Source organism: Homalodisca vitripennis, chromosome X (genome assembly GCF_021130785.1).
Source record: "Homalodisca vitripennis isolate AUS2020 chromosome X, UT_GWSS_2.1, whole genome shotgun sequence".
NCBI lineage: Eukaryota > Metazoa > Arthropoda > Insecta > Hemiptera > Cicadellidae > Homalodisca > Homalodisca vitripennis.
The window spans coordinates 145,219,751-145,337,468 of NC_060215.1; the positions used below are offsets into that span (position 1 = coordinate 145,219,751).

General features: G+C 34.4%; 1 protein-coding gene across 2 annotated transcripts; it reads left to right on the forward strand.

The window, feature by feature from the left end:
* The first annotated feature begins 7,233 nt into the window (after positions 1–7,233).
* LOC124369971 (programmed cell death 6-interacting protein) lies at positions 7,234–63,313 on the forward strand. Of its 2 annotated transcripts, XM_046828205.1 has the most exons (17): positions 7,234–7,538; positions 14,508–14,629; positions 18,693–18,820; positions 25,050–25,203; positions 25,517–25,641; positions 27,038–27,139; positions 28,810–29,032; positions 32,515–32,638; positions 33,826–34,003; positions 41,279–41,440; positions 42,360–42,512; positions 47,647–47,859; positions 49,867–50,025; positions 54,534–54,696; positions 56,065–56,193; positions 61,601–61,798; positions 62,597–63,313. In XM_046828205.1, exons 1-17 carry the CDS (start codon positions 7,333–7,335, stop codon positions 62,704–62,706), a joined length of 2,649 nt encoding a protein of 882 aa, XP_046684161.1. In that variant the 5' UTR covers positions 7,234–7,332; the 3' UTR covers positions 62,707–63,313. The 2 variants fall into 2 exon arrangements, with proteins under 2 accessions (XP_046684161.1, XP_046684162.1); XM_046828206.1 differs by lacking the exon at positions 56,065–56,193.
* Positions 63,314–117,718: the final 54,405 nt, after the last annotated feature.

Here is a 117,718-nt window from a genome sequence, read left to right on the forward strand (position 1 = left end):
TCACCTGACTAAGATTGACGACTCAGACCGCCACTATTATGAGAGAAAGATCAATGATTACACAATGCGACAATATCTCGCTTTCGATTTTGTAGGATACCTTTTGCTGGGTCAGATTAGTAGCAAAATTCGTTTATGACATTAGAGAACCCCGGCACGACGCGCCTCCTTCACCTTCCTTCAAATGCCATTCACACCATTCCACTGATATTTTGGTCCACTCTCAAATTTAATTTTCCTCGTCCAATGGTCTCGTCTCTCAAATACCCCTAAAATACTCAACGAGATAATGACTTGTTTTGGTACCTCTTTTAGTCTGCTCCTTGATGATCTCCTGTCAATTTGTATCACTCGATAGCTTTGATCGCATTATGTGGACATGACATTGGCACGGAAATGAGCTTTAAAATTTCAAAGGAACAACCTGATGGTCTACAAATAACATAGCTATGGTGGGAAGGGTTGATTTTGTGCGAATATCGAGTTTCGCTTTATTTCACCTTCCGCTTACTGCAGCGTCTGAAATGTGACACTGTCACATGACTCCTGGAATCTGGAGTCTACGTTCGTCTGAAGAGATCCAAAACATCGGCGATAAAAACATTCAAAACGAACTTTTTGCATTACTTCCACATCACAGACACCTAAACTACAAAAGAGTTATGTCTAATTCAAACTGTTGGCGTTCTCATCAAAGATATATAGAATGTTACCTGACATCAAGCGTCCCAACCTTCTAAACCATTCTTACTCCACATAATATTGAATTTGAAAAAAAAACCATCTAGATACGTATATTTAACATTTTTGTAAAACACATTTATTCGCATGATGCTAAAACCACTCAAATTTAACGTGTACAATCTTTTATCGTGCCTTTTTCACGAAACAAATATTGTTTTTGTTGGCTTTTTTAAATAGGTATAAACATGTCTTGCAAATTTAAAATTATTGCTCCATCGCACTTTGACGGGATATTTTTCGAAATAGTTAAGGAAATACTAAGCATAGCAACAGTTAAAACTATATCCTGTTCACGTCATCCATAATCATAAGGAGGCTTCCATTATTAATCTTTTGACAAACGCATCTCAACTAATGCAAAATACTTAATTAAATTCATGTAGATTTTACATAAATTTGAATTTCACAAATACTATCCTTAGTACATATCTCTGGCTTCATCAGTTAACAACAGTTAACCAATAAAGTATGAGTTTTCTCAGTACTCTCGCAATTAACTTAATTATTTTCAATTGCAGTATCAATTTCCGAATAGTGTTCATAAATTCAACCAAAAAGTGTAATAGTTGTTGATTGGTAGCTGACAGTTAATTGTTTCTAATCGGTAACCAGAATGATGTAATTTAAAACAGGCAATAGCTGAAGCAAAACCGTTCAAGTTTGATAAGGAAGATAAACGATGATGAAAAGAAAATAATCGAAGGGAGGTGGCTCCTACAGAAACACCTGAGGGAACAAAGATTTGGAAGAGGAACAGATAGAACAGAGGTTCTCAGGACGACTCCGATCTGCTTCTATGAGCAACCTGTGTAATTCCAAGTCAGAAATTAAAATAATCGACTTCAAGACCAGGGACGGCAATTCCGCACTCAGGAAGGCAAGAAACGAAAGGCCGAAGATATGAGTATACAGGAAGGCAAGATATTAGGGGAGGATACCCTTGGAAATATTGACGTTGTATTGGTTTAATTTTTTGAATAGGTTAAACAACCAACTATAAGACAATATGAACCTCTCAGATGGAATCCATTAAGAATCAAATGGAAATGAAAAGGTCCGAACGAAAGAGGAGGGATTACGGCAGCAACAGCTAGAAGAAGGAAGGGCTCTAGTGAAATTAGATAGACAAACTCTTAAACTTGACTGTCCGTAGCCAGAACAAATGGCAGTCGTCCGTTTGTATAGTTCAACACAGGAAATGAGTTTTGTTTCTTGAAGAGGTATTTATGGATATGAGCTACTCATTTAGAGTACACTGAGAAAACATCCGCAACCGAAATATAGAAATGCGAACTAAAATGTGGGTCAGTCTATATACGGCTGGATTTTCAACACAAGAGTGTGTTAATATTTATATAGTTATTCACTGCACGAAAAACAATTTTTTTTTTCAAACAAATTATATGGTGTATAATTATAGCATGTTTATTTCTGCATACAGTGATATATAACACTTATATAGTAAACAAGTTTATAATTACTTTATTTACATTTGAATGGGACCATGTTCTTGCGAGTTTTAGCTAAAATCTGGATTCCAATGGGTCTACTCTCTCTTAGCTTACAATGGCCATAACATTACTTTTTATAGTACACATGTTTTTGTTTTTGTAATGATATTATTGTTTGCAGTGTTGGCAAAACTCTCACAACTGTATTGTTCATGAGTTTTATAAATCAGCTGATTTGTTGTTTACTGAACTTGTTTTGGTTAGTGTTTATACAACGATTTGTAGCATTGTATTAGTGATTTTTCTTGAACCTAAAATCTGTTATTGTGAAACATTATGTGTTTATATTTAGTACATTATGACTAGAAGTACCAAAATATTCAAAAAACGGAAATACCATGGCAAAATTCCAGGTAAAAATAGGCCTTCAAACATATCTTCCAGTTCTGAATCTAGGTCTAGGCCTCTCAGTGTCTCAAAACGGAGTAAAACCCTTGATAGTTATAATAAATTCAATAGTGATGAATCAGAATACACTGTAGTTAATTTGGCAACTCTTGAGAAGTATTTGGATGAAACTGCTTCTTGCAAATTGTGTCACTCACCTCTAAAACTAACAAAAAGAAAAGCAACCGGCTTAGTCTGTGAAATTAATATTGATTGTATTGCTTATGCCAATAAAGCAAAGTTTGACAACTGTGGGAGCATAACCTATTCATTAGAAGGAAAACAGCATATATTTTATAATCTAAACATTAGATTAACAATAGGTCTAAGATCAATCGGTAAGAGCAGAGTCGCTGCGGAAAAAATGTACAGTGTATTGAACGTAGGCCCTCCTTACTGTCGACATTATTTATATGAGCGTTACCTATGTGACTGTGCTGAAGCCTTATGCAAGGAATCAATGCAAAGAGACGATAGAGCAAAACGATTTATCAGCTGATATTGCTGTTGCTGTAGATGATAGCTGGCAGCGTAGAGGGCACAAGTCATTGAATGGAGTTGTGTCAGCGACATCACTCATTACTGGTAAGGTAGTAGACGTTGACATACTATCTAAATATTGTGACCGTAAAGGTTGAACAACACACATGATGAGAAGTGTAAAGCAAACTTCAGTGGCTCGAGTGGAGCTATGGAAGTGGCAGGAGCTGGAAATATTTTTAATAGATCGAAGGACTTGTACGCCGCACAGTTTTTAGAATATCTTGGTGATGGGGACAGCAAGGCTTACCCTGCTGTATGTGAAAGTAGGCCCTATGGAGATACCAGTATCACAAAAATTGAGTGCATAGGACACAAATACAGAAAAGAATGGGTAACAGACTAAGAAGTTTGAAGTTGAAGACCAAGAAACTTCCCAATGGTCAATCAGTGGGTGATAAAGGACGCCTGTCTGATGCGGCAATTCTTCAAATTCAAAAGTACTATGGCCTACCAATCAGGAAACCAATCAGGAAACCACACAAAAGTAGAAGACATGAGAGCTGGCATTTGGGCAGAATATTTCCACATTTTATCCTCTAATGAAAACCCCCAGCACGGCTTATGTCCGAGCGACGAAGGAACATGGTGTAAATACCTAGTAGCAATGAAAAACAAAGAAGCGTACGATCACACAAAACACTTCCACTTACCTTCTGATATAATGGAATTCATTAAACCTGTGTTCGAAGACCTAAGTGCTACAAGTTTATTAGAAAAATGTACAAATGGAAAAACCCAGAATCCAAACGAATCTTTGAACAATGTCATATAGAATTACATTCCGAAAACCGTATTTGTTGGTCTAAACACCCTCAAGTTTGGAGTATTTATGGCAGTTTGTAATTTTAATGAAGGAAATATAAGTACCTGCAGGTTTATTGAAAGATGTGGCCTAAAAGCAGGTAAACATTTAGTTAAGGCAATTAAACAACTTGACCAACGGCGAGAAAAGAAGACGGAAAAGGCAAGCAAGGATCTTGAAAAAAAGGCAAGACAACACCAGAGTCTCCTAAAGAGAAAACTAGAGGATACATTTGAAGAAGAAGAGGGGGAAGAACCTTCATATGCATCAGGAATGTATTAAAGGTAGGATAAACAATTATTTTGCCTGTTACAACAGTTTTTCTGCGTTTTCCGAAAGTAAGACTTTTTAATACAAATGTCCCATTATCTCAGAAACTACTAAATGTATCAGCTTGAAAATTTTTTGTAAATACTTATGAGATCTACCTACATAGCTGGAAACTCAAATATATCAAAAAATATAAAAAATGGTTTATTGAAAAAATAATTTAACCAATCTTTTCCAAATTTAAAACAAGTGTTTTTTGCTTTTACATAACAATTTTTTTAAACATTAAAATATTTATTTCTGAGTTTCCACATGTGTAAAAAATCATGTATTTTCAGAAGAAAAAAACATAAGCATGATATCTTTATTAGTTCCTGAGAAAAAGGGGCATATGTTAACATGGTGGAAGATAGGTCGCAGTGACCCCCGAAAACATCCGCAATCGAAATATAAAAATACGAACTACAATGTGGGTCAGTCTATATACGGCTGGATTTTCAACACAAGAGTGTGTTAATATTTATATAGTTAGTCAATAAAAGGGGTTTGCGCTTTTTGAACCGCGAAGATAGGAGAAGGGGAGGTGACAAACTGAATGTTCTCTTTATTTTGAAAATATTCTGTGTGTTTCAAAATATTTTAAAGTAAAGGTGGCTGATTAATAAGACAACATGCGAACAAACGTTCAATTAAATTCATGCTTTATGATATATATTCATTCTAGACTTTTTGTAATTGTGGAAAGATACTCAGACAGTGGAGTTTCTAACCAGTAGACTTGTGAAGAATAAACATTTCCCCAATACCATTGTTGTTATGATTAGCGCTACGAGTTATAGCAACATTCAGGCAGGAGGCGTTTACTTTTCCTGAATTGAAATTTATATCTAATCCATTTAATTCTTGTGATTGGTGGACGTTGCTTGCCAGCTGGTTTAATGGTTGTATCTTGTCTACATTGTATACTTTTAAATTATTTGAAGAAGTATATTGTCCAAACGGTTATGGCGGGATATTGAGATTCTGATACGTTTGGGAATTTTGGATAATTATAACACCATAGTGGGGACTGGGTACATTTTTATTGGAGTATTGTTCGTTATTGCTATTAATTGAAACTTAAGGTTAGCGAGGACTAAAAACATGATTTATGGTCAATTGGGATAAATGTGCCGTGTAGTGATACTATGGTTATTATGTGAGTGCAGTCAATGGACTATTAATATTTAGTTTCCTGTTAACAGTTGTGATAGGTATTTATCAGACTTAATTTAATATTCAGTGCGTTCAATTACATCTGATTTTGGAGATAAGTGGATCTTATATTTTACAGTATAAGCCAAATATATCATTTCGGCAATATGTGGGCACAAGTGATTCCGTAGGTTTTTTTTTACTTAGCAATTGATTTCTGTCTAGTTCCATCATAGTTGTAATTTCTTTATTGTACATAAGTACAGAGGCGTAATTATACCCACTAGCCACAAATAACTGCAGAATGTCCTATGGTATGTTTTTTTTTATTTAATGTTTTGTGAAATTACACTAAAGTACATATAAATGTTTAGTATGGCAGTTTGTCTTAGACAGGGTTGAGAATTGGTGTCAGTTAAGCAGTTTTAATTATCAGTTCTTTAAATTAAGTAATGAACAGAAGCAGTTGTTAGACATTTAAAACTGAACATTTTGGTAAGACCTGAACCATTATCCCCAGTGGAAGACAAATTAGGTTTAAGTATAAGGTCTTTCACCAATTCATCATACTATCTATGTAACTGCAAATCATGTGGCCTGTAAAAGATTCATTCATACAGACTGATCAACCCGATTATTTGTATAGCATTTTGTGTAATTGTTTCGTTTATTTGTTCTGGATTGCAATTTATTCTTCTCGTTTCAGAAGGTTGGAATGTATTTTTAAACTCTTTTGATTGCTTTATGCACTGACTCTCAACAAAACTACTGAGTAAAGATTGGCTTTTCTATACCGTATTCTTGAAATTGCTGTTAAATTGAAAACTAATCTTTTCAAATATTGTGAGACTTATACATCTTTAAGCCACGTAAAAGAAACCGGTAGAGAATTAACTGAAACGTGTTTTCTTTTTTATCAATATTTTCTTAGTTAGTAGGAAAATTACAAATATTCCCCTGTAAATAGACTGTATTTAAATCGAGCAGTAAAATAGAACATTTAATTGTTTTGATGTGTATCTATCAAGTACTTTGAGGTACGATTTTACTCTGACTACAGCGTTTCTTGTACTTATTTATAATTTAATTTGAAGATATTATTGACTTTTGCTTACCTCTGTTTAAAAATTAATGCAGAGAGGTTTTACTAAATGCTTTATTAATGTGATAAGAGAAGTCTAAGTGGCATACTAAAAAGAGTTACGGCTCTGAAACAAAACAATTATTCGATATTATATTACGCTACAGTGAATATTAAATAATATAGAATTATAAAACTTGCAACACCCATCATTATTATTATATTATTTGCATACTTTTTTTATTTCTTACGAAGTTTGCTGATTATTTGGCTTTAAGCTCTTGAATATTTCATATTTTATAAGTGTCATGATTGCTTTCCTCTCTTACAAAAGAGTGTGCAATACTTTAATATAGTATATGTTTTATTGGATGGTATTATCGAAAGCTAGTGTTTAGCAGGTTGTTCGAATTCCAACTGCATATATGACATTAATATATGCCTTCTTCAATCTTTTTTTAAAAGGTATGATAATACACAAAATATGTCTTATAACTAGGCGCAATAATTTACAGGTTTTCCCCATTGCGTGTACTACCTCAAAAGTTGTTAAAGCAATATAAATAAATACAATTAACATATTGAACAAGTCAAGGTAGTTGAATCTTTCATATAGTACTGAGAGTGGCAGTTTATTTTATCTAGACAGCTGTTCAGGTTCAGACATTGAATGTTTCTACAACTGCATAGACAGTGAGACATCACATGATTATACAATCGGCTGACTCTGTGTTTCTTTTTATTTAATCATTCATCCCATCTTAGGTTATTAGTCATCAATCAATAATAAATCGTGAAACATGGCGGAACTGTTGGCCGTCCCGTTGAAAAAATCTTCTGATGTAGATATTGTTCAGCCCCTGAAGAATACAATTAATATAATTTACAGTACGTCTCAGAAAGTTCAGGATTATTCTGAGCAAGTTGAAGAATTCAGTGCTCTCAGAACTTGTGCTATTTGGAAAGCCTACGAAAAGTATGAAAGTTCGTTGGAGGTTATATACAGGTAGGCTACTAATTTGTATTATTATTTTATTTATTAGCAATATTCCTGTGATACTAATTACCTATTACAATTTAAAATATTAAAGTGTGTTCCAAATTAATGTCCTAAAGACCAATTATTGTACTGATTTTTTTGCTGTGTCTGTCCTATAATTTAGGCTACTTATAATAATCCTGGATCAAGGATGTAACACTAGTGACTAGGCCTGGAAATTTGTAATAGTTAAATAAACTTACATATTATTTACGCTTTGCAACCAAAACATGACTGTTAAGATGTTAGGCTAATCGTTCACCAAATTCGTAAGCATGATTCTTGATGCTTATTAACTGAGACTGAATCTAGTTGGTTTATACCTTTCGGTTAAACCTAAATTTGGTACAGCAAAAACTAAATTGTCATTTATATCTGGGCAACCCCATGAATATCATTTAACAGCGCATCACAAACTGCAAATGTTTGTGGTATTGAGGTAAAAGGGTTGACACGAAGATAACTCCACCCACTCCGACAGTAGGCTAATCTTCACTTATTCACAAATTTTACATTAAACTTGACTTATCGATCATTGCAGATCCATTTGATGGGGTGTAGGTAGATGTCAACAGTGGGTACAAATTGTTTTGCATTCCTAATCAAGGACATGCTTGAAACATCCTTGCTTAAAGTGAACAGCAGTAGGTCACATTTCAGATCATGAATATGTTTTGAACGTTCCAAAATTATTAAAAGTGTGATGTTAAATTTGCACAAGTTTGAATGGCACATTAACCAATTTATTATGACTTGATTGTATTGTAACAGCTAAGGCAGCTTTACACAAAGACTTGCCATGGTTGCCTAACTAGCCTCAGTGGAAGTATACAAGTGCGGATAAGTTTGTGAATATTACAACTATATGCATCACAATCACTTCCACTAGCATCACTACCACTCTTCTAGTAATAAATGAAGGTCCTTGCGCTGTTGGTCCACTCTATGCAAGGACTTTAGGTCTAAGATTATGATCCGCGATTGGTTAAAGGTTGTTGCAAGCCTAAACATGAAGAGGTACTGCTCCCCACCCGCTTTGACTGAAAGAAGCTGGAACAGAAATAGCCTCCCCATTCTTCCAATGTACCCATGACTGAGAATTAGTGCCTACTATCCCACCTATGTTTAATGTAACATGGGACCAAAGGTGGCGCCTAATTCCAACCTTACCAATCCCGAATGTCATCACTCTGGAAACAAGCACAAAGGTACTAAGTGCAATGAGGGGTTTATTCAGCTTCTTGTCCTAAGTGAACAAGTAAAGAACTAACTGAAATGTATCAGTATAATTCTCCAATCCAGGGTAGACGCTGTACTGATTTCTTTTTTGTTTACACTTATTACTTTGCTACATATTGAAATACGGTTAAATTTGATTATCATTAAAGGTAAGTCTGTGTAATTATTAGGTCAACTTAAATTTCTTTCGTATTTTGGTATGACGATCAAACTCTCATACTAAGGCTTTGTTGGCACCTTTCCTCGAGATCTAAAAATCAAATACAGTCCATTTCAGGTTGGATGAGATAATAAGCTACACAGCACATGGAATATGATCATCTCAATGCTTGGCAAGATTGTCATACTATAACTATAAAAGAAGTTGAAGTTGATCCAATAATTGCTAATAATTACCCATAATTATTTTGATAATGGTGTCAATCAATTGTCCAGAAAAATATTTGAAACCTACCATTGCAGATTTTGATGAAACTAGATTTGTATTGGAAGTTCGGGAGTACACTACACAGTTTTCTAGGCTGAAATCTACGCTTTCTTAACCTGTGCTAATGTAGGACTGACTAGGTCGTTGCATTGACCAACGCATAGTGATTCTACCTGATAGCCAAGCTGCTCTTATGGCCCTTAACTGAATGGAGATGTCCAAACTTGACTTAAGTAAAACATGAATAAGTGTATTAATGGTCAGATGACTCTTTGGAATTTATATCCATTAGCTGATAGACACTATCTCACCGCACTGCTGGCGAAGATTTAAAAACATCCCCTGAGCCAATATGTGTCAAATACCAAATGAATGAAACCTATCAATCAATACTTACCACAGGTTTCTATATAAAAACAAGTTTTAAACTTACAGCAATTTTAAAATGCATCATAAAACAAACACTTAAATTAACTATAAAATTTTAAAATCCAAATATACTGAGATCACAATTAACCAGATTGTGGTTATTAGACGTACATTATAAAACTAGACTTAGTGCTCCTATAATGCTATTTGCTTTACTTTCCATTAGGAACTGATTATATTATGAGTCTATAAATAGTGAACTTTGACCCTTGCTGCAGGTGTGTATGTGATACTGCTCACTTTCTAGATATGGGTACCAACCGGAAGAATGTTTTCTGACAGTTCACCTTATCCGAAATTTCGGTGATAAATAGGCCTTTCCAATGCAAAATTAAAAGTTCGCATTACCTTAGTTTTCGCAATATTGAGTAGAAGGGACCATAATTATTATAACATGTCATCATTGTACAACAATGACATTGTATAGATATTTTTTCTACCAAACAAAAATTAAAGCTTTGCAAGGGCCTAATTTATATTCCAGAAGGTCTAATCATTAATGCGTCTGGCCAACTAGAAGTTGGCATGGCAGCACCGACTCGCAACTAAATGCAGACTGGCAAGGTAGTTGACTTGAACTTGAACCAATAAGCAAACAACATGTTCTTACAGCTGTTTGAATGGTTCTGAACATGGGTTTTCCAGCACTTACGAGATATTTCCAATGAAAAACAAATCGTAGTATGAAAATATTTAAAGGAGACAAAGTAATTGTACAGTTTATAGTTACTATTTAAATTTTCTCTCAGAGCCTTTGTCTAGTTTTTGCCTTGCTTCACACATCAGCTGGACTTAAGGTGAATGCTCTTATTAAAGAGGACACTTAAGTGACAGGTCATAACTTCTGTCCACTTTAATATATACAGAGTAACTTGATATTTTGCGTATGCTACTATTTTATACTATTCCTCCTTCTGTCCACCAACTATATGTGAGTCAGTTTGCCGTTTTAGCTTCTACCATTTGTAATAAACAATCAGAGGTTTTTTAAAAATATTTGTTGTGTTTTTTATTCAGTTTCTGCATACTTTGGCAAAAAGCTACAATAAATGTATGTTAGATAAAGCACTGTGAATTTTAGAAAATATATTTAATACATTTTTGGATAGTAACGTTTTAGAAGCACAATAACGCAAGCATATTGCCTATTCTGCCAATGGACATATTGCATAACATTGTCATCATGTTTATCAGTAGATGTAATCTTGACATCTTCAATGTGACTTAACAAATACTGACTAAGTAAGTATTATACATTTAACCAACTTGTATTTTTTTATATGAATTACTTAAACAATTAATTAAATAGTCTAATATACCAACAGCAGTATAACATTTAGGACAGACAAACGCTTGTGTTGGGTGAGCTGAACATGCTTATAAATACAACAAATATTAGATTATAACAATAAAATAAAAGAGCTGAGAGCGAATATTACATTAAAAGTACGATCACTTATTTTAGTGATGTGGAAAAAAGTCATTAAGATATTATGACATGAGCTATTTAAAGTCATTTTTTAACATTGTTCATTAAAGGCAGAATGGTTTTTGTTTGTTTTGTGTTTATTTAAAACTGGATGATTTCTGTGTGTCTTTGAGTATTTAGCATAAGTGACTTACCTCAAAACAAGATATCTGATCTACCCATTCAGATTGATATACTGTGCATCCAAACAATCTTCGGATTTATAATTTTGTTATATTTAATCCCCAAACCATAACCCTTTTTGACCTCTGACGATAAGTTTATGCATACCATCTTAAGCCAGATGATATCATCAGTTGGTCCTTAAAGGGTTATATACTTAGGGATTTTAAAGCTACATAGAATATATGATATATAGAAAAAATTGTCCAGTAAACTTAATTTTTAGCACTGGACTTTAAAATTGGATAATGTAATTGACCTAGCCTAAATACTTTTGTTTTAATACATTATTGTTGTAAATAAAAAAATTCTGTAGTTATTTACACTTTACATAAAACTTTATAATTACATGTGTGTGTTTTGATGTTGTACTTTAAATAGACGCACTTGGCATGATATTTTCTTGCCAATTGATTCTGGTACAACTTATTTGTAAGTTATATACTTAAAACTATGGTATTATCAACATGTAATATACTTACTGGACACAAATGACAAGTACGGTTTAGTCATTAGAAGTCACATATTGAGTAATGAATTATATTTGTATGCATTATATTTTGTAACATATATTCAATACAGATACTATAATTAGGTAGGCGATGGCCTTCTCAAAAAATAAGTGTGGTTATCGAAGAATATTAAAATATAGTTTGCTTTTTTGTTTATGTTAAGTTATTAAATCCATTGCCTAGATAAAACTGAATACTGTATGCTCTAGTGTCTTGTATAATAAACTAGACCATGTTAAACATAATAGTTTTATGAAGATTAAGTTTTAGAATTATGTCAAATGTTATGCATCAGGATGTCTAGGTTAAAATATAACTTGGTTTAATATACAGATCATATGAGGCATCTCAGCATAATGGGGTTTGATAGTGAAGGGGATGCAGCACAGAGGGATATAACTATCTTTAAATTCTGTGTTGGAGCAATGCCTTTTGCGCTGGTAAATTGGTTCAGGATACGTTAACTCCTTTCCGAGGATATCCGAAGGGCTACATGAAAGGGAGGAAATTCTGTCTTTCATAAGAGAGGCAGGCTCTTGTGAGACCAACCCTTGAACCAGGTTGTCACCCGAGTGTAGACATAGTGCTACTGCAATCTATGAACCACAATACAAATTGTATTTATCTAACACTTAATAATAACATATAGAAACATTTAAGACTGTCAAAGTATTCAATGAAACCACATCCACATTCCAGCAGTAAAAGGAGCATCAATGGAATGTATTCTCTATTGTTGGAACTAGGTTGGTTTCATTATGGAGTTGGATTGGCAAGTTTTATTTACATTGACTGAATGTATTCAATGAAACCACATCCACATTCCAGCAGTAAAAGGAGCATCAATGGAATGTATTCTCTATTGTTGGAACTAGGTTGGTTTCATTATGGAGTTGGATTGGCAAGTTTTATTTACATTGACTGAATGTATTCAATGAAACCACATCCACATTCCAGCAGTAAAAGGAGCATCAATGGAATGTATTCTCTATTGTTGGAACTAGGTTGGTTTCATTATGGAGTTGGATTGGCAAGTTTTATTTACATTGACTGAATGTATTCAATGAAACCACATCCACATTCCAGCAGTAAAAGGAGCATCAATGGAATGTATTCTCTATTGTTGGAACTAGGTTGGTTTCATTATGGAGTTGGATTGGCAAGTTTTATTTACATTGACTGAATGTATTCAATGAAACCACATCCACATTCCAGCAGTAAAAGGAGCATCAATGGAATGTATTCTCTATTGTTGGAACTAGGTTGGTTTCATTATGGAGTTGGATTGGCAAGTTTTATTTACATTGACTGAATGTATTCAATGAAACCACATCCACATTCCAGCAGTAAAAGGAGCATCAATGGAATGTATTCTCTATTGTTGGAACTAGGTTGGTTTCATTATGGAGTTGGATTGGCAAGTTTTATTTACATTGACTGAATGTATTCAATGAAACCACATTCATACTTTAGTAATAGAGAATTTTACCAATTTCGTTGAACCTACATCTATTTTATCATAGAGTTGGATTGGCAGGTTTTATTTACATTAGTTATCAATATTTGATCAGACTAATCTTTTATTCTTGTAAATGAGTATAAAGGGGTCTACAGTAATGCTGATTACATCTTATCAAAACATACTATAAAATAGTCACTCTGCTTGAGGTTTTGTATGTTCTGTTGGTATTCTATTCTTCAAGACCCTTAGGTCACTTGGAGATTAGCATATTTACTACTACCCAGTGTGCTTTTTTAAATTAAAAGGTTTATTTGAAATGTAAGTTGCTGAAATAAGTCAAAAATGTACTCGTCATTTGGACTGGTCTTTTTTTTATTGTAACTTACAAATTTAAAAGAACACCTCTCAAACTATTTTGCAATATAATCACCATTTTTATTTTAGCACTTATTTTATCCATATACAAGGTTTTTAATACCTATTGAATAAAATTCAGCCGCCTGTGCACGTAATCAATCATTGATCAAGACTTGCAACTTTTCATTGCTAGTCATGTGTAGGCTATCAGTCACAATTTCACACACTAGAGTCCTTGATATCTGTGATTGTGAACTTTCAATTTTCCCTAACCTTAAGTTTAATTACAGAATGAATATGCATTACTTACCGTCAGCCATTCTAAATAATATATCTTCAAGGAGATTAATACAGTAAATAACGTTTACCTCAATCACTCAAAATTGAAACATTACTGTTTATAATAATTGCAAAATTAGCTTCATGTTTTCTATCCCTTCTTAACCATATCTTGCCAAAATTATTTGGCAATATTATTTTCAACCAACCACAAATATTTTGCTTTTTCTATGCAGCTCATAGGCAACAAGGTGGTTATCCTTATGAATTAAAAATCAAACAACCCAATAATTTTTTAGTTATTTATTTGTGAGACCTTTTGTTTTCGATGAAAAAACATCATTGGACTCACTTCTTAGTTTGATTTGATGAGAAATATGCTTTTTTAGTTTTTGTCATTAAGTTATTTCTAGATTTGCAAGGGTGAAGTTATTAAAAGCAATACATTTTTATTTTAAGTTTATGGTATATGGACATTTTTTGTGTCCTTGTGACATCTAGGTATAAAATTCCTAGCCTAATGATTTTTTAGTTCTTAATTTATATTGATTATCAAGTGCTTTTTGGCCCTCTTTTCCAGTTATTATGACCAGATAATTGCTTTGGAAAGTAAAATACCACCCGGCGAGCTACAGATTCCCTTCAAATGGAAAGATGCTTTCAGCAAAGGATCAGGATTATTTGGTGGCAGAACCAGTCTAAGTAAGTATTAACTTTTTTATGTTGTATTGCAATAAGTCTGTAGCCCACCAAGGAAATTAATAGATAGAACAAATTTTTTGAGTATTGTCTTTAAGCACACGAGAGATCACACTTTCTGGATACGAGAGATCACGTGAAAACAATTTGCACAAGCTTTCTTTTTTATTATTTTGTGATTTACCTTGAGTGGGAAATCTTCTTAAGCAAATCCTGTGCTTACTTTGAATAACTATCCCTTTAAACATACTAATTGAAATAATGTGTTATTAAAATATATTACAACTTCTGTACAATCTGATGCTATATTAACACTTGTGATAGCATGTGAGCAAATTTTCACACATATTGTTTTAAACATGTAAATTTAAAAAAATTGTATACTACTTAAAAAAATATGTGCTTAATAAAAGCATCATTCCAATTAGAACTTTAATTTATTGTAGGTGAATGATTATTTGTAATTTTTAATTTATTTCTCAAGGAATATTGCCAGTGCTCAAATAAATTATAATTATTTTAAAAATAAAGTGAGGAAATGACTAACAGATGTCAAGGTCGGATGAAGAAAGTTATGGGAAGAGATAAGACGAGCTCCCAAGCTGTTGATATTGATAATAAATGTGTAAAATACTACTGAATCGTAAAAATTACTTTTAAGAATCACAGTGAAAATGTATTTTACACTCAACATAGTTCATCTCTCAAAGTTTATTTTGGAACTTAAATTGTGAATAACTCCTTTATTCAATCAAATTAATAAATTACAATAATTGAATTAGCCAAGTCTTCAAAATATCTGAAAATAACTTGTGCAAATTTAAACTAATTTCAAAGCATTTTAAATAGTTTCATTTCAATAAAAAGATGCAGGTCTTAAAAACCGTTAACACCATTGGTGTAGACCAAAAAGTACAACAAAATAATTCAAACTTGAATAGAAAGAAATTTTTAAATGAATGTATTGTTTTAAATCAAATGCTCAAAACACCTCCCTTGAATTCTCATGCAATAAAATACAGACTTTGCTCAAATGCATGTGTAATGTTTGTCAATATTTCTTGAGAGATCCTTTGTATTGTTCTAGGATTCTGAATCTGAAATGTAGTAATACTGGTTTAGGTGCACATGCAACGGATTTTAAAGGGCCGCAATGATTGTACAAAATTTCTCTGGCTTATTATTGGCAAAAATTTAAATTTGAATGAATGTATAAATACACTTTGTTTGAAGTTATCTAAATTAGTATTTATGATAAGAAAACTGTCAGAATTCTGCAATGAATAGGTCATAAAACAGTGTATTATGCATTTCTTTACTTACTGAAATATGGGAGATATATATATTTACAAATGTATGATTATAGTACTTCATGTTATGACAGCCATCCAGTCCAGTTCATCCATTCTCAGTCCTGTGCTTTTCCTGCTTTATGTCAACGACATAGGATCATCACTTCTGCATGGCGGACTAGAGCAGTATGCTGATGATACGACTCTCTGTTTTAGTGCAAGATCAAGTGAAGTGTTGGAACAACAGGCCTTTGTTGACATCAATAACTGTGTACAATACTTCCAAAGCCTCAATCTCACAACAAACTCCTCAAAATCTAACGTTTTAAATTTTGCCTTGCGCGATGTAGGCAACCATTGTGGATCTGCCGTCTTGATAGCTGATTCCACACTGGAAGAAGTCCTCTCTTCAAAATTCCTAGGAATACACCTTGATTGAGGGTTGACTTGGAATGAACACATCAATCATGTTTGCGCAAGAATTTCCTCAGGCATTTATGTCTTGAGATCCTTAGCAAAATACTGCCCAAGTCAGGTACTGATAACGGCGTATTATGGCTTAATTTACCCCCATTTGTCTTACGGAGTGGTCCTGTGGGGAGCGTGCGCAAGCTCTCAGTTTCAGAGAGCATTCAAACTCCAAAAAAAAGCTATTCGAATAATTGCAAAAATAAAATTCAGAGAGTCGTGCAGGCAAGCTTTTAAGGAATTACAGCTGTTATCTCTCCCGTGTCTGTACATTTTAGAAACCACTTTGTTTTGTATGTATAAGTGTGCCTTAACCAGAGGCCGGGACATACATACGCATGAGACACGAGGTAGAGAATTACTACGAACTGCAAGCCACAGAACAGTGGTTTTTGAACACCTGCCCTCACAGGCAGGTGTTAATTTTATTAACAGACTGCCAAATTCAATAAAAAATTCCCTAACGCCCAAGGCGTTCAAAAGGCGCCTTAAACACCTCTTGGTGTCACAAGCATTTTATAATGCAGGGGAGTTTTTAGCATTTAACTGGGAGACCGCCCAATTACACGACTGATTCTGCTGTTTAAAGTGGGATATATTGGCGAAGGATGAAAGGTGCATAAGTGTAAAATTGTATGTGTAAATGAGAATTTTGTGGCATGAATGTAAGAAATTTTAGATTAAAATTTGTGACGTTTGCTATACATTGTAATATTGTCGCTGCAATAAAGCTGATTTGATTTGAGCTCCTTGTTTAGTTTATGTAAACCGTTGCTTGTTCAGTTGATGATAACCATTGCTTCAAACAACATAACATCAAAATATACCAATATAAAACTAGGGGTGCAAAAAATATTGTAATCACAAGGTAAACTTCCAAACAATATGTATTAGCAACTTTATCTCTTTAAGAATTATGGAATGCTCTGGCAAATAGCTTGTAATGAGGTCACTATTTATAATAAATTTTAAAGACAAATTTTTGATCGGTTTTAGATCATTGTATTTTCTTGAAATGGACTCCCTATACTTTAACTCTAAATAGAAATGATTATTGTTTATTTTAAGAAATTGTTTATCAGTATTATTTAAAATATTTTGAATTTTTAAAATTTCACTTATTGTTTCTTTTAGAAAGCATGGATGAACTGGAGGATTGCGTTGTACTTAACAATGTGTTTTACAAATTTGGAAACCAGGGCTACCAGTAATAAACTACAATTAACAAGTAACAAAACATATAAATGATTAACAACAATTGATTTACAGCAAAATAGGAAAGCTTCTCAACTACTTGTCCATTTATCTTCAAGGTTGCAATCAATGTTTCATAGGTCAAAACCCAACACTGAACTTGTAAATATAAGTTTTGACTCTTGATACAACATGATCTACATGCAGTAACCTATCGTCTAGGCTGTTTTTTTATTAACACGAGTCCTCAGAGAGACAAACTAGTATTGACAATTGACAACAAAGATCAATGAAACCACAGAAAACAAACTTTATTGGTGATATAAGAATTGTGTCAACCAGGCGGAAGACAATTCAATTTAAATTCATTACATAATTAAAATCTGTGGAAAGCATATTTTGTTGAATAAATGGATTTAGACTTGTGGAGAATTGGCAGATAATAACAAACATATGTAACTAGGATTACATGTGTGTTTTAATATAGAAAGTGAAGAAACTTTCTAATTAAAGTAATTTATAAAATACTAGCTGTTTCCCGCGGCTTTGCACGCTTTTCGTAAGCTTTGCCCGTGTATGTGAATTTCTGGTTTAAGTGAATTATATTTACAACGCCGATGTAGAGTTTGCCTTGTTGCCACGATCAAGAAAATATGTTTATGTTTATAGCCATTGTGCACGTACATGTACTTTATTATAAAGTGGTCTAACACTCAAACTTTAAGTTTAATCAGAAATGTACCTTAAAGACAAATATGCATAATAACTTAGCGCCTTCAAATAGTGTTTGGCTATGTAATATACGTAACTGTCTCGTAATTGCAGTTTATAGTGTGTAGGCGCTTTTAAACCTTTTATCTTTTGCAGCGCCGCTTGGTGGTGAGTTACATCAATGGGCATAGCTTATAAACCTTCTCCGTGGAAAAATACGTATACATACAAATTTTCGTAATGATCGGTCAAATAGTTTATGATTCCATAAAGGACAAACACACAAACATTCATTTTTATATATATAGATACATTGCTCAGAAGACTATTATTAAGTTAATTACACTGTACAGTATGTTTATGTATATAACGAATCGTCCAAATGTTGTGTTTGATTGTAGCCATCTCACAACTGGGGTACGAGCGAGTATGCACGTTGTTCAACATCGCAGCAGTCCAGAGCTCTGTGGCTGCGACTCAGAGCGTAGACAGCGATGAGGGGCTCAAGTTGGCAGCAAAACTTCTCCAGGTACAGTGACCTTTTGATAACCGCTAGGTAGGCCTACCCCTGGCTAACAATTGGGCAAAAGCCAACAGGGTTATGGAAAATTAAGAGCAAACAAAAGTTGAGCAAGTAAGTCAGGAACAGCTTTTTCCTGTGCTAGCATAAATGTACAGTAAATTAATAACAGTTCTTGATATTGATTAATAGATCATTTTTATTGCGGTCTAGGCCTACTGCAGATGACTAATGATGACTCAATTAAGAATGATATTTGCCTGTATTGTTAGAATAAGAATTTTCAGACAATCTCATGATATATTCTATGTATGGATCCTGTAGAGACTTATATTTCAATCTATAATTTTTGTCAATAGGATATGGCTTGTAGTCCATATCTTTGTGACTTAAGATCTTTTGTGCTCATCTAAATATTAGTTCTCATTAAGTTACAAACTATAGTAGATTTTCGCTAACTCTCATGTCAAAGGGGTTAGGAAAAGCATCTTCGATCCACTTATGAAAACAAAATTAAATGAAAAATGTCATTATTAAAGATGCGGAGTTAGGGCTGTAAAGCCATCTCTACCACTTAACCTCATATCATATACAGTAAAATTACGATAATTGAATACAGAAACGTGTAAACTGTTAACATACTTATACTTTATAATAAAATGTAAACAAAATTAATTAATTCACATAAAATAGCTCATGAACTTAAAAATATAATTCTTAATGAAAGGAAGATAAGATCAAATAAAAAGAACAATAACAACATTCAACTGCTCCAAACACACTGTCTGACCTTATGCACGCCGCAAGTACCGCCTCCCGTCACCCCTACAGTCCCCCAGTAGCAAGTCCCTGACCCTTGCCCCGAAGCACGCACGACCTTCAATACTTCTAATATCATCAGGGAGAGTTGTTCCAAAGGCGACAAACCTGAACAGTAAACAACCTATTATAATTGTTGATCTATGAATTGGAATTGATAGTAAAGTGACTCCCCTTCTACTAGGTTGTTCACTAATATCAAAGATAAAATTGAAGTTGATTATGAGATGGCTGAACAGTCCTGCCAGATGTGTTTCCTCTTCATCTTCATTACAAAATCTAAAGACTTCAGAGTCACTCATTTCTTGTCTTCTTAGATGTTGACGAAAGGTTCACAACCTGTTAATATGCCTATTAGAAGTCTCAGTCTTTCTAATAACAATAACTACATACCTCCGTCAAACAGTTCAAACTGTAGTCATACACTACTATAGTTTCTACTTTTAATAAGTCATCTTCTGGTGTCGGTATCAATATATATTAAAAGCGAAGATTATCGATCTGGAGACGTCATAGTTTAAAATTCACGAACACAGTTCAAATAAAGAAATAAATAAATAGTACGAGAAACATAACATTTGATACATCTATCACACACGAATATTAAACATGATATAACTTCTCGGCCAGCAGAAGTCAGGACAACTGACACTGGGTGATTTTATTTCCTGGTACATTGACGTTATCGGCTGATCAGTCGGTTTGTGAGACGCTGTTGTGATGAAGTAATGTGTTGAACAAATAATGGGAGCTGAAATGTAGCTTCCTATTTAAAATGAGTTCACCTGATGAACTCCTTTTAGGATGTTTATAAATTTCATATCCTTCAAGTGTGTTTAATTTGCTGCCTCTGCAACATCGATGTAACACTTCTATGTTTTCATTAATTCCATTGATTGTGTGGTTCTCGTCCATCAAATGTTGAGCGAACTAGGAAGTCTGTTTATGTAATTTAGGTTTCAGACAGTGTTCTTTAAATCTGGCCAAACGACCTGCCTGTCTGTCCGATGTAAAACCTATGGCAATCGGAACAAGTCAGTTTATAAACACAGATCTGAACGTTTTTGTCCAAGTTCTGTGATTTACAGTTCAAAATGTTCCAAGTGTGGTTTATTGTCTTAACCCTTTTAACCCCGACGTCCGTACTATACGGACGTCGTAAAAATGGCGTCAACTCCCGACGTCCGTATAGTACGGACGTGCACTTTTTATTACTTTACTGGCCACCTATTTCACCAAATGCTTTGAAATTTCACAGACTTGTGCACAAAGATATTTTGCATCGAAATATATTAGTTTGTAATGGTTTGACTTCGTATTTTGTCAGTCTGTGACTGAGCAATTGCAATTCGTCTCGACTGACTGCTCACGCTTGTTGCAGACAGCTGTATATCACGTGGTTGTGAATATTCCGTTTTCTTCACAGTTTTAGGTTAAAGCAGTGTAAAGTACGGCAGTTAATGTTTAGTTTATTATTTTTTTTATTTCAAAATGAGTAAAAGACATCGTTCAAAGTCTCCCGTAAGTGAAAATACACTAATTAGTAACCTAGTTGCAAATGGTGTGGATATGATTAGTGACGACGATTTTAGTGATCATTTTGTAGTAATGTAAATATTGTTTTAAAACTTTTTTTAAATTTATATTATGAACAGTTTTAGTTATTTTTCAGAAATAACTTTGGTTTTATGTTTATTTTAAGTACTGTGAATTTCAAAGGTCTTGTTACATTGCCTTGCCCAAAAATGGCAAAAAGAAAAATTTACACGGCTAAACAAAAATTGATGTTACTCCACTTGTAAATAAGGTAGGCCTATGATTTTTGTTTTCCTTTTATTAAGGATTAAATATATCATAAAGTAAATGGGTATTTTTATGTCAAATATTTTTTTATCTATATGGTTTCCATGATCAAACTTGAAATTTTTTCATTTTTATTTATTTTTTATATATGTATATGTATGTAAAAATAATTACTTTCAAAATAATAATTTTATTTGTATATTTCTGTAAGCTACATGTATAAAGAAGTAAAACAAAAAAATAATTACCTAAATATCTTAAAAAATAACTGAGTTATGAATTTTTTACAAAACCCTTACATTTTGTCTGAAAATGGCTTGGGATTCCTGGCACCTCACTTGATTTAATGGCCGGGGTTAAAAGGGTTAAAGACTAGGTCCAAGCCATGGTATTTAAGGTCTTTTTTAGTGCAATGCTGTATAATCAGGCTATACTCAATGCATATGTACTTCTTGTCCTGCTTGTTTTATTTTCTTTGTTATTACAGAGTAATATTTGTTCTTCTTTTTCTTTACTTTTTTGCCCACCAGAGTGTTTTTGTAACCATTAGCCTTGGCAATATGTTTTCTGATATTTAGTTTCTTTGTTATAATTGGTTACATTCAGTGGTACTTTGAGAAGTCGGTAAATCAGTTATAAGCAGCCAGTCTTTCTTTCAGTAAAGTCAAAACCATTAAATGTACTTCCCAAGAGGGTCAACTAACAGCTTTTACTATCTTAGTCCATGGTTGTTTTCCACAATTGTGTTACTTTCCTCGCCCATAGTATACAGTTCCCTTTGCATAGGTAAGAAGTGCTCCGAATCGAGATTTTGGATCTGTCATTAAGCATCTTGACCAGTACGTCCTCTTCCTCATTTCCTCTGATGAACTGGTATGCTCTATCTCTACCTGGTTATGTTTTGGAAACTCCTTCAGCATTTGGTCTGAACTTAGCACTAGCCTTGAATTAAGCTAAGATAAGATAAAAATCTCTGCTATACTTCACTGTTTTGCTATCATTAGCTGTTACAGACATAATTGTCTCACCATTGTCTCCATGTGATTGGGTATTGTCTGACGTATTGTTCTAAAAGTACAGTGACGGTTACAAATGGTTAGGCTTATTGACTGCCACAACGGTTCGCATCTTCAGGAGCCTTATAGCTCCAACTTGTGCCTGAAAGACAGTAGCTGTTGAGTTCAGGACTTCAGTGTATCAAGTACCTGTCCCAAATACTCCCTGGCCATTAGGATCCGTGGTTCTCAAAATATTTTGAAACAGCAGATTAGTTTTGAATGGGTGTCTAAAATTTGTCAAATATGACATCAGAATTTGATGTTACACTGCTCTAAAGGTAAAATTTCAAGTTTGGATGAGTCAGCACAGGCCTTTCTCAGAATTGACCTGACAGCAGCTTTCACAGGCAGTAACAGAAAGAACTACAGATGGCTCAGCGCTTTCACAAGCAGTGTTCCCAACTGTCTTTCGGCAAACCCGTGGTTGAATATATTTTACAATTCCGAAGACGTTCTAACCCACATTTGGTTAAACGTTTTTGTCCCATTTAATTCATTCTACTCCTACGTATAGATGTGTATTGAATGGGTGTATCACATGCTTGACCTTTTATCCCATGTCGTATTTGCGGCTGTAATGTTTACTTTAAATTTTTATTCCACTATCTCAGAGAAAGCTACGCATGATTCACATATTGGAATAAAGAGTCTCGTGGAAACACTTTGAGATATAAGATTCCATGCAGATTGGGCGTGACCTACAACCCAACTAGAGATTTAAGTTTTTCTTGATTTGCTGTTGTAGTTGTTTTTGTATATCTAATCAGTAATTAAGAGATTAAATGTAAGAAAGCCATTTGACCCAGGGATCGATTCAGGACCCATCATGTTTGTAGTATACATTAACAACCTGACAAGTATTGTTGCCTCTGATTAAGCAAATCATTTTTTTATTTACAGATGATCTAGGGTCGTGTGTTAAGACTTCTAATGTTACAATCTGGGCTAATTAGTTGATGAAGGGCCCACTGCTATTTTTAATTAGTGTTGTGCAAATTAATTAAGTTTAAACGATGCCAAGGACCAGGATCTCAGGATCCACGCAGAAATGGATATACATCTTGCTATGCTACGACCTGTAAAATTGATTATGCCTGTTGTTATGTTGAAGACTTATTATGCTAATATTCACAGTCATTAAAAATAAGTTTCCTTGTGGGGTAATGTTGGATTAGTCCTACAAAAAAGAGGTGTGTCTTTATTTTCTGGTGTTTCGGTAGATGCAAATTGCAGGCCTCTTATCATTAGCCTTGGGATTCTTACTCTGCCACCTTTCTATGTATTGTATTTTGTTCTGTACAACAAACATAACCTGTCTAGATGTCCATGTCAGTCATGTTCATTCATTTGAAACAATATTCACATAGGCACAATATTATTACAGTCAGGTGCATTTACAGTAGCACCTAAAATAGTTTTAGTTGTCAGGGCATTGAGTTATTTAATGCGTTACCACAGAATATCAGATCATTGCCCTTATAGAAGTTAAGGTCAATATTTAAGATAGTTTTAACATCCGCAAATTTCTACAATGTGCAGGATTTTTATTAAGTGTCATTTTATTTACTGTCTTGTTGGTTTTAACTCTTTGCGCTCGAAAGGCCAGCAGCACTGGCCACACCAAGGTTGCAGACAGCTCACGTTAGTTTTGCTGTAGTTTGCCCTCGCAACTCGTATGGCCAATACAGATGGTCGCGCTACTTTCATTGGCTCAGTGGCCATATTTGTTGTTTGCCTTTCCAGATCGGAATTATTTTTTAATATCTTCCACATTATTTACATAGTAGTTTAATATATTTAAAGAAGAAATGAAAAATAATTTTAAATTTATTTTTAATGAATTTATCTAATACAAACATACATTTGGGAAATTAACTGTTATACGTATATTGTTAAGAAAGATATTTAAATAAAATTATATAAAGTAGGAATTTACAGTTATGTTATATTCAGACATGAACTATTTTAAATTGTTCTGTCATTACATTTTTTATGGAATAAAACTTTTAAAAATACACACCTTTTTGTAGTCAAGAATGGTTAGCACACATCTTCTAGTAAAATTGTCTATGTTTCTATCACTTCAGTGTATAGGCCCAATATGCGTCATTAGTCTAATTTGTACAGTGAATAGTCAATGGTTACCAAAAGAATTATAGGCTAATTTAAAATTTACTGCTTTACATAAAATTACTTTAAAATAAAGCTGCTCGATAGGTTTCAACACTCACCATTCATTATAAAACAAAGAGAATATTAGAAAATAACTGCTTTGTTTAGTGGTCTGTGGTGCTGGCCTTACGAGCTATGGATGTATTATATCTTGGCCAGTACAGCTGGACATACGTGCTGAGATAACATTACGGCAAAAATTAATCCGCGCTTCTGACAAATGGCAGCGGCCAGTAGAGCTAGCCATACAAGCTCCAAGGATGAATTATAAATACTGCCTTTGAGTGCATAGGGTTAACTTAGGTTATAGCCTATTTTACTGATTTTTGATGTTGTAATGCAACTCGTTATTTTATACAATAAAGATTCTTGATTTTTGTGCACAGCAATCTGCAGGGATATTCAGTCACCTGAAGGGCACGGTTATGGCAGCCCTGCAGCAGGACCCCACACCTGATCTGAACCCGGACACCCTCGCAGCCCTATCTTCCCTCATGTTGGCCCAGGCACAGGAGATATTCGTACACAAGGCCATTCATGGTCAGTATATTAGCCACTTTTTTGTGCAAAAATAAAATCAAAACTTAAAGGCAGTAAAAGTTATGTTGATTACTAGTAAAAACAATAGTATTTTTAATAAACATTGATGATATTTTTTACTAATGACACAAATATTTTAGATTTAATATCATTTCAAACTAGTTTAAATTAACAGTTTAAATCTTTTTTCCAAAACGAGTAAGTTTTTCTTTGATATAAACTTAATTATTAGTCCAAAAAAAATTTCATTCAGAATTACTTGAATTAATGTAAATAAGTATATTTGATCTAATACAAGTTTAAAATTTTACAGACAACATGAAAGAAGCCATTACAGCAAAGTTGGCTAATCAGGCAGAGGAGTTGTATGCAGATGCATTAAAATTGATGCAGAAAGATAATGTGCGTCCTTTGTGGGATAAGGAGTGGCTACCTACTGTGAGTATCTTAGTAGGGTTCATTTTTTCATTCTATCTTTTATAGTTGCATAGATCAAATTTTGAAACTTCTGTAAATTCTAGTAATTTTTCTTTATAAAATAAGGAGTGGCTGTCTATTGTTCCTGAGTAGGGATTGTTTCATTTGGTATAATTACATATATTAATTTAAAAAATGTAAATTACATTAATTTACGACTTCCACTTAAACATTATTGGAACACATTTTAAATGTTTCTTAATGTAAGAAATTCAAGGAAATTGTTTTAAGAAGAAGTTATAGGCATTTTTGAAACACGTCTGGTGTATAACTTCTCAATAGCGTAATTGTATCCATGGGTAATTGTATCCAAATAAATCACTTCTCTTAACCCTCCAACTGTCTCATGTTTTCTGCATTGTCACCTAATTTGAGTGGTTTTGTTGGGGCATTTTTTTTAAATTAACAAAAAAATTTAATAATTAAATCGTTTAAATTAAAATATTTTTATTTTCATTTAACAGTGTTTTCTTAGATTTTGTAACCATTCAAATTTTATAATTTTTATTTTAGAAGTGTATTAAATTTGTTGCACATCATTTATAAAATTTAATTTAAACCTAACTTTAACACAAATTCAAAAATGTATGAAAATGAAAAGAATAAAAGAAAAATTTAACAAATAAGGACTTTTTATTTTTATTAATGATTGTATTTTAGAATAAAGTTCTTTTCTATCTTGTTATGATTAAGGCATTCAATTTCTACATGATTGATGTCATGGCGAAGCTTTAAAAAACCGTAAAGACTTTAGTTTTTACTGTTGTATGTTCGTTTTAAAATAACTCCAAACATCTGTTAGTGCCGTCTTTGTTGGTCTGACAGCTATGGAATCACCTGCTCTTTTACTTAGCAATTATTTTGTGTTATGTTTTCAGTAAGCCTTTTAAAATCTACTATTTCAAAGATTTTTGAAGTGGTGGTAGTATTGATAAGGGACTGAAATAGTTTAAAACTTTTTTTGAGTTTTACTTATGAATGGAATAGACTTTAGTGATTTCCAAACAGAAAAGCAAGATGCCTTAAGATGTTGATTTATGGGTTCAGAATATTATAGAATATAACAACTCTTCTTTGTGAAATTTCAATACTTTTGAATACTGTACGGAGTTGATGGTGCAAGTTTTTCAAGATCTTTGCCGACTAACTAAAAGTTACTATAAGAAAGGTATGCTATAAGAGTATCTTTGACACAGTCCATTTATTAGCAAAGTTTTTTACATTATGTAGAAAAAATATTCAATGTTTGGTTATTCATATAATGGTTTAGATGTTTTATTTTGAATTGAGTGTCCATTATTACAAAGAAACATGTCAATAATTGTAGTGTATACAGTAATCAAAACCCATTTTACAGGTGGCTGGAAAGCAAGCAATGTTTCATGGGATGGCAGAATTCTACCAGAGTTTGGTTTGCCGTACTAACAAGGCAATTGGAGAAGAAATCACTCGTCTGCAGGTAATTTTTGTTAAAAGTAAATTTAGAATATTTAATTCAACAGGTTAAGTTGCAATTAAATGTGATCTTGAAAGACTAGTTTTCACGAATTTCCTCATTCACTTTTGTTACCATTCCGAAACTGTAAGATTTTTGTTCAGTCATGTTGGTCTTCACCATTAACTTTAATGCATTCATTATCAACAGATCTCAAAGAAAACTGAATTAAAAACAATGTAATTAGTTCTTTGCACCATGAATGATTTTTGAACTGTAGCACATATTTGAAACATTCATAATAAAATAGTGAAAAGAAAAAACCATGCACTACCGCAGTTAGATGTATACTAAGTCAGATAACATAAACAATACCAAGATGGCAGTCTTGGTAACCCAGCCACGGTAAACATAGTTTACTTTCGGAACAGCTCTCTTACGAATAATACAACGTACAATAATTCTAAAAGACTCTGCCACAGAGAGAAATTTTCCTACTAGTTCCAATATTAAATTTTAAAAAATAATAGACTACATTTAACCCTTCAGACTGATTTGCTGCCTTGAGCCACTGATCCTTCGCCAGATCCAGTTTTAGTGCTGGACACTTATGCTAAATATTAAAGTATAATGTAAAACATTCCCAAGACTGAATACTCAAACAACAAAATGAACTGCTTTAAACACTTGTCTTTAGCCAATTGTTTTTATCATGAAAAACTAGCTGTACATTTTAGTTCCACATTTTTATTTCAAGTTGGTTTAGGCCTTAGAGGTGTTCCAAATCATTCCAGACACGCTTCACGGTTCTAGCTAACGGTTGCAACGAAATGTCATTTGCATTTCATCACATTGCATTGTATAGCCTATTTTGGATTTGTTTAATTACAATGTGGCTTAGTTAAAAAGAAGTACTAACTAATAAGCATTGGTTGAAATTCTAACAATTTTTACAAACATGTGAAATAAAAATATTTTTATTACAGCATTTTCTTGTTTTTTACACAAATTAGTTAAATATGGTATATTACAAATATCAATGAATGTCAATACAGGGTGGTCAACCAAGGTGGCCACCATTTGGATCTCAGGAAGGATTTATTTTACAGCTAACTTTAAATTGAGCACTTCACCTTATTTTTTATGCTTATTACACTTACCATTGTTAAAATTTTGTTACCATTTTCCAAAATGGCAGTTAATTTTGAAATTTTGTATGAAATCACGGTTGGAGCACTGTAAGTTTCAGAAACTCTATTTTCAACAGTTATTAAAAAGGCATATTTTACCATTTGAAAACAATTTAACTCAGAATGTAATTTTTCAATAGAATGTTAGAAAGCTGTTGCAGTTTCACAAATTCTTTATTTTATACCAAAAACATGTTCAAATTACTGTAAAAAGTAATTATTTATGAAAGAGCAGTGTCAGGGTTATCTCATCGTTCCAGTAACCAGTCCAGAACGGTATTCATTCGTTGCAGTGATCACGTTGTCACAACTGTTCAAAGGAACCTTTTACTTTTTCGTTGTTGCAGTGCCGTAAATGCCCCATCTTTAAAACATATTTCTTGAACTCAGTTACGATGACGTTATAGACTCGTTTTTAATGAAGTAATTTAATTAAATAAAACATGATATATCTCTCATTTATCACTCTTCTACATAACCTTATTATATAATTGACATGTCCAGAGTGCATTGGAGTTCCTGAAAGCAGCCCAAACGCGTTCAGGCAAGCCCAACCTTGCATCAGACTTGGTAACCAAGGCCCATAGACATCTCACCGAGGCTATCAAAGACAATGACTTCATCTACCACGAGAGGATTCCGGACCCCAAGTCCTTACAGCCCATCGGCCGGGCACCCCTGGCCAAGGCCCTCCCTGTTCCCCCCAGGCTGTCTTCCAATTTTAAAGGTTAGTCTTTATCTGTTAAGTAATATATATGTATACTCCATTTTTGGAAAATTGTTCCTATACTCTAACCATGTTTTTGCTTAGAGTCAACATTATTGTTGTGGCTGTATATCAAAATTAGAATGCAGAGTTGGTGTTGAAAAGGCAGTGTAGAAATTTTAAACAGGTAACACCAACAGGCAATGAGGTTAATCGTGCTGCCTTTAATTAATGTGCAGCGTATAAGAATTATCATCCTTTACACTGTTTCATTTTGTAAATTTCTTGAATTTGTAGTTTGATTTAAATGTGTTTCCAGATGGCTAATTTTTCTCAAGGATTGAAAAAATGTGTATTTTGTCACAAATTAGAGGATACTCTCATCACACTGTGAGAATGCTTTATTATTTGTGTTTGAAACTAGCAACCGCTTACTTTTTCAGTTCTACATTTCCCCACCAGGAGTAGTTAGCCACTGCCACAGTTTCTCTCTAACCATATTAGATGTGAACGTATTCGATATTCAGCAACTAACTGGTTTTATATTTAAATTATTGCAATTTTAATTTCAAAAGTAAAAAATTGTCCAAGTGGTCACATTTTATGCTAAATAAAGACACAGTCAACATAACTCTAATTAAAAACACTGCATGAATTGTCTTTAAAGGTGTAAATCAATATGAAGGCCAAACATACCCTGTCTCAACGCAAAATCATGGTCTCAGTGTTTTGGTATAGGCATGGTGTTTTATTGGTCGACGTCATGCAACAAGGAACCACTATCAATGCAGAAGCATACTAGCAAACCCTGATAACGGTACTCAGAGCAATTCAAAACAAAAGATGCAGCATGCTGACAAAGGGAATTGTCCTTCTCCATGTCAATGCAAGACCTCACACTGCATGTCAGACCCACGATTTATCGGACAGTTGTGGCTGGGAAGTTTTTGATCACCCACCCTACAGTCCTGATCTTGCACTGAGCTATTACCACCTGTTCCTACACACCAAACAACTTCTCAATGGCAACCGTTAACAATGATGACGACAAAGTGAAAACGGCAGTGAACTCTTGGTTATCAGAGCAGGCAGCAAGTTTTTATGAAGAGGGTATTTTTAAAGTGGTTGAGAGGTATGATAAATGGTTGAAAAAACTTGGCAACTACAGTAGAGCGTCGATTATCCGAAAATCGATCATCCGAAATGTTGGTTAACCGAAAGCCAAATCCCACTGAAATTTAACGATTGGTCAGCCCTATTCAACTTGGCTCGTATATAAGGATTATGAAGGCTCATTGTCACCAGATACTACATGGCGCTGTGTGCTCTTGTGCATGCCTACCACTTGTCCCTTCGCATCGTTGGCATCGGTTATATTGATAAAAATCATTGAAACGTTCATATTCATTGATAAAAATATACAAGGTGTTTGAAAAGTATGGGTACGGCTTAATATTTTAAAAACCATAGGAGATGACATCTATAAACTTTACACAGTGTCATATGGCTATTTAAACTATTTTTTCTTGCTATTACCATGACATGCCAACCATGGGGGGACGGCCCACAGAGGAAAACATGGAAACGTTAAATGAAAGCATGGGTCGAGTGATACCTCATTTGAAAGAGCTCACTTAGTAGAGTTGAATGCCTCAAACCGCATCTCAAAAGGTTTATCCAATCAGAAATGGCGGGTTGTTTTAAGTACACATTGTGAAGTACATTATGCACTGCCATTTCTGACTGGATCGTCGTATTCTGATGCGGTAAGCGGCGTTTCACTCTACTAACTAATGGTTTCACTGATTAGTATTTATAAAAAATAACAAAAAAATTTAATTCAAAAATTAAGTGGTAAGTTAACTATTTCACCAACAAAGAACAATGGTAGAACTTAATTAATTCATAAACATAAAGACGACGAATTCATTTTAGTTTTATTTATTGTGTTATACATTTATGACATAACTTGCTAATTAAAAAAAGTCAGTGAAAACACATCGCTTAGTAGAGTGAAACGCCGCGTACCGCATCAGAATATGACGATCCAGTCAGAAATGGCAGCGCATAATGTACTTCACAATGTGTACCTAAAACAACCCGCCATTTCAAATTGGATAAACCTTTTGAGATGCGGTTTGCGGCATTCAACTCTACTAAGTGAGATCTTTCAAATGAGATATCACTCGACCCATGCTTTAATTTTAAGATTTCCATGTTTTCCTCTGTGGGCCGTCCCCCCATTGTTGGCATGTCATGGTAATAGCAAGGAAAAATAGTTTACATAGCCATATGACACTGTGCAAAGTTTATAGATGTTATCTCCTATGGTTTTTAAAATATTAAGCCGTACCCATACTTTTCAAACACCTTGTATATAGTAGCAATAAAAATCGCATGATATATCGACAGTATGATTTATAGGATCTGTATCGTCTACATTACCGTGTCACTGAACACGCAGCGCTGCCTACAGATTAGTTCCTCTGGCAACAATAAAGACCAGCAAGAGCGTAGATACAAGAGCCTGAAGATGATATTGATGAAGGCGATGATCAAGAAGATGACAAAGTTTTGGTTGAAAAAGGTTTGACCATTGAAAAAGCCTTCCAGTGCTTTCAGACTAAAATTAAATGGTTGGAACAGCAAGATGAATGTGATGCTGTGCAGCTGCTGTCTTTAAAACGCCTACGAGACTTAGCGGCAAAAATTGGGTGTCAAAACTCAAGAAAAAAGCATGTTTAACTTTTTCTTTTAGGTTAATTTTGTACTGTTTTATCATATATATCTAATTTTGGGTTGATTTTGTACTGTTCCAAATTTATCTTATTTTAAGTACTGTTTCTAAGATATCTAAGTCACTGAGCCAAAATTGTATTTACTGTATGCCTACAGTAGAGCGTCAATTATCCAAAAGTCGATCATCCAAAATGTTGGTTAACCGAAAGCCAAATCCCACTGAAATTTAACGATTCGTCAGTCCTCATTTACTGTATCCCTACTTTATGTGTTACCTCCACATGATACTTAATAAAATTACTTTTTAAAAGTAACCTTTTTTGTATATTCGTTCAAACGGACCTTAAAACATGCCTTTTAGATATTAAAATCCATTTAAATCGACCCATTTAAAAACTTGAGCATCTGCTTTCCTATAAACAGCTTTCATCTATCATCCTGGATCACACTTCCCCTTCTTCCAAACTTTTCAGATTTGCTCGACCAGCTTGAGCCGATGACAGTCCACCAGGCTCTGACTGTCTATGAGAACCCTTAAAACTTTGCTCACTCCCCTATTAGTTGCCATCAGCTCTCTTATCTATCATCTTGGCTCAAACTTCGCCTTCTTCTAATCTTTTCAGATTTGTTCGAGCAGCTTGTGCCCATGGCAGTCCACCAGGTTCTGACTGCCTACGAGAATCCTTAAACCTTTGCTCACTGCCCTGTAACCAGCTTTCATCTATCATCTTGGCTCAAACTTTACCTTCTTCTAATCTTTTCAGACTTGTTCGAGCAGCTTGTGCCCATGGCAGTCCACCAGGCTATGACTGCCTACGAGAATCGCAAAAACGAACTAGTCAATTCAGAAGTTGCAAAGCTTCGTGATGCCACTCAGTTGCTCAACAGGTAGGGTCTTTTTGTTTCACCAATTAACCACTTAACTGCGGTACTTGTACATATTTGTTTTCGTGTGCTGAGCCCACACTTCTACTCTTTTAATACACGTAACTTATTGTCTATTCTTTATTTAAGTAAACTTCTTTATTTAAGGGCTCTTGCCATCTAGCAGCTTCTGTACGAACTATCAGAGCTCTAAAGTAACACCTTGTTTTGCTACTCCCAAATAATTCATGTTAGAAGTAATACAAGTCTACTTGCAAATCTATTCCACTAAATATTTGTTGAATCTCAGTTGTGAAGATGGTTTTACTGTGTGGTTCTCTAAGTGTTTATGGACTTATATAGATATGTTTGTTTTCATTGTGAGATGTAATCTTTTATTGTTATTATAACTAGGTATCCTACGAACCAGCATATATCGTAGATAGCATATTTCTCTCTATATGTTAGAGTTGGAACAACATATATTCACTGATAGATTAACTAACAAGCAGATTACCAGTTATTCAACATCTTTTCGGTCATCTGGGAAATTCTTACAGCGCTCATAAACTTTTGCACATGATAAACACTCATTGCTATGTACTTCGTGTAATAAAAGATAAATTTCATTTGTGGTTTGTCTAGGTTTAATGTAAAATGTCACAATTTATTTTCTCTATTGCCCCCATCACTTCTCTGATTAAGCAAAACATGAGCTCTTAGAGAATCAAAGTCCACAGCCATACTGATTTTTGTATAAACACACAGGACGCACCTTATTCGAAAAATGGGACACACCACACAGCTCTCCGTCATTCCTCCTTCTGTAGAACCATTAATCTTGTATCAGTTTATAAATATATGTAACCTTAAACATTGCAAGAAAACTGTATTAGTTAGTATAATTTTATATTATTAACGTTACACGCTAAAAGGAGGTAGTAAGCTTGCAGTTTTAAAATAATTAAGGAATAATTTCGTGTGATAGTAATATTTTTGTACATGTCCAAACAAAATCTTATCTAAATTTTATAAAATATAAAATGCAATGTAAATGGAAAGTTTTGTTAAATCTAAATAGTTACGAGGTTAAGAAAATCACATTATAAATGTCTTAGAAGGGGTTTTTTTTATAAACAGGCTCTTAAAGCGTACTAAGCGTATCCTAGCTTCGTTAGAATTGAATAGTTTATTGCTCTGTTACTATCTAGCGTGCTGGCTTCGCTCAACCTACCAGCAGCGCTGGAGGACTCTACTGGCCAGGCACTCCCAAAATCTCTTGTGGACAAAGCTACTGCTGTTCAAGAACTCGGTGGCATCAACATAATCAACACCATGTTACGGGAACTTCCTGAACTGCTCACCCGCAACCGGGAAATCCTGGATGAGGTATGTTTGATTTCCAAAAATCATTCCCTTAAGAAATAAACTTTGGATTTTCAATCTTTTTAAAGTTTGGTAGCTTTATTATAGTTGTTTTGAAAAACTGACGTATCAGAGAAACGCTGCAGATAAAGTTATTTTGATTTAATGATGATTTAAACACAAATAAATCATACGCCGGCGTCAAGTCTTACAACCTTCTCCCAGATGAGCTGAAGAGTCGAAACAACCATGATCTCAGACTCCATTTGAAAAAATGGCTTGCTCAATAACTGTTCTGCACAGTGGATGAGTTCCTGTCCTGGAGAAACCTTGACAGATATATTTAATGTAACTTTGTTCTTGTAAAAATGAGATGTAATGTAACTTTTTTGACACCTTTCAAATCTTGCTTTGCACACTAGCAAAAGTGAAAGACAAGAAAAATCAATATAGGCACATTCCTTTGCATGCAGCATGATATCTAAAACAAAAAACCGGATGCTTATAGTTGTAAGGAAGGGGAATGGCAGATTTCTTTATTTTGTTGTACTGTGTTTAAATTTTATTGGCTGATGTTTCTATTATTTTTCCAATTATATTTAGATTTTCTAGTTAATTCTTTTTTTTATATTGGTGTTCAAAGTGACCTAAGTTCAAAAAAAAAGTTGACTTAGTAGATATATCTTCATCATTTTATGTATGAAGCCCCACTTAGATCAAGATTTGTATCAAGTTCCATTATCTTTTATGCAATATTTTTTTTATATTCATACGAGGGGTGTTCAATAAAGCAGTACTCTTTCAATACCTTTAATATAAAAGTTTAGACTTTAACACTTGTATCTCCTTGTAAGTAGTCGCCATTTAAAGCCACACACTTGTTCTCACCATCTCTGCCACTCCTTCAAGACGTGTTCAAAGCCCTTCTTAGACAAATCCTTCAAAATCGCCTCTAATGTCTTAATAGCGGCAGTAGCAGTTGGAAAACGCTGGCCTTTGTGCTCCTTTTTGGCCTGAGGGTATAGAAAAAAGTCATTTAGAGCCAAGTCAGGGCTGAAGGGTGGATGTGGCACAGTTCCAATTCCTTTTTTGGCTAGAAACTGAAGCACAGTATTGGCAACATGAGAGTGAGCATTGTAGTGATGCAGTTTCCAGCGTCCAACGAGGTCTGGCCGCTTTTTTGGGATGTGATCTTTGATTAGTTGCTTCAATACTAAAATATAGTACTCCCCATTAATTGTCTGACCCTGTGGTACAGTATGTGTGCACACCATACCACAATAATCAAAGAACATAATCACCATTGCCTTTGAGCACGAGGTTTTTTTGGCGTCAGTCCACCTTTTTCCACCCACTCTGTGCTCTGTTGTTTTGTTGCAGAATCATTACAGTAAATCAAACTTTCATCAGCAGTATTAATATTTTTTCCACCATGCTTCATCTTCTCAACGCACACACCAATCTCTGTAACCAAAGTTGGCAAATTTCAACGCGATTTTGTTTCTGAACTGGTGTTAACCCTTTTAAGGCCAAACAAATAAAAATACATTTTTATTAAATATTTATATTTATAAATATTTAATAAATAAAAAGCCAAGGATCAATGCATGATGGCAATGCTCAGAGCCAGCTGATATATGAGAAAATTGATGCTCTATGGCCAGGCTCAATTTGCTACTTTTACATGCATTTACAAAACACATTGTAACTCAGGCAAAACATGCTCTAACTTAGTAATTTTTGGTTTTATTTTTAAGCTGATAACACTAAGCAATATTTCTAGTATAAAATTATACTTGACCATATGATTATATGATATGAAATTTTTTTAAGTTTAGATTTTTTTATTTATATTTATTTATTAAGTTTTGATTTTATACTCTTTTTTGTATAATTAATAGATATTTGAAGGGATTTGCACGATAAATAAGGATTTTATGTCACTTTATAAATAATTTGTCCGAACAAATTTTTCAGGTTCAGTGACATACTTATGTATAGTTAATAAAATTTGTACAACTGATTGAAAAACAAGAAAAACACACCCATGCATATATAGAACATATTTTAATGACACTGTAATAACTGGAAAAAATCCATATATAGGCCTAGCCTAATTTTCTTATTGTAAAATTAAAAAATTTTTGTTGTTTATAATTGCAAGACTTTGCAATTACAGAGTTACTAATTTTTACAGTAAAAAGGACAATTTTTAGTTTTATGTATCACATATCACATTAAGAGTATCTATACAATACACCTAACCTACCATACGTACACTTTAGCTTGAACCTTTCTCAACTAATTGTCCGTGTTCTTCTTCTCACTCTTGAGCCATCTGCATTTCTTTTTTTGCAACAAACTGCACAGTGTTTCTCCTTCTTGTCAGGAATTTTATTGAGTCCAAATTTTCCAACAGGACTGTCACCTCCACCCATTAGATTTGCAGGTATCTCTTTTGTGGAAAGCCAATCTTCAGACAGACTTTCAATTGTAGACTCTTGGAGCAATTGGAAAATTCTTTAAATATTACTAAATGTTAATAAAAACACTACTTTTTTCCAAATTGTTTATTTTTGGACGAGGCCTTTCATTTTTTTTTTTTTTTTTTTTTTTTTTGCATTATGTATAACTCTGTCAGTGGTTTCGTTTTTAATTTTGTGTAATATTTGTGACTTCACAAATACAAACAAAAAGTAAGGTTATTATTAGAATTAGATATTCAGTTTTTAAGAAAATGCAAGAAATTTAAGATTTTCCCAAAGTTTATTAAAATTAACATTCCAATTTATAGAATCAATTAAAGACATTGTTCTATTATGAAGATGAATATCTCGTTTCTTTTGATGTAACATCGCTTTATCCTAATGTTCCAATTAAGGATACAATTAAAATAATTACAGATTGGTTAACTTCTCAAAATTTACAAAAGGAAATAATTGATGAATATTCCCGTATGATAAATTTATGTATGAATCAGAGCACATTCCAATATAGAGATTCGTACTACACCCAAATTGATGGAACGGCTATGGGAAATCCTCTCTCATGTTTTATTGCCAATATTTTTATGAGCTATTTTGAAACTACAGCCAAATCTAAAATGACATATTTTCCAAGAAAATGGATAAGATACGTCGATGATATTTTTGCAATATTCAATAAAAATGAAAACATACAAGATTTTATCACAACTCTAAATTCGTTTTACCCTACTATTAAATTTACATATGAAATTGAACAAAACAATAGTATCCCATTTTTAGACGTATTAGTTATTAGAAATGAAACAAAATTTGAATTTGATATCTACAGGAAACCAACTCATACAGATAGGTTCATCATCAATGAATCTAACCATCCATCGGCACAAAAAAGAGCAATATTTAATTCAATGATTTATAGACTGTTAAATACACCTCTTTCAACAGAAAACTACAAGAAAGAACTAAATTACATCAAATTTATTGCTATGTTCAATGGTTACACTACACAACTCATTGACAATATACTAAAAAAAAAGCTTTTAAAAAGAAAAAGTAGAAAAGATAAGACAACATTAAGACTACTTCAAGACACAAAACATGAATTTATTTGCACAACATACAGCACTTTTTCAAACCAAATATGCAAAACTTTCAAAAAGCATACAAATAAAACTGTCACTCACAGAACATGCAACAAACTATCCCAAATTTTAGGAAACCCTAAGGACAAAATTTCAAATGATAGTAAATCGGGAATTTATGAAATTGGATGCGATGACTGTGACAAAATTTATATTGGACAAACAAAAAGAACAATAAAAACACGATTTAAAGAGCATTTATCACACACAAAATATGGAAGAGTTGACAAATCTGCTGTAGCCTAGCATTGCATTGAATCAGGACACAGAACATCGATTAAAAATCTAAAATTAATAAAATAAATAACAAAACCAATGAACTTGAATGCTTGGGAAACACTATACATAAACAGAAATAAAGAAAAACTCATGGACAATGAAGAGGGCCCTATTGAAAATTCCAATCTTCTTTCTTCTCAATTTATTCAAAAATTAAACTCTAGTCAAATCTAATTTTTCATACTGGCTGAAATATTTCCAAAATTTTTGTATTTACATTTTTACACCATATGTTATTTTAATATTAATTGTAACAAACAATGTGTAAATATTTATTTGTGGAGTTGCCTGAAGATGAAACCTTTGGTTTCGAAAGGCCTCTTCCAAAAATAAACAGTTTGGAAAAAAGTAGTGTTTTTATTAACATTTAGTAAGACTTTCAATTGCTGATATAGTAAAATTAAGTCTAGTCACTGGTTTCCCAGTGCAATTATTTTTATACAATATATAGGCATTCAGTACCATACGGGAAATGATGTTGAAAGTGACTTTTTTCCAGTATTTACATGTACACCGCTCGTCTAAGTATGAGTATAGCATTTGATCGGCCGTATCGATACCACCCATGTTTTGGTTGTACTGGTCTATAATCTTTTGTTTTTTCTTTATAATTAGTTTATTTCTCTTAATTTTACTCCTTTAGACATTGCTATCCTCTGAGTTAGTGGATATGAGTACTACCTGCGATTTTTGAGTTGCCTTCTCTCTGTAGGCTAGTCCTAACAATTCAGCGCTTCTCATATACTTTTTCTTCCCAACTTTGTATTTCCCCAAAAAATTCATTTGGTACTCCGTCTTTCTCTAATTGTTCCAGTGACAAATGTCTCTTTAGAATAAAGATAATCTGCAAGAGGGATGTTCGTAAAGAAATTGTCCAGGTATAAATGATGTCCTTTATGTAAATAATTCCCCATTTCTAGTAGCCTAACAACTACAACATGAGCAAGACCTTTTTTATTAATTTCTGCCTTTTCAGATTCATTTTTTGCCCCTTTATAACAGTGAAACCCTAAACAATAATGAGTCACTGCATCACATAGTACCCAGAGCTTAATACCCCACTTACGATGTTTTTTATTTGGCATATATTGCAATAATTGGGTAAGGTTTTTTGTTCCGATTAGGGATTCGTCAATAGATATGTCCTGATTTGGGCTGTAATACTGTCTAAACACTTTATTTGTATGGTCTATTAGAGGTTGAAATCTCGCACAAGGATCGTATTCGGGTGTACCATGTTCAGCTAGAGTGTTGTTGTTAACAGTGTGGAAGAATTTTAAGATTAACTCGAACCTATTTCTGCTAAACATGTTTCCGAACCAAGATGACTGTTGGGAAGATGAACTAGACCAATAACTATCAGTTGTTGGCTTTTTGATAATGCCCATATTTAGGATTACAGCTAAAAAAGCTTTCATTTCTATAAAAGATACTTTTTTCCAATTGTTTAAATAGGCTTGTGTATGATTCAATATGTATGCATCAGCATATCTGTTGGTTTCTTTCACAAACGTCTCAATAAGGTTTGTTGAGATAAAAAGTTGTAAGTACTCAATAGGCTTAGACTCCGGTGGGGGGCAATGTTTTGGACCTGGGAGTCCATGGAAAGAAAATTGGTGAGCATGGCCAGGGTCATTACCTTCCTCTACATCAACCCACACTCTTGTATGAGGTGGTGTACGATTCCTATTACTGGTAGGCCTACCTCTACCCCTACTCCTATTAGGTGGTGTGACTAGGCCTAGGTATATTGTTACAGTCTAACTCAAGATTTGGTGTTTGAAGTGAGGGCTGCTGGTTTAAATCTTCATCTGAGGAATCGGATGACAAATCAAGGGGATCAGGTCTACCTGGCCTAAAGAACTGTCTTTGATTCCCTGAAGGTCCAGGACGACCGTATTCAACAGGATCAAAAGTAGGGTCCTCATCAGTATCATCTATGAAATCATCTGTATCAGTCTCGTCTGAACTTGAATCTGAGATGTCATTGTCAATAACATTGTTACCTGCCACGATTAGACTGGTTAGTATAGTATTTTCACTGGCAGGTGACACACATCCTTTGTTTCTTACTCATTTTACAAACAAAACATCCAAATAAAGCAAACAAAACTACCAACAACATCTTACGTCTTTTTGACACTCAGAAATAATAGGTTAACACAAGCCAACTCACTACCGAAATAGGGTTAAACATCTATTACGTGTTCGTTATGTAAACGATCTTCTTCACTTACATAACTTTAAGAAAACTCATATCATAATATAATTGGCACAATATATTCATATACATATATAGAATAACAAACTCAGAACACTATTACTTGATTGTCGTTCTTACAGCAGACGTCAACAGACAGAACTGAAAATAGCGCGGCAACTCACAGCTGCATTAAACACAGCCAACAGAATATCGCTGATGTTCAACAGCTGACACAATATAAAAAATGACAGTTCCCGATTATTTGAATACAATGAATATAAACTATGACTCTTCCTTTTTCATTATACGGAAATTTGATTTCAGATAGTTGAAAATTAAAAACGTGCTAAATAAAAATGTATGACGCTTATAGATCGGTGCATGGCCATTTTGGAATAGAAAAGCCGGCATCGATAGATCGGTGCGTGGCCGTTTTCATAGTTAAATTCCAACACCGATAATTCGGTGCATGGCCGTTTTGAAACGTAAATTGGACACCGATATATCGGTGCCTGGCCTTGTAAGGGTTAACAGACATGGTATCCAACAAGCACAGACATGTGACATATTCAAATGATCATGCATGAGTGTATGGACACTGACAATTGATATATCGAGCATTATAGCAAGCTGTCTAATAGTCAAATGTGGGTCAGTGTGTATCATAACACTCCCAGTGATGATTCCCGTCCATTTTTAAAGTCTTTATGCCACCTAAAACAGGTCTTTCACTCATTGCATCAAAACCAAGAGCTTTTTTTCAAGTCGCTGTAAGTATCCGTAGCACTTTTCTCCAGTTTTACACAAAACTTTATCGCATATCTTTGTTCACGAAAATCAGACAAAGTAAACTTTAGAAGCAAAAATTTTGCAACTGTTTATTAATCGGTTGCCATGACAACAACTCTAAATATGCAATAATGTTAACTCTTCATTGTTTCATAATGTGTATTCTAGAGTTTAATATATAAAGAATCTTTTATTTGAATTTTTAAAACTGGCCAGAACTCAAATTTACTCTTTAAATTAAATTAACTATTTATGAAATAATAACATATAAATTGGTATAAATAATATTTACATTTGAATGGGGTTTATTGTTATTTAGTATTTGTATATCTATATATAAGCCTTATTAAATGTTTGATGGCTGCTGCATATTTTTAATCTAAGTTTATCATGTTTTCAGACTGAGAGAATGCTAAATGATGAGAAACAGTCAGACGATCAGCTTCGAGAACAGTTCAAAGACAGATGGAACAGAATTCCTTCGGTGAAGCTTACGGAAACTTTCAGATCCAACATGCAGAAGTATCGCACCATTATAGACAATGCTACTCAGGCCGACAAGGTCAGTACACTAAGCATTCAGTTTATCAGTCATACAATTAAAAAGAATTTTATTTTTATTTTAGGTTATAGTCATAAATACAAACAGTACTTAATAGATTTTGTACATAAGTATTCAGTTTCTTACATTTTACTCTGATCTTTATATTGTTTTAAGAAAATGCAAAATTCAATTCAGAATTTTGTCTTAATACTTTAGATCTCCACAGATTTATAGATACTGTGCGAAAAACACACCTTAAATTTAGATGTTATATACATTAAAATATTTCAAGAGTTACTTTTTTTAGATGTATATATTAAAAAGCTATAAAATCAATGTGTAATTTTTTATTTGTTAAAGCAACTTACTTACTGAACGACGCTCGTATTTTTATGTATAGTTTCGACTCATTGCTTACAATTATGTATATAAGTATTATTTTTAATGTGCTATATTTTATTATATTGTATATCTTGCTGAACAAAATAATATACAACATTAAGGCAACTTTATAATGAGAAAAAATATTTGTAGTTTTTGTAAATCATAAACTGCAGAATTTTAAACTGTCAATTCCAAGATTAAGCTTGAACAGCTTGATTCTCTAAGAAATGGTTCTCAATCTAATTGAACTTTGATGTTAAAACTGGTGCAAATATAGAGGTAAAAAGTAGCTTATTGTGTTAACCTTGACCATGTTTAGTTGAGAAAATTTTATATTATCTAGCTACGGACCCTTTGTAATTTATACTATATTTGAGAATCTAGATCCAAATGTATCAGGAACTTCTGAGCTGTAGGAAAAATTACCATTTTAAATTTTTGGCCTCAATTCAGTTATAGTAAACAAATGTGTGCCTCTTGTTATTGTATCCTGTGTGTGTGTGTGTGTGTGTGTGTGTCTGGACCGCTTGTATATTGATACACTTGTGTGCAGACGGTGCGGGACAAGTATGAGACGCACAGGCGAGGCATGGAGCTGCTGAGCGAAGGTCCGGCAGTGATGGCTGCTTCAGTGCCGCACGCCGGTGGGGGAGGAGTGGACAATAACACTTCCTCTGCAGGCAGGCTTCGTGCTCTCATGGAACAGGTGAGAAAACCGTCCGTACATCTGTGTTTGTGTTATTCATGTGGTCCGACTGTGATCGTTGCGTGTCTAAGCCATTATTACTATGTGAAAAAATACAGAGCTTTTATGGAAATATGACACTTATTTCCATGATGGATGTCCATATGATTTGGTGTTTACTTAGAATAAAATGTTATCATACATTGTTAAATTAAATACTTTTCATTAATGTTTTGAATATTTGCTATTTTTATTTATGTACTACATACAGTAGTAAAGGCTTATCTCCCAATCACATTGTACAGTTCTTCTCACAAAAAATGTAATTATTATTAATAGATTATTATTAGGGATTATTCGATACCGATACTTCTTACCTGAATACATATTGACAATTCTCAGTACCACAGTTCTTTCACTCAATTTCAGCACTCATTTTCAAACGATTATATTACAAAATAATCAATGAAATCAACAGAAGTGCTCAAAATGCACTTTGAAAGTCACAATATTTTATCTATATGTTACTAGTAATGTGTCAAAACTAATCTCGGCCCCTTGAATCATAAAAGGTTCAGATTCAGGAATCGATCACCAAGATTCAACAATAGAATCAAGATTTGCTGCATCACTAATTACTGGATAGAAGTCATGTTCATGTTCATGCATCACTAATTACTGGATAGAAGTCATGTTCATGTTCATGCATCACTAATTACTGGATCGAAGTCATGTTCATGTTCATGCATCACTAATTACTGGATAGAAGTCATGTTCATGTTCATGTTCCACCACTTTCAGTCTGGTAACACAGCGGCAGATGAAATCCTCCTTGTACCAAACTTTTAAACAATGTCTTCCACTAGAAAAATAGTCTTGCATATTGCATCACATGTATGTTGTGATGGTCAAACTATACTGGTAAAGGGTCACGCATGACTTTAATACATGTAATAGAATCGACACTGATAAACATAACTTGATCTTCTATGAAATAAAAACAGAATATATGGGGGAAATATTTTGACTGTTTACCTAAAAAAAATAAAAAATTACAGTAACACAAATTTCGATAGCAAATTTAAGAAATATTTTGCAAATAAAGCACTGTACTCTATTGAAGAAATATTCTCAAACATTCTGTAGAAAACTGCCTTAAAGCTGACCATATTAGTTTTAGCTTTTTATAGACATCGACACTATTCATATACAGCTGATTTATACATTTAATGTATTACGCTGTATGTTTTGAAATAAAGATAATTCTCTCTCTTGCTCTGTTAGTGTCAGAGTATAGGAGATTTCTTTGTTAAACTAGCTAATAGCACCATCTGGCTAATAGCAGAAGTTGATAAAATTGGAGGTTACCAAAGTAAGGAAATATTTGGGTTTTAAACAATATTTGACATAAAATTTTTATACTCTATGTTTATATTCATTGATTGAGCTTGTCTACTCGCTTACAACTGATCATCAGTATGCAAATTGCAAATATCTTTAAAATGTGTTTTTATCATACTTTTTAAGATGATATTTAGCTTGCTAAATCCTATGTTCCTGTTTCCTGTGTCTATATTCATGTATAGCATCGCGTCTCTTCACTCGGCAGTAAACAAAGAGGTATTTGATCATTTTTCTTTCCCTCGTAATTTTTGTAGCTGTATAAATATGTTCCCTATAAGAATAAATCTAGTTTATATATTTTTTTATCGTAGCTAAGGGTTGTTTTAAAATTTTGATTAGCCATTCCTACTGGCCAGTTTTGCTTTAATGGTAACAAAACATTCTATACAAGGAACCACCAGAGAGTGCAGTTGGCGGCGACCAATAGAATGGACTTGGCCTGCGCGACGTTGCCACACAACTGCCGCTGCCGCACGGCAATGGCTGGCGCATTGTGGCTGATAAACCGCTGCGCTGTCACAACTAACACTGATACTGAACATTTAAAACTTATCAGTATAATTGAAAAACAATATTTAAAATGCGTTGACAGATTGCTATATTATATTTAAATTACTTGTATAGTTTATTAATGTTATTACAAACTAACTATCGATTAAAACAAACAAATCATCCCGTCAGTTAGTCAGAGTAAAGTACTTGCTTATTTCCATACGATACAACAATCTTTTCAGTGATTTTAAACGATTACTAAACACACACAAAATTAATATACATGTTGCTTATATTGGACACTGCATGACGTGTTGCTTGATTATAAATAATTAAAAAAATATAACAATATAATCAATTTTAAAATTATCGAAACAATTATATTTTTAAATTATGAAATAATCAAATTTTCCACTAAATAACTTTTAGGGCCTACTATTTTAAAATGAAATACGTTAAAAAAAGCATGATTGACTTAATAATATTCTTACCTTTGCACTTGTATATTATTTATTTTCGCTCTCAGGCGGCAATATCGTCGCCAAAACCTCGGAGTCTTCTTCATTTTCACCTTCTGCCTCACTGCTACTCGTGTCAGAATCGTCTGCTAAGTTTATAATTATTTGCTCTACAACACTTGTGCGGATACATTCCTTTTCAAAATCAGCTTGCTGCAAGGCTTCTGCGTGCTGAACTCTTGATTGCCAGTCTTCTTTAGTCACTTTGTCCAGAGCATCATGAACAAGTTTCTCAACGTCGGTTATTTTAAATGTCTTATTATTACGTGCTACCTCTCCCTTCACTTGAGCCCATACCATTACAATGGGATTGTACTGGCAGTGATAAGGAGGGAGCCTGACAACTGTATGTCCCATTTCATTGGCTAATACGTCGAGTTCATAAGTTTTTTTTTGGGGGTTTTATATGGGAGAACCCTCATTATAAGTTCTGGTTTCGTTTCTTTCATACAGTATTGTATTGTTTTTTTCGAGACAGCCAATTTTGAATCTCTTCCTTTCTCCACGATGAATTTGGAATTTTCTCGGCGAGTACTGAGTGGTATGGAGCATTGTCCATAACGATGATCGAGCCTTCTTCCAAAATGCATAGCAATTTTTTAAACCATTTTCTAAAACGATTCAGCGTTCATTTCATCGTGATAGTCCGAACTGGATGATGTCTTAGACCGAAAAACCCACTTACATTCTTGCAAAAACCCATCTTTTGCCGAACCGACATGACAAATTATTAATCTTTGCCGAGAGGAACCTTTAGTCCACCAGACTCAGTCGTATCCTGCCATATGTATTTTTCGAGTATGGTTTTCATTAACCCATGTTTCATCGAGGTAATATATGGGCCCTACAATCACCAGATTCTCTAAGCTCTTGCATAGTTCTCAAAAATTTTAAACGAGCCGCTACAATACATCATTCGTTTCAATAAAAACTTTCTACCATCATTGGTTTTTCTTTATACCTGAAACCAACATGCCTTAATAATCTATTTGTTGAAAGTTACCGAACCGATCCGTTGTAATCAAGTTTTTTGTTTGAGATCCTGCGTGATTCTTTTTGATGTGGGAAATTCCCCTCTGTCGTAGTACGAAAGGACAGTTCGTCTCAAAACATCTTTTTCAAAGCCTGTTATTTTTGATTTTCGACTTCTTTGTTTTCCTGGCGTTGAAAAACTTAATTTCTGATGATGAAGGTCCATCTTCTTCGGACAGCTTAGCTTCTTTACTTATTTTGTTAACGGTTCTTTCACTACACACCGCAGGCCTCAGCACACAGTTTACCACTTTGCTTAAAGTTAAGAGTTTCTCGGAAATTTTGTCAACGACAGTTTTTTGAAAAAGTTGTAAACGTTGTAAATAATACGTCGTTCTCCACTACGTAGGGTTTTTCCACTAGCCGCTCTTACTTCCGGATGGCTGTGCACTTGAACAAACATCATCACACTCCATTTTGTCCAAATAAGGAATCACAATAAACAAGTATATTACAATTTAATGACACTACACAGAAAATAATCGGTATACTTATAATAGCTACCAATAAACAACACTTAAAAAACACGAAAACGTTCATCAACAGTAAAATTCAGCACAAAATAATATCGCGTACTGGAATTGAAGAGAATGCTGTATTTTCAACCCGCCACTGATTAAGCGACAATAGGCACTGACTGACGGTCAGAGACCGGAAGGAGGAAGGGGCTGTTTCTTGGAAACAGTATGACTCATCCGTCTGGTATTACCACCACTGCTGGCTGGTGCGGCTTTTGTTTTACAGGTGATTTCACACCCGTTTCCTCCACATTTTCACTCGTCTGACATCATCTATTAAGTACTGTGTTCAAATTTCATTGAATGTTATAGAAAACTATAGAATTTTATAAAAAAGTGCATTCATATTATAAAAATTCTTGTGCTGTATGATTTTTTCAACTATGGCCAGTTTAAATATATAAAATCACCCACGTGTGAAAACAATTTTACCATAACACAGATTCAAGACTATTAATAGCCAGGTAGGAAAAATGCTTTCAAATGGTTATAAATTTATGAGAACCGAAGTGCGTAACAAAACCGTTGCGGCAACAATTCCCACCATTATGTACTGAGTGGAAAAGAACATATATTTCAGATGTATTTGATAACTTTCTTACCAAATTGAAAATCCATTTAACATAACATGATTATACTATGCAAACATGTAATGCCTTATTATATATCAGTGATAATGGCATTATCTAACTGTTAATACGGGAAATTAACGTTTTTGCGGTATTTTTATGTTTTTCTTTTTAATTTATATTTCGGCTAAAGATTTTAATCCTACGATTCTTCGTATATGAGTAATATAATACAATAATTTATTTCAATCCATTTAACTCAACATGGAAATAAGCTACAGAGATGTACTTTTTTTTTAAATGACCGTAAAAATACATTTTGTAATACGTAGTTAATTAATTCAAGACAGCTCTAACATTTCTTTCGAGCGTAACGGTTAAGTATTTTAAGAACGCTGGACTCGCGCGGCTTGTGGTTACAGCGGGGGGGAACAAGTTTGGCAACGTCGCTCAGTTCTCGTTGGCCGCTCCAAGGCCACGGCAAAATAGGCTCCTCCCTCAACTGCACTCTCTTGTGGTTTTTTTTGTATAGGACTTAGCAGCGTGTATAGACCACTCCAGTAGTAGTGAAGTCGGTAGGATTACCAACTATCATAGTGATACATAATTTCCGTACGCACAGGTCGAGACAATGAAAGCAGAGAGGGATGCTATAGAGTGTGAGCTCAAGTCTGCGACTGTCGACATGAAGGAGACATTCCTCTCGGCACTGCACGACGGCAACGTCAACGAACAGGCCTTGTCCGTAGAGACCTTAGGCCGAGCCTACGGGCCTCTCCAGCAACAGGTCAAGGAAAGTCTGGGCAAACAAGAAGGCCTCCTAGCGGACATACAGGTAAATCTCTAATTTAGTTTCTGTATTTGTATGGAATAACTTGTAATACTTTCCAGTACTGTATAGCTCATAATGTCCTGGCCGGTTCCGTAGAACAATTTGTCACTTTTGGCTTGCGATGACGGGAAGGATGCTGGTGGATTTTCATAAATATCACAGGGTTTGGAGCCGTAGATTTCTTCCTTGCCTCGTACCGCGCAAGAATAGGAAGACACTGGAGCCAGCCTTGATGAATACAACAGGACAAACAAGACAACAATTAATGGCCGCATATTCAGGACCTAAGAGGAACGTGTTCACACACAGGTAGACGAGCAGTGAGAGAGAGCTTTCCAAACCCAACTTCTCTTTTTTTTATCCCCCTCAATAAGGTACTTTGAAGCCTCGCATCTGAAGACAAAAGACTCCACTGATCCAGCTTTCCAAAACAATTATATCCATTGACGAACCATAGAGCAGAATGGCACAAGCTTGTAAGTCGTTATAACAACAATGAATAATTTTAATGAGTGGAGAGTGTCTCAGGTTGTACTCGTAATTTTCTAGTAATGTATAGCTACCGTATTTCCATAGGGGTGTGATATAACCGGGGTTGCAAATCCTACAAAACAACCGATTACTAGTGACAGTTTGTCCCTAGTGTTGCGGCTTTTGTAACCTATCTCCTTCATGATGTACTTGGCTGCTGTGGATCGATATCATGTCATTCAGTGGTACATCTGTATTGTGTTGCAACTTTTTGTTTGTGCTTCTGCTGGTGGGGGATGTTTGTTGTTACATACATTGACATTCAAGTATCTTGTTGGTAACTTCGGCTTAGGTATGTTCATTCATCGTCCTGTATTGGTTTCTTTACTTTTTTTGTGTGCTTAAATCATAACCCTGTTCACTGAACCTCCGAATTTAATATTTTTCATGGTTTGAAGTATACAGATGAACTTTACAAAAAAACTTAATTAATAACATTTTTTTAATAATATTAACTTAGGTACCATAAGTAATCCTTGTTGCTGAATAAAATTATAGTGTTCCTTTTTGTTGTAAATACACATATATTTACGCTTTAATGATCAGTAATTTAAGTGACACCAATCAGTTTTTGTCTGGGAACTGAAGGTCATGACGATGCATGAACATAAATATCAATCAATCTGTCATAACCGAATAGAAGTGCTACAAAGCCCAAATAGAACATATTGATTCCAAATCAAATATTGTATATAAAATCATGATATTTCCTAACTTTGGAACAACCTCAAATGTTTCCGTTGCTAGACAAATAGTGATAACGCTTATATAACAAAGAACTCGCTTCACTTTGGGCACTTCCATTTCCGTTCATGACTCTGCATCAGTATTTTTGATCATCACAACAAACAGATGACTCGATGCACAAGACTGTTTTCCAATCGAAATGATTCTTTGTTAGTTTCACTCCATTTTTAAAAGAAATAAATCATTTTCTAAAAGTTCGGATCTTTTTTGTTAATGTGGGAAGCAGGGTCGCCAATTCGCTTTCTCTAGACACTGTGTGACTATTGATACTATAATTGCATAATGTGATTATAAGAAACTGTTAACCTGATGAAGAGGGTGAAAGGGGTTATACTTAAGTAAGGTTTAAGCTTGGACAATTTCTTCATTTTGTTACCCATCGGTATGGTAGTTCTCATCTCCTTAACTGTGAGAAATTGCAATCTTCGGAAATTACTTTACTACAGTTGATTTAAAACCGTTATTGAAGTCCATGATGTTGTGGCTTGCAACATGTTGGGGAACTTGTTTATCTCTGTAACCTACTTTGACATCTTGTCTGTGGCCAAATTGTGAGGCATATATATATATATATATATATACACACACTTTTATACCTGTGTTTTCTGTATTTATATTCTGTAATTCGGTAACTTAAATTGTACTGTGTAGCAGAAATTTGTCTCATACAAGTGTTAAAACTAGTGAAGGGTCTGACAAAAGTAGTTGTGAATTTTTTTTATTTTATTTCAGAAAGTGAATGGCGAGTTTGTATCAGAACGCAGTGGACAGGGGCACGCGGCGCAGCGCAGGGAGGAGGTGTTGAAGGAGCTAGCTGCTGCTCATGATGCTTTCAAAGAACTCGTCAATAACCTCAAGGAAGGGACAAAGTTCTACAATGATTTAACCCAGGTATGACTATTGTCGACATTAATTCACTGCCTCCTAGCATATTTTTCATGGTTGAATTTATACAAATAGATTTGTACTTCAGCTTAAAATAAAGACTAATTTTAATTATTAAATAATAAAGCTACTTTACGAAACATGTGAATCATTTCAGTTAGTGATCATGTGGAATTTTTACTTTTAATTAGTAAAATACACGAGCTTAGTCTAGTACAATCTTATTTTTTTCATCACCATATAACACAATACAGTGAACAGGTCCATGATAACTGCTATAATAAAAAGTTCAGACATCTCATCAGGGAAGACTAACAAATCAATGTTGTGAAAAATAAATACTACAGCGAGTAATCCCAGGAGAACACGGGGAAAAAATGTTCTCATAAATAATAATTATAGTAATTGAAGTATACAGGCCAACGGCACTGTGTAGCGGGTACAACGGTTATCGCAAGATAGCCAGATCAAGCAACATCGAGCGTGGCTGCTGCTAGGATGGGTGAGCACTGAGCGATCCTGTCCTTGCAAGCAGCCCGCCTGCCCGGCCGTTGGTAGTGGTTCGGAAGTCACCTTTAAGCCATTGGTCCCCAGGTGTTAGAGAGGGCTTCTTAGTCCTAATTTCACCTGGTAAAATAAGACATCTTTACTTTATAGTAAAATTGTTTATTTTCAGTATGGATTTGTATAAGTCATTTGTCTAAATTAACAGCTGAGAGCCCATTCATAGAGATAACTTTAGATATTAACTAAATCTAATCAGTCATTACTCTCAAGCCATTTTTTTAAATTCTTTTCAATTTAATTAGGAGGACATATCATGCTTCTTTTGTCAACATATTAAAAAGTTTTATTTTGTAAAAACATGACTACTTCTGGTTTTTTATAACCGTATTGACATTTAGTTCAGCATATAGTTTTTTCGTGTAGGATAGTTAATTATGAGTGTGTTGTCTGATATAAAGTTCATTTAGTACTTTAAATTAGTTAAACTACAAGTTTGAAAGAGTTATATTCTTTAAATAGTTAAACACGAATCCGTACCAGATATATTCTCAATTCTCAAAGCCTTCTTTTGCCATTTAAAAGCAGTTTTTGCATTGCAATTGTTACCCCATAAACTAATTCCATTCCATACCTAATATAGGAGTGAAAGAAAGCGTAATTAGCTGATATTAATATTTCAACATTCACACTATTTCTTAATTTACATATGAGATAATAACTGTTGATAATATTTTTACATGGATGCTCTTGCATGACAATCCCAACTTAACCTACCATCGAGATGCATACCCAACAACTTAACTGGTTTACAATCTTTATAAACTGAATAGTTCAAAGAAAATATCTTTTCGGTTTTTTGATCATATACTATCAGAAAGTTTGCTTCAAACCACTCTAGGGCTATTTTTAAATCTTTTTCTCTTCTTTCAGTAAATAATTCAAGTTTCTATGTTAGTTAAGAGTGTGATATAATCTGCGTATTGGACTGATGAGCAAGAAATATTAAATGCAAAGTCATTAATAGCAATTACAAATAGTAAAGGGCCAAAGACAGATCCTTGGGGTTCATCAATTTCTACTTGTTTTAAATCAGATTTGTCACTGTTCTGGGCAGCCATTACACCTTAAATACAACACCAATAGTCATTATGTTTTTTTTTTTTTTTTTATACATGACTCACATACTTTACTGAATACAGGAACTAATGAAATTGGTCTGTAGCTAGATAGGCTTGACTTTCACCTTTCTTAAAAACTGGTTTTTTTAATTTTAAGCGTTTGCAGATACATCTGTTTAAGCAGCTTATTAAGAAAGAAAAGGTAGTGGATCAGCTATAATGTAAATGATTTATTATTTAATCATTTTATCTGGAAACTCATTATAGTCTTCACTGGATTATATGCTTCAACTAGCCACATATTTTATTATTTCAGTTGTTTTGATATTTGCCATTTAAATATTTCACAGCCTGCATTTAGATTTATAACAAAACTATTATTTATCAACTCTGAGGCACGACTCATACTACCATGACTTAGATCTAATTCCTTGAATAAATTTTAAAAAAGTTATTAAAAGTAGTATCAATTAAAGTTTCATGATCATACAGTTACATGTACAGTTAGATTCAGTTTTTATGACACCCCATGCAGCTTTGCATTTATTAGAGGACTGTATTATCTAGCATTCATTTGCAACTTTTTTAGCATCGTTAATTTTATTCCTGTAAACTCTTCTAGGTATTCTTTTCTGCAAACTATTTCATTTGATTTCCCCCTGCTATTCCTGAATCCATCACAGAAAGCTATTACAAGTTCTTTATACTATTTTTAATTATGGAGTGAACCATTTCATTTTTGGCCTCTTTATCAGTATACTTAATTTATCTCTGTAGTCCAACAGCATTCACTAAGTGAATTTGTCCTGAATAAGTTTAACTACTCATAAGCTTGTCCAACATTGAAAAACTTTTCAAATTGTATTCAATCTATTTGTGATATGGTATACTTAATAAGATTTACGACTTTTCCAGAAGTCGCTTCTCTTACGCATATAATTATATTGTTGTCATGTATTTTTTTTATTAAACTGTGCGTATACCCCAGCATGATCAGAAACATGTGGTTCTATTACACAACAGTTAACATCGTTCATATCAACATGTTTCCAAGCATGTTTCACCCCTTGTCATCCCCTCATTTAACCAATAACTATTAAAAGATCTTAATAAATTTAGAAATAGTTCTGTCTCATATGATTTACATCTTGTATAAAAATCTGCTGATATAACAAATTTCAGATTATTATATATTTTTTTAAGTGTACCGAATGGACGAAACACATAGGGTTGGATACCGCTGAGGTTGTAGTAATGAATACTTGTGCTTTAACACTCTCTGCAAAGCTTGGATCACGCAACTGTGTGCGTCTTGGTTGGGTACCGGGCCACACAGGCATAGGTGGCAACGAATGCGCCGACAGGCTTGCCAAAAGCGGAGCAAGCATGCCATACACCGGTCCAGAACCGAGTTGTGGTATAAGCAAGTCAGCCGCTTACCAAAGTATAAACAAATGGTCCAGGAAGACACACCGCTTGCGGTGGCAGAGTCACCAAGGACAAGCACTCGGCAAAAGACTGCTTGCCGATTCTAGCTCCGGCTTCACCAGATGGCTGATGGGGCTGGGCAGGGATCGGGTTAAGCAAGTGATTGCCTTGATCACTGGACACGGCCACTTCAGGAAACACCTAAACACTCTAGGTTTACGAAATGAGGACTCGGAGTGTAGACTCTGCAATAAGTCTGAAGAGACTGCAAAACACATAATACTGGACTGTGAGAGACTGGGAGCAAGGAGAAGGGCTCTTTTCGGTGATAAACAACCAGGCGACAAACCAGATGCTAGTATCGGGGAAAAGCTTCTTAGCCTAATTAAGGGCACAAAGATAGGCTTACCCCTCTAACATCAAAGGGGCACACAATAAGCTCAGGTTGACGTGTGAGGATCTATGAATCCACCCCAATATCCCAAAGAAAAAAAAAAAAAAAAAAGAAAAAATGAATACTTGATTTTCAAAGTAATTATATGCTTAATTGTGGCAAATAAACATAAAAGCACCACTTCTAGATGTTAAAAATAAAGTATTGCCACATTGCTGCCAAATAGAGTGATAACAAACTAAATTATGTCATAGGGATGGGCCTAATGATTCCAATGTTCTATGGGAATTTTGCATACGAACTTAAACATTATAAAACTTTAAAATTTACTTCCCTTCACATTGATGCCGACTGATAAGCGCGGGCGTCAGCATTTTGGCTTGACAATGTAGCTGTAGTCGGAAAAAGTGAAGATTAATAACTAGAAGTCTAAAAGCACTCGAAGTTGTAATCAGAGACTCAAAGTTAAAATCAGAGACTTGGTTGAACTCGCCTAAAACAAAATCAGGATGGTATTAGCCATTTATCGAGTTAACTTAGATTCATGACAACGTGGTCTAGTCAGAAGGACATCACCACACTATTATCAATAATAATCTGCCAAATAAAATATCAACCAAGGTAAGTTACTTTACTGTTTATAACTTAACTTTATATTACATTCAAAATTAGATGTCTCACATGAAAGGGCTAATTTATAATACGAAAATATAAATTTTACTTACGGAACAAGGCTTGCGAGATGTTGCTCGGCAGCAGGAATGGCAGCTACAAAGTTCACGAGAGAGAAAATTAATAAGCATGCCAATTAGGTTATTAATCCGCCAAGAATTTAGTTCCAAGAACATCGGATGTAACTTTTAAACCAGTAACGAGTAACAGGGTTGCAAAAATATGTATTATATTAAATATAACTAAGTAATGGTACAAAAGAAGTACATTTCTGAGGTTCAGTATAAAGTGACATTAATTACTTTTATATTCAACAGTAACACGGCTGTTACTTAAAAAACATGATCATTGTAAAAAATGCCCTACATCTAGTTTTTATTAATTTTTTATTTCAGATTCTACTAGCGTTCCAGAATAAGGTGTCCGACTTCTGTTTCGCTCGGAAAACGGAAAAAGAGGAACTTATGAAGGATCTGACCAGAGGACTCGGAGCTGTTGCCCAAGCTGTAGCACCTAACCTACCACAACACCATGGTGGTATAGGTAGTATGACTACAGGTCAATATATTGTCTTTACTCTCATCCTACGTTTGAGTTAACCGTGTTTATGTTTTATGTTTAATTCAGGGTGATTTTGGCATGCAACTTGATAATTTTTATCAAAAAATCGTTTTTGCAGTCCAGGTCTAGATTTTTAAAAGTGACTATTATCATATCCCTAAATTTTCAAAATAAGGCACATTGTACGTACATTGTTTCGTTCACCTTTGCAAACAAAACAAATTTTGAATTTAAATCCTTTTTCTAGCATTTGTTTTAGAATAAAAATGTTTTTTTATTTTGTAATAAAATGTTAAAGAGATAACATTTTTGTAAACCAATCCTAAATTAACATATCAAAAGAATAAAACTATTTAAGAAACGCCATAAGTAACACTATAATTATACCATGTTTATGCTAGTTTAAATTACTGATTCTGTCATATGTATGGTTTCTATTAAATGTGTTTCTTTTTTTGCTGACAGTGCTACTAATTTATTTAAAATGCTTTACATTAATCTTTTAAATTGCATGAGTGTAAAAATATTGCTTTATGTTTGTCTTATTCTAGTAGTCTTCTGTGATATATTTTTGTCTAATTGCTAAATAATACAATAAATGATGAAAGCGCAGATGTTTAAAATAAAAATACGTTAAAAAATTACTAAACACCAGTTGGGGTTAAACAAAATAGTACAATTATTTTTTTAAATTCTGTTACACTTTCTTTCAAATATTTTGCTAAATCCTTTGCATACAAAATAAACAAAGAATTAAAGGGATTTGCAAAGGTTCAGAAAAGTGCATTAAGAATTGTATGTCATCTCTACATTTTAGTTTAATTTTAAAAAGTGTGTGGGTCCAAATTTGTTCAAACCATAAAATACCACTGCTCATGATAAAAAAATATTGAGATATAAAGCTACATATATTTGTATAAAGGGCATATTGATATACAACCATGTAAAGTACGACAAACAACAATTAGCGATTTTTTGCTACTTCACATCTGATGTCCATGTATAGACACAGCAGAAGTGCGACGATGTACAACCATAAAGGAGAACTTACAAGCTTTAAGTAAAATACTATTTACAAAACCACAATATTTCCTTACTTTGGTTATTAACCTATGGTTGGTTTATCAGGAACATTTCATCAAAATGTTTATGGAATGAGAAGCCACAAATCCTAGGCCTATAAATTCGTAATAGCCGTAATAATTTCAGCAAAAAGTAAGGGTCATAAAAGCTCCAGTTCATGTAATACTTTGGTTGAGGTATAACCTAGCTTAAAAACCATGGCTTGGGTACGTAGTTCTTCTTTTCTCTATCTTGGATCAACATCCTCGTCTTTAATTAATTAAGCAACTAATCTTTTTACAGCTGTTCTGACTGGAGTATTACATTCAGGTCTCAACACGCTTTCCTCCTACCTTCAAACTGGTGGGGGGAAAACTGAATCTAAAACTGAAGCTAAATCTGCCGACGCTGGTAAAAGTGAAAACCAAACTGGTGAGTCGCGAAGGGCAAATGGGTCTTTAGTGCATGGACTAACATTTAGGTGAAAAGTTTGTAAATTCTAATCGATTATATTTTGTACTTAAAATTGCAATGAACTTGTAGATATACGATCATGGCAATTTTTACAAGAAGTACATCAAAAATTATGTAATCGTTGCTTGAACAAAAATTAAACAGTATCGTCATTTTAAGACAAAATATGGCTTCCTTGGCTTTTAATGCTTTTGATTTGTTATTGCAAGTAGCTTTGCTTCATCCTGATAGACATTCTTTATCAGTATTATTTTTCCTAATAATTCCATGAAATTTAGAAAGTATCTTTATTAAATAGAGTAGTTATTAAATAATAGACAATACTCTTTATTGACTATTGACATAATCCTTGTGAAAAGTACATTGAGTCTATGGTTGCAAAGTAGTGAGAATACAGTATTAGAGATGAAGAATTCTTTTTCTCAGTGTAAAAAGGTTGTTATTGTAGCTCACTGTGTCAGTAACCTCTGGAAACCTTACCGAGATTTTCTTTTTGGGCGCTCAGGAAGGTGATTTAAGAGTAAAGTACTTTTTTTCATAGATACTTCTAATTGATGTACACAGAAAATCTCACCACGTTTGTGGTGTTATGACTTTATTTGGGCAAAAAATCACTTACCTGTTACCACTTACCACTTTATAACCCAAACATTATGAATGAAGTTGTAGTTCATCAAGCAGTGCGATTTTCCGTTAATGGACGAACAAACATTCAAGATGAAGAAAGGAGCGGTAGGCTTTCACTTGTCAGTGATGACCTGCTAAACAAAGAGAATGAACAAGATTGTGAGAGCAATTATTTCACGATTACAGAACTTTCCGATCATTTTCCTGGAATTTCTTTTAGTCTTTTACATAAGACAGTGACAGAAACACTAGGCAACCACAAGTTTTGTGCTCGATGGGTACCAAAACTGCTTACTAAAGACCACAACAAAAAGAATGAGTTCTATCATGAACTTCATTTCTTGTTATGACTGAAGGAGAAAACTTTTTGGTCAGGATTGTACTTGCAATGAGACCTGTGTTGCCTACATTAATCCTGAGACAAAACAGCAGTCGATGTAATGGGGACAAGTCGCTTCTCCAAGCAAGTCAAAGAAAGCCTGTCAAACTTTGTCAGCGAGGGATGTCTTGGCTACAGATTTTTGGGATGTTAAGGGCATCTTACTTGTTGATTTTAAGTAACGCGGTACAACTATCACTTCTGAAGCCTACTGTGACATATTGAAAAGATTAAGAAAGTCGGTCCAAAACAAGCATCATGGCCTTCGGACACGTTGTGTTGTGTTCGTGGATGACCACTCTCCCTCACACAGCTCAAAAAACAAATTAACTTTTGGCCAAGTTCAAATTGTATGTTTGTGATCATCCCCCATACTGCCCGAACTTGGTTTTTAGCGACTTTCACCTGTTCCCGAACATTAAGCGGAGGCTTGCATCTCAGCAGTTCGCCGATGATAAAGGGCTTCAAAACACTGTGACAGGTTGGATACAATAGACAATAAACTGTGTTTGTATATTCCTTGAGAATAACGATTGTGTCAAAACAGTGCTATGTGATTGTTCACGTTTTAGGACATGTCACGTATACCAACCACTTCTAATTTATTGAAAACGTGTACATGGTCAAGGCATTCAAATACCTTGCTAATATCTAATAGTAAGGATATAGTTGGGTTGCCCTCCTCCTGTTGATCGATTATAAACTTTACCAGGTCATCACAGCAGTGGTTATAGAACATCCTTTTATTATGCATGCTGATATTTAGTAAGGGAACAACCCCCTTCTCAATTACCTTGCAGAAGGTTGATATCAACAATATTGGGCGGTAGTTAGCTACCTCTATAGTACTACCTTGCATAAGTAGAAGTATGACTTTGGCTAGTCTCAGCTGTGGTGGAAACTTTCCTTCTGTTTAGAGAAGGTCATTTATGACATGTTGATGATCAGGGTTTTTTCCTCAAGACAAGAAGCTTATAAATTGCATTTAGTCCTGTAAGAACCTTAGCGCTGCTTCCGGAGTGACAGGATATTTTCAGGATGGATAAGGTTAGGGGTAGTGACCGCCTCCTATCGAGATCAATGAAGAAGAATTAGGGCACTAATCTCAAAGTCATGTCCCCCCCAGAAGAAGGGGAGGCCAGCTCTGGATCAGCCTCTCCAGTCAAAGCAGGCAGGGGGTGGCACACCCTTGTTGAGGCTAGCAAGTACCTCTGATACTTAGGGAACGAACCCCACCAAATTCCAACAGTCATCTCCCGCAGTAGACTGGACCTATCGAATTGCCCTTGCCCCCCAGAATCTCGACATTTGTGGTTAGTGATGTGCGGCTCCTGTACATCTATAAGGTTGCCCAGATTTAAGTGACACATCGGTTTTTGCTGTGCCCAGTGGTAAGTTCAACTGGAAGGTAGCTGGTAGATCACTTAAGCCAGAAGTGATCCCTGCTGAGTGAATGATCAGAGTTAGTGGGTAGGCAAGATTATTAAAGCACACTTTAATGAGCTTAGATAATATTTCATCAATCCCCGCTGGCTTTATTTTTCTCCTCTTTATGTCATAGACTGTCAGGGTGTAAAAACAAAATTGCAGCAAAGAGCATGTCAGCTAATTTTATGCACACAGAGATGAAAGAGTTAGCCATTAGTTGGGAGTTACTGATAACCTCACCCATTGGTCCAAGCAATTCCTTAGGACTCTTAGAAGTGTTGTGTTTCTTCTCCTGGTTTATTACATTCACAGACGGCAGATTTTTACGCATAAGGTATTTCATACACTGTTCAAAGATATGACAGGTGCCAGAAAATATATAGGAAACAGTTTTAGTTAAAAGAAGTTTTTAAAAATTATTTCAAAACTGCGGTTATTTTCTGGATAACCCTCATACTTACGATCGGTAACAGTCATGTTGTATGTTGTATTTGTGTTATTGTTTTTGAAGTTTGTTTGTGTGACTTTGAAGAAAAAGAAACTATAACAATTCATTATTTTTTTAGGCTGTCACCCCCAATTCTTTAGGCCATAATTAATTGTCTGATCTGTGAACAGAATTTTTTTATATTTTTGTTGTTGTTTGAGTTGTTTTTAAAAACATTGATGGAAGCCACTATTGTGCTGTGTGATGTGAGAGGCTTATGTGATCATGGTTAAGGTTAGAGCTTGGCAGACTTTAAACTACTAGTATGCTTATAATTTATTTTTTTAAGATTCATTTCAAAGAAGGCTGTTTTACATAATTGCACAAGGATTTCCGATGTCCTATATTTACGACCGGCAGTTTAAGCATATATTACTGGCGGGACTTTTGTAAAAAGTATTTAAATTGTACCTTCAATATTCAAAATAAACATGGCTTAATTGTGTTGGAATTACAATAAAACAATCTTTTCAATAATTACTTTGTCTAGTATATATGGTCAACTATACAGCCGTATTTTGATTTTGAAGTTAGCTAAACTGTTTGTTCCATTCTGTCACTGTCACCTGTGAATGTGTAAATAGTTACTTGTTATTAGCATTTATCAGTGAACAATCTTTATTCATTTCATGAATAAGAAATCATACTGATGTGTGAATATATTTTCCAATGTTAACTCACTAGTATTGTTGTGTTGTTGTACCAAATTAATTAAGTAGTTGAGTTATGTAACTAATACTGTATCAATGTGATTTATTCTCCTCCGTGTTTCAAGCCTAAATAAAAAATTATAAATTTTGTATTAACTGTTTTTAATGTATAAAAAATTAAAAACAAATTGTATAATTGGAAAATACAACTATTTTGGTGTAATATAAAAAAGAAACATTTATCTTAAAAATAGTCTAGTTACCAAAATGTTAATTTTTTAAGAAAAGGAGTAATTTTTAGCCAAGAGTGGTAGACAATATTGGTAAAAAAGTGTATGTTTGTAAAGGTCTGGTATTTTCAGTATAAGTTTAAATTTTTGCTTTGCACTGATAGGGTAAAAATGTTTTACTTACAAAAAGGTTTTTTTAGTCAATTCAGGCTTACTCTCGTCATTTGAACTAAAGGTCTAATTATATTTTAAACTTTTTTAAATTATTTTGTTACTAGATCATTTGAATTTAAAGTATGCAAGCTTTTTACTTCATTTTTTTATACTAGATTGGGATTGTGTATTAATATGTTATTGTAACTGTTAAAATTGAAGAACAAATATTTCTTCTGAAATTGCACTAGTCTATAGTGTCAAACCAGTGTTGTTTTGCTTGTAAATCTATGTATTAGAGCAGACACATCAATAACAACATGAGAAAGATGCTAGAACATAATTGCTTATATTCGGTATAGTATTTGTTTTAGAAAACTTTTTTTGTAAATGCTTACAAAAACACTTTCCATCCTGGTAAGCGTACATTATGATACTCGACCAATGTATCATCCCTTACATGATTGTTGAAATCATGTAAAGGATCATATGTCCCGACATGGCCTTATTAAAATCATGTTGTCCATCCGTCTGTGAGATAAGTCTTGATAGATTGGAGCACTTGACTTGATACATAAGTTTTTCTTGCTCCAATGAAGAACTGTATGAACATTGGGGTCAAAAACCCAAAGGGCAGTTCGTCCGTCTGTATGTCTGTCTGTCCATCTATGTGATAACTTTTTCGTTACGTTTTGTCGTCCTTCAAAACTACATAGTATTTCAAACTGTCACGGGTTCTTATTAGTACCTGTAATGGAACGTTTAGTACATACAATCTGCAGGAAGTGCAAGGGTTTGATTCAATTTTTTTCTGATGCAACAACACACTTTTTCTTAATCAAAAGAAAGTTGTTGTTTTTTTTACTGATTTAAAAAAAAATGTATGTTATACTTTCCATTTGGGTTTTGTCAAATAATTCATAAAAACCTTAATTTTATTTGGTTGTTTAGGAATTTTTATTCTACTATTCGGATGTTCGGCAAACCTAACTTATATTTCACTGCACACAGTGTTGGAATCAGCTGTTTAGTGAAATATAGAAAATATCTGACTAAGTTCAGTCTAAAAATGACTGTTAATTATATTTTTGTGACTGATTAGCACAATAGTACGTTAGTTTCAAATGTGTTTGTATCGTATGTTATAATCTTATAAAAATAAATAAAATCATCAAATAAAAATAATTAAACAACTCAATTAAATTTTTTATGCAAATTAGTTTACTCAACTATAAAAAGAATATTAATAGGAATGTAAACGTTTGATTCCGTGAACCTCCCTCCCCCTTGATAGGCTGTTTAACTATATCCTGATATTTAGCAGCTTATTTTTGAACCGTTGTGTATGAATTTAATATTTTCGAGTAATTTTTATATACGTTTTGTGCTTAGCTCAGTTGTTTTGTTTCAGACATGAAGAAGGAGCCCCCGCCACGCCCACCACCTCCAAGCACCGCCCCCACCAGTGCTGGCCCCCCTGCTGGTCTACCATACCCCATGCAACCACAAAATATGCCAATACCGTATGCTGCACCTCCTCAGGCCCCCTACCCTCAATATCCAGTGCCACCCATGCCTCAGGGGTATTACACACTTCCTTTCCCCAGTGGTACGTATATATATGTATATATATATCTTCATTACAATAATAGGCTAATGAATTTGCTATCCTATTGTAAGTAATATAAAAAGTTTAGCTGAGTTCTTTAAGAACTTGTTATTACTTGTAAACAATTTTAGAAAATTCAATTTTAGCTTTGTTTTTTAATAGGCTTGAAACTAATATTGAATTACACTACACCATCTTTTGTAGTCCGGACAAGGGTGGTGAATTTCCCCAGGAAGATCTGATCAGTTGTTTTTAGAGTGTTTTGCATTATTTGCTAGTATTGTACTGTGTCAAGTTTTTTGACTGCAGTATTAGATTGTGTTTCGATTGTTTCTTTCTGTTGCATTGTGGGATCTGTAGACAGTTTTTATTGGTTGTTTCTTCCATTTGCCCTAAAGGGCCAAAAACACTTTCAGCAACGGCCAGTATGGCCTTAATGCTGAAATCTGCTATGTGTTTTTACCAAGGATCCTATTGTTGAGAAATGTAGAACAATTCTACAAATATATAGCATGTCCCATAAAGGGTATAAATAATTTTTTAATTTTTAGTGCATAAGCGTAACGTATACCTGAAAATGCTTTATCATCTATCTATCTGTATGTGCTAATGTGTATAATTAGTTTTTTATTGCATATATTTTATTAGTAAAAACCTTAATTTTTCGTGATATTTAGTATTTGAAATTGTAAACTCTCGCCACCACAGTGGTAGACCACTTTACCTAGAATTTTTTCTGGACAATCCTTGTATATAAAAGTTGTGAATAGAAAGCAATGCTCATGTTTCCTGTCTCAGGAGGTTACCAGCCGCCGCCACAACAGTACCCAGGCTACCCTCCACAGTACCCACAATACCCTGGGTATCCTCCACAAGGTCAGCAACCACCACAGAACCGCCAGTGGTAACTCTCAATCAGTCGCCCACTGCAGTGAGCGTGTTCCGCTTGTATTTAATATTTTTCTATGAAGTTAGCATTATTATTATGAAAATAAACAAGAATATATTTTTATTTTTCTGTTTGAGTCTTTAAGTTGTCATGATTTTTACATTTTAAGGCATGAAACATTTCAAGTTTAATTTAATTATTACTAATAGCGGTTTTATATATTTCTTTTGTGTAAAGTTGCTATAATACTGCATACACATAATACTTTCATGCTTTGAATAAGTTAATTTCTAGATAATTACTATAAATATTGTTATTTTAGCATATCTTCGTACAGCCACAATATCCTGTAGATGCGTAATAAATTTTTATATATTTTTTTACTGAAAGTTGTCGTAATCCAGCAGAAGGTCAAAGTTGAAACCTCAATACCAGGCACAAGTATATATTGTTATTTACGCTATTTGTAAAGTGTTTCCATTAAACCTGACTATGTTCAGCATATTTATTATATTGCGTGTTACTTTAATTATTACAAAGGTTGTTGGGGCTTTTGAGTAACTGAGTTTGTATAGATTGAGTTGTTTACAGTCAATTGTATAAAATAAAATTTTACATAACTATAATTTATTTGTTTTATATGATGTTTGCTGTTAAAAGACTGAAGACTGAGAATTTCTGTTGTCACAATGAATTGTAATACCCTTATTGTACCAGAAATTGTAACCGGTCTCGATTCTTTGTAATGTTAGGTTTCAACACAGAATTCTCCATAGTCTAAAGATTGAATTTGACACAAATCTTGGGTGCCAGCTAGAAGATTAAGAGTTTTATGATAGCTTTTAAGAGGCTTTGGTTCCAAAGATCATTGTATTGCCATGCAGGAATCAAATATAAAATGTTTAGGAACATCATAAATGTTTTTAACAGAATACCCTATATTTCGTGTCCACAAAAGTGTTGAAGAGATCATATAATTGGTTTTATTTTTGTGTGCTAATGATATATAATAATGTTACATAATATATAATAGTGTATACATAATAGTGTATACATAATACATAATAATGTTTGAAAATTGAGGCCCACTAATCAGTTCACAGTTAAAATACTCTTCGTTTAATAAAGTGCAATAATATTTTGCGTAATCAAATCAGAAAATTAAACTTTATTTTTAATGCAAGACCTAATGGGGAAATTGGTAATGTCACAGGTAGGTGACCAATACATGGTATCTCTTGGACATTAAAAATTAATGTTAACACTGTGGTATAATACATACTAGTACTCAATCTTCTTCTATTTTCAGGGCAAATTTTCCATACTTAGGTGTGAATAATTTCTAAGCTGCATAACGTGGTACAAACAAACTAAAAGATAAATATTAATATTCCATGTCAAAACACTATTAATTACTGTCCATGCAAACTATTATTAGCACTAAGTAAGTAAACTGCAAGGACAAGATTTGATAACATCACTTAAATCTGATATAACCTACTTCGCCTCTAACCTACAACCACGGTTTTATAATAGTCATGTAATATCACAATTATGTCTAATTTTGACTGTGAATGTTACCATTTTTACAAGTATTGTGGTAGTGAACTCTACTGTGTAAAAAAACAAATGTGTAATTGTAATCAAAGCGTAAACGTAATTGATGTTGCCATAACGCAGTGAAAACATTTCTAATAATGGATCAGACTTGGAAAACACAATGAAATATTCGGTGAAATAACTTGGGTATGTTTAGTGTTTCATCTACTTTCTTAATCTAAATACCTGTGATTGATTTTTAGAGTTATTGTACAATATGTTTTGCAAAAGCCTGTGTATGATAATAATAGTGTTAGATTATTATTTTTATATTGTTTATACGTTTATCTATCAAGTCAGGGATGTGTTATATATGGTGTCTCAGTTTGCAAATGCTTACTGTTTAACTGTGCCTACAATACTTGTTATCAAAATTTAATATTGATAATATATTGTAAAATATAAGTAATGTTGTAAAAAAATGTTTAACCAAATTATTACCCTGTCTCTCTCTCCTCAACCTCTTGACCTGGTCTGCGATGTACCACTATCTTTATGACCGATAATTGGTCAAATTATACTCTGTTTTAAATGTTGCTGAAATAAAATGTTACTTTTTAGACTTATTACATAAGTACTATTTTATCTTAACGTAAATATAAAGATATAATTATTTATCTAGTTTGAACAACAGCAAAATTAAAATAACAAGTGTAAAAGTACTCATGTTATAGAATGCCATAACCTGCAGTTATAAATACAAATTTTTTTTATTTAAATTTTGTGATGTGAACTTCTCTCTGAAAAGAACAGTGCAAAATGTTTTGAATTCTAAAATATGTATTTCAATTTAGAAAATAACCCTACCTCTGGCTTTTTACCCATGAAGGGGTAGGATGATTGAATAGGTGAAATGATCACAACACTGAATTCCTTTCACTTAAAGGTGACATATTTGTCTTTTGTTTAGAGTATTTTATTGCTGTAGCTTACACACGAGGTATGTTCAAAAAGTAACAAGAATTTTAACTTTATGAAAAAAAAATGTATTATTCGTCTAAACTAATGTTGTCACCTTCAAAATACTCCCCATTATACAGGGTGATTCAAAACTAAACGGCAATCTCTCTAGAGCTTATTCTATAGCTAAAAACAAGTAAAATGTTCATATAACCATATTGCCCGGAAAACGCTTCGTTAGCGAGTTACGCCTAGCGAAAGATTTCGCCCGGATTTCAGAACCCTTGGTGAAGTCAGGCCGTTATAAAAATGGTAAAGGTAGTTACAAAGATACAAATACGATTGTTTTTTTATGTTTTTTATATCTGACAAATTTATTAAAATTCGTCCCAGAGCTGTAAATGCAATACTTTCAGAGATATCTTACGTAAAACACAAGAATTGGTGCAAAGAAATAACACATTTTTGTGTTTAACGTAAAGATTACTTCCATAAATGTTAAATAAAGGTCATTTTTTTCTTAAACAGATTTGTAGAACATTTAATTCTGAAAAGATTCATGTGAATTACTTAGGAAAAAAAAATTAATAATAGGTATTGAAATTTAGCTTTATTTAAAAATAAAACAGACGCACAAAAATGCATATTCTTATCTGCATAAAATATTAACTAATGTTTAGGTTGTGAGTAAACAGCTGATCATTTATTCAACACTTTTTATCGTCATATTTTCTTTGCATAGGTTGGCAATATCAGCTGATCAACAATTAAGTTCATGAAGTAATATTTGAATAACCTTTTATGGAGGTTTTTTGTATTGTGGCGTGTGAAGATTGTATTTTGTGAGATCCTGTGATTATTTGGAAATATTTTATACAAGTGTATAAAATATTTTATTAAATATTTATTTTTAAAATATTTTATTAAATATTTTTATAAAAGTGTATGTAATTATCTTAGTAAATAATGGCAGATAATGTAAATGGTATGTATTCGTTTGAAGAGTATACGGGCATGATACTGATTTACGGCAAAGTTAACAAGAATGGTTTAGCTGCAGTTCAGGAATATCGTGATACTTTTCCACATGGAAGAACACCTGATCGCAAAAACATTTGAAGCTGTGGAGAGACGACTTAGAGAAACTGTAGCTTTAAACCGAAGCGAATAGATACTGGTCGTCAACGTAGCGCAAGGAACTATAATAATGAACAAGCAATAATAAATGCTGTAGAATTATCACCAACCACAAGCACCAGACGATTATCACGTCAGTTAAATATTTGCCAGTCAAGCGTATGGCGGACACTTCATGAAGCACAGTTGTACCCATTCCATATAACACGTGTTCAAGACTTATTACCGCAAGATCTTAATAAACGGAAGATGTTCTGCCGCTGGTTAAGAAGAAATTGTTTTACGACATCAGTATTTTCTTCGGCGTATTCTCGTTACTGATGAATCCTGTTTTACTAGAAATGGAATTGTAAATTTTCGTAATACCCATACTTGGGCGTACGACAACCCACATGAAACTGCGACGAGGCATTTTCAACATACATTTTCAGTCAATGTATGGCTTGGTGTTCTGGGGTGATAATTTGATTGGTCCATTTTTCCTCCCTAATCGACTTAAATGGAGTAGCGTACTTAAATTTTTTAAGAACAAACCTGCCTACCCTCTTGGAAGATATTCCTGTTCAAAAACAGAATAAATGCATGGTTTATGCACGACGGGAGCACCTCCACATTTTTCTAATGATGTGAAAAACTATTTAAATGATACATACGGTAGACAATGGATTGGTCGAAATGGACCAGTAAAATGGCCACCACGTTCTCCTGACCTCACGCCAGCAGACTTTTTCTTATGGGGTTGGGATGAAGTCAATTGTTTATTCAAAACGGATTAACACCATAGAGAAGTTACGTAATCGCATTTACAGAGGCGGCAGAAACTATCAAGGAATGCTCCAAACGTTATGAAACGCGCTAGAAAAGAGTGGGATTCGTCGTGCGCGAAAACGTGCATTGCTAACAAACGGAGGACACTTTGAGCAACTATTATAGGTGATTATTACAGTTTTATAAAGGTAAATACATTTTATGTTAATGTTCAGTCTAGAATAAATGATCAGCTGTTACTCACAACCTAAACATTAGTTAATATTTTATGCAGATAAGAATATGCATTTTTTGTGCGTCTGTTTTATTTTTAAATAAAGCTAAATTTCAATACCTATTATTAATTTTTTTCCTAAGTAATTCACATGAATCTTTTCAGAATTAAATGTTCTACAAATCTGTTTAAGAAAAAAATGACCTTTATTTAACAATTTATGGAAGTAATCTTACGTTAAACACAAAAATGTGTTATTTCTTTGCACCAATTCTTGTGTTTTACGTAAGATATCTCTGAAAGTAATTGCATTTACAGCTCTGGGACGAATTTTAATAAATTTGTCAGATATTATAAAAACATATAAAAACAATCGTATTTGTATCTTTGTAACTACCTTTACCATTTTTATACGGCCTGACTTCACCAAGGGTTCTGAAATCCGGGCGAAATCTTTCGCTAGGCGTAACTCGCTAACGAAGCGTTTCCGGGCATATGGTTATATGAACTTTTTTTACTTGTTTTTAGCTATAGAATAAGCTCTAGAGAGATTGCCGTTTTAGTTTTTGAATCACCCTGTATATTACGCACTGTGTCAGCACTTCTTCCAATCCTTGAAACACTTCTCAAACTCGATCTTTGGAATAGCCTTTAGCTCTTTCAGCGATGCACTTTTAATGTCATCTATGCTTGTTTTTACCCCTCTCCCCCCTGAGTGCCTAACAGCCCTTTAAGGCCCTTCTTATTTTTGGAATAAAAAAAACACATCGAACCATGTTTGGAGAATATGGAGGCTGGGGCATCGCTACAGTACTGTTTTTGGCCAAAAATTCAAGAAACAAGCAGTCAAGTGTGAGCAGGTGCATTGTTATAATGCAAAAGCCATGAATTGTTTTGCCCGAAATCTGGGAATTGTTTTCAGATTGCTTCATGTAAATGGCATTGAACTTGCACAAAGTACTCTTTATTGACCTTGTGGCAAGACTTCATGATGCACTATGCCATTAAAATTGAAGAACACGTGAGCATAACCTTCACGTTCAACTGCACTGTTGAGCTTTTTTCGGTCTTGGCAATCCAGAATGCCTCCACTGGGATGATTGCCTTAATTTCATCGTTATATACAGAAACCCATGTTTCGTCACCTTTTATAACACGTTTCAGTAATTCAATTTCATCTAGTGACCCTGATCAACCTCCAATTTTCCATGGATTTTGTTCAAAATTCAACAGTTATGGAATATACTTATTGCTGCCATATGTTTCATATCCAAAACATTCGAAAAAAAATGTCATGGCATGAGCCAATTGATATGCTAACAACACCAACGACTTCTCTGGTCATATATGGCGATCGTTCATGACAATTTCACGTTTCTATTGATTGTTTATGTGCTGGGTGTCCGGGGGGAGCGTTCATTATCTGTCTTCACCGCCGTCGTTGAAACATTTATACCACTTTTAAAACCTTATTTTACTCATAGCAGACTCACCATAAGCCTTTGTTTCATTCTTCACACAAATTTTGATACAAATTCTTTGATCAATTTTTTTAACAAACGAAATTCAATGAGTTTATAAAACGCGTCTAACCTTAGCAGCTAATGAGACTGCCATTTTACGTATTTATAGTGTCTCTGATGTCAAAACGATGTAAATGGTAGTTTTGAGCTTCTTCGTCACCGACTTTCTTTGATCTCTTCAGACGAACATGACTCCAGATTCCAGGAGTCGAGTCTGAGACAGCATTAGATACCAGACGCTGCAATAAAACAAAGGTGGACTGGAGCTGAACTCAACATTCAAACTGAATCAACCCTCCCTACTATAGTTACATTATGTGTAAAATACCTCAATATTACATTGCATTTAATGTCCTATAAGAGGAAATAAGCTATATATAACCTTTACGAAGAATGACATTATTTACTTGTAAAATAGAAAATACTGGTATTGGTTTATTAGAGATTCTGATAAAGCTAATTTAACTCCAAGACCAAGACAGGATATAAGTATACTAAACTCTAACTGTACTAGACTTATCCTCTCTAAATCCTACATTATATGTAATCCTCTGTTGATCGAAAAAACTTCTTTGTTTTCTTGTAATCAAGATTAGTACTAACTGGTAAGTGGACGTTTCCTTCAATATCCAGAGATTCCACATTATAGAAAGTTCCAAAGTACTATAATGAAGTGTTTGAGATCCCTATGTATTGGCAAGAGGAGAAGTATGCCCAACAAGTTTTAAAACACTATAATACAGCTCAATAGGGTTAGAAAAATTACTAATCAACAAGTGAAACTTTGCCAGACTGCCTCTCCCCATTATGAGCAAATCCTCAGCAGGAGGGTTCAAATTCTCTTAAATAATTAAGTTAACCCAGATAACTCAGTCTATATTGGCTAGAATCGCTCCAGAGTTCATAAAATGGCATTGTTCTGAACAAGGTTCTGGTATTCGTTTTTAAACAAAGGCTCAGATTTCACTATTGCCGAACTGACTCTGGGCTTAGTGATGGGATGAGTGCAAAAAGGAAGGGGAGTTTTGGTCATTGATCTAAATCGTGACCGCAATAACCAGCTTAATTTGGGTTCACGACAACGACTATTCTGGGAAACTGGATACTATGACTGATTGATCTGCTGCTAACGCGAAATATGAAACGAAATTTTTATAAAGTATGGCTCAATTTGCTTTAAGCCACAAAGTAAATAATACCTATTTATATATCTAAAGATTGAGAGTCTCGAGTAAACTAAAAACCAAACTTCAAGATTTAGTTTATAACCAATAACAAACAATCTATCTCGTTTTAGTTTAACACCAAATGCCTGAGCTTGACGATTGCGTTATCACCCTTTCATGATTAAACGCAAAATTAACCTTAAAAAGTTTGGTTTATTACAAAAGTAACGGAACCTGCCGGGGTAAAACGTACAAAATTAGTTTGATTTGTCACCAAACATCAAAATAACAGAGGCTCTGCCTGGGGTAAACATCAAATTAATACGTTTGTGTTTGGTTTATCAGCAAAACGAGTGAGGCCCTACCGGGGCTAAACGCAAAATAGAGGACTAAAACTTCCTCTTGTGAACGAGCAAATGTCTGTAACTCGTTTTAATACGGATAATGAAATCAAAATATTGGATAAACAAATAGGCCCTACCACCAAGAGGAAAAAGCAAACTAGCTGTTGACATCATAGCCGACACACCACACATCAAGCTGAGGTGAAACTTCACATCTTAATGGGTGACAACGAATAGACAGATTAACAGTGAACACAGACAACACTTCCATAAGGATGAACTATCAACAATGCAATAAATTGGCTTTCTTTCCCAGAAAGCAGGGCTAATTATCACTCCAGAATATCTATTGACTGTATTTGTACAAGCATAATTGAATATATGGTAGACTTTACAGGATTCCTGACTGGGAAAGTAGACGCACTTTCACTATGCACACAAAATTCTCCTTTAAGAAAGAAGCTACACTTAAAAGAGTCTTCTCAAGTAAAAAAACTTGATAGCCGGAAAGAATTCTTTGCCGAAAGCTAGGAAACATGCACTGTGCACCTGATCTTGCAGAGAGCTACAAGTTATTTTTAACAACCATGTTGTTTTGTTTTTTTTTTGACAATTTTATTTACAATCTGTTCAGACATTCTTAGAACAATAAGTAAATTAGATAAAATAGTAAATTAACACGAGTTAGACTCTATCCAGCGATAGAGCTAACACAAATAAACAAGAAAGTTTGAAATTAGAACCTAAGAGGTAAGTCCAGGATTGAGTGTCTCTTCAGACGTGTAACTGACGCACTATTATCCAACAGGTTCATCGCAAGATAGTTCGGATGAGAATACAGCTTGCCTTGGTACTTCTTGCTGTAGCGAGTTATTTCCTCTTTTACTGTGGGAATTTTGGTGTCTTGATGTATTAATTGATTAGTTATATACCACGGAGCTTCCAGGATGTTCCGAAGGACTTTAGACTGAAAACGTTGGAGAATTTCGATGTTGGAGTTACTGGCTGTACCCCAAAGCTGTATACCATAAGTCCAAACAGGTTTCAAAATCACCTTGTATACTAACAACTTATTTCTTAATGATAATTTCGACCTCTTGTTTAAAAGCCAGTATATTTTTTTGAATTTTGAGTTTAAAAATAATCTTTTGTGCCAGATATGAGAACGCCAAGTTAGTCTTCGGTCTAGATGCATACCCAGATATTTCACTTCTTCAGATTGGGGGAGGAGGACATTATTAAGAGAGAGAGGTGGGCAGTTAGCAGGCCTTGTTGTGAAAGTTACATGAGTGGACTTGGTTTCATTAACCTTCACCCTCCATCTCACAAGCCACTCCGACAAGTCATCCAGCTCAGATTGTAGTCGTTGGGATGCAATTCCTGGGACTTCATGGGAGGCTAGTATAGCGGTATCATCAGCAAAGGTGGCCATGGTGACATCGGCTCGTACAGGTATGTCAGATGTGAAGAGGGTGTAGAAGATGGGACCCAATACACTGCCTTGTGGAACGCCCGCCTCAATTTTGTGGAGGTCGGAGTATTCGTCTTGAAATTTGACTCGAAAAAAACCTGTTTGACAAATAGGACTTGATGACATTAAAGAAAGAATGAGGAACTAGTAGTTTTAATTTATAGAGGAGACCCTCATGCCAAACTTTATCAAAAGCCTGACTGATATCAAGAAAAACAGCCGAGCAGTACCTTTTTGTTTCCAGATCTTCCTTCACTACATTGACCACACGATGAATCTGCTCAATGGTAGAGTGCTTCTGGCGGAAACCAAACTGATGGTTGGGGATAAGGTTGCCGCTATCAATAACTTGCTGAAATCGTTTTAGAAAAAGCTTCTCAAAAACTTTTGAAGGCAATAGACTTATGGGCCTATAAGAACTAACCTGATGTGGAGGCTTCCCAGGTTTAGCTACCATGACAATTTCCGATAATTTCCACTGTGCTGGAAAAATGCTCAATTCTCAATATTGCGTTGAAGACAAAAGTCAAAAACATAATAGCTTTCCTCGGCAGTTCTTTTAAAATCCTTCCTGTAATGAGGTCATACCCAGGAGCTTTGTACGGCTTCAATTGTTTCACAATTATTTCAGTTACTTCAGAGGGAGTAAAGGGCTGAACAGGAAGTGATAGTTGGGTAGGTGATTCTAATAAGTATTCAATTTCTGGGTCAGGAGCTTGAGCTGAGTCACTGGGCTTGAACACATCGCGTAAGTGCGTAGCGAATACTTCAGCTTTCTCCTTGTTGTTCTTGGCCCAGCCACCACCTGGCAAGATAATCGGAGGAATCGGCACTCTTGGACTAGTCATGTGTTTAGTAGTTTTCCACATTGAATATTTCGTGTCTTCTGTAGGAGTTAGACTTGCAGTAAAAACCTGAAACCTTTCATTATTGAAGTTAGATAACAAACGTTTCAAATCCCGCGCCGCTCTATTGAAGTTGTTTTTATCACGAGGATTCCTGGAATTTTGCCAAATCCTACGAAGTCTTCTTTTTTGAGTAATCTTTTTCTTGATGCTAAGAGGGTAGTTCAGGCCATTAGTGGTTCCGTTTCGTTGATGCGGCGTTGATTGCCAAGCACACTTCTGGACTGTCCTGTTAAACAATTCAACAGCTTCATCTATTTCACCATTTGTCTTCAAGGAAACGTGTAAATGCAAGTTTTCATCAAGAAGAGATCGAAATTGGTCCCAGTCAGTATATTTAGAACTTAACAGCAGTGGACCCTCTGTAGTAATGACAGATGAACTTAAAGTGAAGATCAATGGAGAATGGTCTGAGGATAAATCAAGACAAGATTCTAAACGTGTGTACGTTTGGGAAATACCTTTAGTCACGAAGAAATCAAGCAAATCAGGAATTTTTAAGGGATCAGTAGGCCAATAAGTCGGTTCTCCCGTAGAAAAATATTGATAGTTATTGTCGTTGATAGTCTTAAGGAGATTACGGCCTCTGGGATTGCACAGCCGAGAGCCCCACATGGTGTGTTTCGCATTAAAGTCACCCCCCGCAATAAATCTACAACCCAAGGTATTGAAGAAGTCGCTGTATTGCTGGTATGAAACGTTATGACGAGGAGGGGTATACACAGAAGATACCGTGAGTGGACCTGACCAGTCTTCAATCACAACACTGGAAGCTTGAATATAATTATACTTATAAGCAGGTATGGCATGGTGTTTTATACTATTTTTAACTAATACCGCACTACCACCATGAGCAGTATTATCTGGATGATTACAGAGATACAGAGAGTAAAAAGGAATTTTGAAATGTGTCATATCTGTGAAGTGAGTTTCGGAGATAAGCATAATATCAACTTTATGAAGACCAAGAAATATTTTAACCTCTTGAGTATGGTTACTCAAGCCATTGGCGTTCCAAAGTGCTATTCTATAAAAATTATTCATTTTAGCTTCGAAATGACGGAAGACAATAGGTTCATTAAAGTACCTATCTGTTCAGCCTGTTGTATCATTATTTTTTCAAATTTGCTGAAAAAGTCGTTAAGTGTTTTACTTAAAGCGTTTTGAGTACTGTTATCTTCAGACATCGAGTTGGATGCCACCTGTGCATATGATCGTCCCGGCAGGATTCGAACAGTGGATGGACTGGGAGGTCTTACCACTTCTTGGGCTCCCCGAGGTGATTGATCATGAGTTTTACTTTCAGGTACCTTGGGTCTGATCGGGGGAAACGATTTTTGTTTAAGTTTACGGTACACAGAACAACCTTTGTAGTTCGCCGGGTGGTTCCCCTCACATAGAGCGCAGGTGGGTGGGGTATCACTGGATTTCAAACATGCCCGTATGTCATGGTTCTGGCCACATTTAACGCACCTGTAAGGGTGCCAGCAATACGTTTTGGTGTGTCCATAACTTTGACACCGCTTACACTGAACGATCTCGGATTTCCTGAGCGGTGGTTCAAAGGTAATTTTTGCATTAAGGAGGTACTCGATATTAAATATATCTTTGTTACACGGATTTGGTTCCAGATCAACAAAGAACATTGAAAGAGGTGCTTTGGTTTTATGCTGTCTCATATTCATTACGTTGCGAACCTGGAACCCACAGGATTCAATAGCAATCTTAATGTCCGCAACATCAGTGGAAAAGTGCATATTTTTTAAAACCACGCGATATGCTTTCTCTTGTTTGATTTGGTAGGTATGAAAGGTGACCTGCAGCTCTTCTAGTTTGTGCACCAGCTTCCGATAACCGTCAATAGTTGTTTTATTAACTTTGAATTTGTTTTGGCTGAGGCATTTAAATGTGTAGTTGTCATTTGGGATAACAGTTTCAATAGCGGTTATCATGCTCTTAACGTTTACAACGTTGGGTACGAAGATCGGAGGTGGTTTATCCTCGCCAACATGAGACGGCGGCGTCGATGTGGTGCTCTCATCCATCGTATTTGACCCTCCAATAGCATCGAAACGATTATTTGTAGTTAATTAGAAGCTACTTGGGTTTGAACACAATTTCTTCGATATGTCGGGACCAATCGAAACCAATTTCCTAGGTCTTTTGAATGAACCAGTCACTGTTTGCCAGTGGATGCCGTCATTATTTTCTTTCTCCTCAGAGTTTCGGGAGTTTGGAATACCTGTAGATATTACTGCTGTCTGATTATAACTGTGATCATGTAGAACATGAGGACTATCATCAGTGAAAGCATTTTCACAACTGGAACCTGGTTGCATCATGAGAGTCTACAAAAACGTAAACAATCAAAACATAAACACAAACAAGACAAGGTTATGTAACAGGAAGAACAAAAAACATTACATTACGAACAGTAAACTACATCAAAACTATTATCAAAATAAACGAAATCAATTAATAACAGTCCTTATTATCAGTTTGTGAACTATTTCACGAGAAAAAAACAAGTTTATGAACTAAGAAAAACGAACGAGAAAATCAAAGAAGAAGGCTTGAAGTTCACTATAATGAATAAGTAGAAATTCAAAAGCTTTCTAACTGCCTTACACATATATGAATTATAACTGAACTGATGCCAGCTATGGCATAAAAAAGAAAACCTGTGACATTAAACTTAGAAATCGTAATCAAAAAACAACAGCAAAATATATTAATCAGGCTAAAAACCAGTCTAAAGCTGTCTGGGACACATTTAGCATAGAAAAACGAAGTAAACAAAAACATTAATCAAATATACAGTTGGATATACATGGCAAAATAGTGGATGACGCTGCCTGGTAGCTGAACTCCTTATTACATATTTTTCACAAAAAGCAAATTTCATATTAAATAAAAATCGGGAGCAATATAAATGGACAACAGTAACCCACCAAATTATCCAAATTACCGGTTGCAACACTAACAAACACAAAGGAAGTAATTGCTTTAACATTCTCCTTAAAATGTAAGTTGTTTTGTGTATGAAGTTCCTTCAAAAGTCATAAAACACTGGACCAAACAACAAGCACATCTAATGGTCAGCATAATACCAAAGGCAAGATATTTCAAGAAAGATCTCACCTGTCGACTATAAATGTTGCATGACACTTAATTTCTACGTAGATAAGAATGAGTTATTGTATTAATGGGTAACTGTATTGTATTATGGTGAATATCCGACCATGGAATGCGACTGAGTGTCGTTGAAGCCTATCACTCGTAAACTGACACAATTTATCATTTGTTTGATAAAGAATGTAAAAATGTACGAGTGGTCCATAGTCCTTGATTTGACCTTTCCTTGGTATCCTTTAACCTTAATGAGTAACAAATCAGATTTGTCTTTCCGGGAACACCCTTAAGTAAGATTATTATTTCTTTAAGGGTAGTTTAAAATGACTTCCTTCTGAGTCCGATGGTACAGTTAGAGAATCAGTAGGAAGAATAGAACTAGGTTGATTCTTGAGTACTTTGGCTAATGGCTCAAACTTAACCAGTTCCAGCTCATTAATACTTTCACATAATTAGATCGGCCGTAAACAACTGCACGAATGGTGCATCCCAACGGTATAGTTTGTCACCAACTATACCTTCTAGGGAGAAAGCCGGCCTTCACCTTATAAATGGTTCCGTTGGCTAGTCCTAAGGCTAATCAAGTGCCAATCGTTCCCTGCCCACCAACTACACAAATACTTATCACATGATCACGTACTTCTTCTCCTATCAGATTTACTGCAGCAACCGCATTCAGTAACGCGGAAAGTGTTCTGCCATGAGTCGTGGCTCTCACTTGCGGTATGTTATCAACTCTGTCTCATCTCTTTCGACACTTCCTATAAAAGATTCTAATTTACTGGAGGCACGTTTTGCATTATTCCGGAGTCGTGTATTTCTTGTGAGGACATGCCTCCGCTGGATCCCGTTTGCCTAAAGCGGGTTCACGTTTTCCGTTCTGCACTGACAGTAAAAACTACCTGAAATCAAGAGAATCCAAAAATACCTCACGAGGTGTCCCCGTTTCTCGTAGGACCAGCAGGGACTTTTCGCGCTAGGCTGTTGTTTAATAGATTCCGGGAAATCATTTTTATTAAACTCGATTACATCATCACAGCATCTGCGCGCTTGTCTCGGGTGTTGCTTTCGTGTTATGTACTCTTTCCAATGGAAAATTTGTCTGGATTATACCGTTGGCCGGGAAAGATTTGACATCCGTCTCTGTCCGATATGACTGTAGAGAAAGTTTTGGAGCATAGCCATAGGCCCTTATTTAAATGCTAAGTTTTCTATCATAACTGTTTACACAAACCGATGATCGGCTCTTCTTTTGTGAACGTAGACGATTTCTGAGACCAGTGCTACTGAAGGAGGAGGCGACGGTCGAAAATTGTTCTTATATCTCACGTAGAATCCTTAAACCTCTATTCTTCGATTAAGGATGCCATAGAGTGGCAATTCTATCTACGTACCATCAGTTTGTACTCTGGGCGCATGTTATACGTTTAATTTAGTATATTCTGAGGATTAGAGTATTCTATTTACGATTTGTTTTGTGGCATTTTCCTTAAGGTGGTGACCCTGAACATTTGTATATTTTCTTTTTAGTTATAACATAATACTTATCAGTACGTACCTTATAAGTTGTAACTTTAGTGAGTACCTATTTATACTAGAAGGACTAGATTTATTTACAGATTTGTAATTAATTGCTTTAACATGACAGCTTCAATTTAAATAATGGAAGCACTGGTTAAATTTCATAAAAATCAGATTTTATAAATTATTTTTACTAAGATAATTTTACTTCAGTTGAAGTTTAACTTAAAATATTATATACAATTTCCATTTAAACATGTAACCATTTGCATAGCTTAATTGTATTTTTGTGATTTATTAACTTATTCAAACCTTATTTCAGATCAATATAAATTTGAAAGATAAGGTTCGAAATTTTTACAAAAATGCAATTTTCCCAATTATATTGTCTAAGCAAACCTAGGCATATCATTTGAGAATACGGAAACAGCATTGGCTATATCATGATTGCAGATACATGTTTTGATCATTTAAACTTGTAGGTAGTTATTTATAACATTGACTTTAACTGAAAAGTGGTTAATTTTAAATAATATTTTAGTATAAGGCACTATCAAGAACGAAAACCAATGAACACACAAACATACGCATCTTTCAAAACAATTTCGAGAAAAAGACTATTCTATAAGACAGATCGGTAATGTATAATAATTATACGTTGTCTTTTCTTTAATACTACATATAGCACAACACTGTATGAAGAATAACATAATTATTTGATTAGTTGTACAGTGAAATATCACAATACTAAATAGTATAAGAGTACAGTATAGTAAATCAACGATTTCGTATTACGATTTTGAGATACTTAGATAGTTTAATGTTTCTAATCCTAGATAGACCCAACGTGAGCGGGTGAGGAATTTTGTATTTGGGTTCTACGACGTGGCTGCACTTTACAGGTACATAAGATGTACTTAATCTACTCAAAACACATTGTTGTACTATCACATTGTGTACATTACTTCCAAAGGAAGATACCTATTATTGCTGTTTGAAGCCTTTATGGAACATTGCAAAACTATTTGACGTTTTTAATTTGTATAATATTATAAAAGACGTCCTTTAAAGATTTTCTTCTAATATAAGAAACACAAAGTGGTAAAATTATGAGCAAAGTTACTTAAATTAGTGTATACTTTTTCTTGACATCGGATGTTTGAAACTTTATGTACCATATTTTGTGTTATAGTTGGTGTACTTTAGGTATGCGGATCACTTAAACTCTAATGTAATTAATGAGTGTATTAGTCTCAGGGGGTTACTGGCGATAACAAAATTAAAATGTATCTAATACTTAATAATTAGATTTAGTTGATTATTATTTTTCACTCGCTATCGTTATTGTCCGAAATTCTGTTATAATTTCAAATCTGCTATAGTTAATAACAAACTTTAAATTTACTTTTCAGTTTATATAAAACATTTAGCACAGTTGTGATAGTATAATTTCGCTTATAAAATTAATTATTTCAAATAGTTCAAGGCACATTTATCTCGTTTTACAACACTAAGATTATACGGACTGTTCAACTGTTCATTGTTGTAACATTACACTGCGGTCATTATTTACTTTTCGAGAAAGAACTTGTCAATGTCAATTTTTTAAATTTGCTGCAATGGCATTTCTTTGCAATTAATGCGACACGACATTGTTAGAAATGTACTGAACTATTTAATTAAGGTTTTATCGACAGTTTAATAATTTTGTGATTAAAACTTGACTAAATACCCTACCTACCTATATCAGTTATCTAATGAATGTAATAACATACATCACACATATGTTTTCTTAAACTTGATACACAGTATTTTGCTAAGCGTTACTGGTAATAATATTACTTAAATTATATCTTAAAACCACTGAGGGTAGCTAGCAAACACAGTATAATCCTTTAATACGTACTTTAATACTCGTAAGTAGTAATACAGTAGTTTATTTGTATTTGTAAATTGATCTAAAACGATACGAATACATTTATTTTATCAACGATACAGGCAGCAATAAGATAGACACTTTTATTACATAGCAAAACATTAATATAGTCACATATTAAAATACTAGTTAAACTATGATACATTACTGCAGTTTTCATATTTTACATGCCGATGACCTCTGATAGTCTTTGAGACAAAATGCTGTTTTGCCGGTTTGCCGCCAAACTGATTGTGGCTGTTGTGTTGTAGGTTAGTTCTCCAAACGTCGTTCTAAGTTCTAATAGTTATAGCGTAAGTGTTATTTTAATGTAATTGTAAATTATTTAAAGTGTATTTGTCGGTGTTTTAATTATTAAGTGTTGTGTTCGGTATTTTTTATAAGACAGTGGATCCTGCTTCTCTTCTTTCGATGTTCTGCTACCCAGAAGAATCATAAGGATAAAGGTGTTAGCTTCAGTTAATGTACGGTAAGTGTTATAATTATGTCTATATGTTAAGTTTTCTCCTTGTTTTGCCCTATTTATTTTAATTCTCGTCTTTTACCCTTGTCTTTTAGCTAAATTACTTATTGGCCACCTATGCAACCCAAGAAAACATATAGATTAGTCCCCTCATTTGACTAGGCTATTCTTACACGTGCACTTCTTACAATAATTTTCTTAATAGATATAGGTTTCTGTCATTTAATACAAGTACATGTGGTAATTATCATATTAACGGCCGGGGCGGAAAAATACGAGTTTTGCGTTAAAAACTTCTTGGAATCGTCATATAGAACAAAAAAGTATAAGGTTTGATGGGGTGGAAATGAGAAATAACGAAGTTCTAGAAAATGAAAAATTAAATACCTTTTCAGTAATATCTCCATGTTCTACATCCACGTCTAGCGTCACGTGACCTTTTGTGGCCAATGATTGAACCTTGTGATGACGTCATCGGTTGCGCCGCCATCTTTGCAAACGTAAATGAAAAATAATACAGAAATGAGCAGAATTTTGATCAAAATAAATAATGTTTTTCTTAATTTCGAGAAAAAAATTAATTACCGAAGGTGCTGCCGAAGCCCGCGCTGATGTCAATAAAAGAAAAACATCCCTCGAGATAGTACCTATCAGTAAAATATAAAATACTAGAGGGGCTGATCAAAAATATAAATTGAAATGTAATGCAAAGGCAATTATGTAAAGTTAAAAAACTAAATAAATCATGAAAAACTCAAATATATAGATGGATCAGAGAACACATACCATTAGTGTGTTGGCGGATACAGCTGAGCAGCAGCAACAAAAAAGTCGTCTATCACAACGAAACGACAAAGTCTCCCGGTTTAAAAACACCACTCGACCGCACGACGAACACATACATTCATTTTTAAAAATTCCATGTTCAATTAAAAAAGAGATAATTTCGTTTCGGTTAAAACGTAAACTCTTTACGTGCCCTATGAAACACTCCGACACACACAATTCACTAGGGTTGGTTGAACTGATTGAACTCACTCAATCCGACCTACTGAACACGATATCTTGTGTAGAACTGACCCATGCCCCGGAGAACTCAGATAACAGGTACGTTATCAGCCTGCTATCAGTCCCGGCCGCAGATAATATTCAAGTAAACAGATTATCCAGACACAGCACACAAACAACATTAAAACATTAGGAACTTAACCACTTATCAATATACCCCCTAAAATCATGTTATTTGTCATTTGCACCCCATAGTACTATATATATTTTTTGTTCAGGAGGGTGAGCAGAATACGTTGGTAACGTCAAATTCATGATTTGCCGCCCCGGCGTTTAATCTTACTGGTACGGTACATGTTTTTTTGTTAAGTTTGGAAGGCTCGACAGTATTATAAGCGTCCAACTCTCGAGTGATTGATAATATAGACTCGTCAATTATATAAGTCGGTTCTTATTCATCATGATCAATTCAATCATGAATTATATTAGAACAATTTAAATGCTGTCAGACATGTTTACCCGTTAAGTAATGGTAAGTACTACGCTGCTCAAACCTGTATTAACAAAGTTGTATTTTCTTCTATAATCTAAAATACATTTATTTCTTTAATATATAAAAATATAGCTTCACTCTACAATCCTAAAAGTCTATAAAATAATTCAGTTTGACATTATAGTTAAATGGGAGGTGGGAAGAAATACTGTTGTTTGTCAATACCTGTTACAAAATAATGTGTTTAGTTATTAAATTTCTGTAGTCTGGTAAAAGCCAGAGTCAGAATCTGTTATTGTCATCCATCTATATAGTATACATACCATTGACAAAGGTCAATTAAATATTAGCCAACTTATCTATAAAATTAGACATTAGAATTGGATTCTTAAAAGCACCTGCTTACAGTGAAACGATCTTAAATATCAGATATGATAATTAATTATGTATTAGATATGTTATTATATTATCTCTCTCCCTATTTTACATATTGGACAATTGGACATAATACTCTTGGACACTGTAACATTCCAAACAGACTAAAAATGCTCTAAGCTTCCTCCGAAACTAACAAATGTTACCAGCTGATACTATCTTGGTAACTACTTATGTTAATTATTAATTATTGCTAGCTGTTTTCATGACTTAACAGATAACAGTAGTTGAAAATTAATTTAATTCAGTCTAACTTATCTGACATCAGATTACATTGTACGATTTAGGACGTGATCTAAGATTGGGAAAGTACCGATCGGAAATGCTTCTGGCCATCAGTGCGGGCTTCGGTGGCGCCTACTACCCAAAAAAAGGTTAAAAAAAAAGGTAAAACAACCCATGAGATAGTACCCAAATTCAAGCTCATATCACGTGAGCGCTTGTAAAGGTTATCTTAAACTTTTTATATTTATAATACGTACATATGTATAGCCTAATAACAAATAGCAGATAAGGACTTTGTAGTAACCAAAAATCACAAGCGCTTGTAAGGTTATTATTAACTTTTATATGACTAGTAACATATTTACGATAACCTAATCTAAACCTATTTATATTGCATAATAACATTGCATATTGTAGTATGTCAATTCTTAGGCTCATTGCCTACGCAAAATGGCCTTGACTGGTTACCACTGCAACCAAAGCAAAAAATCTTTATGGGAACACCAAATCATTCAGCCCAGCTGTTACTGAAACAACATTAGCCGGTAATAGATTACCACTGAAATACCTGTTACTGTTACTAATACTGTAGATCTGTAATGGCAGCAAGTTGTTATGCGTATGTTTTGTCAGACGTGTTTATTCTTCAAAATAGTAAAAAGTGCGTAAATGTTATACTGTTTAATTTTTATATTTTATACATACATATCCTTGATTGTTTTTTATTCACAATAACATTATTACTTTTTATACTGCAATTTGAAATACAACGTAATTAAAATATAATGTAATTTGGTTATATACTTGTAGTTAGGATTCGATATTATTGATCACTCGAGTGTTGGACACTTATTATATGCAGTCGTTTTGAGTAACTCAGATTGTTTTGAGAATTGATTGAATTTTGTTAACTGTTTTGTTTTTTTTTTTTAAGGTGTTAAACTACTGCTTACGAGAGGAGCTGGCGTGAACACCAAAACGATTAGAGAACCATGTGAGGCAAAAAAAAGGTAAGTGAGAACAAAATTATAATTACAGAACCAGCGCTTGGAGTTCATGGAATTTATGTAGCCATGACTCTGCTACTGGAAAGAGGTGCTCTAGAAGTTTCTAGACTGTAACTTTATTAAAACTTTGCGAATTGTGAACTTGACAGCCAGAGTGGTAAAAGACAATGATGCATTATTACCCTTTTGCTATCGTCCTCCTGAACAAAACAATAATAGGTTTCAAGGGGTGCAAATGACAAATAACAAAGTTTAAGAAAATTAAAAGTGGAACTACTTTTCTTATAAGATAGTAGGAAGTTATGTTTCGATAAATTTATAATATTTGTTTGCTTTGCTGTTATTTAGGAAGTATCATAACAGATAGGGGCACAATAAGAGAAAAGATAGGAAACAGAATATGGAAGAGTGGAAAGTTTTTCAATATGGTGAAGAAGATTGTGTGGAGTTGGAACATTGGGAAAGAATCAAAAGTATTGATGTATAAATCTTATTTCCAACCAATTTTATTATATGGAGCAGAGACGTGGACGTGGACTAAAAATGATTTAAGCAGATTGCAAGCTGCAGAAATGAGATTTTTAAGAGGGATAGAGAAGACTACAAGAAGAGATAGAATAAGGAACGAAATAACCAGAGAAAGATTGAAGGTAGTTTCACTGCAAGAGACAATGGAAGGAAGAAGAATACAGTGGATGGGGCATGTGAAGAGGATGGGAGATAATAGAATGCCTAGAATAGCACTGGAGAAGGAGGAAGGAGGAAGAAGACCAAGAGGAAGACCGAGAGGAAGATGGGAGGACCAAGTGTGGAAAGACATAGAGAGAAGGGGACTACAGAAAATACAGGTGGAGGAAGAGGAGACCTGGAATGATAGACAAAAGTGGAGGAGGCTGTGCACGACGACCCGTGATAACGGAAACGTATGATTATGATGTTTGCTTTGCTAAGATGCGTTTCCTACAGGCCGTGTCACCGTGCTCGGCGCCTTGTTTGAGCACGCACACTACTGTTCTTCCCCCCACTAGCAGTCACGGTACAGTCTCACTGGAAAGTGACCACTCCAGCTAGGCTCACAACGCTCATTATTGTTTTCTTGCTCCCTGTTTGCGGTCAACACCCTGTGTTTGTGTTGTGAATGTTGTGATACTTGTGGAAGTTTTGGAGCTGCTGACATGGCAACACCGACTGTATTTAAGTCGAAGCTGGATGGCAAAGTTCTGAAAAGTCAGACACGTGAAGTTATTTCTAATGTGATGGATTTTATGAGTAGAGAGGGTAAAGAGGGAACATTTGTTATTGACCCTAAGAAAGTGAGAGAAAGAGTGGCAACAGCTGTCGGTGTTTCGCGGCGAACTCTAACCCGTATAAGTGCCGAAAAAAGAAAATTAGCTGAAACAACGACTTCCTTTGAAACTCCAAACAAAGTGAGAAAGGTGCCAAAAAAGGTGACTGGACTCGATGATTTTGATCTTGGTGTTATAAGACGGACAATGAACAATTTTTATTTGACCGAGAAATGTCTACCAACACTGAAGAAAATTTTCAAAACTCGAAAGTGAAATACATTTTACCGGGTCTATCTCGAGTTTGAGAAGAATTGTTAAGAAAATGGGCTACAGATGGAGAAAGACCAAATCAAACAAACATATTCTCATGGAAACCCAGGATGTTGCTTACAAACGATTTGTATATTTGAGAAAAATTTAAGAATACCGGAAGGAGAAACGCCCCATAATTTTTATGGACGAATCTTACATCGATTCAGCTCATGTTTCCGGAAAAGGTTGGTCCGATGACTCAAATGCAGGAGTGGTGGCCCCATTGTCCAAAGGCGAGCGACTTATTTTTCTACACGCAGGAGGAGAAATGGGCTTCATGAAAAACTGTTTGACAATGTGGGGAGCCAACATAAAAACAGGAGATTATCACGACAATGTGAACGGCAAGATGTATTTTAAATGGCTGACGGAAAAATTAATTCCAAATTTACCTCCTCGGACTGTTGTGGTTATTGACAATGCATCTTATCACAATGTCCAAGTAGATAAGTGCCCAACTTCGAAGAACACTAAATCAGAAATGCAAGATTGGCTGATACAGAAGAATATTGCATTCTCATCGTCATCGCCGAAGGTGGAGCTCTATGAGTTGATTAGGCAACACAAACCGGCGCACATTCGCTATCAAATTGACAAGATTATGAGAGAACATGGACACGACATCCTTAGGCTCCCTCCATATCATCCCGAACTCAATGCCATAGAGCTAATCTGGGCTGATGTAAAAAAACTGAGTTGTTGCTCACAATGTGACTTTCAACATACATGATGTTGAGCGCCTTGTGAACCAGAAGTTTGAAACCATAACTGAAACGGACTGGAAAAAAATATGTGAAAATGTGAAGAAAATGGAAGAGAAGTTCATAGGAGTTCAAAGTCAACTGGAAGATACCATTGAATCTTTTGTTATCGATCTTGGTGCAGAGTCCAGTGAAGAGGACAACTGTGACTTTTCTGAAGATGACATTGAAGACAGGAATTTGTCAGGGATCGAAGAGTTGATTTAAATGTTTATTTCCAATCTACACCCATTATTGTTTATGGACAACGAGGAGGACAGTATATCACTTTGGAATCTTTAATCCCACAATGTTGTCATTATTGTATATAATAAATATTGTTTTGTGAGTATGTAAAATATGTAAATAACTTTTAATGCGGCCTCCGGCAGTCTCAAGCCTGCAATCGAGTATTGAAACTCTGAACGCAGAGAGAAAGTTATTTGTAACCATCAGAGGGAAATACCTTATCACAATAATTATGTCATGGATTTTTGAAGAAATATTATTTAAAGATTTCTATGAAATCAATTTAAAGAAATATTTTGGTTCATACTGTTTAATATAAATGTGTTTCCTTCATTGATAAAATAACGAAGATATTTTAATTTGTTGTGGAAGACACGAGGGCCAGAGGGACCTGCTAGAGTTGACTGTACCTAATAAAAGTAGGGGAGGTGGAGTGGGAGCATTGGCGTTGTCTCTCAGGCCACCCTCTCCTACGCGCCGAGCACGGTGACACTACCTGTAGCTAGTAGTCATGGCCAGAGTTATTCGTGATCAGACCCTCTGGAATTTGATATTTTAATGGTAGGTGCTACCTAAAGGGATGTGTTTTATTTATCGCCATCAGTGCAAGGCAGAACGTTTGGTTCGGAACGGAGGCATTTGTGTCAGGCTGATTAGGAACTTAATTCTCAGGAGGTCTAAATGAGCAAAAACGTCTATTGGTCAAATTTCCTTGATTTAAGGATTATTGTTATTTTACGTGTCCACAGATGGTACAATGGCTTTTTTCCTGTCCGCCTACTAGAGTAGTATACCGAAGAAAGGGAGAAGGGGATTGAAACCTATATTTTGAATTTTAACTTAAAACCTCTCTCTCTTTGAGTTCAGTTGTGCATCCAGAAATATCTGCGGAGAGATGGGTTTGAACTAGTAGCAAAGCTTAATTATTTTCCATTGGTCCAATTGGTTGTGCAACGCTCTGCTTACACATTTATGCAGAAAAATTACCTTTTTGGTGGATTGGCAGGAAGGTTTGTGATAGCTGATTGGTCACTGGGTTGAGTGCTCTTGGACATGTTTTTGGTTCGGAAGGATTTTGTTTCTGTTCACTAGAGAATTTGTTTTAATAGGGAAAGATACAAACATCTGCACACGTTGTCCTGAAAGGACCTTTGCCTCTCCCGTACTTAAGTCTTTGAACCTCAGAATCTTAGGTTTTTACAGAAGCCTATAAGATTTGACTGCTCCTGTTCTCTGATATTCTTTGGGCTGAAGAGATAACCCTCCTAAAAATGTTGCCTGATTTTGCCAATGGCAGTATAGTTTACCTATATATGTCCTGCTGATTCTTTTGCCTCTCATTCATCAGTCGGGCCCCTAATACCAGAAGATATAAATCTATTCAGTAACCTATTATATGCAAAAGATAAAGGAAAGGAACACTAGTAATGTTGGACTTCTCCCAAGCACTTCACTCTATTGATTATTCAATGCTGATGGCTAAGATGCATTTCTATGGATTTAGTGAAAATACAATCGAATGGATGAGATCGTATCTACACACAAGGCTAGGGATAGGGAGTGAGACATCTACCCCTTTATCAAAACATGTGGTGTACCTCAGAGTAGTTGTCTTGGGCCTTTGCTGTTCAACCTGTACACTTTTGATTTCCCCAGTTGTGTGCAAAGTTGCACAGCTCATTTATATGCTGATGATTGTCAGTTGCACTTGCCAAGATTAACTCTGAACTTACAAGCATTTGTACATGGTCAGACAACAGTGGTCTCCGGTTGAACATGTCTCTGTCACTCATCTAGCTCCACACAATGTGGTGCAGGCTCTCAGTGACAGGGATGTGATTGTCAGAATCGGTGGCGAGTGCTTGGCTGTGGGCGACAAAATGAAGACCCTAGGTGTAGTGCTTCATAACAACCTCACATTTTCAGTCACGAATGCCATCCAACGTGTATTGGGCAGATTGAGTGGCCTGATAGATCATGCAGTCTTCTTGCTTATGGAAACAGCATCTAAAAGGACAATGGAAGGATTCAAAGAATACAAAACTCAGTCGTCCGTTTTGTATTCTGTCTGAGACGCGTTTGACATGTGTCTTCTCATAGAGATGCAGCCAGTGTATGGAGCAGGTATGTAGAGTGATTACAGTATGCATGATCCACAAGCCCTTAATAATCGGAGAACTTTTTTATCGTTGTGATAAACTTGAGCAAAGACAGGTAGTCTCCCAACGTAGCAGCCACCAGGCCAGACAGCTTCACTTCCCCAGAGTGGGTTTGGAAGTGGGTAGGAAAATCTTTTCATAGTTTGGCCCCAAATTGTACAATGACCTACCCCTGGTAGCTTAAGGAGCACACAAGCCTCTCAGTTTTAGATCTAAAGTTAGGATTTTATAATATCTAGTAATAAATAACTTATTTTTAACTCCTTAATTTTTACCAATTAGATTTAGATTATGTATGGATCGAATAGAATAAGGTTTTAGAATTAAGACTGTCTAGAGTTGCTCTGTAAAGCAGTGTATGCTAATAGACGCTCTAAATAAAAAGGCATTTATATTTAATTATTTATAATGGGAATGCATTCAAAGCGTTTTATAAAATTAGTTACCATACAGCTAAAAGTGTTAAAAGCCATACAGTAACAAAAATGTAATTTCTGATTGCATTAAAGACAACGTTAAATTTATTTTGGGTAAAGAAATGCATAAAAATTGAAAAACGCTCTTATCTAATAAAAAATTTCAAGTAGAATTAAGTATATGTCTAATCATATTCTTTAGTTGTTGAAAAAGAAAACAAAGTCCATCGTTTTCTATTCCAGTGGGTGAGAGCACTGACGTTTCTAATTTATCAATTTTACTTTCATTGTAAACTTGAATGCTAACAAATAAATTTATAAATAAATGTGTGTAATTCTTTTGTTCATTTTGCACGTGCCATATTGGTATAATATGACATGTAATAATACATGTACATTTTTAAATAAATAAAGATTCTTTTGAACTTGAATGTCCAATACACGTTGCTCAATGCATTACACAAATAAAAATTATTAAGTAGTTGGTACAATAAAACTATGATATAAAGATTAAAATTTATAAATTTGCGTAAAAGTTTAGCACAACATGCCAAATCAATTCCCAAATATATAAATAAATAAACAAACATATAGAACATGTCTGAATAAAATTAAAACTAAACTTTTGGAAATTTTTCTGGAGATAGTATCAAGCATATAATTTTTGTCTAGTATCATGTATGAATATTTTCCCTAGATTTAAAGTTATTTTGCTTGTCCGTAATACTAATCACACTGAAGAATATATACAGGGTGTCCCGGAACTCTACCAATATTTTCAGGTATTATTCCTGGACCAAAGACAAACCAAAATTTGAAATCCAACGATATCAAGATTAAGAAAATCTGTTGATAAATAAGGGAGATAATGTGCTATTAAAAAACCAAGTACAAAACAATAACCACTGTGATTATTGACAGCACTTTTAGTGAGCTACAGCAATCAGCGGTTTTAATTTTTGTTGCTCTAATCAGCTGGTTATAACATTACATTGTTGAACTGTGGTCATAATATCCTTATATATTGCAGGATTTAGGTTTTGTTTGATTAAAACATAAGAAAATAAAAATGCAGTCTTATCTTTCAACTGATTGATAACGGTTGACGATATCTATGTAATTTTTCAAATGATTTCATATCTGTGGTTTATAAAATGTCAGAGAATTTATCGCTAACAGTTGCCTTGAACTGTTTACTTTTTATTAACAAATGTTATGAATGGGAAAGTGTGTTTGTTTATTTGTTACGCTTTAGCACGTAAACTATTCAACCGATTAGACTGAACATTTTTATGGATATTCTCAGGGTCCCTGTTGACATATAGGCCTATCTATGTTTCAAACATTTCACTGGGCTATGCTCCACTGGTCTCTAAAGATACAAAAATCCCACCTTGATCTCCAAAGTTGCATGACATCAAAGAAGAGTAAAATCTTTAATTTTTCTAGACTACGGTGTAAACAATGTTATTCTTGACTATAAAACATGTATTTTACTTAATTTTACAACATTCTTCAAAAGAAGTTGTCAGTATATATATATATATATATATATATATATATATATATATATATATATTTTAAGTAATAAAAAGCTTGGTCAACATAAGTGTGGAGCATAAGTTGTGATCAGACAAATTGTGACAGTAATTCTTTTAAGTTTAAAATGGTGTTTGCAGATAGAGTTCTTTTTAATTTAATTGTGTCTGTTGAATTAACAGCCCCCCATTAAAAAATATTGCTCTTGTAAAATCTCAGTATTATTATCATACATTTCAGGGAGTAGGTATTCCTCATTGATACACTATTACATAACACCCTATATCCTGAAATTTGGCACCTTATTTTAGAATCATTGTGTATACATTTTTATATGTTAGAGAATAATTTTATAAACACTATGTGCTTAGATCTATTCTTTTGTTTCAGGTATGATAAAGGAGCCCACTCCAAGTACTGCCCCCAACAGTAGTGGCCCACTGGTGGTGGTCTACCGTACTCCTTACAAACTTCACTATTGGACAAATTTATTCCATTATTATTTACATATAAACAAACAAACATATACAACACATCTAAATAAAATTAAAACTAAAAGTAAAATTCACATGACTACTATAGATTAGCAGCTTTGAAAGTGACCTATTAAGAGAACAGTGCAAGGGGGAAGTGAGAGAGAAATGTGGAGAGGGAGAAGAAGTGTGGAGTCACTTCCCCCTCCACATTCCTTACCAACCACTCCTCAGTCGCCACTTTACCACTCGTAGGGTCGCCACTTTACCATTCTATCCATCAGTGTTACGTCTGTTAAAAAAATTCTTAGAGGGGATTTTAAGCCAAATTTAGCACATAGTTTTGAATAGATAAAAGGAAAATTAAAAAAAAAAAAACAGTAGCAGTCGTGGGACTGCCGATAGAAGTGAAAACGGAACTATTAAGTTGAGAGTAATTAACAATACGTTATAGTAGCAGTACATCTGTAATTGTAAATGTAACGCGTTTTTAATTTTCCAATTTTAAAATCCACGAAAAAATATTATCAAATAACTAGAAATCTATTTTACCACGCTAGTAAGATAAATCTTATACCGTAATAATACTCATTTCATGATGAAGAGGTTAAATATTAAAAACATAATTAAAATGAATAATGCTAAATTTTAAATACAAATATTCGTACAAATATTAAAAATGTTTAAAAATATATTCGTTGTATTTATTATTCATTTATCTGTATAAAAATATGTTGTAATTGCTCAATATTAATAGTTAGTTAAACATAGAATACAAGTGAGTAAACACCGAGTGAACAACAGTGAGTTGAACACCGTTGTAAATAATACAGTTATTGCTACGGATAAAGTATATAATTGCAATAACAATTAAACCCACAATATTTTTAAAACTAATAAATTAGTTAAATTAACTTGGTTCTTTCGTAAAGGTATTTTTATTGCACAATAAACTAATTTATTGAGTTAATACGGTATCAGTGAGCCAATGCGCCAACTACAGTTCCGGCAGAAACGTTCACTCATCACTTCATACGCTACTACAGGCTAAACTTAACTTCCAATAAAAAATGATAAATTACAAAAAAAATATTCATCTATTTTCACACAACTTTCTCGCTGACAAATTTTGTGTGACCAAAAAATAAAAAAAATCCTCGCTTACTACTTTTTTCTTGTCATTGTAAACGCTATGTAAAATGTAAACATTAATCAAAATTATTTCGAATTTTTTTTAATATTTAAAAATGTAACCAATAGATTGCCAATATTAAGAGCTTTAATTTGACGCATCTTACAGAATTGTACGACATTGGCTTCACTTTTAAATCGCGAGAGGAAGCCGTAAAGGTCACTGATTTTCGCAGTCTGTTTTCATACTCCGCCGGGACAGTTTTAACACAGCGAGACTGACTTTTTCATGCAGGTTAGTAGTCCGCGGCCAAGTCTACGGTTAAAAAACACAGCGAGACTGACTTTTTCATGCAGGTTAGTATCATTAGCATGTCGGTGACGCGAACCGAGGATTTTACCCTCTACCAAAACGCTCAACGCGCCTAAAGAAGTTTTCACTTAAAAAAAACTAATTGTGTATGTTGTAAAATATTTAAATCCAAGTAACAAAACAACCCATATAATTATAAAACATGTACTATGTATCAGCTGTTTGAGCAGTTTTATTAGTGTTATTTATTACAGTTGCTAAACGTGTAGGTCTTGAGCCTTGTTGCTATAGTTCTGTATAAATTGGCTGTAATATTGTAAAATATAAGTAATGTTGTAAAAAAGTCTAACCAATTTATTATCCCCACCTCATACCTCTTTCCCTCCTCTCACCCCTCATTCCTCACCTTCTTTGACCTGGTGTGAGGCATGCCAATCTGTCTTTGTTTCCAATTGTTAGAAAATTTTATTCTGTTTGAAATTTTGCTGAACTAAAACATTACTTTATAGACTTATTACATAAGTACTATTTTATCTTAACGTGAATATGAAAATTAATTACTCAGCTAGTTTAAACAACAGCGAAATTAAAATAACAAATGTAAAAAATACTCATGTTTTAGAACACCACCACCTGCAATTATAAATAAGAATATTTCTATGTTATGAATTTTACAAAAACATTGCTAATGAAGCATGCACGAATTTTACGGTCTACAAATGTAACACATTGTTGCTCTACACTAGAACACTATTCATTCTCTCAAAGATTTGAACAGAATCGCTCACTACAATATTACATTCCACTTATGTCCTTTAAGAGAAGTAAGGTACATATTACCTTTACATAGAAGGAATGACATTATTTACTTGTAGAAAAAACTAGTATTCAAGTATGCTAGTATGCAAGTGTTTGCAAAACTGGGGAAGGGGCAAGCTGTGGTTTTAATTGATAGTGTTGCGAGAGGAACTGTCCTGAGGAATGTGGGTCAAGTTTTGTTGTTTGAGAACACACTATATCACTGATTATTCCAGTTGATTGTGTCTGGGTTGACATTATTGCTCTGGTTGGAAGCATTGATGCCTAATTTTCCAAAAGAAAGAACGTCAGAAATAAGTTTCTTGGCTATCACTCCATGTCCTTTAATTATAAAGATCCATTATTCCCTAACACTTTAAATTCGTTTTGTTCTGTCAGTACATCGATTACTAAACTAAAATGGATTCTTTTATAATTGATCATTGTTGGATAGTTCAACTTGACTCGAGCTGTTTTGGAGACCCACCAACATCGTCTTGCACTACTATATGGGATTCATAAGTGACCTGTCAAACAAAATACATCTTAAAGAAAATCTGTATCAGTAAATAATAATTATCAAGATAAGTATACAGAATGACTTAAGTGTTTCTTCGTCTAGACAAAATTTCTGGACAAATTTTAATTAAATTAAATGGTTCACTAATTTACATTAGTTTCATGTGGTTTGACACAATATAAATATTGATAATTTAAAATTTTTTAAGTAAATAACTTCAACCTTTCTGTTAAACAATTCAATTGAATAGTATCAATTCAAAATATATCTGTTGGTAAATACACATAAGAATAACTAATAAAAACTAGCTATGGATAAATCCTAAACTTTAGAATCTCAATCCAATTCTGACTTAAGAAGTCCATTCTAAAATTTTGAATCCTAAACCTTTTTTAACGTAAGTAAGATTTAAATATAATCACCACCAATCCAAATTCTGAAACCTTTGGAACCTCACATAATATAAAAAGTAATCCAAGAGTGTCACACTCTACTGTAAAGGGATTTGCAGAGGTTCAAAGAAATAATTATATTTTAAGAACAAAGTCATATTCCCTGCCTTCTACTTTATTTGATTAATATGGGCTTTCACCTTCCAGAACATATGCTTTTAATCTGCAACGAATATGAGCATAAATTTGTATCACTTGTTAAATTTATTTTAAGTTTTAAATGTTTGAAATCATACAAGCCACCCCTACTCAAGATAACAAACATGTAAAATATAAACATAATATATTTTATAGAGGAAATATTTATACATGGATAGACACATTCGACATGGATGTCAAAAAAGATAAATATACAGTTTAAAATTGTTGACATAATCACGTACCCATAAAATGTAGAAGTCTCCTAAAACTAAGAACATATCAAATCATAATCTGTATTTACCAAAGGTTATATTGTGTGTTCCTTTTGTATTTTAGATTTTGAGAAACAACATAGAAGTGGGAGGGTAACAATATTTGTGTCCGATTCTGTTGCAAACAGAAGTCCAAATGAACACTTTCTTTTGTATACATTCACTACTTCCATTAAGTTTACGATCACAGGACAAGATACAGTAATGATACCAATTGTTCAGCCAGGTCATACCATTTTGTTCTTTAGAAGCAGCAAGTAATAATTTACTTTGAGAGTTTACATGTAAACCACCCAAAGAAAATGTTAATTTCTACTAACTAAATTTGCCACGACAGTACTGGATTTTACTGTGGATTGTACTGTTGAATGTACAGTAAAATAATTCCAAAAAAGAGGGAAGATGCCAGTAAGTTCCGTAAGCATAGAGACATGGGGAGTACAGGAAAATTGTATATAAACCACTAGTCATATGAAAAACTTAAACTAATGTTTTTAAACTGAACACTTATAACATTTCCATATTAAAAACATCGCTAAGTCAGCCAGAAGGAATTATCAGTTTCATTTCGGAATTATTGGGATGAAACTTAAACTTCATGTTATGATAGAGGTTGTAAAATCCAAATGGTGACTTGTGTGCTGTAATCATTGGCACCACGAGATTTGCTTGAACATGACAAAAAAGTTCAACAGCAGCTGCCACAAAAAGATGTGTGCCTAAGAAAATACAATCAACTTTATGTAAGTATAACTTTCATTAAAAAAGGGACAACGACATTGAATACTCGTTTTAAACTTACAATAGTAGCAAACGTTTTCACTTTAATACTGTTTACTTTATATGAAATTGTTAGTATTTTTCAAGCCAAAATCACTATTGGTTTTTATTTCCAGGAAAGTACATATGAAAAAATGTATCAGAAGAAAAGAATGCATTATGTAAATATTGTATAGTCATAGCAAAACCACTTTATTCCACAATATGTACAAAGAATAGTGTAATTATAATAAAACTAAATATTAATTTTAAAATAATTTTACCATTGATTAATATAAATGTATTATAACAACTTACATCTTAAACAATTTATCTGAAGTACTTCTTTAAATTGTTTAAATGGTTTTTATACTTAACAATTCCTCAATAGAATGTAGAGACAACTTATTTAAATAATCCAATTCTTTTTAAAATTTTAACATCCGTTCCCATATAAACGTCTGTAATATTTTTATTATTTTTTAGTATAGGATCAAAAAATGGTTGTCATAAATTATTGATTCAAATACAAGGTGTTTGAAAAGTATGGGTACGGCTTAATATTTTAAAAACCATAGCAGATAACATCTATAAACTTTGCACAGTGTAATATGGCTATGTAAACTATTTTTCCTTGCTATTACCATGACATGCCAACCATGGGGGGACGGCCCACAGAGGAAAACATGGAAATCTTAAATGAGAGCATGGGTCGAGTGATACCTCATTTGAAAGAGCTCACTTAGTAGAGTTGAATGCCGCAAACCGCACCTCAGAAGGTTTATCCAATCAGAAATGGCGGGTTGTTTTAGGTATACATTGTGAAGTACATTATGCGCTGCCATTTCTGACTGGGTCGTCGTATTCTGATGCGGTAAGTGGCGTTTCACTCTACTAACTAATGGTTTCACTGATTAGTATTTAGAAAAAATAACAAAAAAATTTAATTAAAAAATTAAGTGGTAAGTTAACTAATTCACCAACAAAGAACAATGGTAGGACTTAATTAATTCATAAACATAAAGACGACAAATTCATTTTAGTTTTATTTATTGTGTTATAAATTTATGACATAACTTGCTAATTAAAAAAAAGTCAGTGAAAACACATCGGTTAGTAGAGTGAAACGCCGCGTACCGCATCAGAATATGACGATCTAGTCAGAAATGCCAGCGCATAATGTACTTCACAATGTGTACCTAAAACAACCCGCCATTTCTGATTGGATAAACCTTTTGAGATGCGGTTTGCGGCATTCAACTCTACTAAGTGAGCTCTTTCAAATGGATATCACTCGACCCATGCTCTCATTTAAGATTTCCATGTTTTCCTCTGTAGGCCGTCCCCCCATGGTTGGCATGTCATGGTAATAGCAAGGAAAAATAGTTTACATAGCCATATGACACTGTGCAAAGTTTATAGATGTTATTCCTATGGTTTTTTAAAATATTAAGCCGTACCCATACTTTTCAAACACCTTGTATATGTAAATCATATACTGTTAGTATTCAAAGTTCATAAAAAATATGTTTAACAGAATGTGTATATATTAAATGCTCATGACTCTCAAAGAGTTTTTGTAGGACCACCAACCTGTCTAAATTGCTTATTATTTGTGTTATAAATGCCTATTACGTAAGCTGAATGTGAGTGGATACTTCCAAATGATGTACCTAAAGTTTAATCATAATTATATTATAACTAGTAACAAACAGACAGGAACTAAACACGTTACAAAATACAAAAAGACAAGTGCCTATTGGTTTACTTGAAAATCAGGAACACTATACAGGGTGTCCAAAAAGTCCCGGGTCGGTTAAATATTTTTTCCAAATATTTAAAATACAGCTACAAAACCTTACACAAAGTTACTGGACATAAAAATCTACTATATCACATATTCAGTGATCCGCTACTTCCTCAGGGGGGCGGCTCGCTAGGAGTCAGAAGAAAATCTTAAATGTAACAGCATAGGTCGATATGCATATCAAATGAAAGGTCTTTATTAGTAGAGTACAGAGCCGCAAAACCCGACCTCAAAACGGATAACCGAGTTAAAAATGACAGCCGTTCAAAGATGGCTAGAGTTTGCAACTTAGTTTAGTATAAAAATACAACTGATGAGCTTTTTTGATTTTAATTTTACTAACCCAAAACTGTTTACAATTGAATCAGTCATTTGAGAAACACCTCATGTCCATTTTTTACCAATAATGAGTTAGGACTTGAAATTTGTAGCTGGTGGCAGCACTGTTCTTGCTTAATATTATTCTAGCCTAGAACAGCTGTTTAAATGTTTAATAATTAATTGTTGTTGTAGAATAGAAAAAAAGTTTCATTATTTCTGAGGGGTATTCCCGCAGGCAGTAACCATTCTTGCTATAGTTAGACGTTATTAGTGGCATTCTACTCGTTAGTAAAGACAGACATAACAGTTTTTTTACTCTTAATTTGTTTCAACTTAGTTTTATCTTGTCTTTTGTTATGGCACTTAGTGAACTGTGAGAGAGTTACCATATTAATGATGCGTGGTTGGGGGGATTTAACACGGTCTCACAGTGAAGTTCAACACCTATTCAATGACTCATTTCCAAACCGAAACCCAATATCAAAATCAACAGTTACGAGAACAATAGACCGTTTTGTAACTCATGGAACTGTCTCTGATCTTCTAGAAGTGGTTGTCTACAAGTGCAACCGATCAGGATTCGAGTGTGGAAGTTCTTTAGTCATTCATTGAGAATCCTCATGAAACGCTCAGATCGGCTGCAGGCAATCATGATATGTCCAAAAGCTCTATTCAAAACATTTTGCATAAAAATGGTTTCAAGCCATACAAATTGACATTGCATCAAGAACTAAACGAAGACGATTTTGACAGGCGTCTTGAGTTTTGTGAAATTATGATGACCAAGTTAATACAAATCAAATCCTTCTAAATTACATTGTATTTTCAGACGAGACTACATTTCATGTTAAATGGCAATGTAAACAAACACAACTGCCGTTACTGGACTGATAGTAATAAGCAACTGGATGATAGAAGGTCACACGCAACACCCACAAAAGTTGAATGTCTGGGCCGGCATATTACGTGGAAGAATTGTGGGTCCGTTTTTTATCAACGGAACTTTAGACGGAGTTTCCTACCTTGACATGCTCAGAAAACCGTATAATTACCAGCTCTTCGAAATATTGTTGGTGAAAACTTGGCTCAAATCTGGTTTTTAACAAGACGGAGCACCCGCGCACTACAGGAATATTGTAAGGGATTACTTAAATGATATGTTCCCTCAAAGATGGATCGGAAGGAAGAGGTGCCATTTGAATGGCCTGCTCGTTCCCCCGACTTAACTCCTTTGGATTTCTTTTTCTGGGGTTATCTTAAAGACAGGGTGTATAAAGAAAACCACGGGATTTGGAAGAATTGAGGAACAGGATTTAGAAGAAAGTGGTTGTTTGGAAACGTGAGGGAAACAGGACTACAAACACGCTGTGGAGGCCTTTTATCACCGATTAGCTCACTGTCAAACAACAGAAGGCGGCCACTTCGAGCATCTGTTGTGAAAAAGCTCTCTGTAAGTAGTAATCTTCTAATGACTAAATCATTGCAAATAATGAAACTTATTATTTTACAACAACAATTATTAATAATTGTAAACAGGTTTGGGTTAGTAAAGTTAAAATCAAAAAGCTCATCAGTGTATTTTTTACATTAAACTAAGTTGGAAACTGTAGCCATCTTTGAACGGCTGTCATTTTTGACTCGGTTATCCGTTTGAGGGTTGGGTTTGGGGCTCTGTACTCTACTAATAAAGACCTTTAATTTGATATGCATATCGACCCTATGCTTACATTTAAGATTTTCTTCTGACTCCTAGCGGGCCGCCCCCCCTGAGGATGTAGCGGATCACTGAATATGTGATAAAAATAGATTTTTATGTCCAGTAACTTTGTGTAAGGTTTTGTAGCTCTATTTTAAATATTTGGAAAAATATTTAACCGACCCGAGACTTTTTTGGACCCAAACTCTAGCCATCTTTGAACGGCTGTTATTTTTGACTCGGTTATCCGTTTGAAGTCGGGTTTTGCGGCTCTGTACTCTACTAATAAAGACCTTTCATTTGATATGCATATCGACCTATGCTTACATCTAAGATTTTCTTCTGACTCCTAGCGGGCCGCCCCCGTGAGGAAGTAGCGGATCACTGAATATGTGATATAGTAGATTTTTATGTCCAGTAACTTTGTGTAAGGTTTTTGTAGCTCTATTTTAAATATTTGGAAAAATATTTAACTGACCCGGGACTTTTTGGACACCCTGTATATTATACATCACTGTTATCGTGTTGGGTATATACATAATCAGGAACTATAGTTCCAAATAACGTGTATAAATAATACTATATATGTCTAATGAATATTATTTTAATATTTGTCTTTCGCACAAGTAATAAGACGTTACAATATGACCTAAAAAATAATTTGTTGTATAATACAAACGTTTAACAAGTATACAATTTCCTTTGTTTGAAGGTTATTTTTGACGATGGAAGGATTGTGAAGGAAACAGGATTTTTCCGGACATTTGCCATCGTTAAGTGAAACAAGAAAACAGTAACACTACGTTTCGAGATCTGCAATCTGATCTCTTCTTCAGGTAAAGAACTAACCTAATACATAATTACAAACTAGGTTAAAATAAACAAATCTTACTAAAGCGTTGTGGCACGCCTGAGTCAGGAATCACAACCTACATGTTGTATGTCAACTTCACTAACACTAAAGACATGCACTTAATAAAAAAACTACACAAAACACCAATCATTAAACTAAACTACGGAATACAGGTCACAATATGTCTTCACTCGTCTACTAACCATTTACGACTGACCAGAGGGGGTAGCCAATGGTAATCGTGACGGCCGGCTAAAACAAGATGGCGGAAATACAAGGGAAGGGGGACAGGAATGGGCCCTTTCGTTATTATTGGTTCATGCGAGATGAACTTCTTAAAACCATATTGTGACTCCGCATTGGTTTATTGCAAATATCCGATCCGTTTTGATACTTTTGGTATTCTCTTTAGTTCATTTTTTAGAATTGGCAACCAAAGCGGCCTAATCTCGACTGATGGTTGACTGATTGGTTGGTCTGCCAATTTAATGTATGTTGCCTCAATTAATTTCCTTTTGAAGAAATGTGGTTCCCGATGTATTATGTGGGCTTCATCCCAATTCATATGATGGTCTTCGGACCAACAATGGTGTGCAATTTTTGACTTTTCTGTGAAACCCTTTCTCGTGTTTTCTTTGTGTTCTTTTATCCTTATGTTTAGTGGTCTTTTTGTCTCGCCTATGTATTCCCTATTGCAGCTACATTTTATACTGTAAACACAGTTTTTGGAATCCTGTGTGCCATTTTTTGGTTTTGTTTTTACGAGACTTTGTCTAAGAGTGTTGTGTGTTTTAAACGCGGTTCTAATGTTGTACTTTCTACCTACTCTTCTAATTTTCTCCGATAATCCCGGCACATAAGGGATTGACATAAACGCAAATTTATCACAATTCTGTTTTTCTGACTCAGGAATGATTCTTCTGGTTCGTTTGCACTTATTAATTACTAATTGAGGGTATCCATTGCTTCTGAGATCCGATTCAATTTTCTTAAATTCTTCTTTTAGTCCATCTTTATCTGAGCACAAGCTCTTTGCTCTATCAAACAACGAGTAGGCTACTCCTTCTTTGACAGATTTTTGATGGTTGGATTGATAATTTAAATATTTTCCTGTGTGTGTTATCTTTCGAAAAACAGTTGTCTTAAGGACATCCCTATCTCTTAATACACACACATCCAAAAAGGGAAGCTTGTTTTGGACTTCCACTTCCATTGTGAGGCGGATGGAAGGAGAAATACTATTAATGTGATTCAAAAAATTATTTAATTCAATGTCTCCATGAGAAAAAATAACAAAGGTGTCATCCACATACCTCCACCAAATCTTCGGTTTGAACTGAGCTGAAGCCAAAGCTTTTCGCTCGAATTCCTCCATAAAGATATTGGCGAAGATAGGAGACAGTGGAGAACCCATTGCCATCCCCTCATCTTGACGGTAAATTTTACCCTCTAACTCAAAATAATTGCATTGAGTGCATAGTTCTAACAGTTCCATAATTACTGGCACGGGAAGTTTAGTTCTATCCTTTAATGTTTGGTCTTCTTTATATATAATATTATACAATTTCATTTTATTTTTGTCATACTTTGAAAACAGTTAAAACAGTGAATTAATCAAATAAAAATAGTTTATTCTCAGAAAAATTAACAAAATATACATATTAATATATTCATTGTCTTAAAAAACATATATTATTACAGTAAATATTTGGTTTTAATGTGTATAATAAATTTATATTTCTAATTCAATTATTTGAGAAATATTCTCACATGGGCTACTAAAGCCTGTGCGTGAGAACGAGTCACCACAAAGTACTCAGTTGATATTCTATACCGTAAAAATGTTAGTATATCTTAACGGAAATTAAGTAAAAAACCAAATAAAGTCAACATAAATTTCTATAGAAATTAAAAATAAAATTGAGAATTTATTTAGATGAAGTTAGTAAATGGAAATTATTACTAAAAGGACAAAACTACCAACTGTCGGAGACTAAGACCACGGACAGGCCTTGGTGTAACTCTTTGTTCTCAGGACGTTGGAAAAACTGCGTACAAAATTCACCATTCCTTATCATCGAGGGTTGTTATCCGTATTTATAGCATCAACGTAGTAGTCGCGTATGACCTCCCCCAGAAGACACACACACAAATGCACGTGCGCAACACACACGCTCGCTCACTCATGTACACAAAATTAATACTCACGTACACTATTATTTATATGCTTTTCTTCACGCTCACTATATTACTTATTTCGTAATACATACGATACTTTACGAGCCAAAATACATACAATCATACTAGTTATATACTTGTCCAAACATAACCCATATGCTTACAGTGTGTTTCTAAAATACCCACGCAACAAACACGCACTCATGCGTACATTTTTATATGCCTGTTACACAAACACTTGTCATCATTTTCCGCTTCTCATCCTAACCCACATAATCTATTGTCTATAATTTGACGTAATCAATAATTCAGTACGATCTTTTCCCACCATATTTAGCCAATTTAATATTTTTTATGGAATCCTGCAATTTGTTGAACTATATAATATGTATTAGTAGTAGAGAAGGTTTTAATTAATCTTGCAAGTCTAGTACGTCCTGTAGTAGCATATCTCGTGGATTCGTGAAATAGTCGAATAGGTTTGGTTGATTTTTAAAAACGTAGATAACAAGTGCTTTGATGTAAAGCTGTCTAACATGAAAAACTTGCATTTTATTATACAAAGCATCCGAAGAGTACCTTGAAAACCTCCCCAATGCTGCCTTCATAATGGATTTCTGTGTGATGAGAAGCCGATCTATTACAGTCCTGTAAGCCCCACACCATTCTAAAATCCCCCTCAATAATTGACTGCACATATGCGAAATATGCCATCCGAACCTCTCTAATTGTCAGTACTTCATGTAATAGTTGAAACGCGGAAATCGTTTTCTTAATCTCTTATTTATATAACGTATGTGTGCCGTCCACATCAATCGATTGTCAAACATAACGCCAAGATACTTATACTCATTAACACGGTCAATTATCACACACGGGCAATCAGTATTATGGACTGTATTGTTTTGGGGATTGGGAACAACCAGTTGGTAAATTGGATCTTGATAAAACCAGAATGAAAATAAGGCCTCCTTTAAATATAAATTTGATGTTTAAAAAAATATATATATATATATATATATATATCCTCACACACATACACATCCGCATCGGTTTGTGGATTTATCGATTGTCACATTACATCCATCCTTCAAATCCAGACATTGTAGTACTCACATACTTAAATTCTAACACAATCAAAGCTGCACACCTTCCAAACTATACTCTAGTAACCTCTTTCAGCAGGGAATATCACTTAAAAGGAGGAATAACCATTTACAAAAATAACACTGTCTATGAAGCGGAAGGACTCAATCTAGAAGAGCTGAGCAGGTAATTGGTCTGTGAGCTCTCAGCAGTGAAACATTATATAAATAAAAAGTAACTGATTTATATTATTGGAGTCTACTGTCTGCCTAGGTCCCTGCCTGATCATACGTTGCCCAATTTATCTGACTGTCTTCATAATATTCCCTGAGGAATGGTGGTATTTGTATTGTGGCTAATTTCAACGTTGATATCCTAAACAAGAGAAAGAAGGAAAAACTTTTGTTGAATAACATGCTTGCTTCTTTTGACATAACTAGAATGAACCTTCCTCCAACTATAATTACCAACACATCAATATCATCTGCCATTGTCTGCACAAACCATGACCATAACTCCATAGGTGTGAAAGTAATTCACTCGGTGCTATCTGACCACACGGATCAAGTTACACAGTTAGAGATTATTTCAAAACGTGTAGTTACTTCAACAACAAGGAGACATTTCTCAAAACATTACATGATTACACATAACTTCCTGCTCTTTAGAGCTGGAACAGAATGTACCAGATAGATGATGCGAAAACAGCGTATTTCAACTTTATACATACATTGCCAACTGCTCTGGACATTGCCTGTCCACGAAAGACTTCATCTGAGACGTCTTACAAACATAAGAAATATGAATTGCTACACCCTGATGCTAATTTTCTGAGGAGGCAAGTTTTTGAAGCTCAAAACATATTTGTTTAAACTAAATGTATTAGGGACTGAGAAGAAACTGTAGAAAGGAAGAAATCTTATAACCTTAAGCTGAAAGAGCTGAGAAAATCTGCCAATGAATCTTGTATCAATAGAGCTACCAACAAAAGCAAAGCTATTTAGCAGACAATAAATTCCTCCAGAAAGAACTCTCAACACATGGTGTAGAAAATAAATACCAGGAGTGAGATGATAGATGATATTGACATGTTGGCCTGTAACGTCAATGAGTACTTTACAACAATCTCTGAGGAGACCTTAAACAAATACAATCTGAAACTGGAACAACCATCTTACCAGACCTCACAGTAAATTTTCTGTCAATCATTCCACGTACTAGTCATCGCGAAGTTCTCAGTGCTACCCAAACACTGAAATCTGCCTCTTTTGCTGGAATAGTTGAAATTCCCGCTATTATTGTAACATTTTGTGAGCTTCATGAATGACACTCAATTCCTAATATTGCTATCAAATCAATCGCCCAAGGTTATTTTCCTTCAAAGTTAAAGACTTCCAAGTTTTGTCTGTCCTCTGCTGAAAAAGGAAGTAAACATAAACTCAAGAATCTTCTTAGTGCCAACTGTCTCCTAAATAATAGAGCAAACTGTTTTATCCAGACTTCTCACTCATCTTAGCACCAACAACCTTCTTCCTTAAAGACAACGTAGTTTCCTTGCTGAAAAGTCAACTATTAATGCTCTCATTGACTTGGTTTAACACCAAATTGACAACATTTACCCAGGAAATACAATCACCAGTATTTTTTTAGACCTAGGCATATGATTGTCTGGATCACAATTTACTCTTCATCAATTTGAGCTCACTAGGAAAAAAGGACACTGTTCGAAAACAAATAGTAGTAACTAAATAATTCTTAAATGGTCAAACGTAAACTAGAACATCGGCGGTATTAACTATTAAAAGAAGAGTGCCCCAAGACTCTGTAATTTGTCCAGTACTGTTTGTTACTTATATCAGACCTGCCTCGAGGCATTGATCACTACTACAGTTATCCTGTTATTTATGCTGAAGAGACAGTTCTTTTTTCCAGAAACTGATCAATAGAGCTACTCGAAATTAATGTATTAATTTCAGTCAGCTTGGCCCCGTAATACTGCGAAAACAATTACCTACAGTCGCTGCCACCAAATTAGGCGAGTGGGTGGATTTGCCTTATTCTTCTATGGGGCGACCTATTGCTATGCACTTAAGCCTCGGGGGTATTTTGCGCACCCCGGAAGAACACCGTGAGGCCTACCATAAAGTCTATGACACTTATGGAAGCGGTGAAGCGGAGGAAGGTCGAAAGTCGCTCGCTCTCAGGCACAAATTGGCAATGCTGTGTGCAAATTGTTGTCTAGTTCAATAATTTCACCGTCACGCAGCAGCTAAGAAGATGAGGTTAGTTCTCACTGTTTCCTACCTGTGCCTGGTACTTTCAGTAATCGAGTACAAAATGTGTGTTGTTTCTGTACTGATTTAGAAACATACGGAGTACAGAGTACTCCTAAAAAATGATACAGTTACTGTTACTTCTAAACGAGTCCGAGTACTTTGTACCAGGAACGGCGGTAAACGAGTAAAGTATCTGCATCGCAAAAGTATCAATAACAGGGTACTTTCGATTAGCGGTAACGTGTAAACTCTCTGGACAAACGAGTACAAAATAATGATCTGTTATAGTAGTCCCGACGTGATCAGTTGTCAAAGTAGCGAGTGAGTTGCCGAGCTCTAAGCAGTTCGGTACTGTGTTAGTTTGTTATGAGACAATACCGCTGTGGGCAGTCTGGGCGTTAAAACGAGCAAATGCCAATTACGGTAAATCAACAAAACCTACACAATTTAATATGTGTTAAAAATTAAACGTTTTAAATAGTTCTTAAAAATATGTGATAATGGCTAAGAGCTCCATAATCCGACCAATGCCGGATTTTGTAGACCACTCGGTCAAGAATTAATTTTAAGATGGTAATTTAATAACAACTTTATTTTCATACTATTCAGTATTGTATAAACATTTTGCCTTAATCGGATTACAAGTTCCCGAGTTATGAATTTTCATTGTTGCAGTTTGGTTGAAAAGGACTACAATAGGTATTTTTTCGTTGTTATCGATAGAAAAATGTAAGTTACTATTAATAAGCAATTTAATATGTTGAATAGCAGAAAAAATTGCTAAATTGTGATACAACTTCTGTTACTGTACCTCTTTTAATTAGATTGCGGTCAAATTCTGATATCTTTTGATTCGAGAAAAGAAATCAAGATTTAGCTTTGGTCTTGATTTGTGATTTACACTTAACTATTTTGTTCAGTATTCGGTTAATGTTGTAATTAAGTTTTTGTTTAGTTAAATACACTTCATATAAACTGTGTTTGCTTCAGACGATTGTAATTATCCTTGTATAAGCTTCGTGGTGATTGCAGGTGGTAGAGTAGTTTTACTGTATACTTTATACATTCTGGCCTGATCTTTGTCCTCCTTTTATTAGTTTAGAAGTACTATAAGATAACGAATTTTGGACCTGATATTTCAGAAATTTCCCTTGGGAGGGCCCCAGGACCCCCTACTGACCTGGAAAGTTTTCCATACCCCCGACTCCCATGTTCCGAGTACCCTCAAAGGAGATTTCTGGGTGCGCCACTGATCCAGGAACAAACATTGCCATCAACATGTGATGTCTCGTCCCCAAGAAAACAATATTCACGAGAGAAACAACTGGCTACTTTGAGTGACTTTGATTGTGATATAGTCCGAAGGACAGTTGTGGAGTTTTATGACCATTGGGTGGTTTCTAACAGCTGAAAAAGTGGGAATGAAACTTCATAAAAATATTAAACTATAAGGGGCTGTTGCACGCTGTTCGATTTGAGTTTAAAAAATCAAACGATGGTCTACACTTTTGATGGAAAGACAAGCATTGTAGTTGCACGTGAACTTTCTTTGTAGTGTCCAATGAAGGTACAACAAAACAACAGACACTCGGAAGACACAAAGATGTTGTTTGTGGAGATCCTGCTCGACTTGAACAAGTTAATTCAACGAAACATCTTAGAATTCACCTTACATGAGAAACTTATCTAGAATGATCATGTAGCTACCATTTCAACTCTGTTATTTGTACTCTCAAAAGATTGAAATCTATTAGTACTCCTGAGGAGATAATGATGGGTTATCACGCATATTTTGAATCACGTATTAAGTATGGTATAGTCCTATGGGAAACAAGGTCAGAAAAACTGCAAAGAATCATGGTTCTACGGAAGAAAGCTCCGAGAATCATAACTAACTTACTGCCATATGACAGCTATAGAGAAACTTACAAGAATCTTTATATACTGGCTGTTACATCCCTGTATATACTTGAGGTTATTTTACTTGCCTATAAGCTTAAGGGTGCGCTCTACCACAGGCCAGAAATCGCAGTACGATGTTTCAAAAATCCGCTTGGAGCGCTGGCAAAATCGGTTGTAAGGAGGGCAATGAGTAGTTGCTGTGGAAGGGATCGGAACTTACCGAGCGCCTCCGACATTTGCCGAGCGAGGGACCCGAGTATCGGGACTACGGAGCATCTCAGCTATTTGCCGAAAGAAAATGCGTTCGGCTCGTAACAACGCACTCGCGCCACGTAGTGTGGAGATCGGCTAAATCAGTATGAAACTGTAACCGGTACTTTTCCTACCGTTTACTCGTTGGTACAACATACTTTTATTGTTATGCAATAAAACGTTTTAGTAAAATATATTTAATTTTTGTTAATTTAAATTCGGTCTACTGAAATATTTGAAAAAACGAACAGAAACGTAATCACTCCAGTGATATTGTCAGGTCAGAGTGTTCTACCGATCTGGAATACGTGGAAAAACTGGGCAAGGCAGGAATTGTTATGAAAACCATAGAAAATTTAAATAATTGTAGTGTTATCAACAAACCTAACATAATTTTATTAATTCTTTGATACATAATGTAAACCCACACATTTTCTTGTAAATATAATCATTCTTTCATGTTTTTAGAATTATCAGATCACATAAGATTTTTAAGACTAACTAATCACACTACCAGCAACAGTATATTAAAAAATTACATATTTTATGAGCTCAGTTCATATATTTACGACTTAATACACACAGCTACATGTCAGCTAAATTGTTTTAATCTTTTTGTAGTTTGCGTGTTTTTAATATTCAAACCGATAAAAGTAGATAACAGAATACTTAACTATGGTCACATGGCATACCATTAAAGCCTATTAAAAGGCAAAGTTTTTAATATGACTTGACACATTCTTGTGTACAGGGCGTGGTAAAAAGATGGGGTTTAATGATATTTTAGTTTTTCTTAAACTTAAAGCAAACTGTGCCATTTGAATCGACCTGAAGCTTAATTTTCTTTTCTTACCGTTTTAACCCGATAACTTTTTCAAATTGAAAATTTAACGGAAATCTAAAAATGATGCAGTTTGCTCACATACTTTGCTGAGAAATATCAGATTTACGTACAAAAACACGGGTTTTTTTTTAGAAAAACTGAAAATAAATTAATTTCAGACCTAATTTTTGGAGTTAGACTTTTTTATAAACCACCATTGTATCACATTTACACTGCATTATAACCCAACAAATTTTGTCACACCAAGAGCCACTCACCCTGTATAAATGGATTAGATGCAAAATGAATTAAATGTCTCTAACATCTTTCTTCAAATTTTGGAAACAACTCAATTTAGTTATAATAAAAATACAATTTCTATTACCCTCATTACGCAAAAAATATTAATGTTGCATTGAAAATTAATAAACACATACGGACCTATCTGTTATATTTAATTGTGTAGTTTGTTTTTTACCACTAGTCTCCATGACTGTAAGGGATAATATAGGTATACATGTGAATTAAATTAATTACTGTATCAGTTGCTCTCAGTGGCGTAGCGAAGGGGGGCTCCAGGGGGTCCGGACCCCCCCCCCGAAATTTTAAGACATATTAAAAAATAAAGCATAGAGCAGGAGAAAAAAAGGAGAGTTATCATTACTCTTGTCTACAAAGATTAAATTGACCGCTGTTAAAAAATATAATTGTCCTTTCGTTTAAATCATAAAGTATCAAACGAGTAAAAGTATAAATCGCAAAGTAACCTGAACCGTAAACACGGCGAACAGTTTAAATTTAGCGACCACTTCGTTCAAATTCGTCTTGGGGACGTAAAGTGACAGCTTAGAATTAAGTTACGACGTTGGTTTTTAGGTTGTCATTAAACTGTAGACGTGTATATAGTTATCGAAAAAATATAGAAAATCACTTTCGGTCGGAAAATACACTTGAAAACCTCTACTGATTAGAACTTCAACTAATTTTGGACTTCAGTATTTGAGGTAAACGTGGTGTTTTCAATTGAGTTAGGACTACGATTTTTGTTATCATGAAACTGTACACTGTACCTATATAATTATTGAGAAAAAAAAATCACTTTCTGTCGGTAAATACCGAAGAAAAGCTCTCTATAGATTAAAGTTTTGACGATTTTGGATTTCAATAGTTGAGTGGTTGAGGTAAATAAAAGTGGTACTTAGAATTATGTTAGGACGTTGATTTTATGTATTAATTCTACGCCGACTAATACATATATAATTATCGAGAAAAAACATTAAAATCACTTCCGGTTGGAAAATACCGAGGAAAAGCTCTACTGATTCAGATTTTGACGATTTTGGATTTCACTGGTTGAGTCGTTGAGGTAAAAGTGGTACTTAGAATTATGATAGAACATTGATTTTGGATATCAATTGAACGCCGACTGATACCTTTATATTAATGGTCGAAGAAAAATTGAAATAAACTCTACTGATAAGAAGTTCCGACTACTTTGGATTTAATTGACTGAGGTGAGGTATTATTTCATTTTCCTTAGTATATTCCGATCGGAAGTGATTATTTTTGTTTTTTTACTCGATAATTATATATTTATTAGTCGGCGTAGAATTATTACATAAAATTACCTAACAAAATTATAAGTACCACTTTTACCTCAACCACTCAACCAGTGAAATCCAAAATCGTCAAAACTTGAATCTGTAGAGAGCGTTTCTTTGGTATTTACCGACCGGAAGTGATTTTTTTCTCGATAATTATATAGGTAGTCGAGTACAGTTTAATGATAACAAAAAACCGTCGTCCTAACTTCAATCAAAAATACCACGTTTACTCAATAACTGAAGTCCGAAATAGTTGAAGTTCTAATCATTAGAGTTTTTAAGGTGCATTTTATTGCACTGTTATCTAGTCTGTCTCTCACAGGAAGCCCTCGAGGGTATCTGGGGGTTAACTAGTTCTGGCAATATTGCATTTGTAGTAAAAAGTAAAAAGTGGAATTTTTAATTCTTTTTATTTTGTAATTGGTATAGCTGCTCATGTAATGAGATTTGTTTAACAATCAAATGAAGCAATCATACATTAAGTCAAATAAAAACCTATTATAGTTAGACTATAATATTGCACTAAAACAAAATACCTCAATAATGAGGTATGTCACTCATATTTTAAAAAATATTGACATTATTCAATAATTTATTGTTCCCCAGGAGGTAGAGGTAGTTGTTAAACGTTACGAATTTATTGTTACGGAAAGAGTTCGCCAACACTATTTCGGTGATATGAAGATGTATATGAGAGCTTCCACACGACACGATCATTCATAGCATGGGCGCGTAACGGTGGCGCGTAAGTAGTGTTTCGGTCCATGGCCGTTGGAAAGACCCGGCGCCGCGCGGGGTAGATATTATAAATCAACAAATTGAAGGAACACCAACACTGATAAGGCCACATGTAATAACCTAGCGAAAGCGGTGTGAGGGGAAATATCCAGCAGGTAGTGGTGGGAGAGTTGCCTACAGTTTCCGGCTGTAGCCGCCACGCGCGCCACCTGACAGAGCGTTGAAATAGCGCTTGCAGACCTTTCATGTCTGCCTTATTGTACCTTAACTTCAGAACTTTTTTAATAAACCGTTTGCAGTTTTACTCTTACTATATTCCAATCTACGAATGTCTGTATTTTATTCTTTAATAAAAATTCGCGTTTTTATTTTATGAAACGTTGAAAATACCCTTTTTTAAAAACTTTCCACCTGATGTGCAGCTTAAGTTGAATCGAAATTGAAATTTCAAAAACTAATGCACGTATACAAATATTTAGTTACTTAAATAACATCAATATGTTTGTAATAGCTCAAAAAATGAGCCTACAATGAGGCAGATACAATACCCTTGCATCTGCGTTCACCAGAGTGGTAGAGCGCAGCCTTAACTTAACAAAAACAAAGATTTTCATGGACAACTTCATGACATGGAAAGGATTTCATTATTCAATCCGACAGAACTGTCTTGTTTGAAAAGAACCTTTCATATGTGGGGGGCTGAAAGCTCTTCAATCTACTTTCTACGGAGATGAAGACACACAATGTTAAGGTGCTAAAAATGGTTTGTGGAGAGATCAACTTACATGATGAATGAGTTCCTGACGCAATGCTTAGCTTAAATGACAATCAAACATTGTTTGTGTCACTTATGACTTGTTTCTTGTACGTTGATTATTGACTTCTTTGTGACTTGTCACTTGAGCTCTGAGAACGTCTGCCCTAGCAGACCATCTAGTTTCACTCATAGATTTCAACGTAAAAAATTCCTGTTCAGATTTCAGCTTTCGTTCATTGCTTCTTTGCACATTATCTCTTAACAAATACCATATAGGATTAGATGCCGCATAAAGTGTAGTCCTTGTAAAAATGAAAAGAACAAAGTAGCTTTAGTGCGGGCTTTTAAGCAGCAAAACAACCAGCTAGGCTTAAGGAATGAACTGCACATGGATCAAACTCAGCAAGGTCGTTTTTGTCCCGTATTTTTGCTTGAAGGCCAGAGAACACTCCCGACATGTTGGAGGCATTGTTGCAGCTTTGGCCTCGATGTTCTCGATGTTTTGTATGTCTAGATCAAGTTCTCCAAGCAAGTTGAGAGCTGCTGTTTCCATTCCTTGGGCTTTATGGAAACGCTTGATAGCACTCGTACTAGTCGTTCAATTGTACAGGCTCTGCTGAGCGAAACATATCACAATGCTGCCGCCAACTGGTAGGTGTGAAACACGTTTGGCGTAGAGTCAATAATAAGCGAAAATTAGTGCGCTTGTTTTGTTTCTTTTAAGAATCTTCTGCTAATAATGTCCTAAAATTCGCTACAAATGTTAGACAACATATATGACACACTAACTTAACATATAAACCTTTGTTGCCACATTTCTTCAAATGATTGGCAAGGAATGGGTTAAACTCGATTATGAGTTCAAGGCATCCCAAGGGAAGGCGTCTAGCCGAAAAAAAACTTTACAAGAGCGACAACTCTAGTTAGGAGATCTCGCCAGCATTTAACCTCTTAGTCATATTAACTTTGGACAACAATTTGGACTGAGGTAGGTTTTTCTTTCTCTGTGGTCTTTGGACTTCTCATGTTACGAAACTAGTACAAAAGAATTTTTCCAATCACTAAAACCATTTGCTAAAGCTGAACGTTTTAAAATAAAATAAATAAATAACGTCTTTATTCAGCAAGCGTTCTTCAAAGTTACAGACTGATTTACAAGACAACGCTTGTCATAGCATACAAATAAATAATCATTAAAATCTAAAACTGAATTAAAATTACATAAAAATCTGTTTGACGTGGTTTTTAAATGAACGGTAACTAAGGCTCTTCAAAGCAGGGGGCAAAGTATTGTATATTTCTGGTCCAAAGTATCTAAAAGTCTGAATAACTTTGTAAATAAGCTGAACAGTTTGCAAGTCACAGCAATCTTTAATCGACAAAACCTTACAACCTAACCTAAATTTACTGATGTGATCAAATTTTTTTGAGACTACTGTATAGACAAATCTCAGAGCTCTGTTTTGCAATCTAGTGAGAACCATTACATTTTCCCGAGTAAGGCAAAGAGCGAAAGATGAAAGGGCATTTAACTTGATCACGACGCTTTTACATATAGATTTTACATGACTTGTAAAATCAAGATTGGAATCCAAAGTGACTCCAAGGATTTTTAGAACACTGTCCATAACCAAGGGTTTGCCATCTATAGTGACGAACTGATTAATGTAATCAACACGTGATTGACAATTCAAAGATGGCAAATTTGTTAGATGCAATTTTGTTGACCTGCAAAACAGAACATTTGTCCGAATTAAGCAGAAGCCCATGATCGTCCGACCATGACTTCACCCTCTCCAGGTCCGAATATATGTTTCGCACAGCCTCAGCTCTCCCTAATGGGTTGTAAGACACCAACAGTTGTGAATCATCTGCATAAGAGTGAAGAGAACAGAACTCCAACTGATATTTTAAATCTGCAGTGTATACAAGAAAGAGTATTTGCCCCAGACAACTACCATGAGGGACACCAACGGATCTGGGTAGTACGGGAGACAGCCGATCACTAACCTTTGTTCGCTGAGTTCTCCCCAACAAATACGACGAGAACCAACTTACTGAATTGTCATAACAATGATAAAATCTAAGCTTTGCTAACAATAACTCGAAGTTAACCGAGTCGAAAGCTTGTGAAAAGTCTAAAGCAGTATTTTAGAAATTACCGGAAGAACGGATATTGGTCGAAACTGACAAATCGAGGTAGGATTGTTAGTCTTTGGAAGAGGAATCACTACGCTCTGCTTCCATAAGGAAGGAAACCTTCCAGTATTCAGAGATACATTGATTATATGCGTAATTGCTGCAACACAAAAAGGGCTTAAGTCTTTCACCATAGCAATAGATATTCCATCTATACCAAAAGCAGTACCTGTAAGGCTATTCATAAACTCTATTACCTTTTGCTCAGATACAGACTTAAAGGCGGAAGGATAATTAATACATGCGTGCTTATTTGTGTTATAGAAATTAAGTTTATTCATGCTTATGTTTCCTCCACAGCCCATGGTGGAAAAATAGTTATTCAGCTCGTTTTCCGTCTGGCTGGGTGAAAGAGAAGGCAATGTAACAAAATACATGGCCTTTTGATTTTTAATAGATGAGCCAGTCTCTTGACTTAAATTTGAGTTAAGTATTTTTTTACGTGAAAAAACCTCATGTACCCGGATCTTCCAGCACGAAGTTACTGTAGAAAAGAGTGTCCATTGTAGTAGCTTTAGTAGTATCACTAGTGTCAGAGCAGTCGGTACTGGTGAAAGACTAAGTCTTATTCTGTGACGTTGATGGTTGACCTTGATGACCTTTATCATTGTTATCTATCTGGGCTTCACTTTCGCTGATTGAAGAAGTTTGGAATGCGAGTCTCCAATGCCAGTAGATTCACAATTTAAACAAAAAAAAACTTGTTATTATAGAGAATTTTTAAGTTCGTTTTCTTCCTTTTGCTGATTTTCAGCGGCTCTTTTGCGGAACTTAGCTTCACTGGGGTTTTCTTTTTCTTAAAACTCGTTTTGTTTGAGAAATATACTCTTAACTCCGTACATACAGCCATGAAAGCAAACTCGTAAAATAATGCTTGCATTTTTTTTCTTTTGTATTATAATTACTGTAAGACAGTACTGTCAACATGATTTAACGGTACAGTTCTGTCATTTTAACATTGAAGAAAAAATTATTTTTTTAGAATATTTTCTTTTAATGACCTTACGATTGTCAAGAAAACCAGCCTCACTAAAACTGTCCACAAACAGCTGAATAACTTTTAATAAAAACAAACGCTGTCAATTTAACACTTTATAAGACCAAAGAAAAACTAGGAGTAATACACTACTCACAATACTGACTAGAATCAGAATAAAATAAGACACCAACTAGTTAAGTACTGGAACTTGCAATGAAGTACGGTAATCAAAAGCATTTAGCAAAAAACCGTCGACGTCACACTCTGCGACTGCCTGCACACTACTACTACTGTCACGTCACGAAAACTACGCAGTTAAGGATGGTCTAGCCTTCAGGCGGGAGGGGAAGAGAGGAAGATAAGAGGAGAGTCAGAATTGTTGAGCTGCTGTAGGGCGAGGGAGAGGAGGGGAAGCAAATTGATATAGCGTTGATCAGTGTTTCGGCGCTTGCAATCAAAGCCTACGACGCATAAACAGTAACACTACGCTGTACTAGTTCTGCACAGCCTTTAGCCGTACTATGTAACAATCAAAATATTGCATGCAAGTCTCACTCACTGGGCGTTGGTTCATGGTTGACAGGCAATAAAGGCAATAAATGTAATCCGGTGATATATTTTTTTTAATGACTGGTCTACTTTTCCGCCGTTATTATTTTTTGATATTCAGATTTTGGCACCCCAAATCCTTTACGTCCCTATTGGATAAGCGGCATTGGTTAAATTATTCTATTCAGCTTATTTAATAATTGGAGAATGACACAGACTCAAGTCAACGAAAGGGGTAACTATAAGTTGGGTTAAAAAGTGACCCCCAGGGAGGGAGGGACTCTGAAGTACGGCGCACATTGACTACCTCATCGTGGGGGGGGGGGGGGGGAGCACAATATACTCGACCAGCAAAACAGATCAACAGAGGCTTGCTTGTGACAAATTTCTCCTATTCCAAACTCCTCTTTCTGTCACTCATATGCTACGGTGAGAAAGCTGAAGAAAACATGAATGCTAAAGGGGCGTGGTTCCAATAGCTGAATTAAATTCAGGAATTTTTTAATAAGAGAATAATATAATTTTGAACTAACTTAATAATTTGGGACTCTAGTAAAAATGCATGCTCTGTGTAAAGTACGAGTAATATGTTCTATACTATCTCTAAGCCAGACCAACAGTTACGCAAAGATCACAACAGCCTTGCTGTTTTCATCATACTACCACAGAGAATCAAACCTATAATCCTTTGTATATGATACTACTGATTTATTCATTGTATTACATCTATATTTCCTGCCTATATTTGATATTCAGACAATAACTGCTGTACACAAAGTGAATAATTCTCGCCCGATGACAAACCCATTCCCCCTTTACACTTCATCTATTAACTCAGTCTCTTTCTTTAGACAGAAAACTTTCACTTATATCACAAATTATGTTGTCAATTGTTAAGGATAAGAAAATTTATGGCACGCCAGCCAAAGTGACACATAACAAATAGAGGACTAAAGAAACCGCACAGACACAAACGTTTTGGTATTTGTTCTGCAATCTGTATTTCTAGGTCTGAAACTCTTGAACCCCCCTCACCCACGACAGTGGCTGTCAGCGAAAATCTCCTCTTTTTCCAACATTACCTTATGGCAGCCTTAGGTGGGGAGGGGATTGCATCACATTACAGTTACATGACATTGAATGAGGAACATTGCTTAAGAGACAAGAGGGTAGCCTGCATGACAGTGCTGTACTCTCGCAGTGGAACTCAAGATTTATCACAAGTAAATATTTCAAATTGACACACTATTTGGTTTTAGGTTATCAGGTTAAGAAGGCGCAAGAGAGCAGGGGTGATTAAATTTAATTTCACACCAACTTAACTCGAAAATTGATTCATTTGGGGGATTTTATGATACTTTAAAAAGACCATCATAAGTACTTCTGTATTTCATTTAAATAGTGTATATAATTTATTGTAGATGTAGACATACAGTTCAACAACAACCCCTCACTTGACCGTTATCCAAGTTCTGATCTCGAGAAACAGTGCTGTGTTTACTGTCCAAAGCTCAGCTGTGTTTAAGCACGACTACAGCTATTGAAAGTTGAAAGAGAGCTGGAAAAAGAAAACATGTACAATGCAGATAAAACATCTGCTACAGTCAAACCTTGGTATTGGCGGTTGCTTGTGATTGCTCTACTACACACCACTAATTTTCCACCTCCTCTCCATACAGCAGAGTTCAGCATCCACCCTGCTAGATGATACCCATTGCACTGCAGTAACTTAATACACTCAACTTGAAGTCCTCATGGTATCCATAAATTTATCACAAACAAATGTCTCATACTGATACAATAGTCCTTGTTTAGTTATTATCTGATTAGAGAATTTATTTCTTTAATAGTAACTCGATAAATTCAGCTGGAAGTCCTCATGGTATCCATAAATGTATCATAATTAAATGTGTTATTGATTCATTAGTCTTTCGTTCTATATCAATTGAATAAATAAGCAATTTAATTACTCATGAATAACTTGATACACTCATCTTGAAGTCCTCATAGTATCCATAAATTTATCACAAACAAATGTCTCATACTAATACAATAGTCCTTGTTTAGTTATTAGCTGATTATAGAATTTAATTCTCTATGAATAACTTGATAAATTCAGCTCAAAGTCCTCATGATATCCATAAATGTATCACAAACAAATGTCTGATATTGATACAATAGTCCTTGTTTAGTTATTAGCTGATTATAGAATTTAATTCTCTATGAATAACTTGATAAATTCAGCTCAAAGTCCTCATGGTATCCATAAATGTATCACAAACAAATGTCTGATATTGATACAATAGTCCTTGTTTAGTTATTAGCTGATTATAGAATTTAATTCTCTATGAATAACTTGATAAATTCAGCTCAAAGTCCTCATGATATCCATAAATGTATCACAAACAAATGTCTGATATTGATACAATAGTCCTTGTTTAGTTATTAGCTAATTATAGAATTTAATTCTCTATGAATAACTTGATAAATTCAGCTCAAAGTCCTCATGGTATCCATAAATGTATCACAAACAAATGTCTGATATTGATACAATAGTCCTTGTTTAGTTATTAGCTAATTATAGAATTTAATTCTCTATGAATAACTTAATAAATTCAGCTCAAAGTCCTCATGGTATCCATAAATGTATCATAATTAAATGTGTTATTGATTCATTAGTCTTTCGTTCTATATCAATTGACTAAGCAATTTAATTACTCATGAATAACTTGATACACTCATCTTGAAGTCCTCATAGTATCCATAAATTTATCACAAACAAATGTCTCATACTGATACAATAGTCCTTGTTTAGTTATTAGCTGATTATAGAATTTAATTCTCTATGAATAACTTGATAAATTCAGCTCAAAGTCCTCATGGTATCCATAAATGTATCACAAACAAATGTCTGATATTGATACAATAGTCCTTGTTTAGTTATTAGCTGATTATAGAATTTAATTCTCTATGAATAACTTGATAAATTCAGCTCAAAGTCCTCATGGTATCCATAAATGTATCACAAACAAATGTCTGATATTGATACAATAGTCCTTGTTTAGTTATTAGCTAATTATAGAATTTAATTCTCTATGAATAACTTAATAAATTCAGCTCAAAGTCCTCATGATATCCATAAATGTATCACAAACAAATGTCTGATATTGATACAATAGTCCTTGTTTAGTTATTAGCTAA

What these genes read in the sequence shown, in the direction of transcription:
- LOC124369971 (XM_046828205.1), top strand. Translation starts at nt 7,333, where the DNA reads ATGGCGGAACTGTTGGCCGTCCCGTTGAAAAAATCTTCTGATGTAGAT. An exon ending in AAGAAATCACTCGTCTGCAG is followed by an intron (nt 27,140 to 28,809) that starts GTAATTTTTGTT and finishes TGACATGTCCAG; the next exon opens with AGTGCATTGGAGTTCCTGAA. An exon ending in GCTGTCTTCCAATTTTAAAG is followed by an intron (nt 29,033 to 32,514) that starts GTTAGTCTTTAT and finishes TAATCTTTTCAG; the next exon opens with ACTTGTTCGAGCAGCTTGTG.